The 110949-nt window shown below is 38.5% G+C and overlaps 1 protein-coding gene across 5 annotated transcripts; it reads right to left on the reverse strand.

Moving 5' to 3' along the window:
* Window positions 1-22686: 22686 nt before the first annotated feature.
* TTC39B (tetratricopeptide repeat domain 39B) lies at window positions 22687-93838 on the reverse strand. Of its 5 annotated transcripts, none has more exons than XM_033004227.2 (20): window positions 93746-93825; window positions 71174-71230; window positions 70845-70879; window positions 47634-47738; window positions 45026-45157; window positions 43091-43167; window positions 41846-41913; window positions 39796-39860; window positions 39523-39628; window positions 38052-38117; window positions 36313-36421; window positions 35362-35429; window positions 35215-35274; window positions 34738-34899; window positions 33567-33658; window positions 33129-33249; window positions 30887-30998; window positions 27477-27594; window positions 24052-24168; window positions 22687-22994 (listed from the first exon to the last, which is right to left on the reverse strand). In XM_033004227.2, the coding sequence occupies exons 1-20, from the start codon at window positions 93791-93793 to the stop codon at window positions 22898-22900; spliced, it is 1815 nt and encodes a 604-aa protein (XP_032860118.2). In that variant the 5' UTR covers window positions 93794-93825; the 3' UTR covers window positions 22687-22897. The 5 variants fall into 5 exon arrangements, with proteins under 5 accessions (XP_032860118.2, XP_032860117.2, XP_032860119.1 ...); XM_042804881.1 differs by having other exon boundaries at window positions 22900-22994; window positions 24048-24168; window positions 93746-93826; XM_033004226.2 differs by lacking the exon at window positions 71174-71230 and having other exon boundaries at window positions 93746-93838.
* Between the last annotated feature and the right edge of the window lie 17111 nt (window positions 93839-110949).

The raw sequence follows: 110949 nt of genomic DNA on the forward strand, positions 1-110949 counted from the left end.
GTGATGAGCAGCATTCCTCAGGGGTCGGTGCTGCGACCAGCGCTGTTTAACATCTTTGCTGGAGATGTGGACAGTGGGGTTGAGTGCACCCTGGGCACGTTTGCCGATGCCACCAAGCTGTGTGGTGCGGTCGACATGCTGGAGGGAAGGGATGCCACCCAGAGGGACCTGGACAGGCTGGAGAGGTGGGCCTGTGCAAACCTCATGAAGTTCAGCGAGGCCAAGTGTAAGGTCCTGCACGCGGGTGGGGGCAATCCCACGCACAAATACAGGCTGGGCGACAAGTGGGTTGAGAGCAGCCCTGCGGAGGAGGACTTGGGGGTATTAGCGGATGGAAAACTGACTGTGAGCCAGCAGTGTGTGCTCCCAGCCCGGAAAGCCAGCTGTGTCCTTGGCTGCATCGAGAGAAGTGTGGCCAGCAGGTTGGGAGAGGTGATACTCTCCCCTCGACTCTGCTCTCACGGAACCCCACCCGGAATACGGTGTCCAGCTCTGGGGACCCCAGGATAAGAAATATATGGACCTGCTCAAGCGGGTCCAAAGGAGGGCTGTGAGGATGGTCGAGGGCTGGAGCACATCCCTTATGGGGACAGGCTGAGAGAGCTGGGGTTGTTCAGCTTGGGGAAGAGGAGGCTCTCTGAAGGCCTTATAGTGGCCTTTCAGTACTTAGAAGGTGGCCTACAGGAAAGATGAGGAGGGACTCTTTACCAGAGCGGGCAGTGTTAGGACAAAGGGTAACAGTTTTAAACTGGAAGAGGGCAGATTTAGATTAGATATAAGGAAGAAATTCTTTCCTGTGAGGGTGGTGAGACCCTGGCACAGGGTGCCCAGAGAAGCTGTGGCTGCCCCCTCCCTGGGAGGGTTCAAGGCCAGGTTGGACGGGGCTTGGAGCAACCTGGTCTAGTGGAAGGTGTCCCTGCCCGTGGCAGGGGGGCTGGGACTAAATGATCTTTAAGGTCCCTTCCAGCCCAAATCATTCTATCATTCTGTGATTCTATGATTATGTTAACAGATTTACTGAGGATGCAGGTGGGAGGATGAAGAAATAGAGGGCAGGGATAAGGTCTGAAAAGGAAAGTAAAGACTTAAGCCAAGGATGAGGAGAGGATTAACAGAGTTCTCCCACAGAAAGCCAATATACTTTCCTTAGTTTATCTGAACCCAGCAGGATTGGGCCCTCCAGCTGAAAAAGCAGATGTCATATTTTAAAACAACCTTTATTATTGCTTAGGACTTCATGGTTGGCAGTGCAAATAAATAGGGGCATAGAGTAATGAAATGACCTGCCCCTGGATGCACAGCTTGCCATCATGACCACTCACAAGAGCAAATTCCAGTTCAGACCACAGAACCTTGCCAGCCCAACTGGTTTCAATCTTCCCCCACAACACACTTCATTCTTGCTAATGAGCAATTGATCTCTCCTTCACAGACCCAGAAACATTGCCACGCAGGACTTACTTGCTGTGGAATAGAGGGGCTTTGTTCTTTGTCTAAATTCACTATCATCAAAAGTAAGCCTAACAGCTGCAATAACGGTTTCAACTGAACTGTCCTCCCAACTACTGAAGCTCTCCAGTTATTTTCAAATCTTATATTCAGATCTCTCTGTTGCTTCTTGCGTTTGCTTCTCCAGTTTTCTTCACTCTCTCTTCCTACTGTGAGAAACATTACAGAATAAGCATCCATACAAAATAATATGCAAATTAAGTGCACAATGTCTTACACTGTAAATGTTTTAACAAATACTTTTAGAGATTCTGGTAAGAGTTAGGCCAACCTGTCACAGCCCCTTATGCTTTAAATTCTTTTCTTAATGCACTTGCGCATCAGTCATCCATTTTGTTTCCTTCTAAATGCCTCCTGAGACATCAGTTCCTCAGCAAAGCCTACCAACGCCTAGTAGAAGTGCCACCAGTCTGTGAGTCAAAAGAAAACCTGCTGGGATCCCAAGGCAGATCATTATCTCTGTGCCACTCAACTACTTACACTGTATCACTACTTGAAATTAGATTATACAGTTACTGAAACATGGGAGTCATTTTAGTTATACACTGGAGGGACCTCTTTAAGTTTCTCGAACGTCATCCCTGTTTCTATGGTATGAAGAATGGCAAGTGCTCTCCCCACACTTAATAAGGATACTAAGCAGACAGTAGCACCAGAGGATACTTATTATACAGAAAGAAATGGCAGTGCTTTTTCTTATTTTAACTAATTATTGGTTTATGGTAGCAACAAACCAGGCCTGTGTTTCAAGGATGGAGTTGATGTGAGATGTTTCTTTTTTAAATAGCAAAAGAGAGGCATTTCCCCCATTGTTTACTCAACAATGTCAAAGAGCATTATACACAGAAAGTAAATACTCCATTGCAATAGCTATAAGACTTTAACAGATCGGCCCAGAAAAGAAAATTATTGAATTAGGAGCAATAATGGCTCCTTTTTTGCAAGTGAAAGATAGCAAATATTATTTGGATGAGGTCCAAGCAAAGCTTTCCTAACACACTCTATTTCATTTGAGATTTAAAGGCCTGCAGAAAAAATCCAGCCAGCTGTAGCTTGTGAAGTTTGCCACCTACTGAGGAAAACACAGCACAGCAACTTCAGAAAAAGGAAAATTAAAAAAAAAAAAAAAAAAAACAACAACCCAACCAAACAAAACAAAACAAAACAAAAACAAACAAAAACAAACAACTGCTGAAGCTGTGATATGATACAGCCATATTTGCTCTTGGAGTCTATGCCCATAAAGGCTTCTGGACATCTCTAGGCACGATTAATTAAACAACAGAAATATTTCTTCTCCTCCTCCTTTATACATAAAGCCTTAGAAACAGTGTTTTATCCTATATCAGTTCTCGATTTTGTCTTACAAACCTATAAATATCTGAAAAAAATTACTCCCAACTTCTGCAGGGAACATATGATTTCCTAGAGATCCAACGTGTTGAGATGGCCTAAGTCACAAACTGCTAGATAATAAAAAGTCACACTGTAGCCATTTCTAAAATTATATTGGTAAATTTTATTTACCTCCTAGGCCTACAAGAAGTACTGTTAAAAAAATAGGAGTCTGTCTTTACAGCAGGAGGCATATGAGAAATACTACCCATTAAAGTTTAGAAATATCTGTTATGAAAACCTCTCAGTATGCTTTTCTGTGAAACACCTAGCACAGCCTCAGAGCAAGGTGTAGAGTTCTTACACACATCGTGGAGACATCAATGTCCATGTGAGGGTTGCTCTCATTTCAAATTCACATAAGCTAAGTATGTATAAAACTGAAAATGCTATTAAGACCTTTAATGGAGCCATGGGGAAAAAAAAAAAAATCAGAATGTAAAATCTTCAGAAGACTTAGAGCCCAGCCTGGTGTTCCTTTGCATCTGGTCATCAGGGTATAAATAAAGCCTCTTCAAAATAATATTCCCCATCTGCAAATGAGATTGCTACTTGGCACAGCAGAGAGCAATATCTTCACAGCAGAACTCACCTCCATGCCTCTGGAGCAGAAATCATCAGACCTGGATGCTCCTAGATGGGATCTCATCTGAATTTGGAAAGCCCAAGGACCATCACAACTATGAGGGACATCTTGCACCAAAAGCAATCGTACTACATCTATAGCAGGTGCGTACTTCTGCCTGAGCATATGGCAGTGACTCTGTGGCCATCTGAGGGGACAGACACTCAGACACCAGTACTCCCCTCTTGCAATAAACCTCTCTGTGTTAGTGCCTGTGCTGCAGCTGCAGAGCAAGCACTAACAGGTGGGAAGAAGTGCTCTCCGAGCAGCCAGAAATTCATAATTCTAGGGTTGACACTGCTATATGAAATTATTCCTAAGTGGAATAATTATTCACTTATTTTAAATGGAAGTTTAAATAGAAGATATACCTACATACATATATATACATATTTATATGTATGTATGTTTCTGCACAGATGGATGTGTATATGCCACAGCAACTGATACCATATACATGCATGTCAATACAGAGATGTATATGAAAACCACGTACAACAAAGATGCTAAACAATGCCGCAAATTCTAGTAACTGGGTGATGTCATTCAGAAACACCACCTCTGACAGAAATGGTTCTGCAGACTACTACCCACGTGTATATATATACAGATATATTGCATGTTACGCAGACAGAAAATCCAGATTTGACTGGTACAACCTAAAAAACAGGAATACTTCTTGGCAATAAATCATGATTATTATTGCAAGGCACCGAGAATGGCATATGCTATTCTACCTGAATTACTGTGCCCTCAGCATACTTCCAGCTCCACACAAAGGCATCATTCACTACCCACTGAGCTGATGTCCACTGCTGTGAACTGCTGTGTCAGCACTTTCAGATCACCACACCAGCTCTCACAGGGGCTGTGCAGAGCCTGCAGGGCCAGCAGTGCAATCCACCAGGCAGCTCTGACTGTGTGCTCCACTTCCCAGAGCAGCAGTGGAAAAGGGCAATGGCTGCTCTTCCAATATATAGGCTGAAAGAGTGTCTGGCTGGATGAATGAATTCCTTTTTCAGGAGGTAAACTGAATCCCCTGCTGAGATACTTCTGGTCAATCAAATTGTAATTACAGCAATGCTGATACACTCACTTTATGCTGTTCTTAAGAGAGCAGTGGCTTCTAGCAAACTTGAGAAAATCTCATAACATTGGCACCTAATCTCATAGCAATGACTTAACATTATCATAGTCGATGCAAGATAATGAAATAGATTTGTACACTCTACGCTTCTTTGGCTTTCTTCCTGGTGGGCTAAATTAAGTTAGGGGAAAATATTTTGTTTCCTAAGTGCATTAGCAAACTTCATTTACAATTGGAAGTCATTTGTCTCAGAATGTCCCATAAAATCAGCTGTGTACCATCTGGTCCTGGTGTTTTATTATCTAATATTTCTTTTAGGTCTTCTTTTTTTCTCCAACATCACACGGTTCTGTTAACCCTCTTGGCTGTTGTGCAAGGTAGCAAGCACAGCAAGGGTCTGGCAGTCAGGAGATGTAACTTCTCTGGGTTCTGGTATGCTGCCCTCAATGGTCATGGCCTGCACAGCTATTTTCCCAGTAGCCCCTGGTTTACATTTCTTTCTCATTTTGGGCACCTATGTGGAATCCTCCGGTAGGAAAATGACAGATTTTCAAAGTTTTGCAACACTTGCTTTCTCTCCTGTGGTTGAAGCAGGATGTCGATACATCAGGACATTAAGACCAGTCCCAGCATCAGGCTCAGTGTCTATATGCCCATATCAGTTCTCCTCCTGCTCTGCTCCAAAATGGGCACAGACCCCAAGTGTGAATTGCATGATATCCAAACAAGCAATGCACAAGACAGCCTGAGAAATTTGGAAACAATTAATCTCCACCTGTCCCAACTACCCCCCCGATGTAACTTCAGATACATCATTACTTTTCACATCTTAAATGTCTGAAGAAGTTTTTCCAGCCCCATATGACAGCTCTGTGCTTTGGATGTGACAGATACTGTGTCTACAGGGTTAGAGACCTCCATGTCAAAGTGTCCGCTGTCGCCCCTGTCATGTCCTCATGTGTCTGCAGTCAACACAGCCAACAAGGCAATGACCAGTTTACTGCTATGCAACCACGAACCCGTGATACCAGTTTTTAAAGATATTTTATCTTGGTGATACCAATAGGATTTTTATTACACCTTTAGTCTCTAGATCTTGCTTTCTGCTTTTGAGACTGCTGTTTCCCCTGTGAATAGCATTTCTATATAACCTGCAACTGTTTGCATTCAGTTCTCCAACTGCTGCTCCAACAATCAGAACTTTGTCCTCAGTAACACTGCACACATTTCTCAACTTCTGCTAATCTTGTCAGGGCTACAGTCATTTCTTTCATATCCTGAGAAATAATTCCCACAGCACCTTGTATTCCCCATTTCAATTAGCTCCTGTAAAGAACAATCCCTTTTTTCTCTGCAATTTCAGAGTCCTCCTTTGTTGTTTGTGTTGAAAAGGGTGAGGATAGCCTCTGGCATCCATCTCTTTCCCTGGGATGCAGCATCTTTCCCTTCTGGGAAGTGCTGATCTGGTCATTTAGGTTATTTTATTGGGATGAGATAAGGACAGTAGATGGGTTGAACTTAGAAGGAAAGAAAAAGCAAATGTGAGAGGTTGCAGATCATATGATTGGTGTTGTTCCAGGGTCCCCAGACAGGAGCTGCCGCCCATCCCCTGCAGTTTGAGGCAGCACAATAAGCCTGTGCTTTCTGCTGTACTCATGTTGATCTTGCCTCTGCTGTGGTCAGGGAGATTGGGATGTTTTCCCTGGTATTGGTGAGGGAGCCTGGGCAGCACCTCCAGCCCTGGCAGGGACCAGCTGATGGGTACCACCTGGCAGCGCCTCTGCCGCAGCATCCTGCAGCAGGAGCATCGCTGGCAGCTCTTCTGGGAGCTTATTCAGATTTTGCCTGAGAGGTTATAAAATCGTCCTAAAGTCCATCTGTATCAAAATATTTCCTTCCTTTTAGAAATATGTTGTTCATCTGTTTTCTTCTCTCTGACCAATAATGATAACCAATTTTATAAAACTTAAAATGAATTCTTTAACTGCTTTTTTGAAATTGGCTTTCCATGCAAGGCCTAACCTTTGGTAACGATGCAAACATCCTTCTGGTGACTGGTTGGAAGACAGAGCAGTTTCAAGGCTAAGATCAAGCCTAATTACTAATGAGCCCAATTTCAACACCTGCGTCTGTCACTGGAGAAGTGCCACATGCGCCCACAAGCCCTAACAGTAAAGCTGTCTCAGATGTTAAAAACAGTACTTGCTGTACAGTTTTTTTTAAGTAGGGAAGTTTAAGTCTGTAATTTTCTTTAAATCATCTACTCTGATTAATTCCTCTGTTCAATAAGTGTAGGGTGGCATCCATACCATCTGTATGAAGAACACCTGCAGCATGCTAAGAGGTCTGGAAATTTATGGAAAAGGCTCAAGGCCCTGTTTTTGCACACACAGTGAGAGTGCTTATTAATTTCACATGAACAGCAGTAAACACCCTGATCATGACCAGCTCCACCTGCAAAGCTTGAGCAGGGAGCAGTGGGAAGAAACATTGTTTCCTTGCTGGTCCTGGCCACTCTTTGGGACTGGGACATAGAGGCTTTGCTGCTGGGTTTCCTTGCTCTGGACGCGGAGGTGGGGGACCATGGCTAGGTTATTCTCACTGGTGGTGGTTTGCCCCACATTCAGCAGAATATCTGGCTTTCTCTGCTGGTCCCCTAGCTGGTTCTGGCCATCCTCTGTCTCTTGCCCTGCGGCCGAGCAGGTTCACAATGTCACTTTCGCTACTGCTGTCTCAGCTTAAATGCTCTGACTGCAAGAGAGATGGCTAATGCAATGACTTCTGGCAGAACAACTTGTGTCCAGCCAGGAGCCAATGCTGCAGATCAAGCCTGCAAAGACTGTAAGTCTGGGCGGCTCATCTTAGAGGAAAGCCTCACCAGAGAAACCATCTGGGTATTCTTCCACTTCTCCAGTTCCCCAGCCAGCAGGTACGATCGTGACTGCCCAGTTGAGAGAAGGCTCACCCCATGATACTTGTGTGCAGCAACCTACCTGATAGACTAAGCACAAAGTCTGGTGACCCTGAGGCCTCCTGCAAATATGTTGCTGCCAAAAGCAGGTCTGCGATAGAGAACATAGGGTTCTTGTTTTTTGTTGGTTTTTTTTTTGTTTGTTTGTTTTTTAACAGGGACGTCTTGCAGTGTTTGGCATCTTTGTTTTCTCACCTGCTCATGCTGACAATGTATTCCTGTCTTTAACCAGGGCCACTTCAACACACAGCCACCCTGGAGGGACTATGAACCCACAGCAGGTGAAGCTGGGTGCCTAGGACGTGGGCTGCCCCCCTTGCTGTGCACAGAACCCCTGGTGCTCTGTCTTCAACACAAAGCTCTCTTCCCCAGCTCTGTGAGGTGCTGAGATGTACCTACACCATCAGCTCCCTCCATTTACCTAGCAGAGGAGGAGGGCTGTGCAGAAACCAGCTAATTTAGGCTTGAGTCTTCATGGAGTTGGGAGAAGAGAGAGAAGGTAAGCTGGTCTTGCTGATGGTAGGTAAAAGATGTAGAGGAAGGGGGCAGGAAATTACCACCATGACCCACTACACCTCCCAGCTTCTCTTCCAGATACGATCCCTGAGGTGGTCCAGACCAACAGAAGGCACCAGCCCAAAAAGGAGGGTGAAATCTACTAGTAATGAAGGGCCTCTTGTCTGCTACAGGGGTTGAATAAGCGGCCTACGGAGTAAGACTGAGGAAACAACTATTCTTTAACTATTGTTTTCATGCCAGATACTTCGTTCCTCATGCTTTCTGCTTGGATTGAATTGCACAGCACTCAAGCCCCTACCTCCAAGCCTCAAAATAAATTATTTTAAGTGGTGTGTGTTCAGGGTCAGCTGTCATTAAGGTATCTTCACTTTGTAACTAAATAAGAAGCAGTGAACACTCCTCCCCACTGCTGGGTGTTTTATTTTACTTTGGAACTCAGCTTTCCTGAGTCTGTGAGAGACAATTTCACTGGTTTTGAAGAAACTGAAATCTATATAACCAAGACTGGAATTTGGTCCTTAAAAGGCTCAGACACAGTATTGCTATCATTAGCAAACAGCTGTTCTCATATCTACTCTTAATCAAATCACATGATGTGAAATAGAGAAAATACAAATATTAAAGAACAAAGGTTGTATAGGGAAAAGCAAAAAAAAATTGAAACCCTTTGGAATCCTAAAACCTTGGCTGAAAAACAGGTGCCAGCTTAAAAAAACAGAAATTAAACACAGGTTAATAGAGTTGAAAATCTCATTTAGAAAACTAAAAGCCAGATCTGAGGTGGCATGAAAAGCTGCACTGTAAGGCTCATTCAGCAGAAGGTTGGACCAGTGAGATCGTTAACAAGAAATGCTTTTTATGGTAATGTTAGGTATCATTACATGCCTAAAATCATATGTAGAATATATTAGGTGCTCAAAGGACAAACACTTCCCTAAGCAAGTCTATTACAGATTGATATTAAAGTCCACTCAAAAATGCATTTCAATAAATTTTCTTCAATCAAAATCTTATGAATTTCCAGAGGAGAAGGAAGGCAGGAAGGGAAGGAGAGGGGAGATGCAGAGGAAGGAAAGGGAAATGCAATTGGAAGGGGTGGGGGAAGGCATCAGGAGAAGGAATTGGATTTTTTTTTTTTTTTTTTTTAAACTCAAAAAAGCATTTTAGTTAAAGTTGCATTTTGTGTTACCTTTAATTTTGCAGATTCACTGATATACTGCTCGTGCTCCTGGCAGTTCATGCTACTGCTTTGAACTGCTGTGATGGGACAAAGCAGCAGGGAGCCTCACATTAGCCAAGCGCATGTCAGATTTTGTCATGAGAACAGGGCACAGCCTGCTCTCAGGTGTCCCGCCTCTAGTTTTTGTAACCAAGTTCTCCTCATTTAACACTCGCTAATGACATTGCAATTTAATAAAATGTAGATTGTGCAAGCTACTAACAATGTGAACTGAAAGGAAGTAATACAGCTTAAACTGGCTGAATTTTTAGAACATTGGCAACAAAAAAATCTCATGCAGCAACAAAAAAAAATCCATTTTCTTTCAAACAAAATAAGGATTTCAATGCCCTTCCATCTGGCTTTGTTCAAAAGCTTATTCTTTGACAAATCAGCCACTTAACCAGTTAAGAGAATGAACAGACCTTTCAAAAATCCTAAAGTATAAGCAAGCTTGAACTCAGATAATCAGTTTCTGTTTGATTGTCAGCTGGTTTTGTACCATCAAATGTTTTCCTGATTATTCTCCAACATCCAGAAACTGGTATTTCAGGGTGGCTGTGGCTTTATATTTCTTAACTGGAACTGTCTCACAAGGCCTCTTCTGAGAAGACGGCTTCGTCCAGGCTCTGAAACAGAAATGTTCACAGACCCCTTTATGGTTCACAGAAACATTACATGGAGTGGAGACTTGGATGAGAAAATACTTGAAACCATTTGAAAATACTTCAAATTCACAAACCACCACTAGCTTTTAATGCCTTAAAAAATTCAGCTTTTTCTGGATGAAACTGACTCTGATGTCACCAGTTGCCAGCTCCCCTGGAAGCCCAGTTCTACAAAAAGATCTGAGAGATGTTGGGGTTGGTTTTGCTTTTAAAACGCTACTATTTGAGCTAAACTGACTTAAGCAAGCTTTTGCTGAGGGTATTGTTTTCTAGTGCCTGAAGTACATGCTGGTAGCCAACACGAGGTCCCTCAAAAATGTCAGCACGGTGCTTGCAGGGGGAAGAAAAAAAAATACCCCAAGAAACCCTGCTAAATGGCACAGCAGCATGCTGTGAAACTCCAGATGGTGCCGCTGTGGCACTGGAAACTCCTGCTTTCCTCACATGATGTTGCAAGATACTTTTTAGCATCCTCAGTAATGTAAACCACAGAGGAGTTTTACACTGCTACAGTAGTGGCTGGCCATAGGAAACCAATTAGTACGATGAGATAATCAGGTCACACCAAACACACTGGAATCTATACAGAGGTAGGGAGTGGAAAACGGTGGATTATTTGGCATTTAAAGTAGGAGTCTACAATGTAGAGTCTTTCTCTTGAGATCCAGCGGGGCTACTGCCATGCAATTTGGGTAGTAGCTGCCAAAATTTAGGTAGGACAGGACAGTTTAAATGTTACTTGAGTGTTCACTCAGAAATAGCTGGGAGACAGCACCTACAGCAACATTTATCTAAGCAACTTACTTTCTAAGAAACAATATTTTTAATTATAATAATTAACAGTACAGTGGATTCATGTTCAGGAAACTCCTGTATACGCCCACTGTAAACTACCTAGACATACCAGCTGAGTCCTTGCACTTTCGCAGTGAGTCGGTTGAAACTTTTACCTTGCCTGTCCATAGTGTAGCAGTAAACAGGATTAACAAAAGCCAGTACGAATTCTACCAGCTTCTCACTCAGAAGTGTATTGGAACATCATAATTTTTTTTTGTATTTGTGAAAATACAAAATATAAACAGAAAGCTGTGTTACTTGACCTGTCCCTAGCTAAAACACTATTTAAGTACTTAATTCATCCAAGATGCCTTAACTGCATGTTTATGACAACCTTAGGCTGGTATGCAAATTATCAAATGCAGAATGTGTGTGTGGTGGGGAAACAAGATGATAGAATAGGATGTTGGAAACATGCTCACTTTATGGATGAACATACTTCACCCCTTCAGGTGGTCGGTCAGGTCTTCTGCCTGTCTCAGCATTGCTTCTGGTTCAGCACAGATACAACACAGCAGACTCTCTGGCAGAAAGAGCACTGAGCTAGAAATAGAATAGTGCAATCCAACTCATTCTTATAATAGAAATCAGCTCCTTCAACGGTGTCACAGCAACATGTGCCAGATAAGAATTTGCCCCCAATCTGTTATTTCAGTGTTATAACTGTGTGCTTTAAATTGGTCAAAACAATGTTTTTCTGTTCCAAATGAAACCCAACTTCAGACTTAAGATTTTGCTTGGAGGTCCTACCGTCTCTCCCCAGAAATAATCCTCTGTTAATGTAATGTACTTATTCAAATCTTATGACTGAGAATTGAGAATTCTGAGTTAAAAACTTTGCATGTAAACAGATAGTTCATGAAAGTCTAATGGATTTAATCATTGCTAAAAATTTTCACCTATTGGCAGAGCTGTGAGATCCATGCTACAAAAACAATCATGTAGTTCAGGAAGTTTCAGACAAAAGACCTAGACTTCTTATGAAAATACCACAAGCTACAATTAAAACTTAGAACACGATGAGATGAATTTGCATACATGTTCTTCATGAAAACCTTCAAATTCACAAGGCAGTATGTTACTGCAACACATCCAGATTTCCCCTTGCCAGGATTACTGCTCAGTGCTATGGCACTCACCAGGTATACCTCTTCAGGGATACTTTTTTACAAATGCATTGAATTTTAAATTACTTCTCAGGAGGGCATGGGGTTTACGCTCCAAACACCTCAAAGAATCACACAGAAAAAAATTTTGTCTAGCAAGTGGCAATTACTTCCACTAGCATTTTTCACTCCATTCCTTATCAGTATTTTCTTTATGGTTTTAATAGATCTTTCAATACAAGACTTGCACATGGCCATTGCACTACCACTAATTTTTGTAGTGTCTGTTGTTACATAAATTGATCCATTAAGTTAAGAGGCTCTCATCCTTTAAAGAAATACATACTTTAGTACATAGCTAATTGTTTACTGGATTGGAAAATATATTTCAGAAGTTGAAATCCAGTTGAATTATTCCATACTGCAAACTGGCTAAAGATATGCGAGTTTTCATTAAACGAATAGCAATGAAGAATGGAGTTTTCCCAGTTATTTCTGAAATTGTGTAATATCCCTGCTCATTCTAGGGTCCCTGGTGCAAAGTTACCACTTTTTTTTTTTTTCCCTGTTTGGTTGGTTTGGCTTTTATTTCATGTACAACTAAAATAGGTAACACAGATGATACCTTTCCACCCATCGTAAGTGTATTATCCCCTACAAAGAATGACTCACACAATGGACAGAACTGGAAAGGAAGACTCCCCACTTCCCCAGCACACACATGCTGGTTAAACATAGATTTATCAGGCAAAGTAGAAAGAAAAATTTGTGGTCTGCTTTCCTCTCCATCCCCTTATGTCCCACCTAGAGAAACTAAACAGGTCCCCCCTGTGAATGCACTCATCCCCGCCAGCTGCTGTCTTGGCACAGCAGCATAAGGTATTCAGGTAATCTGAATGCTGAAGAGTTCAGTTAGCTTTGAGTAGTAGTTGGACATATACTGTAACCCTTAGGCCGTTTATATTTGTATGATTTTATTGTCAGAAATGCTTAGAGGTGTTGGTGGTGTCACCCTCCCCCCCCATGTTTCTCTGATGGTTTAAAATCAAAGAACCTAGTCTGAAAATCATCCCGGTCGCAGTAAGCATGTTAGCATAAGTGGCTCTCGTGAAGTCAACTGGTAAAATACAAAAATCTTTATAGAAAGAGTTTGAGCTCTTTTCAGTGGCTTATGGAAGGCATCCTGTACTTCCAAAACTTTGACTACCTACCCAAGTCAAGAAGCAACAAGGGATTAAAAATCCTTCCTAGATGGGCAGTCTCTTTGGTTGGATGGTATTGGTAAGCCAACTCCCTCAAAGCACCAGACAATCACCTCCAAATAGATAGCACACATTTTTGGATTGAAACAATTTATTATGTAGTGAAAAATATAACTGCTGTAGTCATACTACCTTCTGTGTCAAAAACCCCCACAATCCATAGGAGAACAGCTTCAAAATTGTGAAGGTCCACAGTCATTACAGATTTCACAGGAAATTCAACTGCAAAAGCTTATAGGACCATTGACAGAACATAACTAAAACCGCTGTTCAAAAATTTGGAAAAGACTATCTTATTAGCATTCTGAAAAAAGCTGTACTCTAATATTAACTAATTTCTAGCTTTTTCCACCACGATGATAAAGTCTATCCTCTATATCCTTTACTTATATTGTTGTTGCTATTGATTCACTAAGTGATATTTTAATTTTTTTTTTTAATTCCCCTCAAAATGAGTGCAGGTATTAAACTGTGCTATAGTGGATAACAGACAGTGCTATGAAGTCTATATAAAGCCTGTTTTAAGAACGGTGCTTTTGGGAAAGCTGCCTATTCTAGGAAAACTTGTGCACTGGCCTTGGCTACAGCGGGTGTCCCCAGCACAACTAGACTTGGCTGAGCAGTATTTCAGACTGTCTGTAGCTGCCAGCAACTAGGACAGTTACTACAGATAATGCCAGTGAAGCTGAAGCATCTTAAAAGGGGATGGACAGGTGACCCCCAACCTCTAATTTTATACTGAGGAGAACACAAGTAACAATTTAAGACCCAAATGTTTTCACATTAGTCAATTTAATTTAGCTATTAAGTCTGATCAGTATTGGTCCTCATTTGAGACACTTGCCCTAAACTCTTCTCTCTGGAGGTCCTCTGAAGAAACCTACAGTAGATGCCCACCCAAAGTTCAGATGGATATATGAATCCCGCTCCACACCTGCATGTAGATAACTGTCTAGTTCTAACCCAAAATAAACACAATGAATTTTACATAAAGTCTTTCCAAGACAGTCAGCAATTCATAAAGATAAAAGCAAACATTCTCAATTTAACTTGGAAAAAATCTACACCCATTAAATGCTTAAGATCTAGCAAAACTTCCATGTTTCTTCCACAGCTTTGTATATTTTTAGACATCTCTCATCCTAAGAAATGACCATTAGTCCTAGTTCAGCAAGGTTTTCACACAGCCACAGAATCCTGTGCAGGCTGCACTGATGACAGCGAGTGAGCCTTCACACAGGAACTCAAAACACTTGCTCTCTGCAATCGTCAGCAGGGAACTCCACTTACAAGAAATCAGCAATTGTCCAGATTTCAGGAGTTGGAAGGACCAAAGGACTTCAAAGCAACTATTTTGTTTCAACTTTGGTATTCAATTTGTACATTGTTTTGTTGAATATAGTCCCTGTAAGAGCAGAATTGACTCTCCATAGCTCCCCTCAGGAGCATAGCTCCTTCTTTCTAATTTGGCCTCATGGGAGGTTTATCCACATCAGTTCTTCAACAGAAAAAACTGGTTTGTTCTGCATTGCCTCTGGATCATATTGCCTCCTTTTAGCCAGAAAGTGATTCTCCGACACCCTTCTACCACAATCACATTTGCTTTATCCTTCTGCATCATTCTGCTCAGCTGCAGAGTCTAATATGACATCAGCGGCTTGGGTGCAATGGAAATCCCTACCCAATGTATCCCTACCTCTTGCCCTTCACACCCAAATTTCCCATGCATTTTCTCCCCTGACCCTTTCCTAATGGCTATCATCCTCTTTCCCATCTCAGTGGGGGCAACTGCTACAGCTATCGATGAAAAGCAGGTATCTCAGTTCTGCATTATTCCAGGGAAGCACAGAGCACAGATACTAATGACAGACAAAATAATTTTCTTTGAAAGCCCTGCTACCAATTTCAGACAGTCGGGCAGACAGGTAAGAAGAGGGTTACAACTCAGCTGTCCTAGGCAAGTAATGTTGAGTTCAAGGAAGAAAACTAAAAGCAAAGTGATGGCTCTGGTTTTTTTTTTTTAGCTTCATAAGTGTCTGAAGGGAAACTGCTGACAAACTTCTCATTGTTCCAACTGGGTTTCACACACCAGAAACACTGGGCATCTAACTGTTCTCAGGGTCCACCCAAAGAAAATTTCCAGACAACACACTGCAGGGCATTCAGGCATGTAAAACTAATCTCATTTAGGTGCACAGGTAAGATTCCTGAAGTTAAGGAAACTTGCTTGTATCAGAACGCAGGAGTTAACTCTCCAATTTTGTCCTGACAATGTCAGTCAGTAAAAATACAGTTTTGCAGTGGACCCAAAATCCAACTGGTATCTTTACTGCAACATACTATTTGAGTAGTGTATCAAATAAAAAAAAAAAAAAAAAAAATCCACAGCTATTTTAATATAAGTTAACTGAAAAAGAAAATGGAACATTCATAATACAAGGTCCACCAATTTACCAAGGGGCTCTGAAGACTATCAGGTGGAACTGTTTAGACAAGGAAAGATATAATTTTATTTTAATAAGATTGCATGACTTCAGAAATCCCAGAGATATCAATGCATTAACTTTTCACTTAAAACATGTAACCACAATGTGAAGCTAGCTTATCTGGCGGTTCTTCAGATTTCCTTAGGGGGCAACTTGTTCAATAAGCAGAACTGTTATTACTTAACAGCATACAGTATTTCAGTTGCAGATTCTAATTTTCGGGCAAAGGCTGTTTATTTTCTTCTGTTTAAACTATTAAAATTTTAGTCTGAAGAAAAAACCAGACACAGCATATTCTAGATGTTGTTCCATATTCACTAAATGCTAAAATACATGGTTTGTCATTGGCCTCCAGAGTACATTGCATTATAAGCATCATCCTGTTTTAACTGTTCATCTTTCATAAAGATCTTGAAGTCCCCACAACATGTTCTGCTTTCAGTCCTCCTCCTTTTCTTTCAGCTCACAATAATCTGATTTAAAGTAGCTACCACCTCAAAAATTCATTATGAAATAGACACAATGATTATTATATTATTTGTATTATTGAATGGAATAAATTAAATAAATTGCTTCCACAGACTCTGGATAGTCTAGTAAAATTAATGTAAAACAAAGAAGGAGCACTTTACATTGGGGTTGTGAAAATAAAGAGATCTTGAATTTCATTTCTATTATATGCAAAACAAGGGTAAACTTTTCTTTCAATTCATCTTCTATCCAAGTGCATAAAACAATGAATAGTAGGTGAAAAAAATAACATTTTCCCACTGTCAACAATGACAGGAAGTTTTGAGTATTCCTATGTAAAAACTGATGCAAATTGATTCGAAGCAAATATGTTGTGACTGTAGCGTTTGGAAAAATATTTAAGGCAGGCATCTTGTCAACATAAAGCTTGAGCATTCACGTTATAAACCACGTAAAATTTTAAACTACAGCTGGATTCCTTTGTAGAATATTGCTTAAGTAGGTTCATCAATGCATGCAATACAGAACCTCTCTTAAAACAGAGATAAATAATCTAACCAAGGAGGGCTGGGTGTTTTGGATGGAAGTTTTGTACTTGTATATCAGCGTATTTAGACATTGTGTTCTTCCCAGACATAAGGTCTATTCCCTTGAGTAAAACTGTATTAAAAATAATACCAGACTTAAATTCATACTCCCCTCTTTCCTACATCAACTTTCATTCTGAAGATCTCCTAATTCTCTGAAACAACTGAAGCCTAACATAAGCTATGTAAGTAGCATTAACTTAATTTACATATCCCTCCACCCTGATTTTAGATATCAAAGTAAGAGCAGGTCATTTAAGTATCACAAAAAAAGTTATCTTAATATAGTCTTACACCCATTTTACAGTAACAAAATCAAGATTTGAGATCCACATTTACAATGCTCAAGTATGTAAGGATATTAACCTCTCAAGTGGGATTTCAGTGAAACCTTGACAGTTTTCCCACACAGTGGCATGTCAACAATGCTGAGTATTCTTCATCCCATGGCTTCAGATGGGGTAGGTACTGAATCCGGCCCACTCAGCCTGAATGTACCAATTTTTCTGGTATAAAAGCATGGCATGGACAACAGACACCTCCTATTGCTAACACATTTGAAGAAGTTACCTCTTTAAATGAGTGACAAAATCTAGGAAGGTATTCCTAGCTGTGTTTACTAGCTGACATGTGTTTCCCCATAGACTGGAACCGCATGCTTAGACTTGTACAAAAAGGAGAATTTAATTTTTCATTCATTAAACATTGAATTTGCTTTGGTAACCATAGGCTCTGAATTCTTCCAGAGATTACTCTTCTACAAACTGCAAAGCTCTGAGATACAATGCTTAAATTTCTTTACAAAGCTGACCTACAGGATTTATTTAAAAAATAAGTAAATGACAAGACCAGATTAAAAAAATCAACCAACAAAAACAAAACAAAAAACCCCACAACCAACCAAACTGAGCTAAGGCCCCAGCACCACTGATATCCTTCCTCTGGCTGGAATACAAGAAGCCCAAGTGTTGAGCTGATCAGATGACTGTAGCTTAGATTTAAGAATGTTACATAACTTCTGTCAAATGCTTCCATGAATGCAGATGTAGTTACTATTTCTGTGCTTTTATCTTTCTTCATTGTGTCTTCTTTTTGTTCTTCTATTCAATGTACCTTATTCAATACTCTGCAAGCACTCTAACTACAATGGTTTTATTCTGGACTATGTCTAATAATTGAGAGTAAATTAGCATCTTACAGACAGCAGCAAGTATACAGGAACATCTCCATTCTTTTGCCTTTCTATGAGGTAAGTTATCTATTACATGTTCTTACGATAACCATAATCACCATTCTTATAATTCAAAACATGGTATTTAAGTTGACCTATTTGCTGGCAAGCATCGGGTAAAACTACATGCAGCTACGAAAATGTTTAAACATGCTACATTAAAAAGTGACTTTGAACATAAACTCTTCTACATGTTACTAAAAACAAGCCCTGCACACACATAAAAAGATAATTTTCTCCCTGCTTCTAATGCTGAGAATTTTAAGAGAAAGCTAGAAGTATATTATGTCTAGTTCTCACTGAATTTAAGGACATAACTGGTAACAGAATGAGTTAATTATTAACCACTCCTGTATTTTATATCATTTAAAGGTATTATTTGACCTCTACTAAGAAATCAAGACTCGAGTAGTGTATTTTATATTTGCGATCTAAATTTCCAAAGACCCTTTATTCTCTCCTAGACCTTGACAGCTTTGTACAACCTCTCAGACTAGATAGGTTTTATAAATAGGGCTGTATGCCCAAGATAGCATACTGAGACTTGAGATCAGGCCTTTTTTGTTCATGTTTTGCTAAATTTCAGCTGAAGGTTCTGTATGCACAACTAGAATACAGTGCCAAATTAAGCACTCAGTAGCACAAGCATAAAATGTGATTTATTCCTCTGAAGTGAGAATCCCTTCCAATGCATCACAATGAACATTTCTACACGCTCTTAAAAAATGTAATGTACTTCATCATCTCTCATCCTCCACTATTCTGACCTTGGTTTTACTCAAGTACCAGCTCTGAGCATGTGCAAACTTCAGTAGTATAGAAGCAAATAAACCGTACCACCAGTGCAAATAGAAACATTTTTGTTGCACTATGCATTATAAGAATATACAGAAACAAAAGGACATTAAACAATAGGATTAGTAATAAAATAATTGCAGTCTGTTGAATTTGTTACAAGAAATTACTACTTTTATACATTAGTTCGCAAGGTGTTTTAAAAATATAACAAGATCTGATTATTGTACATTTGTCTGGCTACAAGGTGCTAAATACAGCTGCTACCCACATGTATTAGAACAGATATAAAACAATCTTTAATCAGCTTTCTTTTACCATGTATTTTCTTTCAATTTTTGTTAAAAATAGTGAGCTAGGACTTAAAAACCATAATACAACAATCTTTCAGCAAGAGAATGATATGCACAGACAAGAAGTTTTTTCTAATATTTTCTAAGTAGACAATTCTTAATCAAAAGAGAAGCTTTGTCATTTAGCCAGGCTACTTTATTATTCCTCACCTTAAAAAAAATATACATCTATTGTCAGAAAGATCAGAATGACCTTTTGTAATAACATAACCATGTAAGTTTAGCCTTGCTTTCTTAAACTAAGGACTTAGCTTTGCTCTTGTATATATTATAATATCTGCTGTTACCAAGGGAGGTCATAGCATCATAGGTAAATGCTCAGCTTTGCTCAGTTTCAAAGTTTCAGCACATTATTCAAAATTCCCATGGGACATGAGCAATTGAGGTGAAGTATAAAGAGCAGTAAGATTAATTAAGAATTGTATTTAAGGCCCAGTACAGTACACAACAGGTTAAAAAAAAAAAAAAAAAAGCCATAGACGTTTTGTCCTAAACCTTAGCCACAAATCATTTAATTTAGACATAATGTACTAAATAATAATGCATCAATGATGTGTTGTGTCATGGAGACAGGTGCTTCTTCTGCAGCATTTGGGAGATAACTCATCTCCACAGCTCTACTGAGACCTACCATAAATGAAGGGTTACAAATCACTCTCACATGTATATATTTCCACTGTTAATAAGTTGGAAAAAACCATCCAAAATAAAGCTAAGAATTTTGACCAATCAGGCTTTCTAACAAATAAATTTGGAACAGCAGTGCAGAAAAGGAGACAAGCTGTAAATAGTACTTACACTGGGGACCCTGGGATATCAAAACACTACAGAGGGTATTGCAAATTTGTATTGATATACCTGTTAACTGCATGAGTTCAAAAAGCCTGATCCCAAAAGAGACAAAGTGTAACATACTCAGGGCATTCGTATTGACTTTGGAAGGCTGACTGAAGAAAACAAACTCTCTGCAGTCAGCATCGTTATCCATGAAAAACATACACTGCTGTCTGACGCTTCATAGTAAACTTTCAAAAAATCAGCTTATAAAGAAGTTCATTGTTTACTTTTTGTTAATTTTGATTTTTATCCCAAATCACCCATAAAATACTAACTGTAAGACACTTCCCACTAAAACAAGAAAGCAGAGACTACATCATGCTCCATCCTGAATCTGTAGTCCCAGTCCTAACTCTTCTATAGAGTGAATTACTATTTGAAACATAAATTATGAAAGTTTTACAAGCAATTGTTTTCACCACCTTTCACAAGAAAATGAAGTGGTCACATCTGATAGCTACGATCCAATAATCAGATTAAACCAAAACAATCCTAAACTAAGCATGTAAATACCCAAAGAGTTATTGAAATTATTGTCTGAATACATAAAGTACAGAATTTTATTTTTGCTGCCTACAGCTTATAATCAGATATGCATAAATGGCAAGTAATTAGAGAAGTAAGTTGGTAGCATATGCTAATCTCTTTTGACAAAGAGACAATGTTCTGTACTTTGGCTGTGGTCAATAAAATATATTTTAACATAAACATGCTGCATCTTATCAGTGATTCATTGTCTCAGGTATCTAAGCTTCCAACCTACATTTGTATAGTTTTACACAATAATTTAGTTACACATTTTCAATAGGCACAAATCTAAACCAGTGAAGACAACAGACTTCGGATCAGGTTTCCACTTTGAAAGATCCGGTATGTTTATTTAGCTGATATTTTTTAACTCTTACTTCACCTGTAAGTATGTCACTGTATTACAGATTTATATGAAATGAAATCATTCAATTATTTATAAAGTCATAGACAAAAGCTCTGCTCAGTCACCTGAGAAGAATAACTACAGCATTTACATTATACTGACTATTTAATTAGAATCTTTCAGTTACTCATTCACTGAAGACACATTTTTCACCTCTTTCTTTTGTTCTGTTTTTTTCTTGGGTGGGTATTACGGGCAGAGAATCACATAGAGGATCATAGTTACTCAGAATTTACTGTGCGTAAGTAAATATACCGGCATTAATAAAATACAGAAATGTGGAAGTTTTGCAATTATTAGTGAAAGAACAGTTACTGGGTATACACTTAAAAATCAACCATATTCTTATTTTTTAAGAATAGACAGCTAGCAGAATCTGCATATGTAATTTATTAGGAAACTCAATCTGATACTGCTGTTCATGTATTAGCATGGAAATAAAAATACATGCACTTTCAAATGCATCTCAATTTTACTGCATGTTTTTGGCAGAAAGTTGTGATTAGAATATGCACATTTTCTTAACTCCAAGTTTAAGAGGATTCACTTTTTGATGCACAGTCAACTTGCATTAATATGAGTTATTCCCATTATCAGAAAAATAAATAACCCTTTGTTAGGAAAATAAATAAATTCTGCAAATTTTTTATTATTTTGTTTGGAATCCAAGAACAGAGAATGACAAGAAGGGGGTTAGTCTTAAAATATTAAAAGACTGCCTCAGAAAAAGAACAATCCTTTCTCCAGATCAATGACAGGGAAGATGGGAAGCAATCACTTCCAGCTGTGCCCAGAATTGTTTGGGGTAGACATCAGGAAAAATTTCCCAGTCATTTCCCACTGGGAAAGACATCTTGTGTAAGTTACAAAATCTCTCTCAGTACAAGTTTGGGGTTTTTTTTGTTTGTTGTTTTTTCTTTTTTTTTGTTTTGGTTTGTTTGTTTGTTTTAAAAAACAAACAAAACAAAACAACAAAACACAACAGACTAAACAAGTCTCTTGTAAGACTGTTGATTCTGCTTCAGGGCAAGAATACAGAATACATGATCTCTTAATGTCCCTAGTAGCCCTGCTTTTCTAGGACTGAAAAATATCCCCTGTAACCACTTATTTTGAGTGAAACAGACCTGCAAAGACATTATATCCATAGCTTTGCTTAACTTTATCTGACAGTGTAAAAATATTGCACTTCTGGCAGGTTCATTTTGTTTCCAAAATGCAATTAAGTCAAAAATGATGATTTTTCTCCTCTGGAACACAGATTTTAGAATAGGGTATGCCAAATGTGGGTAAGGTTATCTGCAGATACTGCATTTTTGTTCCAGAGGCAAAAAGGTCTCAAGTGTACTGCAAAAAACCAAACCTTCAAAAAATGCAGAAATTATCACCAGTTCCACTGCATCTGTTTTTATATAAAAAAAAAATAAAATAAAGTGTTTGCATTAAACTTTATTGCACCATCAACTTTTTTTAAAATATCCCCATTCAAGTCAAATATTAAATTATTTTTATCAAACAAAATATAAGGTTTTCTTTAAAGTATCAAGTAGATATAGTATATGTGCTATACAGGAAAAGAATAGTCTAAAGAAATCACAGAATGACAGAATGGTTTGGGCTGGAAGGGACCTTAAAGACCATCCAGTTCCAACCCCCCTGCCACGGGCAGGGACACCTTCCACTAGACCAGGTTGCTCCAAGCCCCATCCAACCTGGCCTTGAACACTCCCAGGGAGGGGGCAGCCACAGGTTCTCTGGGCAACCTCTTCCAGGGTCTCACCACCCTCACAGTGAAGAATTTCTTCCTTGTATATAATTTAAGTCCACCCTCTTTTGGTTTAAAACCGTTACCCCTCGTCCTATCACTACACTCCCTGATAAAACAACATACATCAAATCAGAGATGACAGAAAGCAATCATTAGGTTGTTTCTTTTCCATGATTAAAAAAAGACTGCAAAAAGATTGTGTAGGCTATTGTATGCATGAAAAGCATCCCACATCGTTCAAGGTGTTGAAGCAGGCGACACCTTCAAGCTGTCAAGTGCTGCATGAATTCTGAAGTGCAACCTGGACTCCATAGAGTATTCCTTGTAGTTGTTTCTGCAAACAATAAAGTTATTTTAAGAAAAACATTTTTTGGCCTGTACTGTTTCTACTTTACACATGCACTGAAGTACGAAAGTCAACAGCCTTCATTCCTTCAATAGGAAACAGAGGTTGATACACAGGTGAGTTATGAGACATTTAAAGCTATATCCACTAACTGACCAGACACTTATACCAGTACTAATAATTAAATGTCCTGATAATTAATTAAATGTCCCGATAAACTGAATCTGTGTTTTAGCATCTTTCACTTGTTTTGATCCTTTCAACAGCCCTGTCAAGTACTGAAGTTTGCTGTGAAAAGTCAAGGTAGAAGACTACAGAAAAGAAAAGCTCTTAACTGAAAGTGTACGTTCACCTTCAAAACACAACACAGCCAGAGTAATAAAACCCAGGGAAATCAAATTATGTAATCGAAACAAACAAAGGAAAGAAATGACTATATTTCTAAAAAGGGTTTCAGAAGATTGTTTCTAACTCACATTTACAACACTACTGCATGAATGGTACACTTCTCTGTATACACAAAGGGCAAATTCTACCCCATACTACAATCTACAGATGAAGTGAACATGCTGGTTTACAGTAAATTTAGCTCTCTGCTGCCCTTCTGTGACAGGATGTGAAAGGAAAAAGGGAGGTGGTCAGAAGTGTACTGGCTTTTAACCTACTCCCAGTGACACCTTTAGGGCAGCGCATGTAAGCCACACAGCTGCTCTCTGGGACAGAGGTGGCATAGACCCCTTCTCTGGACTCTCCAGCTCCATCCCATGCATGCAGTCGAGCCTCAGCATCTGAAGCCTAAATGGAATGGAGGCATTTTCCCTTCATACTCTATCTTGTTTGATATTCTCCACTCCACTGTGTCTGAAGGACAGAGTTTCTTGAAACAGTAAAATTCAACTATGCCAGACAACCCTTCCAAGTCAAGAACACTGATTTATAATTACTTTTATTTTGCAAAGGGACTGGCAGAAAGAAAAAACACATGCCTTCATTACTACAGTTACTTAGTTAATCTACAGGCTGATAAAAAAAAAAATCTACTTACTTTGCAGCTTCTATGTATCTTACTGCTTTTTCTCTCTCATCCTGTTGTTTGTACAGAAGACCCAACTCATACAGGGTGAATGGCACCAAGTAACTATCGTATTTTATTTGCTTCTCACTAGAAAACCAGAAAAATACAGAAGAAGATTGTTAATTACAATCTTTCCTTTAGTGACCAGTTATCTTTTAAATGTAAATGCTGCCTGTAAAAGCACATGGCCAGAGAAAATACGCTGGAACCTTTTCTATTGGTTAACTCTGTGCACACTAATTACACCTGTAAAGAGCAGACATAAAATACTGCCAATGTGACCTTCTAGGAGCAAAAATTTATTCTTTCCTACATCCTGTTTGTACTGTGGTATGTTACCCAAACTACCATGAACACAATTCCAAGACTAGGACTCTATTGTGTGATATAAACAACCCTAACCATCCAAAAAGGTAACTTGAGATATAAACAATGTTCATTAGGGTAGACAGTAGAACACAAATACTTCTTTCTCACACACAGTTGGGATCCCCTTACCCTAGCTTGCCTGAACAAATCAGCAGAGGTAAGAAAATTCAACTGTTCCTTAATGAAAGAAATTCTCAGAATCGCTGTGGCTGTAAGGCACCTCTAGAGATCATCTAGTCCAATTCCCTGCTGAAAGCAAGGTCAATGGCAGCAACCTGTCCAGGACTGGGTCCACCTAGGTTTCAAATATTTCCAAGAACAGAGACTCCCCAGTCTCCTTGGCTAACCTGTGCCAGTGTTTGACCAACTTGACAATAAAAAAAAAAAAAAAAAAAGTTTAAATAGTATTTCTTGTATTTCAGTTTGTGCCCATTATCTCCCACTCTGTCACTGGGCACCACTGAGAAGACTGTGTGTGTGTCTTTTGTTTTTTAAATAAAAAGCACACTCCCTTCTCCAGGCTGAACACTCCCTGTTCTCTCTGTTTCTTCTTGTATGACAGATGTTTTGATCCATTAGTTATCTTTGTTCTGGTATGTCCATGTCTTTCACACCAGTGAGTCCAAGATTAGACACAGTACTTCAGATGTGGTCTCACCAGTGCTGAGAGGAGAGGAAGGATCACCACCATCAGTTGGCTGATGACACCCTTCCTAATTCAACCCAGGACACTGTTGGGCACCTTTGTTGCAGATGCACATTGATGGCTCATGGTCAGCTTGGGGTTGACTGTGATGCCCAGTATCCCCAGGCCATTTTCTGACAAGCTGCTTCTTAGTCAGTCAGCCCCCAGACTATCCTGGTGCATGGGATTACTGCTCCCCAGACACAGGGAATGGCACTTGCCTTTGTTGAACTTCATGAGGATGCTGTCAGCCCATTTCTCCAGCTTGTTCAGGTTGCTCTGAATGGCAGCACACCCACCTGTCCTATCAACTACTCCTCCCACTTTGTATCATCTGCACATTCGCCGAGGTTGCATTCTGTCCCATCATCCAGGTCCTTAATGAAGACATTAAAAACTACTCGCCCCAGCATCAAACTCCGCATTATTCTACTGGTGACTGGCCTCCAGCTGACTTCATGCTGCTGATCACAGCCTTCTGAACGCAACATTTCAGCCAGTTTTCAATCCACCTCACTACCCACTTATCTAGTTGAGACTTTATCAGTTTGTCTGTGATGATATTGCAAGAGTAAGCATCAAAAACCTTTCTAAACTCAAGATAAAAAACATCCACTGATGCCCCCTCATCTATTGAGCCAGTCATCTCATTGTAGAAGACTACAAGGATTGTTAAGCATGATTTCCCCTTCATAAATCCATGCTAACTACTCCTGATCACCTTCATGTTTTGGAAATGGCTTCCATAATGATTTACTCCACCTTCTCAGGGACTGATGAGAAGCTGACTGGCCTGCGGTTTCCCAGAACCTCCTTCTTGCCCTTTCTGAAGACAGGGGTGACACTTGCTTTCTTCTGGTCCTCGGGAACTTCCTCTAATTGCCATGACCTTTCAAAGATAATGGAGTGTCACAATGACACTGGCCAGCTCCCTCAACACCCATAGATATATACCAACGTCCTATGTGCTTTGATGTCCAGTTGCCATGGACATACGTATGTCCAGTTGGTTCATAATTTTCCTAACCTGACCCTCCTCCATCAAGGGTAATTTTGCTTGTTCCAGACCTTCTCACCGGTTTCATGTATCTGGAACTCCTGAAAGCTGATCTTGCCACTACAGAACAAGGTGAAGAAGGCATCGTGTATCTCAGCCTTTCCTGTGCCTTTTACAATCAACTCTTTGGTTCTTATGTGGATAGAATAGCATGAGCCAATATTGCAGAATAAAAAAGTTTGCAACAAACACTGGAAAAAGCACTCATCATCTTGAAAGCAACACTTCTAAAGAGGCATCTCATCCACCAAGACAGGCCTTGATGCACAGAAAGTGCACCTGAAAGCAGGGACACTGCTTATGTGATAGACTTAATGTACTGTACCAACCCAAGAAATGTAGAGAGTAAAGGTGACCAGAATGTAGATATTTGATTTACCAGAAACCTCTTCTTCCTCCCCATGCAAAACATCTGCCTCATGAAGAAATGCTGTCTGAAGATTTTTGAGATGTCTCAGCTCTAAAAGCTTCCACTGTGTCAACTACCTTTGGAGCAAGATTTTCAGAAACAGCATTCCTTTAACTTGTAACCATCCTAATCCCACTGCCCTGTAACTTGCAAAGTGTTGACTAAAGTCACGTGGGATCTTAGAAATGGCAAGAGAAGGCAAGATGGCAAAAAAAAAAATTATAACAAGCAATAGTATCATACATAACAAGTTATCCTTGAATATTGATATTTCTAAATTTTTTACTAGTAAAATTTTATGTGTAAAAACTCCTTTTTCAGCCTAAAAGTTCTAAAAAGTTTACCACTACAATCAGTATATGACTCAATGTTATATAAAGAAAAGTTATTACAGTAGATATGGATCTGACACCTAAAGTATCTGATAAATTCATAACCCAGGAAACTCAGGTTTTCAACTGAAAGAACTAACAATAGCAACTTCTCATCTACATAGAGAAGCATTAACTACTGAACTACTACATTCTGAAAAAAAAAATAGGAAATGTATGTGAACTATCTTTACTTATATTGATAGTTCTACAAATACAAAAATAACACTTCCAAATGTATTTAAATAAATGCGTTGCCCATTAGTTTATTTGGTATAAACCATCATATTTACATAAAGCTTTATGTGAAATTGCTACAGAAAAATAAGAGTAAAGTCTTGTGCTTCTCCAACTACTTTCAGAGGTATTGTAATTCCAGCTCCTTAACAGATGTTGAAATCCAATCATTCAACATTCTAACACAGCTGCTTTTATAGGAATATCAGAAATTTCACACGAAGCTCCAAAATAGAAAGGTTAGAAGTCTGTTTATGTTATTTTTACCTTTGAATTACTTTACTGAAACACAGTTCAGCCTGCATGAGTCTTCCCAAGTGTTTCAGGCAGAGGCCCTTCAGTAACTGCAACATGGACACATCATCCATATAGTATTCACTGCGATCTAAAAGTAAAAGCAAGATACATCAAACAATTTGAAAACATCATGAAAAGGAAAATTACATTTTCAGTAGGGAGTACTGCATTCAGACTCAGGACCTTGCTTCTCAGATTTTATACCTCAAAACATACATAACTTTCAGGCACAATTTTAAATACTGTCTACTAAAGATGATGTGTATAACATCTGTATCTTTCTCTGTGTCCTTAAAGACACAGGCTAAGAAGAAATCAGGCATTGAAACATCCAGATATTCCAGTCTTCTATATCTGGAAGTCAGTACAAAAGAATAAACTAGCATCAGTTAAAGACTTCTGTACTTGTTACATCTAAAACAGGAAGCAAAACCTACAGTGAGACTGAACCTCCTTTGTGCTACATTATCTTAATAGCTTCCCCTGTTGCATAGCAGTGACAGACCTCCAGTAGCACCAGTAATGTGAAAAGAACAAGAACATACTAGGACTCTATCCTGCAAGACTTTTCAGACACATTATTTGGCAGTACAAATTAAAGAAACCATGTTTATTAGTATTTCCATCATCTCTAATGAAGCTTCACTAGTAGTGTGTAACATTTGAAAAATTCAAGAAAATTTTATGTTCAATAGGAGTTAAAATATCAAATGACAGAGCTTTTGTGAAGTGATTCAGAAAAATAACCTTAACAAGTGTGGTCCTTTTGTGTTGACTTGGTTTATAGCATTTGCTGGGTGAAGAGAAGGAAAAGAAAGGAAAGAAAACACATATGGATAGACAGATGGCAGCACATACATTAACAACTCAGGAAGCAAAACACTCTCCCTTCAGATCATGTTGTTTACAACTAATTACCCCTCTCTAAGGTCATGTTAATTTTTTTCTTAATTGTCTGCCAAAAAAATCCTACGTAAACAGTTTTGAAACATGAAAGACTAAAGCATCTTAGGATTCAGCAAAGTGCTTTGCCAGTACATTCAGGCTTACTTCTCACTGTGTTTAAACTCAGAAAATCTCTATAGATAATAACTGTCAGACTGCGCTTTTAGTGACAGGTAGAATCACAGTGGGTGAGTATTCTGCATTCCCTCTAGCCTGTGTTGCTAGGCTAAGGTATTGAATTCATGAGACTGTCTCCTAAAGGACTCATTCACTGAAATTACTGGGGGCAAGCAGTGATGCCAGTAAAAGCTCGCCAGTCTTTAACAACTGCAACGAGTATCTCCCTGGTATTTCTCACAGGCAGAAGAGCTGTTATGCCAAAACACTGACAGTAAACACACAGGCCAATTTAATACAGAGAACCTCACAATAAATGTGAGAGAACCATCTTCCTGCAGTCCTCTACCAGAGGAAATATCATTATCAGGAGTATAAAACACACAAGAAATTATTTTTTCTTGACGTTACAAATTCCTTTTATCTATCTTGGAGATGATACAACTGTGGAAAAACAAGATTTCCAAAATCCTGAGGGTTACAAAAATCAAAATTTCTGATGTCTTTCATCTGTTCAGTGTACCGTCTTTATTTTCAGCTCTGTACAACATAAAACCACTTTCAATCCTTGAAAGATTCCTTGCTGTGTCAGTTCAATTAAAGTTAAGGAAGACTCATCAGCTCTAAGAAGTCTCAGTCCCTAAATGACCTTTGTGTATAATTAACCCACTTTTTTACAGCACCTTAGCTGTCCTTTAAAGCTATCTAGTACTGACAGCAGCCTCTTAAAATAATATTGTATCCTCGCCACACTCTGCTAATAGCCTTAATCACTTTCTTTGGGTCTCAGTTCAGCAGCAATTCTGGTAATCAAAGTCTTTATCTTGTCTGAGTCCTTATCTTTAAAAGCAAAACAGGCTGACAGATGTCAAGTCCAGAACAAAACTGCATTTCACTCCAGTTATTATTAAAAAAGATACAGAAAGCATAAAACCCAAATATGTTTCCAGATTACATCCTATTTGTAAACTGCGTATTTCTGTAAGAAAAACATACTGGTTTTATTTCTGTTTCTTTTATTTTGGTACCTTGTGCATCTCTGCTTCAGAATGTGACAGGAAATATACTTCACTGTTACAACTGATTAGCACTTATAGTACAAGCCTCTGCATGACACAGCACCGGATTCTCAACAGCTTCTGCCAGAACTCTCCATGCAGAACTCATGGGAACTTTACTTTATTTGCAGATGTCTTGCATATTGCTACATTTGTTTTAATACAACAACAAAGAAAGGAAAAGCACTTGAGATTTTAGACCTACACTTGATTTTTCACAAATGCAATAGAAAAATTATGGGGCTCAATTCAGTCTTGGCCTTGCAAGTTACTCCCATTTAATTTATCATACCACGCAGGTTTTACCACTGTGTTATTTCTTGCACGTCCTTGTACAGCTTCTGATGCATCACTTCAGTTTATATGTAAGTCATAATTAGATGTACTTTTACAATTCAACATTAATATTTTAATCATGTGGCATAACTAACTTTTGCTAAATTGTTGCTGTGTGATTAAAAACTGGGTTCAAAATAAATTCTTTTTAGTGAATTACCATTAAAAAACTTTCATTTGCAAAAAGATAGTATTTATTAATTGTATTTATTCATTGTAGAAGAACTTATATTTTAAGTCTACAGAGAAGTTTCACATGATGGATGGCAGAACCCACTTAATGAAATCTGATAGAGCAGTCACTCTTGCAGTAAACCTATTGTAATAATGGAACTTAAGCTCCTTTAGGAATAAATTATTGATTGATTCACTAAACATTACTCTGATGTTTCAAATACATCATGATCTAAAACCATGGTCAAAGTTTATTTGATAAAAATGTTTTATTTTACAACTAGCAAACATGTTTTATTTTGCCAGAAAGTAAAAAAGCAGACCCATGCATAGTACTTCATTATTTCCTTTATACTTAGTCATATTGTGCTCAGTATGTGTCCTCTATTGTAAAGTTAAAGTGTGGTGTAAATTGGTTTATAAGAAGTATTTTTCAGACGTTTAAGAAATCAGCAGATTATGCTTCAAGAATGCTTTCAGAGACTGGAATGTTTGTAGTAAGAATCAGTTAAGTTCTGTAATTAATAACCTCACATCCTTGAGTTATCTATATTCTTCTGCAGCATCAATCAGGCCAGATAAACGTACTGAAGAACCACTGCTAGATTACATGTGGCTCTAAAATTTCCATACTCAGATTTAATAGCACATTGCCCAAGTCAACACTTACCTCACAGAACATTAGTAAACAGAAGAAAAGTGTCAGCATTTCTTACCAGCTTATTAATTCCATCTTAACTGATCACTTACTAGTTTCATTTTGTAGAGCAATTTCTTCTTTTTCAATTGTTACCAGTAAGTTTTCGGTGAGATCTGCTCTTTTGCCCACAATTGCAAAGCCATTCCAGACATACATCATTTCCTGACCAAAAAAAACCAAAAAACAAAACAAAACAAAACAAACAAGACAAATTAATGGAATTAGATAAATATTTAACTAAAGAGTATACCTTGGAAGGCTGTTATGGAACATTCTGAGAACATAAAAATATTGCCTACAAAAAACTTGTTTTAAACAATATGAAAGGTTTCAAAGCCAAAACACTCACTGTTGAGAAGCCCATGAATAAATGTATCTGTATGACTTAAAATAACCACCCACAACAAGTACAGGACATGCTGTCAGTTACATGCAAATTTACAAAGACAATCACGTTTGCCTTAAGAATACTTTAATTAAAGTTGCAGAAGAGTATCTATGCATAGGGGAAGGAAAATGACACTGAACATGTGTGGGCAAAGTTAACCTGAGTTTCTAAGTTTTGAATGTTTTAACAGCTTTTTAATGGGTTCTCTCATGTATTTTCATAGATCTTTAAAAAGCAAACTGAACAGATTTTGTCATGTGATAATTTACCACCAACCATGTAACACATCAGCCAAACTGGGTATTTTAGGTTCAATTTGTGGCTTCTGCCATATGAACTAAAGAAGCAGCTGAAAGTAGTTACTTTCTACAGGATTACAGATAAATTTGTGAATTAGAGGGTCTGTGCATGTGTATACTGTATATTTATGTATTTGTGCACCCAAACACACTCATGCATGTGTTTATATATAGATGCTATAATAGATAGGGTTTTACCTTCCACATGAAGCAACACTGGATATACACGTCTAACACACACTTCCAATATAATTCTACAAAATGTTATTTATAATAAAAAACATCAAGGCAAATCCTGACACAAAGCTTCCCAGATGCTTCATTACAATAGTAAGCAACATGATTGTTTTGATTCATTAAATATTAGCACATTTTAACACAAAGAGAATGAGAGAATACACATAAAGAGTTAATGCTCAACAATAGAAAACTTTGCTGAGATCTTTACTCAATCATTGCAAACACAAGAGTATAATTTCTTCTGCTGTATTTGAACTGTAATAATTACACCTCTGAAATATGAAGTCTGATGTCATTCTGAAGCTGATAAAATACACTGTTGAAATATTTCCACTTACATTTGTGCTGTAACTTATGTGGGTTTTCAGAGACAGAAAAAACCTGATTCTATCGAAGTCTGAAATAGTGTTATTGACACTATCAACTACAGTATGCTAGATTTGTTTCAGTTCTGTAGTTCTGTCTAATTTATGATTACTGAAGTAACACCATACACTACGTTTATTTTTGCTTAACCCATGATGGAAAAATTCTTAAAATAGAAGATACTGGATTTGACAGCAAGACCCATACTCACAACTGAATAGCATTGTGCTGTACAGTTGGCTAAAGACAACTTTATTACTTAGGGCTTTATACATAATTGAGGATGCAATGAATTTTAAAACTGACAGATTAATTTTCTTTGGACTCCTCCTTCTATATCAGTGAATTTTAACATAAGAAATTCATGTTCAGTTGTTGCTAAATTATCCATGCACATAAATTTCAGCATACACATATGCACACACAAAGAGCGCACTACTAATGCCTCCAACTAATGCCTCCAACGTTAAAAGCATGGGAAATGAGAATAGCATTAGTAAAGTATCATTAACTTCTGCACATTCTACTCAGACTCAATATAAGAAAAACAAAAAACAAAAAACAAACAAAAAAACCAAACAAAACAAAAAAAAACAAAACAAAACAAAAAAAACACAACAACAAAAAAACCCCACAAAACCAGCCATCACTCTTCATTTTCACCTGAAGAACGGGAATTGCTGAAAACAAACCCCCATGCAGGTTTCTAGCTGAAAGGTGACTTTCAGCCCCATGTGGCAATAGCAATCATTCGCTGAATATTCTAACTTTCACATGAAAAATCTGGCTCTGGTTTTGGACTGCTAGTTGTTTAGTAGCATGAACCAGGCCCTAGTACATTTCACAAAAATCCCATTATATGAATGCAACAATTATTTTAAAAAAAATATTAAAAATGCAGACACATATTACCTGATGATAATATTCTTTCCCTGTATAATGAATTATGCTAATTTCTTTTCTATTTGAGGATGACAAAAAGAAAGCAAGCATAAATACCAAGGCAGGTAGTATCAGCCTCACTGGTTGAGAACATGCATAGCGTCGAGCTTTCCTTACTGCAAACTTTTCGGTTGGGATAGATTTTCCTGCAATTCTCTGTTTTAGACCATCCACTTGTCTACAAAGAGGGAAAATGTAAAACAGAAGTTGCTTTATGTAGTTTTTATTTCATCTTATTTAATTTATTAAGATTTCCTGTTTGCCTCTGAACTATGACATCTTAAATTTTTTCACACCACTTAGACCGAATTTGTAGGACATATGCTTGCTGATAAAAGAAGCATTTTAAATATTTTGATGATTAAAGCAAAGAGAAAAACTGAAAAGTTGATGGTTATAAGTAGGAAGTATGTCACACAAGACAAAGATATAGAATTAAAAAACTTTTATATGGGGAAAAAAGACTGCACATCTAGTTGCTGTATAAATGTTTACCTGAATAAAGACACAATGTCCTCACCAGTCCTTTTCAAATCATCCTCTGGAAGCATACACAGAATTGCTGCCTTTTGGAATACATATATTGCCTATTTCAAAAAGAAATAGCAACATATTACCACATCTAATTTGATGTGTTTGGTCAATACGCTAAGGACTCAAATCTCTCACTCCACTTGTTGCAGCACTGTGTTTTCACTAATTCTCAGGCAGGTGGAACTACAGAAGTTTAGCATTTCCTTTGTCACATAATTTATGCTATAGTTTTATTTTCAATATATTTATTCATATTCTAAACAACTTAGAATGCTAAAGGTGGCACCTGCAAAGAACAGCACTATGTATTATGCAAAGCACTGATACAGAGATAAGGTTAAATGACACAACTATTCTAAGGTAAATTACTGTTATATGATTTGTTATGTGTAGAGACAGGCCTGAAAAACAGAAGAAAATATCTGAGTAATGATTCAGGGAAATTTCTATAACTGGACTTGGCTGAGCAAAAGAAGAAACATCTATAATTCTATTCAAGACATTTTCACTTCATGTTAAATATACTATTCTCTTCCTCTTTTGTCAAGAATTGGATGTATCCCCTTTTCCACCAAGCATAATAGAGTAATCTAGAAAGGAACAGACAAAAATGATATACCAAAAATTATTTGCATACTCTGCTTGGTTCATACTTTGAGAAATATTTTTACAAGGAAAAGGTAGATGCCCCAACTTTTCTCATGAGACCCTGTCTCCAACACCCTTCTCATTTCACATTGCAAATAGCATGTGCTGAGTAGGTATGCCTTCATTTGTTTATTATTAACTAACAAGCACAGCTGCTTCAGCCAAGTTTTATTAGGGAATGTTAGAACTTGACTTGAGATGCAAGTAACAGTTTTCCTCTCCCCCTCCTTTATCATTACTGTGGTAAGTACTGCTGTTTTCAGAGGGGCTGAAGTGCTGTTAGTTATGGCTCTGGTGCTTCGGAATGTGAAACTAAAATTCGTCCTTAACCACCCAGTTAAATCTACCATTTTGGTGCCATTGTGCCCTTTGCTTGTGGGTTTCAGTAGAAAGCAAAAATTACAGTTATTGTGCAAATTGAAATGCAAATTTAACCACGGAGAGGCTACTGGTATATCATAACAATGGCCACATGCCCATTTACCTTAGACCACCTGCTCTCTTTGCTGAGCAGGTCTGCATACCGATATGCCTGAAGCCAGTTCTGCTGGAAAGTGTAGCACCACATCAGTTCCCAGTAGCAGAGATGATGAATCTGTTTCCACTCTTGCTGGGCTGCTATGCATTCCTGAAACCTCAGCTGCGCCTACAACATAGTTAAGTAAGAATGATGAAAACTGGCTCAAATACAGCTTCACTTGAGAGCCATGTTTAATTACAGAGCAAATTCTTTCCTAGCACCCAAGCGGAGAACGTCTGACTAGTAAAATAAGATAAGCATCACTTTCAGTCTCACTTAGAGAGAGAGCTACCATCAGTATAGACACTGTACACGGACAGGTATAAAAGCATAATTATCAGTCCAACTAAAATAAGTTACTTAGATGAACGAGATTCCCCCCACCTCCCCCAAGTTGAACACTGAACAAATAAAAACCTTAAAAAGAAAAAAATCATTTACCTTTTCAAAATTTCCTTTCAATATATCTATTCTGGCAGCATAAAACAGAATAATGGAACCCTTGAAAGGAGATGAGAAAAATATCCAGTTACTATTTTAAGTTTAGGGAAGTACTTTGCTGATATAAAATTTATTAAGAATACACACATTTGGAAATTTCTGGAGGTAAGGTTCAAGGAGACTGTCTGCTTCCTGAAGGTTGGCTTCCCCTGTACCTAGAAAACATAACAAACCAGTCTCAATGTACTTAATAAAGACAAGTTTCATAGATTAAGACTTTGGTTTCCAAATCATATTATGGCTTGAATAGATTAGTGGATGACTGCTTTTATGCAAAAGCAGAACTATTAATCCATATTGTGTTTCTAGAATAATGAATTATTGTCCTGAATGTACTAAGTGCTCTTAAGATAGTAAATGTCTGTACACAGAAATGGAACAGAATATAAATACTCTTTAAACTGTTACATTATAGATCCTAGTTATATTTTTAAATCCCTTTAACTGCTTTAGCAAGTTAGTAAAACATTCCTCAGCTGCCTCCTTTCCTAATTTTGAACTCACTAATGAAGTACAGGTGATGCTGAAAGAAATTAAGTTCTCCTTAATTTCCTGATGAGCCTGACAGACAAAGACTAAAACACTTCCAAACTGAAAAACATGAAAATTTATGTCAAAGATGCATACAGAATTAATGGTGACTTTTAGACCTATATGGCAAAACCAATTAATTTTCTGCATGTTTGAACTTCCAAGTAAACCACTTGGGAGTACAGACTTCTTTCTGGAGACAGTTTTCACAATATCCGATGTTAATTTACGGATAAGGACTTGTCTGAACTTAAGTGTTTTATGATATTTTGCTGTTGCATGTTGAAACAGGCCTGCAAATGACAACAACATGTTGGTATAATGGTATGTACCCTCAATGTTTCTGTAGACATAGCTTTGTCAGATACTCATTTCAGATCATAATTAAGGATACAGCAATCTCCTGTTATAAAGCTAACTGGCCATGGATTAGAAATTCTGTCCAAAAACATCACAGTATCTATCATAATGTGTAGCATGACCGAACAGCTACACAGTGGGTCTCACCAAGGATTAAGGAGACGTAAGTATGATAAACCAACAGGGTGAAAGTACACAGAATGGCCCTCAAACTGCTGCCAGATGCGCCTTCCCGTAGTTGACAGAGGCCCAACTCCTAAGAAACATCACAAACACATGCAGAATTAACTATCAGTATATAAATTTATTATTAATAACTTCTGGTTCCCCAAAATCCAATTTTTCTTTCAGATATGAATATTTCTTAATTCAGCATTTTGTTATCTCAGGTCCAACACAACCTTCTACCAAAGGAGTTCTGCCACAGCTGACAGCACTCAAGCAGAAGATTAAGCTAACATTGAATAAAATTATCCATGCATTTCAGTGCTCTGGTGAAATGGGAACACCACACAGACCATGCAGAGACACAGGTCTACATCCCTTCCCTACTATTTTCCGGCTATCAGACTTCCACAATCACATCTTTAAATCTATGTTCAGTGAGAACCTCTCTCAACTGTTCCAGTGATACTTGTTGGCAAGTCTTCCTCCACAGAAATCACTGGTTATCCTCAATTCTCTTCCATCAAGTCAGCTACTATTTTGAGGCTTGAACAAAATAATAGCTCTGCTGACGCAGCAATTTCTATATACCATTTTCAAAAGCTACGATGGAATCTGTGTATGCTGAGGAAAGGAATCCAGAATCATGGAGACCTACTCAGTTCTTAACACATGAAACTTCTTCCCAGTTTATGCCCATTACATGACAGCTTGACTGTGTGTGGGATTGTTGAGATGAGCTCAAAGCTTCCCTACTCAAGAGCAGCGGTTCTTCAAGAATATATCAGATTTTAACAGTTTTGCCTCAAAACAAGTATTAAAAGGAGTTTTATTGCATAGCAACTTGATAAGTTATAGGAGGATTCAAGCACCATACAAAAAACGTGGTAATAGTCCAAAATTGTTTGTTCTTCTCCTTTCAGCTTTTATTGCCTTTTCAGTTAGGGCAAAAATGTGTATTATGGAAGGGCTTCAGCATGAACCAGGTCTTTCACAGGAAGAAATAGGAGGAACAGATCTCTACTGAAGTCTAATTTTATATAACCAGAACTGTATCTGTGGACAAACTAACAGCAACAAGACCATATGGTGACTCATTGTCTCATTAATAGCTGGAAGTTTAGTTATATATAATTCTGTGGGTTGCTTGCTTTGTTTGTTTTTTATTTATTATGAGTGCCAAAAATACTTTTAAAGGGCTATAAGATATTTACAAAACATGGCTAGGTTTACAATATCAAGGCTATGATTACAAATACTTTCCTCATCAATGAGAAAAAGATTTACCAAGATTCCACAGTGACACATGATATTCAGAAATTCCTTCTCCCAAAGAAATGGGCTGGGATTGTGGGTAGAAAGATTTAGAACCGTGACTCTCCTCTCAGTTACTGGTATGAGGAACAAATTTCTGACTGCATAGACTAGAAAAGAAAGCTGATATCCTCTCCTTAAGGATGAGCAAAAAGAAAGGAAATTGCAATTTGAAAACCCCCTCCGAAGCAAACTGATTATTTCCCATGGGTGTTCAAGATCAGGGTATCTGCATATGTGCTTTTATCCCTGCTTCATCTAGCCTACCTCTCATCTTTTTAACAATACTAAAGTACTGATAAACAATATAATTATTGTAATTTTAGTGTGAAATATATGACGTTAGAGTCATCCAGTCTTTATCCGAGAAAAGACTACTTTGAAAAAACAAGTATCAGATCCAGTACCCTGTTGCCAGAAAATCCAATAAATTCTAAAAGTCGGAGGATCCTTCCTGGTAAAAGTGACAGCATCTGAAATACATTTCAAACAAAAATAAGATAAATAAAAACTTATATACATATAAAAAAAAAGTAAAACTACTAATACACTAGAGCCAAAAATGCCAGCTACTATGTTAAAGGTCACTACACAGTTGTGAAAAAGTAAAACACAAAAGAACTCAAAAATAGACATGCATGAACAACAATACACAATCAGTCTGCAGCTTCAGGGAAACTCAGGCTTTTGATGACCATCCAGCATGGAAACAGCAAGACAGAGTCCAGCTGTTCTTCTTCAGATAATGGCAGATTTTTCTGTCTTCAGCCGATCAGAATTGTTTGAAAATTGTGGGTCACTTGGAATTAAAGTATTATCTGTTTTGGTAGTACTTATAATCTACAATTTTCATCTTCCTTTACTCCCAATCAAATGACACAATGGTAACACAAAAGTTCTACTTGTTCCTACTGTGGAGCACTGAATCAGGAGACCAGCAAGCATACTTGTTTTAGAAATACTAGCTATTGTTATTATCCTTTAGCCCTCTACTACATGCACTTTTTGTTCCCCCTGTAACAGCATTCTCCACATCATATGCAACAGAAAACTTATAAAGATCACAACCACTTTTCCAACAAGCATTATAGGAAGGCCTATTTGAAGGTCAGGTTTTGAAAGCTCCATTTATCCTAATATATTCTGCCTAGCAGAGACTTCTTCTGTTAAGCTTCCTACTGAACAGACTTCATGAAGAATAGTAAAGGTCAGAGCACTTATGAATAGTTGCTTGAGTTTTGAAGACTGACAGGTGCAGGTAGACCTGAATTCTTCTGACCATACTCAGAACTGGTCAGCTCCAGACTGGAATGATACAGAAATTAACAGAGCAGCAGAAATCAACTCTCACTGTTGCCACAACAGATGTTGAAACAGGCAACTGTAGAAAAATGTAATAAAAAACGCTGGTGCATGTACTCAGTCTTTTTTTTGCACAAATTCAATAAGCTACTGCTCATTCTTTTGAATTTGTAATTATCTATGCCGATCTACAGTATGCCACTGAAGCAAAAGAACAGTATACATGGGGGTGTTGGAATAAAAGCAGTCACTCCAGGTACCCTGTAACAAACAGCATAAGAATCTTAAAAATTCCTGGTACACACAGGTAGATGTAGCTGCTTTTCCTCTTCAGAAATACATACATCAATTAGTCCAAGAGAATTAAACACAATTCAGAATAAATTAGTAGAAATATCCTAAAAAGCACGCATGCAAAAAAAACCACTGCTGCTTTCATATTGCATGAAACCTTCAAAGCCTGTATCTCCATTTTAAAAATGTGCAGTTCTTAAAAGGATTACTGTACTGTATCTGCAAAGAAACAATCCTACAAAATTATCAAAATGGCCTTTCTGTAGTCTGAAGAAGTCATACCAAGTTGAATGCTCCGATTCCAAGTTTTACTCCTCCTTCAAACTGGTAATAAGTTTCATTTTTGCTTTTGTTCCCCTGAGTCATCTGTAGCACCTGATGACATTCTCTTTTGATGTAAGAAAAAAAAAGGAGGGAAGGAGAAACATGACTTAGAAATTATACAAAGTACAATCATTATGACTGTTATAAAATACTTCTTTTTATTTTGGAGGCATTAATGCAACTGCACCTGCTTATACCAACATTGAAACTAAGTGGTTTTTAACAGCTTACTTGTATATTTGGTAACTCGTCCTAATTTTCAGGCCACCTTTGATAAAGTTGATCATATTTTCATCCTGGAAAAAAAATAATTTCATGGTACAAAAAATGTGCATTCAGCTATTACATATAACACATACATAAAAATTTTCCAGCTACATTTGAATTTATTTATAACTTAACGGTCACTGGAAGTACTAAAATTGTTTTTCACTTATTAGACTTATATCTAGGACTGAAGTTAACACTTCCTTTAGGTTGTCAGGGAAACACTTCTCTGGAGCATGTTAAATTTTAAACTTTAAGAGGGGGATGGAAAAATAATAAATTAGTTACTGTTAACAGAACTTCCAGTGCATCTAATGAAACAAGAAAGCTCTCCACCAGATGGTGCTGTAGGACCTTGTTAGAAAGTTTTGAACTACCGATTCTGACACACACAAGCCAGACCAGAACCTGGCAAAAGACAAACCAAAGAATCCCCTGAACAGATGAACTCCCATGACTGATCAACAGCAACCACAAGTACTACCCAAGAAATGTGCTTATTAACCTCTAGAAAAATCAAGATAAAGCCACTATGTACCAGCCATCAAAAACAAATTCCTGAAAAACAAGATGGTTAACAGTTCAACAGGACAGTTTTACAGTTTTCTCTTAGAATTCACACAGAAGGGGAACATGTGCGGGCATTTCAGAAATTCACATTTAAATACTCTGGGACAGCATATATGATGCGGAAAATAAAAAGCACAAAAAAAGCCACAGAATCATCAACCAAAGGAAATTCTGGTTTCCGTAAAACAGTCACTGTCTCAGAAGACCTCAACTGTTTTGTCTGCAAGACTAAACACCCAAACACAAGTGTTTTTGTACAAGCATTCTTTCTATCTGTTTCTGAAGGGTTACATTTTATTATTATCATCATCATTCTCAGACGAATTAAGGTCAGTCAAGGATGAAAAATATGGGGCATGGCAGGAGTCAGCAGAGCAGGTTATTATAGTCAACAGCAATGGATCTCTGACATGATGGATAGCATGGTGCTGCTTTAGAGAAAGTATATCTGTGAGGTTTTTTTAATTTTATACAGTCCTGAACTCATCTCCTTCAACAACTGCTTAAAAATTCTCTTCATGCTTAAAAAAATACCCCACCACCAGAAGAAAAAAGAAGGGTTGCTTCCATTTAGCTAGTAAAAAGTCAGTTATAAGGAAAGACTGACATTCCATTAGTAATACTTCCTGAATAATAAGTGGTTTATAAAGCTTTGCCTAATTAACTTTTTAGTTCCATCTGCTCTTAATGTATTTGTGCACTGCTTCTTCCTCATAGTTTATATCTGATGAGATTATCTAAAATATATTCATTAAACATTTGTAAAACACTCACATACATAAAAGAAGTAGGACTAACTGTTTTCAGGAATGAAATATCAAATCAAATTTGAAAACACTGTAGCATGAAGTCCCTGAACCATAATCTAAGCAAGAAGCACCAGACAGTATTAAATACCATACCCTTCTGTGAACTGAATTATTACCTCAGCAATGGTAAGGCATTTATAATCATCCATTACTACACTGTTCCTGACACCATGTCAAAAGTGCATGGAGAGTAATACTGAATTGGAGACAAGATCAGCTGAAGTTTTGCTAGTTGGGAGACATTCTAGCCTTTCTGTGACAAAAAGGCTTGCGCTTTCAAACAAGACACTTCCTCATACTTGAAAATCTTTTTAAACAAGTGATAGACACTGTCAGATGTGATGCAAGTCATTTAAATGCACCATCTGTACAAGACTGCAATATACATACCTTAGGTCTTCACTTCCTGGGTATCAGTAACATCTTCGGTCATTCATATAAACAAAGAGAGAATTTCCTGGGTAGCACAGCATTTACCATACTTTCAATCACTGACATGAAATAACATTAATTCACTAGGAAAAAAATTGTTTTTAAAATACCCTATCTATTGTGGGAACCATGTTTTAAAAGTACTAACATCTTTCCATTAAACTGCTACACAGAGATACAAAATAATAAACAATTGACTTTACCTGTACAAAGGTGAGCGCTGCTTTCTGTAGTAAGCATTCAGCATAGCAGATTTCAGCATGCATTTCCTCTAAATAAGAAAGAAAAGTTATTTACTGTCAGCAAAGTTATTGTCAATATTCTCATCTTGGGGTCAAAGGAACAAATAAAATGCTGCCAAGAAATGGAAGAAAATGCAGTATTCTGCTGTTGCTGTTTTGATAACTGCTGAATAATAGCTGCAACACACAAATCCCAGTCGAAGTCTTCTATTTGACAAAATATTTGGTCTTGTCAGAGCTGACTTTAGCCTAGGGCAAAAGCTACTTGTCACTCTTGTGGATGATCTCCAGAACTTTCCATTGATCCTAAGTTTAAATATCAGCCTATAGCAATTAGGTCTTCCAACCCTCCTTCCATACCTCAGAAAAAACTGCAGATGAATGGTAACACTCACTGTGGCTCAGTCACTTCTCCTAAGTCCAGTAAGACATTATGAACAGGTTTTAATCAAGTCACACTCAACAAACCAAAAGACCCTGGCAGACCTTCTGCTCTCATACAGCACTAAAGTACAGCTAGTACTTTAAGTTAAGTAGACTTAACACAAATATCATGAACTATTCTGCATCCATGCTGCAAGACCAGCTACACGCACAAGGCTGCTGTATGTACAGTGCACACATGGTGAGTTTGATGTGTCCAGTATTAAAATCCATATATTTTATGTCAGGTTAGACAAAAATGCATACTTGATTCTGTCCAAATCAGAAATAGGAGATCAGCATTTTCAGGGGCATGAACAACGTACTGATACCATTTCCCAAAATGCCTTAATGTGAAACAGATGAGCACAAAACTTAATATACTCAGATTCCAATGAAACTAATGATACAGATGTATTCCACAGCATCAATGACTCTTAAACTTTTGGGAGCTCTCTTAAGGAAAAAAGAAAATTAAAAAAAAAAAAAAAAAAAAAAAAAAGGAAAAAAAGAAAATCTCTGCAGTCCTATAATGTGTTGTGAAAGGCATTCCTTTCTTAATTTATGCATACCCAGAGCCAAAAAAAGAGATCAGGTTGAGTCCCCCATTTTGAGAAGCTTTGCATTCCAATTAAAAAAAAACACACTATACAGGTGATTTGTTTGGGTTTTTTACTGTAAGACACTAGTCAAGTTACAGAGTTAAGCATACTGATAAACATTAGTAGGACGTTTTTGAGCTGTTTTCATCTTGTTATTTCCATTGTATTATAAACCACTTACCTTCACTCAACTGATCCACTGACTGTTTAGAAACTAGATTGGACAAGGATTCCACCACTGTGCTTCTTTTCCTGAATCTGCATCAGTTGTACATGGAAGAAAAGAAACCCACACAGCATGAGTGACATTTCAACAGAAACTTACAATTAGTTATTTATAACTCTTAACCATTTCCAACCACAATTTGTAGACATTCTTATTAAAGTGATGATCTGCCAATAGTTCAAATTCTTTGTGTAGTCTAATCATGGCCACTGGTATACATCTAGGCCTAGAAGCCTATCCAACCTTAATTATGTTCCAAACATACATTTAATCCACTTTAAGTGTACAACAGCTTCCACCCCACTTCCACTCACCAGCTGCAGAGGTCTGTAACACTGGGCAAGCCACTTGAACTGGACTTCAAAGATTATTAATTACCTTTTTCCATTTCTTAAACTTGCACTGAGAATTAGAATGAAAAATCAAAAGGAGCTCTGTTTTCAACATAAATAGTTCAGTATTTTATGGTGGTTTATGTCAGATGTGACACCAAATCAGTCACATATTTTACTTTCAACAGATCTCAATTATCCATGTTACAAATTGCTAGTTTACTTTAGTATGGCATTCAAAAATGAATTTACTACTATCTACAAACAACTCAAGCTTTATTAAGATAAAAATAACAATCCTACCTTCAAAAAAGGAATGTACTTTGTAAGCCAGGAAATCATTAATTATAAAAACTGAGCATTAGCTCATCATTTGTTTACACTATTCTGGGCATTGAAAAGCACAGGATCCTGACAAGGATATTATGACAACACAGGTTAACATAATGCATACTAAAAAAATGGTCAATTAAGGCACCTGTAGTTCCAGCAGTTCTTCACCTTTGAGTGTTTTATTGCCTTAATCTTGCATTTTTATGTTTTGTGACAGACTAAACCAGAGCATAAAAAGACCTTATGCATAAAAGTTTGTTTCCTGCAGAGATGAGGCCCTAATTTTCAGACATACTAGACAACATAGTTCAGATGAAACTGAATCAGTAGCACATCCAGAAGAGGCAGAAACTGCTGACCCTTTATTTCCTTCAGCCAGTATCTGATAATTTTGTTCCACTCCCTCTTCTTTTATTGTCATTGCTAAGATGTTAAATGTCTAAACTAACAACACTTGGGGGTAGCTTCTTTGGACACCATTCATAAATTATGGCCTAACAAGAACCAGTAGGGTAGAATAAAGCACTCATTTCTGTTTTTGTCAGAGGCTTGTTAAGCACTTTAGCTTTGACAACCCATTTTCTAAGTTTTTTTAATTAAAAAAATAAAGGTCACAAATAACTTATATTTTCTACTTTATTTCATTGTTGTTCCAAGCAAGACCAGAAGAAAAAGGTTCTGATCATTCTTGATAGGAATAATAGCTCTTTGATTTTAAAGTAAGCTAAACACTTACATTTGTAACAATAATTTTAAAAATTGGTTTTGTTTTAGAAGGAACCTCAATACAAGCTTAATCCTACTAGACTATTGGGTCCATCTCTGAAAACAACCTTAAAAAAAAAAAGAATGTTTTCATGATGAAAGTAAAAATTCAAAATATGGAGCTATTAAATTGTTGACCCCCACAGAAAACAAAAAGTCACAGGTTGAAATAGCTCAGGCAGTTCAATCATGTAGTATCACCTTATGTGTAGGTTTACCTAGCCAACCAACCATTTAACTAACTTTAGAGGTTATACATGCCCAGAACTGACATATCTGTTGTTTCTGCAATACTACAAAACATATCCTTACCATTAATAATCAGATAGTGAGACCTACTCCACCTTTCCAAATTTAGATCACTATCATATTGAAAATAGTGTGCTTTGAAAGCGCACAGACAGCTGGGATATTTTACAATGAACACTTAGTGGATTAAATACCTCAAATGTTCACTCACCTTTGGCAGGTTTGCAAAGCTTCCTTCATTGTAGAAATTCCCATTTGTATATCCTGCTGTTCAAAGGTCATTGCAGCTTGCATAACTAAAATAGTGCTGTACCCAAGGGCATGGTACATACTATCTTTAGACCTAGGTCAAACATATAAATCTTGTGCATTTAAGTAAAACTTTAAATTGCAGTACAGAAGTAAATGCTGAGACACTTGCATTAATTTGTGAAAAGACAGAATAATAAAGCAGAAAGTAATGGACATAACAACATGACCTAGAAAGTATCAACTTCCACTGGGTGCTACATGTCTGCCACCACAGGACACTGTTGCAGCAAATTCCAGAAAACATCCCAACTGGGTTACACAAACATTTGTACATAATTATATCCCATTTGTAGTCTGTCGGTATATCTACCTAATTTAACTAATTATGCCTTGACATAAATACTCATTCATCTGCTTTCACTTAACATAAAGTCATCCTTCTAACATTACTACTTAATCCAAAAACCCAAAAATCTGCCTTTGTGTCATCAAAAAGTTAGTGCACACAGATTCAGTCCTGTGCAAAAGGCTACATTGAAACAGCCTGGCTTTCACAATAATTACACAATTTAAAAGAAAAAAAAGTTGTTGCAAAGTAGCTATAGGAGATCATATATTCAAACCCACCAGTTGCAGCAGCACTACTGCCAACGTTAAGTCAAGCAAACTCAGGTTTTGTCTAACAAGGTTTCAAAATGTTCAAGAAAATTAAGACTGCATAACCTTCTGGCAGCCTCTGGTACTATACTACCAATGTACTTTTTCCTAATGTCCAATTTGAACCTCCTAAGCCTCAACTTGTGGTGACTGACCCATCTTTTAACATCTACCATTATGTAGAAGGGTGTCTCTGTCTTTGCAACTTTCCCTCAATAGCTCCAGACCACTATTATATTAATGCCTAAGTCTCCTTTTTGCCAAACTAAAAGAAACCCTGCTCTCACAATCTTAATGAATCACATATTGTAGTCTTCTAGCCATGCTGCTAGCCCTCTGTTGGATCTTCTCCAGTTTCCTCATTGTTTTTTCTTCCCCTTAAATCAAGCGGCTACCCATCAAATATAGTTTTGAAGACAGGAACCTTTAACAGAGTCCAGGATGATAAACACTTAGCCCAAGGGTCTAGTTCTTAAATAAATCAACACGTTCCCTACAATGTTTACATTATTTAGGTACTTAAGTTTAACTTCCATTACAAGGCTATTTTTCAGCTAGGCAATTGGGCTTTTTCTTTTTTAAAGGTGGCTTTTTGTTTCCGTGCTGCCTCCTCTGCAGATCAGTTGAATATGCTGTATAATAAGCTCAAAGTCTATTAGCTGCCAGGGACTCAAAGCATCAAAACCATGGAGTTTAGAATTTATTTTTTTTTCTTTGCAGCAAAAGTCAACTGAAACAAATACTTTACTGTACATAAAAATACTATTGTATGAAACAAGGGTTTTTTGTTTTACAAAGCAAAATGAAATATATATATATGAAAGATACAAAAAAACATTTGGGTAATACGTGTGTGTGTATTTAGTAATATACACATGCACAATCCTTGCATGTAGAACTTAGTATTTTGCAATACTACACAAAAATAGTTTTAACATACACAAATGAAGGTGGGCCTTCTCAAAGCATTGTTCTATCATAAATAACACTTCACAATGCTCAGAGAAGAAAGCTTGGGTGTAAGTACAGCTAATTTGAAAAGGTGTTACTCCTGCCTACCTCCTCCACATCTGAGCTCTCTATACCACTGAAAGCAAACACCAACGTTTCATGTAATGGTGTTCTTCCACCTGTCCATACTACTCGCCTAACAACACCAACGCATGACTCTTAATCCAGTCTTACTATCACCAAACTGCAGAGTGAGAACTTCACCTCACTCTACTAACACAACCTGCAGAACCCTCTCCCTGACACATCTCTCAACATCATGTGTGTCTTTGAAAGACAGACAAGAGAAGAACAGTGAATGGGATTCAGATCCCAGTCCTGAAGACAGTCACTCAGACCACCTCCCCAAGCGGTCACAGATACGTTTATCCTATGAACCTTTCGGTATTCTTTAATTTCCTACATCTGTACTGCCATGCTTTTCTCCTCAGTGTAGCAAAGGCAACAGGGGAACAGGCAGAATCAGTCAGAAGATCAAAAAGCAGGCTTTAAGGGTAAACACTACTGTGACTCAAATGTAATACAAAAAGCAAGAAAAAGAGTATTCTGGAGTTTTGTTCCAGCTTTGCTGTCTTGTCAAAAGCAGTTCCATTGTACAAATTCTCTGATCAGAGATACACTAGATAAGGTCTTGCTCCCCTGCTTTTTCCCTCTGCACAAGGAAAGACAGATTGAATAATGAACTCCAACAGAACACTTCAGCGCTTCATTAACAGGTTTATGATGGTCTTGAGAAGCAAGTGCACTGCTAAAACCCAAAGATACTGAGAAAAGCTCTTGGACCAAAGAAAATAAACATGAAGTACTATCTTCAGAGGCCCTAAATTAATCTTCAGGTACTAGATAGCATACTTTACACTATCTGTTTACAGTAACTTCAGCAAATAACAGGACCTCACCATGGACGAAGTAGTTCCAGGGCTTCAGAGAACTTATTGTTTAGAAATAAGTTCAGTGCCATTGAGCATTCTTCCAAAGCACACTTGAGGTCCATCTTGGATGCCCTAAGAAAAAAGATTCTTAGTTTAATCAAACTGTAAATATAAACACAAAATTTAAAGGTTTGTTTGTTGGTGTTTTGTTTTTTTTTTTTTGGTTATATTACACAGAAGGTCTTTTATAGCTATTTTACTACTAGTTTTTAAAATGTAGTTTTACGAAAACAAATCATATGCTTAACACTTTATCCATTCTACATGGGTGTGCCTCTTTGCTTATTTGTATGTTTATGGCTTTGTCCTCCTTTTTTTACCAGTCAATACACAATGGAGTAATTTTTACTGCTACTTATGTAGCACAAATACTCAAAACTTATCACTGTGACTAAGCTCTCAATTCTCCATATCAGTACAAATGCAGTTTTGGACTCTTGTGTTCAGATCTAAACCTCAAGAGAGATGACAAAATCATATTTTCATCTAAGAAAGCAGTAAACAGATGCTCACTCTGCAAACAGCTATTCCAAAAATAGTCCTGTCAGAAACCTGCAACTATACCAAAAGCTTTTGTTCTTCCTAATTCATTTCAAGTAAAATCACTTGCGCTTGCTTAAGAGGAAGCCATCTAACAAAACTGCTACCTTGGCCAGTTTTGTCTAGCAGACTCGGGAGCACTCACAAATTACTCCATGGGCAGAACTGGTGACAAACTGGATCTTCATGGTAGTGACTAATAGCTAGAAGCTACACAGCCTTCAATGTGTGCAGCTGGATCTGGAAAAGATAATTGGTCTACAGCTTTAAAACAACAGGTTTAGGCTCTATAATGGGCTTTATCCAAGTCAGGTTAAGCAGTGGTAAGGAAGAGATCATGTCAATTAGATGAATATTTAACTATTTAAGTGTTGACCAGAAGAGAAGAAGCCTGAAGGAGGAATTTAAGAAGATAAAAGGCAGAGGAGTGTAGCTGCTCTAAATCTGATGGTAACACACACATAAACACACACACAGACACAATAAAAAAAAAAGGGACATAGAAATGTGACTGGACAAGTTTTCACAGAATTATCAGCTCCCTCACCCTCCCCCCTCTCTCCATCACCTACAAGATTTTAAAACATTGGCTCTGGTTTTTGTATCCCTTCTGGTGCAGAAAATCAGGATAAGACTTGATGACATCCCGAAACTCCTTTTCAGCTTTATTTTCTGTTATTTTTTAGTGGCAGTACCTGAAAAATTCAGCTTCTGTAGAAAAATAAAATCTCTAACTCAATACTTTGCAGCTACTAGACCTTTATTGTTGAATATACCAGGTGGAAAATCCTGCCCTTCATACTGAAGTCGTGAATTGTCCAACAGTCAAAATTCAGCAGTTTTACCATCAGACTGTTACCAACAATTTCAAATACAAGTCAAATACCTTTATTTCCTCCTATACTGCAATTCAACTTGATTATTGCATATACAATTTTAAGATTAAGATTTATGTAATTTTATGTAGCAAAAACCTATGGTTCTTAAAAGCAGAAGCATTTGCAGCTCTGCTTCATCTGTTACCGTCAGCCACGTGCTAAGCTTGCACATCCTTCGGCTGTGCACACACTGCAGGAAACGTTACATTCTCGATGCAACCTGCAGCCCTGATCTCCAGCTACTCAACAAAAGTATCACTGTCACACTGATAAGGGACACCGCGGCGATCCAGGGAACCAGAACAAGCCTTACCAGCAAAGTGGCTGCCTCTCTTCCCGTATGCATAGGGCTCCTGCCAGCCCATCACACCCCAGGTTTCCTCACAACATTAAGTCCTAGGTGAGGGCCTGGGGAACGAGCACTGCAACGTGGTCCACGTTTGTCCCACTGTGCAAGGTACAGGTACCAAAGTCTTTATCAGCCTGTACTGATTTGTACTGTATGGCCACTAGGGAGCACATCTACCATGCTTGTGTTCCTTTCGTTGTTGGCCTATGCCACCAACAACATACTGTCCCGTTGCCATTATCAGTTTATGTTGTCTCAAATACCCTTAAGCTAGATACCTAAATTGCCTTTCAGTTTTCTTAAAAGTATTTCAGGAACGTTACTGTACCGCAAGTTTACTTAGGTTGATGTATAAATTACACAAGCCCCAATAACGAATTAAAATCCTCCAGACAAAGCAATAGTAGCATCTGTTCTCCTGCTGCGGGGAGACAAAAAACATCAGCATTTTGTTGTTGTTTGTATACCACTCTTCATAACCTAGACTGCACTGGAAAATATAGAACATATAGGTACAATTTATATTTCAGACCACACTGGCTAATCTTACTTAACTTGTTATCTAGACATCCATTTTTTACAAGGCAGTTCCATTAATTGTAGAAATATAGTATCGTATTTTATTTTTATTCAGAAAGCTTTACATTATGTATTTAAATATAAAGACACTGGTTTTCCTATAAATCTTAGCTTCGAGACTACTTTAACTGAAGTGTCATAATTAAGCTGTAAAAAAGTGGGTGTTTTCTTATTTCAGGGTTTGGGCTGGTTTGGTTGTTTTTTTGTTTTTTTTTTTTTTTACATTTTCAAAGTCCTAAATCTTTTGGTATATAAGCCCATGTGATTCATCTTTGCAAGATATTTAATAATCAAGGCTACTCAATGACATGAATAAATCCATAGGTTTATTTTTCAAATTTCCCCCGCTATACATGCTATGTCAAAAGTTTCTGAAACATACCTCACAATGAAAAATTGAGAGGGGGGGAAAAAAAGAGTAGTCACATTGTTCCAAGATGGTTACAAAATGAGACAATATGTTCATTATGAATTCAACAGGATCATGCACAATTTTTGGCTTCCCCTTTTAATACAGTTTGCTTAACCTCTTTGATTTTTCACTTTCTCCTCTGTCTCTCTAACACCCTAATTACCCCAATTAATTCTTTCCATTTGGCTCCTCCTTGATGAGGGGAAAAGGAAAGCAGTATATCAACCATATGAATTTTTACCAGAAAGCATCAATTTGCTCTAGGTCACATAGGGTTTAAGAACTTTCTTCTTCATGTTTCAGCGAATATATCTTTTTATCTTTGTGATGTTACTTGCACTGAAATTAAAAGCGGACTTCACACTTCTCAGATCTAACTTGAAAAATCTTTGAAAAATTAGGACATCAGACATTAAGTTGTAAATGCAAATCATCACTTCATGTTCACATCTTGCATGGATTTATAGGCCAAAAGGCAAATTGCTACAATTCTAACAGAGACACCTTCCACCATCCTTCCTCAAAAATGAACCTATAGACACCATGTAGGAGACACATAGAATTTCTCTATCTCCTCACATCACAAATTCACACCTTCTTTACTTTAGTTTAGGTAAAAAAAACCCAACCTATCAAGGCCAACCACAATCTAATTTTGTGTTTTGCATATTCTAGCTTCTAAATAGAGAAAAACAAATAAATTGATTGAGCATTTAGTTTGGCTTCCTGCCAAAGCCCCAGCCTGCAACAGCTCTTCACACTCCCAAAGTAAAGTTCTTGCCAGAGCTGGGATCAAGTGAACCACATACTCTAGATTATGAAGCATCCCACTTATTTAGCAAAAGAATGGATTTAGCACTTCACACTAACTCTGCTCAACTGCTTACGGTTTCGCATTAACAAGAATCATCAGAAATAAGCGTGCTTAAGATTTTATACTTCATACTCAGTAAAGCACAATTAAAATGTTTATCAAAACAAATATGAAGAAAGCAATTGTATTTTAGTCCAAACTCTGAGTATGTAAACAAATCTGCCAAAATTAAAATATTTATACAAGCAGAGAAATGTACATGTTTACATGTCATCTTCAAACATCTTAAAATAGCATGCCCTCAAGAACAGTGTTAAGAAATTAAAAAAAAAAGACTCATTTATAATGACCGAAAGTTTGTAAAACATTCAATTTTATTAGCTAATTCCATGAATACCATCTGATAACAGAACTTTTTCAAATAACTAATTTTTAGCTAGATTTAGAGGCTGTTTTTTTTTTTTCTGCTACATGAGCAAGGACAAGAGTTAATCCCGCAATAACATTCCGTTACCACCACCGTGTGTTTCCCATGGTTCTATATCCTTACTTCACATGTACTTTTAGGAAGCTAAATACCACTCAACTCATGTCTCATTAGATTACACATCTCATTGGTTCTGCCCTCCCCATTAGGAAATATGGCTCGTTGCTTTCAAATAATTTCTCATGAAGGGCAAGAAAAGGGGGGCATTTTCTTTTTTAAATACCAAATTTGCAATGATTGTCTTAAAAAGATCCAGTAATCAAAGTTGAGATCACTAGATGGCAAGACTGAGTTTTTACTCTCTCGTACTTGTGCACCTCAGAAATCTTCGTAATTCTAGAGGACAGATGGACCTCCTGGTCCCCTTCCCTCACAGCATGTCTGTCAACTCTGAGGTGGGCCAAGAACTCTGTGAAATACTGGGACAGAAAAACCCAACATGAGGCAATGACCTGCTATATTGAGTATGGAGGAACTATGAAAAGTCATCTGAAGTAAGAGTGAAAAGAGCCACAAGTAAGAGATGTGTAATCACAAAGTTCATAAAAGAATCTGAGGGGAGGTGGATCATTCATAACGGCAAGTAATTCAACAACTGATCACTACTTTATTCACTTAGTTGTAAAGTATTTGGGTTCAGCCTAAAAAGAGTGAGAAAGTTTCCTACCACTTCACATGAAAAATAACAGCAAATAGATAAAGTATTACAGTACCCCACCTCTGTACCATTTTTCAGAATGCAAGGATCAAGATACAAGGGCAATGTCCTACTTCCAGTGCTTCACTAAGCCTCATCTTAGTGAAAAGAAACACATTTTCTGTATTTGTATGCTGTAAATCTGCACGCTTCATACCCTGCCATCAGCAACTGCTGGAACTTCCTTTGGAAGGAAAATCTAATCTTTATTTTATATAACATACCCATGAACATGCTGGCTGTTTAGCTTGTTTTCAGAGGGGGACTGTTGGCCATCAGGCTCCCAAATGCCATCATACCACCAACTCTAGCACCACCAGTGTATGTATCAGTATTTGTAAACTGACTCCATAAACAAGGTTCCTTAAAACAACAGAGCCATGGCGTCCTGTCAAAACTATATTTTCCTATTAAATGGGTAAGTGGCAGATCTCTCTAGCACAATGCTCTCATGTTCTTTTCCTGTATTACTGACTAGTTCCCCCACTGCTGCCTTTGTGACCAAAGCCTGCAGACAATGCAGATATTATTCCTTATGTCAATACATTTACTGTTCTTTACATCAAGCAAGCTTATGAAAATATTCTGCCACTTCAGATACAGAACTTGGGAAGCCAGTTTTCTTAGACTGTTACTTCTGATAACTGAATCATATCCTCTACCAAAGAGTCTCACTCCTGTTTAATTACTGTTCACATGTATTTTCTACTGTTTTCCTACATCCTGCAGCAGAGGAACATAACCACAAGGAACCACTCCAACTCAGATTCACAACTTGATACCAGAACAGTCAGGAGAAAGGAGCATACTGACTCAGAAGCAACTTGGCTATCTTTGCTGGCAGACAAGGACTATTTCTGTGCAGAGGCTCAGAAAAAGTGCATTTCCTCCTCTCCTCCCAAAACATCACAAACCAATTTCTACACCAAGTTAGCAGACTAACAGTTCCGTAAGCAATGCTGACTCACACTCTCTTTCTGACTCATGTTGTTCTCCTTATGACTCAGTCTTATTCTGGCAATCTAATTTTTCTTTTCCCTACATCCACATACAGTTTCTTTGACATAAACTTAACACATTTTAACACCTCAGATGAACATATGCTTTAATTTATCCTGGAGTTTAATAAATTAACACTACTTCAGTGAAATTACTATGGATTTTACACCCAGTGAATACAGCTCACTTCTAAATTAAAAAAGGAATAGAAAAATATCCGGTGTTAACACAAAGATAACAATGTCACATTACAAGGAGAATAAAACACCACTGTGTTACTGCCTAGATAATTTAAGGATGACTCTTCCCAACACACAGCATTTTTTTTTTACGTTATTGTCGCATCACTATTCCAAATTACCTTTATGAAAAAAGAATAAATGTTTTGAATTCCAACAATAGCTTATATATCTTGGGCTCGGTGCTGAGCTACTCATGAAACTGTTCCAATACAGCAGGGATGTGCCGTCCGTAAGGTAGTTATTAGCAGCTTTAAGTAGGTTTTTTTAACCAACTACTTGAAGTAGAAGAGAAACAAAGAACAAGAATACTGACTTGAAAACCCTGAGATGTGTTGGGATATTCACTATTAGGATGACAATCCTCAGGATGTACACAAAGCAAGAGCATTAGTAATTTAAAATGTCAAAACACTTTACAGCTTATTAAGCCACCTTCCTTTTTTTCCCTACAGATTAATTAAAAAGGGAGCATAACTACTAGCCTAAAAAAAAATTTAAAAGTCATTGCTCTAGTATTTAAAAGTTATTTAAACATGTAATGAGTTGGATAATAACACCTATCTGTCCACACCAGGGCCCAGTGTAAGATCACTCCTAGAAGGCAGTTATGTAGCTGAAGTTAAGTATTAACTTGGTACATAATGCTGTCTTTGTACCTGCAGATTTAATCAGCTTTTAATACAATCACCCCTGGTGCAATGATGTACCAGCTCTTCTCTTGAAAGGAGATTCAGGAGGTAGAAATAGGAGAATCGCAGAAAAGTTTATCTTTAATCTAATTATATTTTCCATATTTTAAATCATATATTTAGGACCAAGTTCCACATCACTTTAACTGAACTTAAATGTGCAAGCGGTACTTTTCATGAATAAGGACTGCAGAATTTAGTTTTTGAACTTCTAAAACCATTTGTTGGCCCTTTTACAACACAGCCAAAATAATCAGCCTCATCTGATAAACAAAATGTAATTGCCAGGGACTTGGTTTTTGTACCGCCACCCTTCTCACTGACAAGATTCTCACTGCGCTACAGTTACTGAAAATATGTGAAGTCATTAGTGGGAGCAAAGCAAAACTTCAAGGGAAGAAAACCACAGAAATATGAAACTAGCAGTAACAATTTAGTTTTAAGATACCCACACTAAGATGCACATCTGACACAAACAAAAGGAGTGAAAATAATATCCTCTAAAAACTGGGGGGGGGAATATACAGAGAGGATGATATTTTGATGGTATGGATCAAGAAAACAAGGTGCATTACAATTACATCTAAGAGAACATTTTCCCAGGAAATAAATAGTTTAGCAAACAAGTGACCCGTAACATTTACGGAAACTTCATCAGAAGAAGAATCTTTTAGAGGCATTTGTTTGCTTGAACCCAAATGAAAACTGTTCTAGGTGCCAACCACTGTATCAACAGGTAGGGCAGCAAGAAACTACCATCTGTAGAACTCTTCTTGAGTAACAAACATGCAGGCATCTACTGGAGTATTTACTGCCAAGTTAATGATGACAAAACAGCGTTAAAATGTATTGGTCCCAGGCAGTTCTTGTCCTCTGCAGGAAGATGGTAAGTCAAATAGTCCTAATATACTCTCAAACTTTGACTCTCATTGTCACTATTCAGAAGGTTTCTATACTTTCTGAAGCAGATCTTTCTGTTTGTAGCAATTAATAGCTTCAATTAGAAAACTCGATAGTTAACTGTTTATGTTCCACCACGTCAAAAACAGTAACTATCTTGTCATGTGTCTTAAATAGCTAGGACACAACTTCCTAACAGTAAATAGCAGTTGATCCTCACCAAAATCTCCTCAATAGCTCAATTTTCTTAGGTAGGAGGCTCAGGGTATTTTTGAACACTGCTCTACTTCAAGTGTATAGATCCCCTGTAAGGTCCAAGAACAGTGGTGATTCTGATGCTTTTTAGCTGGTGGGATCTCTCTTTCCCTCCCTCTCTTATTGACATGACTACTGTGCAGGCACACCCTGCTTCCTCCACATATGTGGCACTGAACTCTGTGACGATGCGTACTGCCATGTATGCTCAGCATGAAATAAACTCAAGCCTTCAAGAGAGTCCTGTGGAGGCTGGAATCCCCTGTCTCCCTGGAAGACTTTCTCCCAGCCAAGATCAAAAGCTCTCCTCAAACTACAGTATCAAAGGTCACGTTTCACAGCTCACATAGATATCATTAAATCATCACTTCATGTTTATGTCTTGCAGGGCTTTGCCAAAATGTACTTGATGTCCTCTTAGCTGGTTTTACTATTCAGCAAAGATTCAAAGCATTTAAAACCTGCCACCACCACCATCCCTAATCACTTGTTAAACTCAAGTGATCCAGACACTGCAATACTGCAGCATGAAGATTTTCTGTCCCTGGCGTCATTATTTTTGCTGTGTTTTAATTTTGATCTATACCTCAGATTAACAATGTGTCACTAGAATTAGGATACTTCCATTCTTAATTCTGCAATATTCAACAGTCATGCTTTAAGAACAAGGAAAATACTAATAACAGGTTCTTAGCTCTTGAACCCTGCCAGCCACTTTCTATTCAAGCATAGGAAGTTCTTATAGTAGTCTACTACTATTCCTCTCTTCAGTCTCAGTAAAGGGAAAACACAGTCATCCTTTACTAAGATAAAGACGCTTTTTTTCTGTCTAGCCCTATAAAATGACAATACAAAACCCAGAATTCTTATTTTCTTCAATTATTTTACCCTTCACCAGCGTATAACAATTCCTCTTGTGATTCAACATCTTGCCCCTGTATGCTGTCAGATCCTTCAGGTAAGCTTTAAGCAGAAAAAGCCAACTAGTGTCTCTGTCCATGGGTTAGAGATAAGGAACATCTCTGCCTTGGCTGTTTAAGGAAACGTCACTGAACTATGATTCTTAGTACCTATTTAATGTTCCTCCCAATAGACAGTGGTCTTCTGTCTCCATGAAATGTTTCCAGGATTGCTCCTTATGAACATTTTTGAATGTTTATGTCCTTGAAAAACCTATTATAGGACTGCATTTGGCTGCCTTTTTATATGCGCAGCTAGCAACTGCAAAAATCTGCAATTTCCAACAGGAATTGCTTTCATGTTAACAGTAACACACATCCGTGTGTATCCATTGTATCTGAGCAAGCATACAGAAAACTCAGCTATTAGTTCTGCTATCTGGAAATACCTCCTCAAATAATTTTCTTCCTATTTTGAGAGCACAGTACTCCTCAAGTTAGCCATTTGAGAAGAAAAATCTTTTTCCACCTTATCCCTCTCATCCATCACTCATACATGAAACAGCAGCAATACTTCACTCTTCTGCTTAATGATGTGCCAAAATCTAGTTTAGATCATTTCCTAAGGGACAACGTTATTTGTTATCACTTATCAACCCTTTGCACAGACACCAAATTGCAACACAAAGTATAAATCTTATCAGATAAATGGTGAGATGCTTTGTAGGAGTACTACCTACATACCACAGAGCCACAGGTGGCACCAGTCCTCATAACAAATACCCACCAACAGTTCTATGACGAGAAGTAAAGGCTAACATTAAATAAGCTTATTGCCAAATCCGACTGAGATATTCTGTTAGGTCTACATTTTATGTTCAGGATAGTTCAGTGAAGGGTGGCTGAAGGCTTACATGGTCCTTAGTACTACAATCCAGACTTACATACAGGGAACATTAGAAAATGTTTTTATGAACAAAAACATTTATGAGCAAAAAGAGTAGTTTTCTAGCTATGTTGTGTTTTCTTATTATTACAAGGGACTACTCCTAAAATTCACAAGCATGAGACTTCTGTTTGGTTTTAATATATACAAGAAGAGATGCACAGCTTTCAGGAACAATTTCTGTATCAAACTTGAATCTAAGGAACCCTCATGAAATCAGAGCATGCATCATTCTGTCTGAGGACTACTGACCCAAGTAAGAAACTCCACACACCCCTCACCCCCACGCTACACTAGTGCTGGCACATGTCTTCCAGTATCTTGCTTGCTAGGTACAGGACTCGGGCTCTGAAAAAGCATCAGGCAAGCCTCCATGAGGCTGGGTTTTCTTCTTCTATCTGTATGCATGCTATGCATTCCTCCCATCTGGAAAACAATTTAGAAAGGTGGAATCCAACTGAATAACCCTTCTCACATTTAGATGTTTCTTGCAGCTAACAAACTAAAGCATGTTAATTCCTTTACATTAAAGGGATCAGAGTAATTTTAAATTGCCAATCACTTCCAGTTTACTAACAAAAATTATTCTGAATTATTATTCAATGTGTTAGTTTAAACATAACAAGGGAAATTTGTAAGAACATGTGATCAATAAGATTTTTCTATGGTAAACAGAAAAATTTTTGCAAACTGTTTCACTATTTCATTTAAAACCCAGACCCTGACACCACTTATCATCACATAACAAAAGAATCTTAAGCCATAAGGCTACAAGTTTGAAATTATTTCCAATTTATAAAAAATCACTTCCTATCCTAGGTTATTATCATCATTAATACAGAAAGTCTACAAACTACATCTATTTGATCAATGTAGCAAATGCTAACTTTTTTACCCATGCAGTAAACCCACTCATTAATCTCCACAGCAGAGTCTGTATTCATTATACACACATCCCTTTTTATGAGAAGCATGAATTTTAGACAAATAAAATTGTGTAGTTTACATATTCAATGGAAATGTTATCAGCTTATGGGAAGCACTGAAAAAAATTTCATGCTGATGCAAGACAGACTTTATTCTTTGGAAGGCGTAGTGTCTTCACTGTTTCAGAACTTCACCAACGCATGCTGTAGTCTGTGTGTTAAACATTCATTTAAGGAAACCCAACTGGCAGAAAAACTATATAGAGCTGTGCTAGACAAATTTGCAAACAGGCAGAAATTACTCTAAAAGCTTACTATACTGCGATCTATTCAACAACAGGCAGTTCTTTAAAAACAAACAGAAGAATCAAAAAAAAACACCCAAAACCACACAGACACATACGCCCTAACAACAATCATTTAGTTTAAATGATACTAGTTTACACAGCCTGATATTTTGGCAAAAACATGAGGGTAGCACACTTATTTTCACTTCTTCCTCCCTCGGGACTTTGTTGTCTGCTGTATTTAAGATCACTTTCTATAGCAGACAGAGGCAAATAGCACTGCTTTTACCCAAGCCCTTCCTGGGTACTAGCTTTCACTTGAATTTTGAAGACACCTATCCACCCACAGAACTGGTAACAGCAGAGGATGGAAATGCCGTGCTACAAGGCAATTTTGTTCAGTGAGGTTGCACTTTCCTCCCCAGTGCTACCTGACTGTGGGATAGTAGCATTTAGCCAGTTATTTGCAAATCTCTACCAGTGAATCCCTGGATTGTTGTCACATTACTAAGGGATCTGCTTACACTATTCTTTCCATGACCAAACAATCTCACCAATAGGACATTTTCCTTTTCTTTAATAGCATTGGGGGTTTTGTCTGGTTGTGTTTTGGGGTGTTGTTTATTTTTTATTTTTTTTAAACTAAATTCTTTCTTCTCCCTCATCTTACAGCTGTGGCAGACATGCTGATGCAGAGCAAAAAGAAGACACAGTAGCTACTTAATATTATACATTTGTATACATAATAAAACAATGCATCAAAAACTGTATTTTTCAAAAGGAACAGCTAGGCAGGACTTTGAGCTCTCAGAAAACCAGAGACAAAAAGAACTGACGTAACTGAATTAAAAAATTAGAGGTAGTTGCCCTGTTGAAAATCAACAATTATTAAAATGATATGCATGAAAATGAATTGAGAATGACTGTACAGTTTTTATCTCTACCTTAGCATTGTCAAAAAAAGTTCAGACTGAGCTTTTCATATACTACTGGAATTTCACTGAGAGAGCATTTGAATCAATCAATGATGATACCTTACCAGACACACGGAACCTAACCGTGAGGCAGACAGAAGGCAGACAAAGCTCTGCTCCTCACGGATCAGAAGCTGGGGGGTGGGGTTGGAGGAGCAGGGGAACTGCTGGTACTTTAGGAGGGGTGGTTGTCCTCTCCTCCTTTTTAGAAAAGCAAATTCTAATTTTAGCTTTTCTAAATTTCACAGATGCATACTTAGCTACAGGAGACAACTGTTCTATTTTATGAATTACTACTGCTCACAGCAGTAGAAATACCTGTAATATGTCTTACGAATTAAAAGCATTTTAAAAAGCCCCTCAAACACACCAAAAACCTTATATACAAAACCTTCTTATATACAAAAACTCCTTCTTAAAAGTCTCATCTGACTTTAAAGTTTGAACAGCGGTCCACCACCTGTCAGGTAACCAATGTTTCTTTCCTTTACATTCTGCACGTCAGTCTTATTTGTGATTTCAAACTTCGGGGGCATGCATAGGACTGTCTTTGTTCTAGTTAGAAGGCAGCCCAATGCCTGCAGTGATGCTTCATGAGAATCTAATAATGGAATACAAGAAAGTGATCAAAACGTTTTGCTCCCAAACATTTACTTTATGTTAATGACTGAAGGGTAGGGAAGGATGATGACATAAAGGAACTCTCCTGATGGTCAGTCTTATTGAAAAAATGGAATTTGCTTACCTACATATATACTAACAATGCAGTATGTGAATACCACAATAAAATACTGACTACTGTATCTTCACATATTATTATTACTCTACAGATGCAACAAAGCAACTGAATAAGCACAAAGAAAGAAAACCAAGGCAAAGTTGATCATCTGCTGGAGTTTCAGGTGCCACAGGAAATAGTGCCAAAACGAAACTCATTGTATTGGCTGACTAGCACCCACCATCGCCAACATCACAGACAACCCCTCTGAACAACATAAAAAGCCACACTACATTTCTAGCCACATTATTTTTTTTTTTTTAATAAAATAAATGTAAGCATTCCCAGATGTTTCAGTTTTGGATGGACAATTGATCAGATTCAGTAAGCCAATAATCAATTTGTGTTTTTACAGCCTGAGGAGAAAAAGAAATATCAGCAGCTTTATCTGAGACCAAGTTCTTTAAGTTCAACAGCAAATTGCACTGCACACGCACAGTAAGCAAGATGCAAATTTTCCATAGTGAATCAGCCATATTGTAGGAGAAAGACACACGACAACTACCTGGGTTACTATTTTCCCACCAGAATGTGCATGTACTGTTTATCCAATCACTCAAATGATTGTGAAATAATCCTATTCAAGCATATCAAGGTACTCCAGTATGAATTTGACACAGCATTGCAAAATATATGTAATCCTAAAAACAGGCAGCAAAACAACCAGAGCGTGGGTATTTAGAAGTGACCACAGTTTGACAGAAAGGAAAGAATAAACAAAGCAGTGTCAGTGTTGGTTTGCAGGTAGGAGAAAAATCTGCTTTATGTTGTTCTGCTGCACACTAATGGAAATGCACAGCACTATAAAAGGTTGTTATCAGATTTATTAATAGAACTCAGTGGCTCAACAGTATTTGTAGATGCATGTTTTAACATGAGATCTTTTAAAGTAAACTGAGAATTTACTGTTTGAATACCCCTCATCAGATGAATAGTTTTTATCAAATAATCCAGCTGAGGTCAATAGAGGCAATACTGTGGAGAAAAATGAGCACATGAATATGCCAGAGCGCAATACTGCCAAAACTTAATATACAGTATGTAGATAAAGGTTCACAGGAGGAAAAAAAAAAAAAAAAGAGGAAATCTGTTCAACATTTCCCTGTTGAACAGACATGCTGACAAGAAAATAGGTTGAAAAGATCCTCCTGAAAGAGCTAGCATATATAAATAATAATGACAGCTCACTGACAGTTTTACACAAAACAAATAAAAATTTCACTTAATCTTGCTATGGAAAAAACAAGAAATAAATCATGCAGCAAGTAGGACACGAGATCAGGCCAGATGTTTATGGGACTAACACTGCGTCACACAAGTATTGGCTCAGATCCAAAAATACAATTAGGACAGTGTGATCCTACTAAAACACTCTTCTTAAACTTCAAACCAATATACTGGAATTTATTACATCGTGAACTTACAGCTAATGTTGGAGACCTTAAATTACTAAAACCTCTTGAAGCACCCTGTATCATACTTAACATTTAGTACTTAGCACAGAACTGCATCCCATGAAAAAAATTATTTATATTTAAGTCAAAAATTATGTAACCTCACAGTCAAATCAGCACAGCTACCAAGAGTAGAAGACATACTTTATAGATGGAGAAAGTAACTACAACTCTGACACTGACCTTAAGTTACCAGATTTTAAAGAATGGCATCCCAAAATACACACCTTGCGGTGTTCTACAACCTACAGCATCTGAGCTGATTAAGCACTGACATCAGCACAGAAGCTTCTGCTCTCTGAAAGCATTGTTCACCACTGCAAAGTGCAGAGGAAAACCAAGGATTTCATAAACCCATTGTGAATATATAATTTTCCCCTCCTCTTCAAGAAAACCCATCTAAACATTTTTTTTGTCATTTAATTGTTTAACATACCTGTCAAAGTAAATTTTCACAGATAAAACCCCATAAACCTGATTACCACATTCATGATTTCAGGGACCAGTAGACAGAGATTATATACTTACAGGATTAATTCAGTTAACTTCAGGTATGTAAATATAGTCCTTATGCAAATATAAGTGCTGCTTCTTTCACTCTGTCCTTTTTCCACCACACATACACACCAAAAAAAAAAAAAAAAAAAAAAAAAAACACACAGAAGAAAAGCATAAAGAGAAACCTGATTATGTTTTATGTCTCAATATCCATGAGGTTCCCTTAATGAGTTATCAAGCAAAAATAATGAAAGGATAAAAGTTCACAAGCCAGCAGCTGGCATCACAGGCACTCTCCATAGCCGAATTCAAAAGAAATGTCAGTGAGAGTGGCAGCAGCTACAGTCAATGCTGGAAGCTGATGCCTCTGCAGGAAGAGGATGCTGGGAGATTTCCCCAATCCGTGCTGCAACCTAATTCTAATCCATCACTCCTAACTGTGAAGAGAAAACGGAGACATAAGGAACGCAAAGTGATTTGTATTTAAAAGCAAAAAGGTAGTTACCTCAGTATTTTCTGAATAAAAAATTAAAAATGCTACAAGTAAAGTCAGACAGAAAAGGAAAAGTATACTACTGCAACTGCAGTAAAAATAGATCAAACATACAAGAGTTGGTAGCAAGCAGCACAGAAGAGAACTAGTTCATGTTTGGTTTTCATTATTTCACAGTACTCAAATTAAGAGAGGGTTTTTTTTTATTAACCCTTTGACATTTTTCCCTCATAAATCCAAATATTTAGCTGGAGTCCCATGACCAAAATAAACCAATAGCATAGAGAGGCAGCTAATACAGTTATCTTCATGAGTATCAGCAGCAATAGGAGAAAGTAGGAGTCAGAAGCAAAACAGCTGCAGAGATAGTTTCATCCCCTTGGTCTAATCTCTCCAAATGAGATGGGAAAGCTCAGCACATGGGAGCTAGGCAGCAGAAAATTAAATCGTGTCCTCCACCATTACCTTCGAGAAGTATTCTTTAAAGCTGTGTGCCACCTGGGCTAGCAGTACCTATTCCTAGCTATGTTTACTGTCATGAACTGAGATTTACTCACAAAAATGCCTCAGAGAAAACCTTTAAAACTCAGTGCAGGAAACTACAGATTTGTATTTACTCATTTCAGATGGGTACTAAGTAATAAAAGCAATAATACATCAAACCAATCTATTTAAACAATTTACTTTTGAAAATACAAGTAAGAATGCAACATATTAGGAAGGATTGGCACAGTATTTCCTAAAACACCTGAGGAAACCAAGGTCTACAATCAGGTGAGACAGGCTTTGCAGGACAGAGATGAGATGGACAGCTGTAACGTACTGACAACAGCACTTTTAAAATCAGGACATTTCTACATTTTCCTTGAAATGGTGCCTGATAGTGCTAAAGACCAAGGAGTTCAGAGATATCAGAGTTCTCCACCACATGATTTGGAATGAGTGCGTATGGGTACTGTCACTTACTACATTAACACTTTTTGGGGTAGGGAGAGTCAAAGTTCCAGGATTTCTCTCACCTTGATTGCACATGAAAGGTAAATCAGCTTTGAATTAAGGTTAAGCACATAAAAATCAACTTAATTCACACACAAAACATAAAATGTTCTGTCTGTAATTCAGCATAAATTGCAGTCAGTCCACACTTGAGGCCTCAGAGAGTATTTCCCAGTAAAATCTGAGAGAGTCAAGAGGACATTACAACAGTATTTACAAAAGCAAGCTTTCTGTTTGCAAATATCAGCACATGTTCAAAAAACTTTCCTTGGATTGTCTTAAAGAAAAACCCATTAATACAAACTTAAGCCACCTTCCACTCAAATTGTTTCCCAAAATGCTCTGAAACAGTTTTCAAACGGCAGGGGTGGGGGGTTGGAAACAACCACCCCAAAACAAAAAAACAAAACAAAACAAAACAAAACAGGACATTATTAAAGACCAGGGAGGCTTTTGTTTGTCTGATAGTTAAAGAACGTGGCAAACCTGGTTTTTAGTCCTTTTTCCCTAAAAACAATCCTCCTACTCAGAATCTGAGGAAGTCATAGCCAACAAGTTTTTGTATTTTTGATCTATGAGTCACAGATCATCTTTTCATTTTCTTATCTAAAGGTCCAATGACTTAAAGAGTGTACCACCAATCCAAAATATTAAGAGTCTACATTCCTTTCAAAGTCTCTGAAGACATTCAGAGAAGGCAGTCTTCAGTTGCACGACTGCAAATAGCACTATGCAGTCTTTATTAAAGCACAGAACGAACGCCAATTTCCTGAAACAAATTGAAAGAAAACACAGATGTGATCAGTAGACCATGCATTCCAGCACATCCAGATTGCAGCACGATGATTAGTAGACTCCACAAGTCTCCAGGATCCTCCACCCCAAAAGGATTATGTGAGCTTACTACCGTAGTGTTACTTATTTTTCATGAAAGAGCAAGCCACAAGCAGCAACCCAAATATTTAGGCTCAATTAAGACAAACTTCTTTTGGCAACCACCGGATCACAGAAAAATAAGCTGTGGTATCTTTCTGTGCACCAGCCTTTCAGTGGAGGCTTGCATGAGAGTAGAATGGTGTGGAAGAAATGAAGAGTTTCAGGCAGTAGATTTCAGGCAGTAGTTTCAGTATGTAGATTGTCCATAAGATACTGTTTGGTGGTTGGTTTTTCTTCCTCCTCTCTTCTCCTGTTTTTTCCCCTCCTTGCTTCCTAAGCAGCTATGGACACAGGTGGAATTGCACATTTTAAAGTCAACAGAAGATACAATATAAAAACTTCCACAATGGGGCCTCAAGACTTCTACTTAAACACACAGAGAAATGTTACACCACAGACAGAAGGTGTAGTTGCAATAAATACAGAAGAGCTAGGAATGATATAATTACTGCTCGCTCAAAAGCCCTCAAAAAATTTATAATCCAAGAACTGTTTGGGGTAGAGAAGGATTAGTGAGATGAGGCTGGTGTCTCACTACTGCTGTTCCAAATCTTGAGACTGACAATATCAAGTAGCTATTGTGTCATATTTATGTAGCTATGAAAATATTATTTACTGGATACAAAAAACACCTTTACTGGACTTTTTCCCCCCCCCTTGAGAATCAAACATAAGAAAATAAAACTTTGATCAATTAAATTGTTACATCTTTCTCACCATCTTAAAACAATGTCAGAATTTGAGTTCAAACTTCCAGAGACAAGCACTATTCTTAAAAGTTCTCAGCTCCCTGAAATTTAAATTTGAATTTAGGGCCATTTGCTCAGCTGATCAGTTTCATTCACTGACAAAACACACACATGTCTAACTGAAATCTTAACTACACTTTCTGGGATTACAAGGATAACCTGCTCTAACTTCTTTAAACACTTCTGGCCCTTAATCTATCACCCTAGTAATACCACACAGAGCTGCTTTGGTAGGATCAAGGATTAACAGTATCCAGCTTTGGGTAGGAAAAGGAATTGCAAAAGAGGAGGTATAATATTGCAATGAAATACGCTTTTATGCTGAAATTGATAAAGATAGAAAATCCTAAGAATTCCATTATTCGTCAGAAATCACCTGTCTGCTTTACTACAGAATTCTAGCTTCCACCTTTTCATTATTTCATTTTTTAAATGTGTTAAAATGAGATCTCACTATATTTTCACCAATGCCATAACTCAGGGTCTGGTATCAGAAACTTGTACACAAATAGCACAACATTAAGACCTCTGCGTATGAACTGTTTGGAGCAGTCAGGCAGACCGTGCTTCTTCCCAAAGACAACTACAAAGCATCTTCTATAAACATATTCAGGCAGCCACCATAATACAGTTGCTCTAAATGTTGTTACATATTTCCATATAACTCTGATAATGGGGTGATAATTGAAAACGCCATATTGCCTTTACCTCAGAGAAAAAGACTGCACACCAACTAGTACCATGAAAAAGCATAACAACTTGATGGTAACTTACTCCTGTCACAGAACAGTAAGGAAGACCATCTTGAGGAACAGTAAGTAAAATGAGATGGGAAGAAATCTAAATACAATTAATATTTCATGAAAGTTCCTAACAAATTGACAACTTCAGGGGAAGAAATACATACAGAAATAAAAATAGCAGTGACAAGGTCAGCACATGATAGGCATAATATGATGATGGTTAAAAATTGTCAAGAACTCAAACCTCTTTTAATCTTCTTCTTGTAAAACCAACAAAGAGATAATCTACAAAGTTTTTGTGGCAGGAGCGCACCCCCCTGCACCCCTCCGCACAGGGAGTTTTTAACTAGGTGCTTTTAACATGGTGGCCACTGGCTCTTTCATGCCCGTATTTTCACGCCTCTGGCAGCACACTGTGTTTGCTGTCTGTCACATACACACCCTGGCCAGGTACAGACAAGCACGCACCCCCCACTGCCCTGCAGGAAAAGGGAGGCAGGACCCCCAGTCAACAGACAAGGCGCTCAGCCACCAAAATGCCTCAGTCAAGAGAATTTGCTAGAACACTGACCACATGTGACCACAGTTCAGATCCGACCAGGCTACAAAATGGGGCCCCCACCAGAGATCCCCTTGGAGTGGTTCTCCTCGGAGCCGCAGGTCTGTGATCAGAAGCCCTCCCCTTGGCACTGGGATGCCACACGAGGAAGCTTCTCAGGCTTGAGTGCCCTCACCTGCCCCAGAGGAGTGAATACTTCTTCGGGGTATCCTTGAGTGAGCCCTTGCCCCCTTGGGGTGAGCAAATTACACCTTCTGGGTACCCTTGAGTGAGAGGGTTCCGCTTCAGCAGGTGAGTGTGCATACATTGGAGTCATCATTCTTCTGTGTCATCATGCAATAGTAACGTCCCCAAGTGCTACACCAAACCCACAACTTGTTAAATGTTATCAGAGCATTGTTTTGGCTACCCTGTCATCTTACTGGTTGCAGCTGTTGGATTGGGTTACAAACTAAAGTTTGTTCAAGTTTGTTATCTGTGTGAAGCCTCTTTGGTACACCTCTAACATTTTAAATGGCACAGCAAGCAGAGTGTACTGATGGAGGGAGTATTACAGAGGCACAGTTGTGACTCTTCCCCCTTGGGAAGGGAGTGGGCAAAGGAGAAGTGGTATGAGCCTGAAGCAGTGGTAGAGAGGGTGGAGAAATGCCACGGAGATAAGCAAGATGGCAGAAGGACAGGAACTATTTATATCATCCTGGGTGCCTGTCTGATTCAAGCACATGACCAGCATAAATATTACCAGCAGTTGGAAGGGGACAGTTCTGAGAGGCACTTGAAAATAGTTTGTCTAGAAGCAGAGTTACACCCTGTGACCACAGTCTTGATCTGATCAGTTCCTCTAGAGTGGTGGTGCAGACATCTCTTGCCTCCAAAGTTAAAAGGAGGCACGATGTCGGTCAGTTGCAATGACACTGCATCACTGTTCTTCAAATGTCTTTCAGCTATTAAAAGATATCGTTAGCAATCAACAGTCTATCATCAATAGAAACCAACAAACATGTAACAATAACCAACACTATAGTAACAATTTACAGTAACGATGAACAAACAGGTAGGCACCATTCTGAGGCTGTATTGGGACATCTAACACAGACAGGATGCGGGGGGCAAGGGATGGAATGTCAATTGCATGAGTCTAATTTAGTGGCACATCAGTGTTACAGGTGGGATTCAGGGGAACATTAGTTTCAGGGGCAGGGTTTAAGGGAGTATACTGCAAAAGAGGACATGGATTTCATTACGGTGCTCTTAATGCAGCTCATAATAATACAAATTACAACAATTACAATTATAAATGTTATCAAGGACTGAAGGAAGCTAGTTAGCCATGCCAACAAAGAAAACCCAAGTGTGTTGAAAACGTTCCATAGCCAATTAGTCTCTAGTGCAACATCAGTCTCTCTGTTTTAAGCAATAATAGTCAGGGAATAAAGCCAGCTAAAGCCAAGTTAGATTAGCAAAACCATTTGCTAGTATTTACTGGAGCAATGTACAAAGCAGTGTTACTCTATACGTATTTTACATTAAGAATTACAGTGGTGTATGAAACACTACAAAGACATGGTTCCCACACATCTCCTCCAAATTCTCTAAACCAACAAGTTGATCTGACAGAATGTGAACCGGCTCTGATCTCATGCATAAACATCAACAGTCTTTGCAGACACGACTCTCTATAAAAAAAAAGGTCACTTTTAGTTAAATTCAGTTGGGTATAACCAAACTGCAATAAAACACTCAAATCAGTGCTAGCCATATAATCACAGAGCTGTAACAATGAAACTTTCTTGTCTGAAATAAGAGAGACTGAAACATTGATACATAGGAAAATCTTAAGACAAAAGCAAAATAAAAAAAAAAAAAAATGTTACTGTATTATTAATAGAAAAAAAACACCATTAATTCTAGACAGGGAAAGGTCAGGAATACCCTCTACGGCACTAGATGTGGGAAAGGCTTCCTCTCAAGCAATCTACCAGTGTCACTTGAAAACTACAATCAAGGAGTTTCAAGGAAGATAAGATTAAAGACTTCCACAAAAAGTCCCAAGGCTTTTTTCAGTTCCTTAGGCACTTTTTAAAAATAGTTGTACCTTCTAAAAAATGTGTGAAAGGAGAGAGTGTAATCAAAGGAAGAATCTTGCCCAGGTACAAAAGAATGTACACATCTCTATATAATTTCCATAACTGCAGACTAGCTAATTGTCTAAACACAGAACAACTCACCAGCAGCAAGTATTCAAGCTGAGATTATCCTACTCATAGTGCTCAAACATTCACAAACTGAACTGCCTCTCTATAAAACTCAGTGCCAAAGAAAACAACATACACAATTATGCCGACTGTCCACTCATACGTCCCCATGCTCTTAATATTTTAACCTATCAGCTAGTTTCAATTAGTCAAATTTAGCAGAGAAGCAGTGGACTCAAGAGGCAATTAAAATAAATATCTAGATAGTCCAGAAATATCTGAAAGATACAGACTGAGGGAAAGGCTACATTACAATACTTAATTTTTATTTTTTGTTGGCCTGCTAAAAAAATGAAGGTACCTCTTGACTATCCAGAAGAAAGGAGGACACAGGTGCAGCTGGGTGAAAGCAGAGGTAAGAAGGTCACGAGGACATGTGTAGGGATTAGGAAGAGCTCAGGGAATGCAGTTATTCACACTGTGCTTTCACCTAGGCTCGTGCAGGTCCACCTGAACAATAACTGTGGATGGTCCTACATTACTGAAAAAGGCTGAACTAAAGGCTGTGAAACCTGAACAAATGGGAAGTTAGTTTTAGAATACACATATACCAGAATCAGCTAACAATATGACAGCACAGGCACAGTATTTTTGGCCAGTGGACAAGGACAGCAACCATGTTGACAACTGTTCAACTATACACATTTAAATAACAACACAGTTTCTGTCCCACTAACATTCTCTGCATAATCCTGCATTTACTATTCTACATAGTGGTTATTGCAGACAGAAGCAACACCAGCCAGAATAAACTAACATCAGTCTAACTTCTACACCCCCATATAGTCTCTGCATGACAACTATGAACACAGAAGGGAAACTCAGGAAGAACAAATCAAAGCTCTGCATGCCAATAATAAACATCAATGCCCAGCTCAGGTATCAATAAAAACAACAGAACAACCTTCTCTTAAAATGAATGTTTGATAAATATTCTCATATAGTAAAATATTACAGTCAATTTTTTTCCCTCTCTCGAGACAAGCAACATCCAGAGAAGTTATCTGATCATACAGCTGCTAGAGAGTCAGAGAAAGAAAAAGCAATCATTAACATGAGAAGTTCTCAACATGAATATAACAGATCTTTCTTTCCCTTCTTCTGAGTCTCTGTGTAAACTAGTTTCTCATAGAGAGCAGACCTTTGTGTCTATGTAAGACACAAATAGAGAGGATCTGACAAATCTCTAAAGTATAATTTGCCAAGGCCATGAAAATTTTGGCAATTAAGTCCAAAGATACTGCTCCTGGGTGTAGAAGTGTTTTAGCAATCTGAGGATAACACTAGAAGTCTCCTCATGTACTTCATGGCACAAAAATGCAGTAAAATCCTACAGAAAAACTGAAATCCCTTATGAACAGCATCATCTGTTTCCATCACAGTTTAAGTAAGGTGTTTCTTCAGCATGAAATCTAATGTCAGAGAAGTGACTATATCTCACTTCACTAGGGAAAAACATCTGTGCAGCAGTACATTATGAGGTATAGCAATTTCCATTTGAAAATCTTGGTTAGATGGTCTTGTATAATGTGTGATCCCAAGTTTTTCCACTAATGCTATCATTTTTTCAGCATGCAGAAATGTCTAGAGCTGTCACTACATAACTAAAAGTTACTAAATTTGTTACTTTTAATTCTTTACAGCTTTCACATTTGTTGATGAACACTTCATCACATCTATCAACCTAATTACAGTTCCATATCCCAACTCTTGGGGATCTTAACTGTCTGGAAAACATGAATGTAGTCAGTGTATATAAAATGACGTTTCCCTGGAATGGTGTGCACACAGGATTTCATTGCTGTATAAATACCTGTTTAAAAAAAAAAAAAAATTCTACTTACACAGGGATGTTTTCAAAGGCATCTTCAAAATTTTCCTGTAAGATAAAAAAAATACTGTTTCAGTCAAACGTGCATGTGTTTTGGAACTCTTTCTATAACAAAACAGAAAGTTATCATTACCAGATAGCACATAATTCTGCAACATACGGTAATAATCAGAATATTCACAGTCTATTGTTTTTTTGTTACGCTTTCAGTGAAAATCATTACACAAACAGATACATTTCCTATAGGCCTTCTCCATCAGACTACAGTCAAACCAAAGACTTTTCCCTTTTCACACTCCCAAATTTCCATCATGTAAATCACAGAAGGCAATACAGACTTACATCTGAGTTTGTGCAGCACGTCTGATGTATCCAGGATGCACTAGCTGACCAGTATATCTACACATTAAAAAAAAAAAAAAAAAAACCAAAGAAATTAAGTGTTCTAAGCATGAAGCTGATATGCAGGTTGGCCAGAATATATGTACTAGGTCCAGGATGCATTACAGATACTGTGCATATATAGCCTGTTCATGCATTAGTAGCAGTTATGTGAACAGCCTGAACCAAACATCCAGAGGATGTCTCTTTCCATCCAGATTCAAACCTCTTTCCACCTCGGTTCAAATTTCAAATTAAAATAAAGGAAGAGATGAACAAATGTAAAAATGGTCAGAATGGTTCAGTTCAAGGGTCATCTATTTCTGTATACAGTTCCAAAACTGATCTGTAGAAAAGTGTAGCAGAGACAATGGGGCAAACAGCCCTTCTTCCTACATCCTTCTCTCCACCCTGCACTTTCTATCAGCCTTTGGCAACTCAAGGAATTCCAGGCCTTGATGTGGTTTGTCCATCTGGTGATTTTTCGGTACATCTCTGTTCCAAGTACTGGTCCAGTCTCCCCTTGATCCCTTGTAGACTTCTTTTTTTCATTAGATCATAACCTTAGTAAGGAATTTCACAAGTCTGCCACTCCCTTTGTGCAAAATAAAAAATTCTACTCAAATCTGGCTCTTACTACCTTTGTTTAACAGTCCCTAGCTTTTGAACCGAAGGACAGTGAAGAATCAATTCCTACTCACTCCTTCCTTGACACTTATGATTTTGAAAACCTTTTTTATATCATCTAAATCATCTCTTTTCCAAGCCAAAGACTGCTGCCTTACTCAGTTACTCCTTGACCAGAAACTGTTTCCTACTTATGGCTGTCCTTTCTGTTCTTCCCACCAGCAACACTGGAAGCATGATGGAACAGATTGTTCCAATTCTTAACATATCCCAGGATTAACACTGACTTGGTGTGCAAAGAAGTAAGATAATAAATATCGCACACAGCATTCTCAGGGTATGTAAATACCAATGACACAAGCACTACAGTGCTTGCATCAAACCTTCCAAAAAAAAGTTTTCAAACCAAAACCAATACTAATAGAAGAAACAACTTAAGTGCCTTGCTAAAACACCAACTGCTCCTTATTTGAAGGCTGTCCACTTAGTTAAGACAATGCACACTTGGAACATTGTTAGACTCACTGGCAGAGAGGAGAAGGATTAGTGCTTTAGTGGTATTTACCTTAGGTGTGACAACATAAGTTTGAAGCTAACATTCAATAATATTTCAGAAGACAGACCTATACTTCATTAATTTTGCACTTCTCAGCAAACATACCAGAAAAGGCATCTGATAAATAATGAAACACTGTAGTGATGCATTAGATACCATTTCTCTGCCGCAGGACAAATTCAGCAATACACTATGTGACTGTGAACCACCCTCCAGAAAATGTTGCTTTACTTGTATTTTTTAACTGAGGAAAAATTTCCATTCAGAAAAAAAAAAAAAAAAAAAACAAACAAACAAACAAAAAAAAAACACAAACAAGCTGTTGCAAAAGGACAGGACTTTTATCATCCTTCATAGACAGAATACTACATCAATTCAGAACTACTGCAATCAGATATTCTTTATTGCCTGCAGCGGACACTGCCAAGGAGTAACACAAATGTATTTAAAGAAACGTTATGAACAGACTGCCCAAATGCTCTCAGTCAAAGTAAATTTACCAGCCAACAAGACCTGCTATGAAGAATACAGTAATCAGCTTAGAAGAAACCAATAAAATGAAGCCTGATTTGAGGAGAGTTGAACCGAGTTTTGAAGAGCTGAACAGAAACCAACAGGAGCAAACATCCTGAACAGAACCCCTGTTACCTATGTCTCACCCCAGATACTGACAGAAGTCATCATAATAAGAATTATAATAAGTCATGGTAAGAATAACTTCTAATAACATAAGTCTCTGAAGACTATTTGCTTCCCTGAGCCACTTCTAGAGACAAGAGAAGAAATTCAACAAAGTAAGTATCAAAACACACTGACAGTTTTTTTAGCACACCTCCATTTTTCCTAAGAAACAAACCTGACAAGCAAAAAAACAAGGTACTTTCAACTGTCAAGTACTTATAAAGAACAGTAACAATGAGACGTTTACACCAACATGTAAAAATATATGTGGTATGAACCTCTTGTCTGCTCTTTCAAACCTGAGAGCAGTAGCTGCGTACAAGAAGAAAGGGAGAGATAATTCGCACTCTGCCTATGTAAGGGCCTCCTCTGCATGGCTCCCGCTAAATTTTGCTTTCTGGTATTCACACTGGTCAGGTGCATATCTAAACATTTAGAAGATTAAGTATAACCTTGGTATTTCTTCCCCACATACCAAATTATAGGGAGTAATCATGGCCTCTCAAGAGATTCCTCAAGGGAGCTAAAAACAACACTGCTGAAGGTGACTTCTATGCTAATAAAAATTAAAGAAAAAAAAAAAAAAAAACAAAACCACAGGTTTTCTGAATTTCTCCATGCCTTCCCATTCCCACCACATGCCAAATGGGTATTCAATTTGACATCTTGTTCTCATTTCCTTAACTATCTTGCACAAGTTCTTAGTTGGCTCTACAGACTCTTGCAGATTACCTATATACAGAAGAAATTTGAAGGCACTAAAAGAGAAGCATAGCCATTTTCTACTCCATTCCATGCCTACTACAGCAAAAAATGTTGTATCATTCTAAAGTGTAAGGGAAAAGACTGTAACTGAAGTACCTAGAACAGCTCCTCCCAGGTCAAGTGCTGGGATTCATCACGTTCCTACCAAGATATAAAAGGCTTCAGAAGTACTCAGAACATACTCACTTTCCTCCACTAGTCTGTTAAATTTTACTTTTATATTAAGCCTGTTCAAGAAAAGAAAAAAATTTAGACAGTGAAGTGTTAAATAAAATATAGAGCATCTTGAAGACTTCAAGCCACATATAACATACATACATAATATATGTATATATAAGTATGCATATAACACATATAAGTATGTAAGTATATATAAGTATGCATAACACATGTCGATTTAAAAAAGAAAATAAAAATAAAGTGATTGATAAAGTTTATTCATTCCTCAGCTCCAAAACATGGACAGATACATTCTTGCACATTTGGTTAAAACCTAGCAAAGTTCCCATAGTCAACTGCTTCATCCCAACACTGCAACTTCCAGCTGATACAGCTGAAATGCCATAACTAATTTCCAGAGGCACTTGTTCATTTCAGTCTACAGCACAGCAGATTACTTAATTCAAGACAGAAGTTCTTAGCACTGATGACAGGCTGCACGCAAGTCCCTTCAAACCTAAAGTTACGTGCAACTAAGCCATATTTGTGACCTATACACTTTAGCAGTGTTAGCATAGGAATACAATTTCCTTGATTTACAGGGCTGCAGAGACCTGACAGAGACTGAGGTTAACACCATCTTTCATTCATTTCTTTCACCCACCCTGGGTCCATCCTGAAGCAAATCCCAAAGGTCCTGCTCCAGTATGCCCTAGTTATAACAGCCACACACATTCAGCAGAAAACTTCAGCAAATACAAACTGCAGTTAAATCCACAAAAAAGGTAATACAGCTTTTTTTCCCCACATATACTACTCAGAAAAAGAAATACATTAATATGTAAATTGGTACCAAGAAAAACAGCTTACAAGCATGTTTCTCAGTACATGATGCTGGCTAATGATGCAATCCACAGATTTTTTTATTGTACCTATTTTACTTTTCCAGAGAATACTACAATCCAAGAATTTAAAAACACATGAATGTAAGTAAAACTGCCACTAGATGGCACAACAAAAAATGATTCAGACTTTTCCACAAATATGAGAAAAAAATTGGCACAAGATTCGACAAAATAAAGCCGCCTCAAAGTTATTTTTCTTGAGTTACATCACCTTAATTTTCTTCTGGTTGATTACTGTACTATTTCACATCTTTTTGATGCATCATTTTCAAGATGTGAGCATGTTTGAAAAGAATTAAGTTTACACAATTTAGAGATACTCATGTTTTGGAAATCCAAGAAAGTCAGAGACATAAATGGACACAGTGTATTAATGCAGAAAAACTGACCAGAGTTCTTGTACTCTTTAGCAATGAGAGCAGAAACCATTCACAGCAGACCACAATTCACCTAAGAATTGTGAAAAAGCTTCATGAAAACCAATGTGCAAGTGAGATCCTCAAACTACTACAGGACATTTATCAGTGACAATATTTTTGTTCTAATACACTGGCAGAAAGTGGAAACAACTGCTAGTCTTGATTATCACAGAAATCCTAGCATCAAAAGTGAACTCTCTTCCACATCCATGATAAGTCATTTAACTTTAAGCAACTTTTAGACTATAATTCTGTGACTCTCTGTAAATTATTGTCTTAAATTTGATAACATTTTTAGTCAGATTAAGTGTTTAAACATTTGCTCTTTTCAAAGTAAAGTAGGACAATTCGGCCAACCTAGACTATTCCTTTAAAATCCAGATTTATGACAAGATATGATTACCAAGTAACGTATTAACCATCTGGATTCTCCCCACTGAAAACAACCTAACCTCAGAAAACTAAGTCTAATAGTATTTAAAAACAATAGTCATGATCTGAATCCATACTAGATGGGGTTGTGAGTAAACAAGAGGAAAAGTAGTCGTCAGTGGAAGACCATAATTAAATTGTTTGTAACAGAACTTCTCCAAGGATTCTCTCTGCTCAATACAATTCTAATCAATACTCTCAGAATTCATATAATGCTAATGAAATGTTCAAACATAAAATAATTATGGAACACAAAACAGAGTAACAAAAATATAATCCCTTTAAGTGACTGGGATCATTGAGTAAATTGGTCTCAAATGAGGAGATGCACATGTAAAAAAAAAAAAAAAAAGAAAATCAGAGAAACATACAGACAGGCTAGGGTTGTATTATGGAAAGTAACAATCCTACGACTGAAAGGCCATTTTCACAAGAAAATCAGTATGAATTTCTGTTGTTAATGTGATCCTTAAATTACTCTTCAAACAGTACAAAACAAAATTTTAGCATCCAACACCAAGAGGATGAAAACTGTAAAATTTTGTACTTTCCTAGAGTTCAGCCTTCTTGAATGTTGATAAATATGTAAGATAACAGAAAAGATCCCATTAAAATAGTTCAAGAGGTAAAACACATGGCTTACTGTAATAGTTACTTAAAAGTTCATTCTTTCTGATTCACCCAACAGAAGTACTACCTCTGGCTCACCTAAACAAACTCACCGGAACAAAATCAGTACCAGGCAAAATCAATTTAGTTTCTTGTGAACGTTATGTTTCATTATGCCTTTTTTCTGCTGCGTCAAATGCACATTTTTCTGGCAGAATGCTAACTACTGGAACACACCAGAGAGAATAACCACAGAGACTGTCTTCCGTGTCTCCAAATTAAGAGTCTGAAAAGCTCACATTACAGTTCAGCTAAGCACAAATTACTAGGTTTGACACAAGCCGAGTTTCATAAAACTGACAGCTTTTGTTACACAAGGAGCAATTATCTGTAGTTCTACCATTAGTCTATGGAGAATTTGTTCAAATCAACTCACAGACTACAACTTGAGCCAAAGATGCTTTCACACTATCAAATTTACTGTTAGAATCCCTTTCATAGAATCAAAACAATAATGCATGTATAGACTCTTTAAGTAGTTTCTGAATACTGCTCTTTCCCAGCAAAAGTATGCTCACTCTCCCTATAACATTATCTGTACTGTAGGTTAAATAGGTGTTGGTTAAAACAAGACCAAATCTATCTGCCCTCTCCCCAAACTACTCCACTGAAGCACCAAGGGTCAGTAATGACTACTTCACGAGGAATAATGATGGATATGAACAACAGTGCAAGCTCACTGGTCTAAAGCTGTGAAAGTTCAGCTTGAAATAATGCTTAGTTAGAAACACATTCAACTGAGGAAAACAGGTTTTTTTATTCCTCTGCAGTAAGAGAAGAATGGTAACACTGCCACACACATCTACAAACTTCAGACAGAACCAGCACAAACTAAATAAAAGAAAAATAATTCTGAGAACTTGACTTGTGAAACATAATCTGTTATGAACACCTTTCCTGTGTACTAACAACTGGATGATTGTGTCACATAAGGATAGAATTCAACTGTTGCTTAAATGGGTAGTGGCATGAGAAAACATTACCTAAGATTGCATATTTTTCCAGATGTTTAGAGAGAAGGTAATCCCCAGCATTACAGCAAGACCCAGAAACTAATGTGTCAGTTAACTTGAGCTAATTCATAAAGTATTGATGTAAATAATTAGTATTTTGATGAGCCAAATAACATTCAGATTTCATTTAATTTCAAAAACACAGATGTTTTTTACTTCCTAATACTTATTCAGAACTGAGAGTACTCTACACCATAAAGAGCTTAAAAATCACAACTTTTTAGTTCCCACTTCATTAGACTTGACGTAGTAATTTCTTACAGAAAAAGTCCACTTTATTAGCAGAAAAGTAATCTGGGAATTAAACTATATCTTAAAGGTTATTATCAAAGAAAAAAAAACAAAAACAAAACACCCAACCACAGCAAAAACAAACATATGAGAGAAAAAGCATTCTGATGTTGTGTCGGCAGAGAAACAGCTTGAGGAAATAGAGAGTGTTACATCTTAATAAAGCAACCAAAGGAGGGCTGCAAAAAAATGGCAGAAGTCGATAAAGGAACTGGTAAAGCTGAGAGTGACCCTGAAAAAGCAATACTGCAATTAAAACAAGGAAAAACCAAGACAAATGTGAGGATGATACCATAAAGCTATCAAGTGTGCAAATACCAAGAGGACAGGAACAGCTGCTAATTGAACCAAGGAGAGAACTACTTGAACTATGAGTGAGCTTTCCTCATTAACATAGTAAAAACACACCCTTGAATAGGAAGAAGCCCCCTTCCAATAAAAGCCCCTTCCTCCCTGAACATGCGCAGTTAAAAAAGAGGATACTGTGACTTTAAATCGAGACCAGGCCTGTTGTTAACCAGCGAGGAACAAAGTGGTAGGAAACCAACCAATGGTCATTATATTAAATGTGTATTCATGTAGTCTGAAGTGTATAAATATGTCACTTGTTAGTTTTGTAGAGTTACCACCTGGCACCCATCCCTGTGTGGACAGGAAATAACAAATTTCTCAACTCTTGGGTGAAGATTGGCTTTATGAACACCAGGTAAAAGAACCCCAATTTTTTGGAACAACAGAAAGGGGAGAAATACTCAAGCCTTCTTCTCTGTCACCTACACATGCTTCATTTGCCACTGTGACACCGGATCCTGGTATTAACGATTCGTAGCCTAGGAACAGAAACACATGAAAAACACTCTGTTTAAAGGGGAAGGAGACCATGTACCTGTTACAACAGAGGAAAATGATTTCCCCTTCCTGAAGACAGAAATAGCCTTCAAGCAGCAAGAACTGAATTGAAATGCACAAGTTCTGTTCTACTCAGTACAATTGATTTTTACATGAAAACTACAAAATTAAATTCATTTCCCTAAAAAAAAACAAAAAAGCACATATTTTTGTGCTTATGTATTATTTCAAACTTATTGGTCTGAACTATAAATACATCTCATCTGCTTTTTAAAACTGTTCTCAAGAATATTTGTATAAAATATTAGTGTTTTTCCAGAGAGCTGAGCAGATGGACTGGTGGCTGTTTTGGAAGAACTGTGTTCTGCTAGATGTTTTCCATCGCAGATGAAAAACCTTGGCTGTCAAAAGCCAAAGATCAAGCTCAGTGGTTCAGACTTATTTAGTCAAATTTCATCCATGTAGAACAGTATGCCACATTCATGATCTTTATTAATGTGGGTGATCTGATTGGGGGTCATGCTTTAACAAAAAAACAAAAAACAACACCAAAAGTCAACAACAACAAAAAAAGCACTAAAACAACCACACAACAACCACACAACACAAACAACCACACAACACAAACAACCACCACCACCACCATCAAAAAACAACAACAAAAAAGAACAAACCCACACCCCAAAAAGAAAATAGGAGTTGGTAAGGTAGAACCCAGCTTTACTAGAAATGTGGTTAACTAAAGAGTTGCTGAACAGTAAGCAATCCAAACAAACTTCAGTGTCATTTAGCTCAAAACTTAGATGTCAGTACCCACAAAAACGAAGTTTTCTCCATTAGTCTGGAAAGCAGTGGCCTTTCAGTGCAACTGGTCACCCCAAAACTACCAGAAAGCATATAAAAATTTAGTCTTAAAAAATCCACCCTCCATTTTTTACAGAGAACAGATGTTTGTAATGAAAACATCTGTCATAATTAAGCGCAACTAACCAACACATTTTAAGAAGTGGACAATTACTACTTCACATTCAGCTGCATGCAAACTGGACAATTCTTTAACTGCATACCAGCCATGTTGTATAAACCATGGGCAGGACTGAGAATGGACATCAGCTGAAGAGATTACCTTCAGCTGTGTCAGTTGTCATGGGTTGGACACATTACATACCAGAGGGAGCAACAAGATGAAGGTTCTTCTGAATCTACTCCTAAAGACAGGGGACAAGGCAGTCACACTTTAGTAAACTGACATCAGTCTCACTTGTTCTGAACACAACTGGCTGAGCTTGTGCTGTTTTAAATAACACCTCTCCCTCATGACTGAAAAGTGTAAGTAAGCAGACCCAGTTACTCATGTAGTAAAGGATCACGATATACTTCACTTTAATTGATATGGAAATGGATGCTGTCAACAGTTATTCATATACAGATTCATATCCAACATTTTGCACATAAAAGCAAGAGCACAGTTTCAGTTAAAGTTGGCTAAATACCAAGTTGGTTTCCCTTACTGTTTACACTGGCACTTTCCTGCTATTTGACCTGCAGTTGTTTTTGCACAAAGAGCACTTCTTAGGGGCAGAGGAACAGGATATCAGCATAGAACTTCACTGCTGCAATAAAGCTTTTTTCTTAATTTTTAAATTAGTTGACCATCTTTCCTGTTCTCACACACACACCCTTGGTCACCCCCCAAAAGTCCAAAAGCATGTAATGTAGGCTTATATTTGTTTGTGGGTAGCACCAGAGGAAAAACAAAACAAAACAAAAATCCAAACCCAAATAAAATAAAAAATACTAATCAAATAAAAACCACCACACAACAAAACAAACAAACCACACACTCAGGAGTTCAAAGTGCAGTACAAATGCACTGAAGTACACTCATTGAAAATCTCTGCAGAGATTGTGTATGGTCACTATTCTTGATCAATTTAATTGGACAATACTGATTGCCAAGCAATTTTAGACTGAAAGGCAAATACAAACAGATGCATCTTGGCTGGATATATCTTCCTTTTCATAATGTTGGAAGAGGGATTTGAGGAGAATGTGAAGGTGACTATGGAGACTAAGAAGGTAGCAACAATATACAACCATTCTTCTCAAAACAGACACTATACAAGGGAAGACACTGTAAGCTGCTTCTCTCTAGCCATAAGATTATTCTTTCGAATTAATTCTTCTTGCAGCAGACATGCCTCAGCCTTGCAAGAACTTCGTGTCAAGCTCATTAAAGTTTTTACAAAAATTTCACTGTCATTCAATCATTTCACAAAAATTACATAAAACTCCATTAAAAATCAAAAGAAACTTCAGTATGATATTTATTACGTCTATGAAGTTGGTAAGACCATTGTTACATCTTTCTATACTGAATTCTTCTTACACGTGACCATAACCAATAAGTAATAGGCATGTTTGTATTTTCCAGGACACTGGACATGCCATGGATGAGATACTGCGGTTGAAAGACAAAGCTGGTAAACACTTTGCTACTTCCGCTCATCTGGATTAGCAATAAACATTTACCAAACTTCTGTCAGCTTCCGAACAGACTATATGGTCTATGTGCTTCATGGGTTTAAAAAAAGATAAAAAGCACATGCAGATTAGTCCAACCAGGAAATAAGAACCCCTCAAGTCACAGCTATACTGCAATCCACTGTAAAAAAATAACTGTGTGATCAACATAAGAAAGTGGTGCTGTTAGAGCATTCACCTACTTCAGACAGGTTTTATTATTGTTGCTTGGTATTTTGTACAACAGGAAGCAGTTTAAAGAACAGGACTCAAATATTTTCTTTTTAAATAATAAACTTGCTGTTTTATCTTAAGTGTTGTGACACACCAATTGCACATCTGAACAGAGTGTGAGGTCTCTGAAGTGTAACATCAACTGTTTTTTTAACATGAAGCAGAAGTCACCTATGAAAGTGCAAGCAAGAGGAGTACCAGTACCTTCCATCAGTTTGTCATCAGATGAAATTTTAAGAATGCATCAGAATTACTAATAATATATTCTCATCATTACAAGGATTAGCATCCAGTTCTGTCAGTCCTGGGCATAAAACATTGGTCAGTGGTGTTTTTTATGAAAAAGCTTTGCTAAAAAAAGTTATTGTTTGTTTATTTATTTTAATGCATTTACTAGCTTTCCAAGCCCTTCTCCAGCAAAGATCTCTTGTTAGCTACAAGTTTCCAAGCTCTGATGAGGTCTCTAATTCCACAAACAAGCTAATGTTAAGCATATGTAGCTTTCAGCAGGAAGCTACTAAACTTCAGCTTCAGCACTGTCCTCACTACACGACATACGTGACTTTTTGTCATGCAATGTAGCATGCTGAAAACAAAACAAAACCAAAAAAAAAAAAAAACCCAAAACACCACAACACCAAAACCAACAAAAAAAAACAACAAACACATTCGTATAATTTTGTCTTTTTTAAAAAACAGAAGAATCTCACATATATCTGGATGGATCAAACAGAAAGACATAGTATAAATCAAGTTGCAATTACAAAGTGAGAGTCAGTCATGACTCAGCATAAGAAAAAAGCAGACACAGTGGAGAACACTTCCAGTGAAGGAAAAAAAGGTAAAATGTAAATAGCTAAGAGGAAGAACACATTGTGTTGTCCTGAACTTTACTAGGCAATTTCAAATAAAGATGCTCGATGCTGACTACTTCTATAGCTTTCTAAAGATACCAAGAAAAATCCTAGTTATGTAACAGGTTCACCATGCATTTAGTACAGACCTAGCCAGACAAAAGCATCACCTCTTACAAACTCCAATTCCCCTAGAGGGATATTTTGACATCATTCCACATTGCTTACCAATCACAATGTAATCAACAATCTTAAGTAAGTCTCATTAATGAGGCACCAGTTGGAACTGCTGATATGAGTATTTTTCAGAGCTGACCCCAAGCTGGGGAACCAAACATGTTTACCTCATATTAAAGATGATTTATTGTCAGCTTTGCCTGCAACTAATCCAAAAAAAAAAAAAAAAATGAAAGGGACATTTATATGAGCATCTTGGGTATTAAACTCTCCCCGTCTACCTCAGGCTAAATGCCATCTTGACTACAAATCTGGTTACTTATTTGTACAGAATGCAACAGCACTTGCTGCATATTTAGCACTACAAAGTTCTATTTAGTTCTACAGTGAAAAGCAATTTAAGTTATTTTTCTTAACTGATTCATTTCCTTTAAAAGGTCTTGTTGCAATATCTCCAACAACCCTATTTACAATAATGTTGTTCTCATTACAGAACTTGAAAGTCTCTGGATATCTTCCAAAGTCACCAGCAGTACTCCAACAACAAAACAGCAGAGCTTTAGAAGCCACAATTACCTACAGCTAGAAGTGTCTGTAATACAGGTTTAAAGCAGTAACTTTTGTGCAGAGCACAGCTTGTTCCCCCAGTGCAAGACAGACACAAGCCACCTTCCACCTCTCCTAGAAACAATCAGATTTTTTTCATTAACAGAAAAGCATCCTCTTAAGGACACAACAACTTAATTACATTACTAGTTTAAAATTAACTAATTATTAGATGATTTATACATGTGTTCTAGAGAGTTTGTTGTCTTTCCACCAGAAAGAGAGACACCTATCATATTCAGACCAAGTGTCACATTAAATTACACTAAGCAGAATCAGATCTTGACTTAATGATGCAGTAAACTGAAGTGTTAGTTCCTCCTAGACAATGTACAGGCAAGCACAAACAGAACACATTCTCATCTGAAGTTATGACGATAACCCTTACAAAAAAAAAAAAAAAAAACCTGCAAGTATCACATGCCTTCAAATTTCATTAGCATAGAGTAAGAGTCAACCTATCAATGTCCCCCTTAAGTTTTCTTAATGTGTCAAGCGTCTATGGATTTCCTTCTTCAGTCAAGACTCCCCCTACTTTAATTCTTCATCCAGTCTATCCCCAAGCAGAGCGTGGTATTTCCTCATGCATTGCAGGACAGCTGCAGGATCCAGAAGAGCGACACCAAATAGACTTCTCAGGTACGCTGAAAGCAGCATGCATTTCCCCCTACAGAAGTTGTAAACTTTACTTATGCACTGAAGCTTGCCAGAAAGGTGCAGTTCACCCCCACCACATGCACACTCCCCACACAGCTTACTGATGTCATAAGGAATTTATAGCCTTTGGAACTTCTGGCTCGAGTGAAATAACAAGGACAGAGTAAATACACGGTTGGGTTGTTACCAGATTCGTCACTACCTCTGCCCAAAGGGTCACTTTAGCACAAATGTAAGGTTAGAGTATGGCAATGCCTTTAGGCAGTGGCTCATGCACGAATCCTCCCTGCTCCTTCTGAGGGTTATAACCCTCTTTTGGCCCTCTGCATTGCATACTCACGGGCAATCAGAGCAATAGTTCCTTCACACCAAACCCACACGGAGCAAGTGTCTGGTGAACCGGCCGTTGTAACTCACGCTGTGCAAAAGGAAATCCCACATGACCACACAGTTCAATCTAAAGCAATGAACCTCTGCACACCACTTCGTCCTGTCAGCACCCTGAGACACAAAAACAGAAAAGCTGAACCTGTTATGCAAGGCATGGAGTACTTCTTTTAGCTACGGAAGGAGAAGTATCAGCCAGATAATTATTCCAGGCTGCCAGGGAACTATTTATGTCACAACTGATCTCTGCCCATTGCTGGTCTCCATATCCATTTTCACTATAACCCACAGTCATTATATACTATAAAACTTCTATTAATTTGTGGCAATTAATAGAACTAATAATTGGTTGAGAAGTTACTTAATTACTTATTCAGACCATGCACAAAAAAATTACCAAAGGGTAAGGTTTCAAAGTAGGAAAGATACTATTAAGGTCCTTTTCTGAAACTATTAAAACAAATTCAGTTGTTCCCAGAACTCAGGTAGGCAGTCTGAAGAGACCAACTGCCGCTGTAAGGTATGATCTACACAGATGCAAAACGCACACAAAGTTTACGCCCCCAGCATAAAACTGCATGCTCTGTTGCCTCAACAGCACAGACCAAAGCTACAACAAACACAAGAGACCAAACACAAAACCTTGTGTTTGACTTCTGTCAAGGACAAGAGGAACGTGCTTCAGAGACAACTGTGAAGGCAAGCCTGTATCCTGGGTTGCCATCAAAAGCTGTAACCTCAGCTTCCCCTTCTTGCACTCCATCCATCCTTTTAACAGCAGAGGACTTCCACATAGTAACACACAGCAGGAAAGTTATGTGCATTTAAAAAATAAAATAAAAATTAAAAAACAAAAACAACAAAACAAACCCAAGCCAACATGTTAACAACAGTGGAAAAGTCAGCTGTTTCAGGGATGTCAAGTCAGTCCCCTTCCCTGCACAAGCCCCAGTGGCCAAGGGGGGGCTGTTTTTTTGTAGAGAAACTAGCTAAAACGCACCACATAAACTACTTTGCATGGTTGCAACTCAAACCATTCAGAGAAAGCACATAAGCCTTTTCCTGCTATCCAATCTCCAGTCCTTGTGCCCATGCTTTTTTTTTTTTACTACTTCTTCAGTTGTGCCAGTGCAGTTACCTTTGATGACACGCCTACAAGCTGAACTACTTAGCTGATTCAGCATGAAACCCCCAAAAGGAGGCACCAGGAACACAGAGCTGTACAGTCTCTCCTGTAACTACTTGCCTACTTTCCCTTATCAACACAAACATCCCCCCTCTCACTCAGGTACTTTGCTACATAAAGCTGCAAGCTTACTTTTTGACTACTCCAATGTACAAACTCACAACAAGCACTAATTCAGAAAGCGGTTAGGAGTCCTCCATGGTGGAACTCTAAACTGCAGAAGAGGAGAATAAATACAGAGCATGACTTCCAGTAGGATCCTCCTTCCTGGGAACTTATTTGTGACATTGGCATGGCTCCATACTCTGTTTCCAGCTTACAAAAAAGTGCAAAGCTGGGACAACTTGCATTTACATTGCACTTCCACTCTGAAAATACCACTTAACTGACTCAAATGGAAGATAAAAATCCCACCATTCAAATAAGCGAAATGGACTTCCAAACAGCATACCATGATATTTTTTTTTTACTTGGATCTTAACATTCCCTTGGTGTTCACTTAGTAGTATGTTCACTCTGAAATTTAACTACACAGCTTGTGCCATCCCTTCTATTCAGCATGACTTGAATTCACATAGTTCACATTTAGCAGAAGTCACAGCACTCTGGCAAAGTGTCAGACTAACCATTCCATCTTCTAGAAGTGACTTGCCACAAGCTACCCCGTATTTTCCACTGATAGAGGGAGCTATAGCCATACATAGCTCTTTAATCCAAATTACATTAAAAGACACAGACATTGGGCTGCTGCTGAATCTCTTTCCCAAGGTTTTAAAAAGACTTTGCTTAAGCTCAGTAGAACATAGCTTAACAGAGCCAGCTACTTCAGTAGTGTCAAGTAGCAGAAGACAGGCAGATATGTTTAACTGGATTTTCCATAGTTGCACATGTTTTGCGTGCTAGGATTCTCCATCTGGACAAGGCACAGACTTAGATATTCTTTAATACTGTGTTTAAGTCACTGTGTCTTACCTTAACATTCTTCCTCCAATCCAAGTCACATACTTAAATTTAGCTAAACTGCTTTGTACCCAAAGTTTAGTTCTTATGCTTTTCACACTTCCGTTGACAAAGAACGTAATAGTTAACATGATTAATATATGATAAAGATGTAAGGATATAATAACACAATAATTAGATTAAAACAGCTTAAACATTTCCCCCCCATCCATTCTCCCTCAGGTGAAGTTAATAGGATTACTTTCCAAAATATTTTTTTTTACTGGGAAGGCCCTAACAAACTGTATATCATATTCAGTTATGCTACAGTTTATTAAAATGAAGAAGCACTTAAGCTTCACATCACATATTATGACTCTTTTCAAAGTCATTATCTGTAACTGTTTTCATGACAAATTATTATCTCCTCAAATTAAAGTCAGAAAGTTTTGTAGAGAACGTGGAATACTTCCGTTTTTGATGGGTTTCTTCAGCATCTTCTAGCCAGATGAGCTACAAGAACCTTGAAGGTCTGAGTAAGCTTGCCTATTTACCAAAGCCCCAACTGGTAATTCTACATCTCCGCAGAATTTTCAGCAGCAAGCTCTGGTTTTGTCACAGGATCTTAGAGTAATCATTTAACACTGAATTACTACTCATGCTTCTCAAAAAAATTAAAATATTAAATGAAAAAAAAAGTAATATGCTCCAGGCCTGGAAACTGACTTAGTTTGCAGAAAAGAAAAACAAACAAACAAAACAAAACAAAACAAAAAAAAAAAGAAAAACAAACCAAAAAAAAAAAAAAACCACACCCACAAAAACACAAAACCCACATGATATAGAGAACAAGTTTAGCTAGCTGCCTCACTGGATTCGGTATCAACAGGCCTAAGGTAGAGAACCTAGGTAAAACATCTTCTTATTCCATTATTTGCTGGTGAAGATAAAAGCCAGTGTGACATATTCTATCTTTATAACCACACTGCCCTCAACAAAAGCTAATAGAAGTATTGCTTCTTTCCTCTGGCTACCTACTACTAGTTACAGCCAAATATTACTAGAACAACCAGTACTGCCAATAGGTGCCAGACACAGAAATTGCTGTCTTCAAAAACATGTTTCCTCCAAGCCTCCTCTCCGTTTTGGTGACAGACTGTCCTTGTACATCCTCCAGTAAGAGGATTTCTGGAGAGCAAGAGTATGAGTGCTGCTGGCTCCCAGGGATGATAAGAAATCAAAGCAGTGCTGCACACCCAAACACTGACTTGCAGTTTATTTTATTACTCTTGCACAGTGAATGCATAAGAAAAGTGGAATGAAAACATGATACACTCACTGCATCATAACAAAAAATATCACTGGTACTAAGGTCTGAGATATTAGATTATCTTGCCTTACTATGCCGTAACAGCATTGCTTCCTTAGTCCAGAATAAGAGGACAGGTAAGTCTTCACTTGCTTGGTAAGAAAATCTTGGTTTTAGCACCTCGTGTTTGGGCATAAATCCACAGGTCTGTGATATTTACTTACTGTTGACTTAACTGAAACATTTTTTAAACCTGAGAGGGCTTAGAAAATCAGAAGAATAAATTTTAAGCACTCGCATAAAAATTCTCACATTTTTGACTATCTAAGCAGACACCCGACCACCTATGGCACAAGGGTCTTGGGCATGTCCAGGCTCCAAACAGAACACACAACAGCAGCAAAGAGCCACCTCTGAAAGCCAGTTCTCAGGTCTTCAGTTCCACAGTTTTGCTCTCTTCTCAAAATGAAAGCAGTGATCCACCATTTCTGCTCCCTCAAGTATAATATTGTTTCTGTTGATTCAGAAGAAACAGCATGTGTGAAAATCACTGCCCACCAGATGGATGTTGTCTGTCAAGCTCTATTCCTGCCAGCCTGTTGCCAGCAACTATGATTTTACCCCTACCTTCTGTGCTGATGCCACAAAGGAAGAGAAAGCCCCATTACTTATTTGAAACTTTCCTTGTTACTGCAAGTCCTTTTAGTTAGGTATGTTATCAGAGACTTACTTAAGACAGGAGGCATAAGATCATACACGCTTATCACCTACTCATACATTGAGCCATCCTAATCCATGCTGCTATGTAACGTGGTCTGCCAAGAAGCAATTAAGTTCTTTTCTCTTTCAACATGAAACCTCTTTGTCAAGAGAGGGGCCCAGCAGAACATTTATCTAAACCAAGTCATTGACCTCCAGCAGTTTGAACAAGCCCATCAGGTCTAGAGGTTTTTCCAAGCATACTGGCACCAAAATGTCAACAAAAAGAAGAACATACATTTGCAGAACCAAATGGGCTTCCACAATACAGTCATAATTAACACACAGATTCACTGGAACTACAAGAAGCAACCTATCCCGCTTTAAGCTTATGTAGGAAGTAGAACTGTCTTTCCATATAGTGGATGGCAAGCTTTTAACTATTACCAAAACAGCTGTACCTGTAAGGACAGTAACTGCCACTGCTCAAAGTAGAGGTTTCATTAAAAGATGTTAGAAGCTGCTTTCCACAACAGGATAGCAGCAGTTCAGTATACAAAGAAACCCCAAAACCTTAAGAAAAAAAGATGACCCTTTCTACTTTTTTTTTCCATCTATATACAAAGTATGACCACCTCACACCTCCCCCACCCCCCCCAAAAAAAAAAAAAAACAAAGAAAAAAGAAGTAAAGGCAAATTATAACAGATAAACAAATTCACTTCACATGTACTTAGCTCTCCCAGAAGTTTATCTGTCAGCTCTGCCTCCCTAAGAGGCATCTGGTTCTTTTCACAGTTCTTTCTACCTTTTCCCATATCCCCCCTGTATATTTTATCACTTACTGAGGAGAAACAGCACACTGATTAACCAAAGTGAACATTAAATAAGAAAGTTTAATTAGAACACGTTACGTACACTTCCTTTTCCCTTCCAGGAAAACAATAAAAAAAAAAAGTGTGGCTTAAGTCTTATCTAGCTGGCTTTCAAAATTGATCAGTCAATGAAGGGGCTCAATGGATGAATGAAGCAAGCTCTAGGAAGTCAAAGAAGAAATGGAAAAATGTGAACAATAAAAATTAGCCATCTCAGAACAACATGGGTAATATAAAACTGGAGTAGACATCCTTAAATTGAGTAGGTGGTCACACAGAAAAATAACACCTCTCAACAGGTACACCCACAAGTAAAACAAAGTTTTATTTGAAATAACCTCAGAACAAAGACAACAACCTGATTTTATTTAGTAAAGAAGAAATTATTAGTCATGCTTAGTTTTCCCCTGGTTCTATTCTTATCTGTGCTGCTGGAATAGCTTGCCCCTCATCTTAGATGTAGATGTGCTCTGACAGTAGGAGAAGCCAAAATAGGAACAGGAAAAACAGATGAGCTATGTGACAAAGCACAAGCCTTTGCAATAAGCTGACAAAAGAAGTTCAAATTTCACATTCTTCAGTTGAGCAAGACCTATTTCTCAAAGAGACAAAAACATACAAATCAGATTAGGATGTTTGAAAAACAATCATCCTTCATGAGAGGAAGTGCCCTCACTACCCCTTCCCAACTCCATATTCCAAACATATTTTTCACTTTTTAAGGTGAAAAAGGCACCACAATGGCTTGTTTCCAGCTTCACAGAGTCTCTGAGGGAGTTCAACTACCACCATTTCTCACCACTGAGACTCTTTTTCCAGGCTGGAATTACCAAACAAAACTGGTAAAGAATCTCATGTTTATTCTAGGGAGAGAGAATGACCAGTGCTGCATGGTTCTATAATTTATTCTAAAGTACATTATAATATTAAGCTACTGATATAAAGAAGCATACCACTAGCAAGCTCTTTGATCATGAGTGCAGCAGGTGCTGTGGCAGTGGATGAAAATCTTGAGTACTTAAACAGAGTACTTAACCAGTACTAGCCAGCTTTTGAGTTAAAGACAATGCTGGTTTCATTTTGAAATTATCTCTGAAGATAAACTGTCCAGGCTGATAAAGCCAGCCTGTATAGCCTTTGTCCCTTCTTGGGCAGTTCAAGAGAGTATAGGATGCATCATCAGACCTTCATTACCCGAAGTTTCCTTAATAGGTTAGTTTAGAGCTGAGACACACATTTGCTGAATTGCCCAAGCTGTCCTTCAGACAAGCCTTAAAGTTAAGCATAGCAAGGACACCAAATTACTTTCAGATCTGCGTATAATCCTTAGTCTGGTTGACCGTGGCCAAAGGAGGCATTTTTTTTAGCAAATAAATACTTCTTGATCACACTTTCTGACTGGTCACAACCCTTACATGCACAAAGGCCAAGGTTGGGTTTGCAGGGGTTTTTTTAATGGATAGTGAACCCCCAAGTAACCAATTAAGCTGGCTTTAAGACTTTGAAACACCAGGGCAGCATAGAGTGAAGTTAATGGGAAGCAGATCTGGCCCACTATTTTAAGTAATCTTTAGACAGTGAGCAGGGACAGGGAGAAGGCTTAAAGTTTTGCTTAGACTCTGCAGTAGCTGTAAGTGCTATTTTGCCCTTAAAGTTAAGCATATCTGTCCTAGATTTGCAACCTGTTCCAAAAGAATACTAGTATGAGTACTTTTAGTAGGTGAATTCAGTGTCATATCGTGGTTTACAAACGGACAGTGTACCACGTTCTGAGCTCACAACTGGTCACACCACAGGTGGGCACTTTCACTCTGATCACACAGCATCCAGGAAACTGCTCCCTAGTAGAGAATGACCACAATCCCTTAACACCCAGGTAGCAACATGGCACAAGAAAATCCTGAGTTTAATAACCATGTATTTTCCCAGATGAGCATACGCATAACACTATCTCATTAATACAGCCTCCTAGGCTGAGGTCTCATATTCCTGTTGGTGTTTTTTTTGTAAAAAACACTGGGCTACTACACTTGCATTAGCTGGGAGAAAAAAAAACAAGACTTATTTACACTCCATACTACTTCCTTGCCATGACTACTGGAAAGCCACAGCTGCAGGACAATGAGGCATAAATCAGCAAAAATAATAAATATAGATAAACATGGTATCTGGCACTTCCTTGATCTGCAAGAAACACAGGAAAAACTATAAGTTTTATTCATCAGGGACTGCAGCAGGGGGGCAGCTACCTGCTACCTTAAACTTTGACTTTAGAAGCAGGGCTTTTGATGACCAGTGTCCTGTTAAATAGGAAACAACTTCAAGGTTTAGCTTAACATATCCTTCTTCAAAGTTTCAAGGATGAAAAAGTATTCTCAAGCCCCTGCAAAGCAAAATTATTTGTTAAAAGCTATGTTCATATAATACTAATCATGTACACTTAAATCAGGAAGCAGAGCTCCCATCTGCCATGTTCCATGTAAACATTATTTAGATGCATGCAGCTTTTAAAAACTAAGCTAACAGTAACATTCTCCAACATCATAACCAAACACTTTAGGGGGAAAAAAAAAAAAAAAGCTAAGATATTTAAAAACAACTATCTTTTACATGAAGTGCTGGAATCACATCCAGCTTATCAGTAAAGAAACTGCAGTGAACCTGCAGGCAAAGGCAGCCTGCAGTGGCCCAGACAACTTCTGTTACAGAAGCAGTAACTTTCCTCAAGATCAAGCCACAATCTGTCCTTGCTTCCTGAACTCTGGTATCGCATCAGGAAAAATCCAAGCACTCCCTTCCATTACCAACTCCAGTCTGTTTCAGACTCAAGAGAATCATGCACAAGTCGCTGCAAAAAAAAATGAGGTCTTTCAAGCTCATCTAGAGAAAGCTTTGCACTTTTTGCAGACTATTGCTCAAATAAAGCTTCTTCCAGGTGCTTTTTATGCCTACCTTTCCATTTGTTTGCATGGCAGCTTCATTTTCTTCTAAAAAAGCATTGACACTTAACAGCAAAATCGGTGAAGAATATTCTTCCTTATTGTTCACACCAGGCAGCTGGGCTACAACTAAGTTGCTAAATACCTGTTTCAACAATTGTGAATTTCAACTACATGCTTACTAAGGGCAGCAAGAGTTTGTTAATAACTTGTTCTCACTGGTACTACTCCTTATATCAGAAACAAACCCCCACTCCATAGAGATCACACTACGATTTTGCAGTGATTCACTCCAGTATACAATAAGATTTAAGCATTCCACATCCTCTTCACATTATGTCTCCACACTATAACCTTAGGAAGTAGCAACTTTTATAGCATGCTCTGAAATTCAGACTAGCATATATCCCATCTTCCAAACAAGAAAAATAACAAGCTGGTTTTTACCATCTCTTCTAAGAACAGCTTCAACTGCCAAATACAAAACATGAGGCTTCAAGAGAACTACACAGTTTATCAAGTCCTACGTACAGATATACATCGATTGCTCTGTTGTATGACAGTCTCACCCCAGAAACAGGGCACTGGTTACATGCCTGTTCTCAAAATTCATGCTAACAAGGTTTTTATTTTAAAAAAACAAAACAGAACAACAACTATTATGCAATCATATGATTCATAAGTTTTATTCAGCAAAGTTTGGCCGCAGGCATGCCTTACAAATCTTTTGAAGAAGCTGCTGAATGTACACAACGCTAAAATCGTTCATTTCAGACTGTACAGTCAGAAATCAAGTCACTATTCCCACATGTGCTATGCCAGGACTGCGATCCACTGCCTTTAAAAGCACCCTCCAGCTAAAACTGCCTCAGTTTTGCAGTACCGTTCTCAAAGCTAGTCTAGGAGATCACTTACTACCACCAGCCTGCTGAGAGGTGCTGTCAACAAATTCTGCTATTGCACTTTTCTGGACCGAGAGGATAATCTCAGAAAGTTCAGGTGACGATTTTAAGAGATTTGTGTTTGGGCTGTTTAAAGGACCTTTAACAAAACAACAGGGCAAGTATAAACTGCAGCCCTCAACTACAGTTCTGCCCGATTTCACTTCGCAGACACAGAAACTTCTTCCCACCCCGCCCATGGGAGACCCCACGCACACGGGAGCCACGCGGCAAGCACCCCGCTCCCCCAGCACCCGAGCAGCCGCGCTCTCCGTGCGACCCGCTGCTCCGCCGCCCAGCAAAACCCGGCGGCGCAGCTGCGCCGAACTTCCAGCCGCGCAGCAGGAGCGGTGCTGCCCGCGCACCTGCGCTGCGCGGGGAAGGAAGAGAGATGCGCGGGAGATGCGCGGGGGGGCGGGGGTCGTGTCGCGCCCCCCCCAGCCGCCGACCCGTCGGAGGGACGGCGCGGGAAACTCACGCAGCAGCGCGACTCGGAGCTGGGGTTAAAGGGGGAAAAAAAAAAAAAAAAAAAAAAAAAAAGAAAAAAAAAAAAGCCAGAGGCGGGTACTCGGGGTGTGCGGGAAGGGGCTGCCCGCGGCCGCGCTGCCAGAACAACTTCCTCAAACTCCCGGCGGCTCCTCGCCCCGCCGGCGGCCGGGCCTGCCCCGGGAGAGGGCGGCTGCCCGGCTGGCCGCCTGCCCGGCCCCGGCGCGGAGCAGGTGGGCGACCGGGATGCCGGTGGAGCCGGACCCCCGCCCACGCCTCCCCCCGCCGCCGCGCCGGCAGGGGACGACCGACCGCTGCCCGCACGCCAGAGCCCTCTCGCGCCTCCTCCCCATTACCTCCTCGCCGCCGCCGCTCTCCTCTGTGCCGTTCCCTACGCTCGCCATGTTCCCGCTCCGCCGCGCCGGGATGACTGCGGCCGCCGCGCCCCGTCCCGCTCCCCTCAGTCGGGCGGGCGGCGCGGCCCGGCCCGGCCCCGCCCCGCCCCGCCCCCGCTCACCCACCCCCCCCACACACCTCCCCGGCCCGGCCGCCCCACAACTCCGGTGGCCCCGCCCCCTTGTTTGCATATCAGGCCGCGCCCGGCCGGCCGCGACCCGGGCGCCCCTCGGCGCTTCCCGCCCGCCGCCGGTGGCCCTGCCTCACGGCCCGCGGGGCAGAGCGCGGCCCGGCACCGGCCGGAGGATGCTGTTGCCCGGCTCAGCCTTCGGGGCAACCGGAGCGTCGTCCCAAAGTCATGCCGAGGCCTCCCGCCTTCCTCTGCCAGGCCGTGCTCCTTCCTGCCGCCCCGGCCAACGCGCAGCGCCGCTTCCCGCCGCACCGGCGTCCCTGCGCGGCGCGCCGCGCCCCTCCGGCTGCCGCGGGGGACGAGGAGCGCGGGCTGCGCGGCTGCCCTGGCTTCGGAGCTCGTCGGCAGGGCCCGCGGGCCGCGCTGCCTGAGCGCCGGCCGCCCGGCGTTGCCGGTCTTGCCCCCGGCGTTTGCTGCCCGAAGGCCGGGGGAAGCTGGCAGCAAGGCTGGAGAAGCAGCATGAAGGGAATGGATGCATCAGTGAGCTGATTGCGGAGGAATTGCCGCTCAAGACAGCGAAGCAGATAACTGACAAAAGAAGGATTCTTAATAAGAGTCCGGTTAAGAAAAGGGAAGAAGATCAAGATTGGAAGAAACATCTAAAAGAAGGGGAACATCTGGTGAGCATTGGACCCCAAAAAAAGAGGTGGGGGGCTAAGGTCCCATTATCGAAGCGTTGTTTCAAATGGGTTGACATCTGGAAAGCTGCGCATTCTTCATGAAATATTTGAGAAGGTGATCAAGGGCGAAGAAGATCTGCCAATGCTGGGTGCTACTTGAGAAGAAAGTTTGAGAAGCAGCCAGCTCTCTGAGAAGGACAGTTAGCTGCCCCCACCCTGCCATATCCTGTTCTTAGTTCACAGTATCATAGTAGTCTTTGCTAAAAATCTACCAGTTTCCTCTTTTTCCTATTCTGCCAGCTGCGGTCAGGTTCTATAAAAAAGTAGGAAGCGTGACACCCATCTCCACTTCCTACAGCTTGCTGGTCTGTCACAGCCCCTGTTAAAAAATGCATGTAGATTTGATACACGAGCTTTGATGAGAACACAGATGGACGAAAAGTGGAAGAGAACTGAACAGATTCAGCTAACCAGGAGGTACATTTATGTGAGTTTCCATGAGGTACACAAGAGCTTTTTTGCGAGTTTTGGAATTCAAGTCTAGAGATAAGCAAAGTCCTTCAATCTAAGAAGAGGCAGAAGTACTGGCTTTCAGTCTAGGCTAGCAACTTAAGTGTCCCCATTAGTCTCACGTAGACTGTACTGCTGTGTCTGCTCTGCTATTTTTACCCATCCAAGCTAAGTAAAAGGGGGAGGGGAACCTAACTTGAGTATGTTCATCTGTCCTGCAAGATTGCACTCTTCTCATTTAAGATGTTGCAGACACACTGGTCTCCCATAATCTTATTGCACTTGAGTATACTTCTTCACTGGCAACTTGTTGGAAGATACCCCAGTGATATTAAGGCACTTCTCCAGGACTGATCATGAAACATACAAGTAGTGCAAATTCAGTAGACAGGTTCATACATGCATTGTATTTGACTCACAGCACAGTCATGTCTGCCCACACAGCTCCACCTGAAACTTAAGTTACAGCAGAATTTTATACTGCTCATGAGAATTATACAAATTATCACCCTCTGTTGAAGACATGACTCCCTTTCTGGTTTTCAGCTCCAAAGGCAATCCCTTTGAGATGTCATTTTGCTTAAAGCAGTAGACTACCTCCATTTCAAAACCAGTTTTTAAACAGTATTATTCTACAACAGAGTACTATGGGCTATATAGCATATGAGTAGGATAGCTAACACATAAGGTCTCCAAGTTCTAGAAACATGGTCCTTAAAGATGAGAACCAGTTACACCATTTGGTAGGAGCCACACACCTAGACAGTTACGCATTGCCAGTTCTAGCTACAGAGAATAAAAACTTAGCCTGATCCCTTACATTCTTCTTTAAAATGTTAATGGACTATAGCACCAGCACTTTTTGAGTTAGTTTGGGGCAATTACACCAATGTGCAGAGTTTGTAGTCACAAGTAGTTACTCTATATGTAGGATACATAACTGCATGAGTCAGAGGTTCATTTAATATACTCAGCAAGCTCAAGACCACGGTCTAATTCAACACCACTTGATCGTGATTAACTCCCAATAGGTTTCATTTATATTGTTGTATTCCCTCCCTACCAAGTCCTTTAGCTCACGCTCTTTTGGCACATTTAAGGCTATATCTATCAGTGACCTTTCTCTAGTCAGAACAAAGATGCATATTAAAATAATCATGGTAGAGATAAATACATCATATCACTCCTGACCAAGGTAGCTAAGGCATGAAAATTGCTACTGAAGTCTGAGTGCAAGCACTGTGAATGACAGAGCACTGCTGAGTTTTGCTTGGTCTTTGACAGGCTGCCAGGGCATGCTGCCCATTTAAGTCATTGTAATAATAGTCAAAATGGCATCTCAAAACCACTCCCCTGATTGGCTTTAATCCGTTTAATCACTCTTCCCCTTCTCCCTTCAAATTTAAGCACTAAAGATAAGCCTCCTCCTACAGTTTTCCATCTGTAAAAAACTAGACAAAACAAAAACCACAACTTCTGAAGGAATATGGACAAGAATTAATAGGTCTTAATCCTCTGAGAAGCCTTCTGCAGTTCCCAGCCAGCTCTAGTTTCTATCCATTTGAATGTAGGTATCTTTGCAGCAGGAATTAGAAAGATTATCTGCCGATTACTAATCTCTCAGGGAGCATTCAGAGAGCATTCCAATGGACATGTTGAAAGGATTTTACTGAGATCTGACAGAGGAGACAAGACCTTGAGAATCCATTCCCCTCTGGCTGGCATAGCTACATAGAATTCCCACCTAGGAAAAGCCTGCCTACATTTTCTCCTATCTGCAGAGCCATCACCTGCACACTGCTGTGTTAACAGTACCTGGATATTTGATAGCTCTGCTAGCGTTTCCTTCTACAGTATAGCTACTCACTGGGAAATTGCCTCATTATAAGAATTTATGGGATAATGAGGAAAAATAAATACTTTTTTGAGCTTCTGTAATCACATACAGATCTGGCAAGGATGAAAAGTCATATTCTGCCCCTAGCAATCAGATAATATAGAAGAATAAAATCAATTTCAGTATGAACACTTGGTATTGATCTAGTTCTCCTGAGGACTAGAAAACAGTCCTTGAGAATAGGCCTGCTGTAAAAGAAGCCTAGGAAGTTGCCTTAGCATTCCTGCAGCTACTCTCCAGTAGGGTTACACTGTATCAGTCACCCAAACAGAAGGACTGGAGATAACAATCATTAAACAATTAGCAAATTCCCTGATGGAGGTGGGGCAAGTGAGCAAGACAGAAACCAAGTCCCACCTAGTTCCAGAAGTTCTGTTTCGTAAACTACCTATTAGCACAATGAGTACTCTGACCAGTACAAACTGCATGTGAATCTACCCACATAAATACGCTGTGAAAGATTTGCTGAAAGAATCAGCACGTTTGAGGAATACTTTTCAAGATCAAGAGACTGAAATTTCTTACTGCTGCACTGAGCTAAAAAAAAAAAAAAATGCAGTAACTTAGCTGAGATACTAATTCACAAAAAAAAAAAAAACAACTGTAACAAAAGCAAGATGTGACAGCCAGGAGAGAAAAATTGATGAGGGTGTATTTCCTTAGGGATTATAACAGCCATGCTTAACCTCCAGGCAATTATGTTTTTTTTTAGCCAGCACTAATTTTGCCAATTAAGATGAAGCAATGCCTCTTATTGAGAGGAACCAGTATCAAAATATTGTTTCCTCACGCAAGCTGAGCCAGTCTGTGGCTCACAAACGGTATTTCAGAGATTACTATAGCAACTGCAGTAACCCCTTTAGAGTTAAAACATATGTAGTTGTATGAGAAGGCTAATACTGATTATAAGATTATTTTCTTGTCAGGTGCCCCCTTCCTGCACACACACATGGTCTTTTGCCATTCTCCAGCCCTGCAAAAACTCTCAGGTTTTACCTTAGTCTCTAGAAGGAATATTAACTCTTGGTCCCAGCACCTGTTTTCCCACATCCAGCTGGAAGGATAGCTTAGCAAACCACAGAGCAGCCCACCGATTCAAGTAAAAGCAACAGTTAAAGTCACTAAAAAAAGGAAAGTCAGTGTCCTCAACATAGGTTCTCTAGTCTCTGTCCCCAACAAAAGGGCATAAGGAACTGAACCAAGCACAGCAACAGAGACATTTGATGAAAGATGTAAAAGAAAGCAGCCTCTCCAGGACAGCTTTTGGCATGCATGGAGGCAGTACTATGGCATAGAGTATTCATGTACTACAGAGACTACAGATATGGACATCAAATTAAGCTTAAAGGACGGGGTTGTTACAGTTAGGAGTGAATGTTTTCTACCCTCAATAAGCTGCTTCATCTAAATCCTGTTTGTTAGACCTCGCAAGAACTTTATTTGGAAGTGAAGAACCTAGGCATTATTTTGTTGACAAATATATCAATGCAGTATTTTTATTTAATTACTTAGAATTTCACCTTCTGTTAGACACTTTTAGAGAGCCACAGTGGTTTCAAACTCCCAGATCATGTTTCTGTACTTAAAAGTCATAGCCATCTTGAAGTAGAGCCACCTTTCCTTTCAGTCAGGCAGCCTTAACCCCCTTCCCTCACCATACTAGCATGTAGCAAATATTGTAGTGGTGAAGACATACAGAACTGCTAGTTCGCGTGCATGAGACTAGAAGAGGGCTGATCAAGCAGTTGCCAGACATTTCAGCATAAACAGGATCTTGAATGATATCCATAAGAAAGCTTCCTATACTTAGGGAAGCCCTGCCTCTTCCCCAAAGCGAGAGAAAGGGCAATAATGAACTTTGGACAAGGTACAGTGGTTTACCTCAGTTACCATGTGACTTGGCTCTGTGTACCTAGGACAGGTTGTATAAGTGATCCTCAGTGAAAGCATAATGCAATAAATGCACCTAGCTTTCCAGTCAGCCTCTAGTGCTTTTACCAGTGTTATCTACACAGACTTTATCTGCATACTGTTTTTTAGCAACACTTCTACAAGTACCACCTCTAATTTATGGGCTATATTTGGATTGTTTTGTGTATCTCCTTATCACCTTCTTAAGGGAGAACGAGTTAATTTTTTTAGCCCTAGAAACAGGCATATACCCCAAACACTCATACCACATCTTTCCTGCTCCAGGTGAAGTCAAACTATTCTTAGACTCACACAATTTAGATTGGCTCTATCCACAGCTAGCACACCGCTTTTCACAACAGTGTAATAAGCGAAGTGTCACATCCTTAGCCTTCTGATACCACTACATGCATGCATCAGCATGTTGAAACTTTATAAGGTGCACCAGAGCAGAGCTGTCCTGCCTTCACAAGACTCCCTCTTCCAGCTGCATCCTGTGCTAACCAGGCCACCTTGTCAGCTCCAGGCTCCACGTTATTCACCCCGTGACCATAGTTTCATTATTTGCAAGTGTTAGGGCATATCTTGGCTCGAAGGGCCTCTACTCCCCCACATCCTTTACCTCTTTCTCAGTCCCTGTTTTTGGAGAGCTACAAGTCGTCTCCCACAGTAGGTCACAGAATACTTCAGGTTTGAAGTGACCTCACGTAGTCACCTGATCCACCCACTACTGAAAGTACAGCCGGGCTCAAGGTTAGAGTAGGTTGCTTATACTGCATTATAAATGTGCCTTAACAGGGAACAGCTAGTACGCCACAGAAATACAGATCTCCAAGCAAAACATAAGAGTATTTAGTCACTCAATAGGATGATACATCAGGAAGTTGCTAAACCATGCAGAGTAAAAAACAGCAATAAACAAAATGAACAAAAAAAAAACCAACAAAATACCACAGCATTTGTTATCTCTGAGGAGGATTAAAAGTCACCCCATTTTCTGTGATTCCAGACAACAAAGCCAGAGACCTGATACTTCACTACATTTGGAAGCACAGATAGGTATCCCATCACCTACACAACTTCTCTTCGTGATACCTTTACTGATCAGCATTCTCTCTTCTCAACATGCATATCCCATCCTATCCCACTCTTTGACCTTCATTCAATTCCCTTTCCCCCTTCAAAAGAAAAAAAAAAAAAAAAAAGGAAAATTTCCCTGTGTTTTTTTTTTCCTGTTTGTTTCCTCCTCTGCTCATTCAGCCAACCCAGAGGTTTTCTAGCAGGTACTTAAGAGGCCCCACCTATAACTCCTTCCCTTAGGCCAGACGATTAACCCTTTCCTGTCCTACAGCAGATGGTACATTTATCTTGGTATGCTATGTCTCATCTTTTTGCATTTTTCTTCACTTCTCACCTCTCCTTTACAGCTAAGCAGTTTCCTGCTATTTCAGCAAGATATTCTCTGTATTCTCCCAGTCTTATCTCTAAGCTTCTTCCTGTTTATCATTACATTTCATCTTATTTATTTTCACTGGAAGTATTTTGGTGTTCCTTGTCAAAGTGCAAGTTTCAGAGAATTAGAGAGTAATAAAGATCAGAAATGACCTCTGCAACTGTTCTCGTCCAACACACCATTTTTTTAAGATATAAAATGACACACTAAATTATGGTGTTTGTTTAGAAAATACATTAATGTGTCATTGCTCCCCCTGATATTAGCATGAGGCTTGATGTTTGCATGGTATATTGTGAATGGCTGATCACCTCTTCTTGCAGAATATCTCATTAAATAAACCCTGAAGGTTGTTGGTGCATTGCTGACATTTAGTAGGGTTAATTTTTAATTAGCTCTCTTTCCCCTCTGAAACCTTTGGTCCTGTTAATAGTCTGAATTGTGTTTTGTCATGTGGCACTTTTATTAACTTAAAGTAATGGAGCAGTTTACCTGTAAATCCTCTAGTAACTAGAGCCAATGGCACCTTTGAAATGTTATTATTTATGTAGCTGAATACTTTCCATGTGCTTCTCTTCACATACCACTTCACATTAACACTATTTGTACCAGAAAAAAACAAAGGAAAATGATCTGACTTCACCTTACAGAAATTTTCTTTGCCTTACTAACAAAAGTTTTTGAAGTTATGTTTGCCAGAAAAATATGTTATATCTTTTGTCTATTCATTTTGTTATTCTTTCATTGCTCTGAAAACAGCATGTTCTGGATTGAACCATCTGAACAGATGGCTGTTATGTGTCCAAGTCATCAGGGAATGAAAATGCCTGAACGCAACCCCTTCCCCCTCCCCACCAAAAAAAATCCCCTGAACCAAACCTGAAATGTCACGTGTATATAACAAAGTTCTTATTCCCACAAGGAAACAGGATTGTATCTCTGAGCGAGGATCCTATGACTTAATGATAGGACAGCAATTTATAATTGCTGAATTGTACCCAAAGGCCTTCCATTCACACTGCAGAAAATGGATACTTTTATTTAATTTACTTGTATTTTAATTCCTCTTAACTGATGTAATATCAACACTAAAAACAAAGAATCTGCAAAACACAGATATGAGTGCTTCTTTCCTCTTGTCATGTAGCCTGCCATGTTCAGAAGCTCCTACTGTAATGTCAGGTCTGGGTCCCTCTGTTCAGTGAAAAGATTTTGCTGCTAAGATAAAGGCTGTCTCTGTGCTTTGCAGCTAAATGCATATACGTTTAGCTGAGAAAAGGATAAGATGTCTCATCTGAGGACAAAAACCTTGTTCAGTACATTATGGCATTTAGCCAGTATATTAGTAAGAGCTCTTGAATTTTGAATAAAACTCTTCTGAATTCAAAATTCCACATTAGCCAATGAAGAGAATGACACATGATAAGAATAATCTAAGATGTTGTACTTTCCTACTAATATTCATTAGACTGAACAGCATTCATTAATAACTTAAGTGGAAGTACTGTAGGTTTCAAATACTCTGTTTCTAGAGTTTACCTTGAATTTTATCTGTATCGATGATTTAATTACTTCATTCAAGCCACTATTTTATTTAAGTCCTAAAAATGTAAGACTTAGATAACCAGTTTCTTTAAAATGTTTTTATTTACTTTATCAGTTAAAATTTAATAAACAATTTTAGAGCATGGACAGTTACAGATAAACCCAAGCTTGCCTTGTCCACACTTCACACTGCTTGTGTCTGATCTAGTTCTTAATCAAAAGCCCAGTAGGCATGTTAGTATGATTCTGTGCACAAACAAATATGCTTCCATGCCAAATGAGTGTGCAGCAGTTTTCCAATGTTCCTCCATTAGAGTTGAAAATACACATTCTGTATCAAAATCTTCACATAGTACTTTGTGGCAGCTCACTTGGCCTATGATTGGCAGACCATCTGAAAGAACTGAGAAACAAAGATAACTAATTCAAAAAGGGATCTGAGGATGACTGGATTTGTGGAGGACGTTGCAGAAAAAGCATCTGGTGAACTTACAGTCTTTTTGTAGCTAATTTGGGGCTTCCTACAGAAATGAGCTAATACATCCTGTAGAAAGCTCTCCTGCAGCTATGCTCTTTGTGAAAATATTTGTCTAGCCTTATGCTGACTGTAGGCCACAGGCAGACCCTGATGAGAAAATCACGGTGTTAAGGGTGTGCATTTGCCTTGATTTGACCCAGTCATAAAACCAGTAAAAATTCTCCTGGGAATTCAGATGGATATTTCTGTTTGCAATGAAGATAAATTCTCTCAGGTAATTCTGGCTTGATTAATACCCATAGCACTATGTGACACAAGTTCAGGAGATGTCAAAACATCAAATAAATGGTAGATATCTACCAAGTAATAATTTCCATTCCTGGCCACATATAACAAAAAGAAAATTTCTGTTCCTGTACAAACAAAATACCAAACATGTTGAAGAGTATGTAGTCAGGGATTGCTAGGCTGTATACAAGCTATGAAGAAAATGTTTTCTGAGTGCTCTGAATTTGATTTACAGAAATATGCAAGAAGTTTTCACCTGAAAAATAGATGGACTGAGGCATACGGGTATTGTGACAAAAAACCTGATGACTATGTCTTTGTCCAAGTCATACCAGGGTATGAGATCCTTTGGGGGGCAAGGTGATTTGGTATTCCTATCAGTTATGAAGTGAACAGGTCCTTTGCAAAAAATTAAGGCTCATATTGTTTAAGAGGCAGCTCAGAATCTTCATAATATTTACAGTTTCCATAAAAACACACAAAACTTAATTGAACAAGGAAATTTTAAAGGCGGAGAGATCACATTGTTTTTCTGTGTTGCAGCAGAATGTAACTAGTGAATAGATAATATAATATTTTGCCTGTTTCTAGCTTCTATATAGATTAACTAAAAGTGCTTTAAAAATATTTTTTACTGAAAAACATAATAACCATTGATAAGAAGAAACAATTTCACTTCTTATTTCACTTTCTGCTCTCAAAAGTTTTAAGAAGGTCAAAATTAGAATATTTTCTAGTTTTGTACGAGCTGTTCCAATTTCATTTTAAAAGTCCTGATTTTACTTTAAGATTTAAAAAAATCATACATCTTCAGTGTGCTCATTCAGAGAAACACTTCAGCATCATACAACTATACTGGGTTGGGCCTTTTCAGCTTCAGCATGTGAAGCTCTGACCCTCAAATTGTGGGTGTATGAAGAAGGTGCCATGAGATGTGAATGCACAGTGAGTTAGTAAGTGTATAGGGTTACATACCTGAATACTCTCACTTGTGAAAACTGCAAGGCAATTTTCCTGTGAAGGCCAGTAGGATAAGCAACTCCTCATTCTCCATTTCACAAGTTATTTTTACCTAAAATACTGTAAAGCATCTTAGATTTCTTTGCCATAATTTGCTTACATTAGTGTGTCTGACATGTTCTTCTATCTGTCCTGTCTGTCTATCTATCTATTTAGTGCCATTGTATCTGGTCAAAATTGATGTCATATTTGCTTTATTTAACCAAGCACTTCAGGCATTTTCTAAGCATTTCTCATATTTCATAAGGTTCATAAATCTTTATTCTCAATACACTTAGGGGACAAGAAATAGTTAAGGCTTAAGCAGAGCAATGACATTGTATGATCAGCTTAAGGAAGCCACATAATGGCAAAGCAGGCAACAGACTGGAAGTGCTGTCCATACCCTTGATCTTGCAAATCAGATCACTCAATGCCTGGAGGTCACGAAAGACATCATAAAAGTAGGGAAGGAAGGGCTGGCAGCAGTAAGTGTGGCGCTACCATGCATAGCATGCATTTCCAAACACTTGTCACAGAGCCATGTTTCATTCAGGCTCCTCTGCGCTAAATGCCTTGGCTTCTTCCTTGGCAGCAGCAATTCACATTCTCGCCCTTCTGGCTGTGGGAGTGGTTGTGCAGTGACTAGGAGTGTAGGACAATCCCAGGACTGCTTCAGAAGCTGCAAGTGGCCTCCAGTTCTATGATGCAAGGGTATGCTGGGATTTCTTCATCTTTGCAACAAGCATGGAACTTCCTTTCATGTTGAGCCAGTTTACTTTTGTTAGATATGGGCACCATGTATTTTATGAACAGAGATATGAACATGAGGATTTTGTTGTCCTGGAGATCATGAAGTGGTAGGAACAGCTGTGCTTTGCATGTTCCACAAATGTGTTCCTGTTTGTTACCTGAAATGTGAGTGCACTCTTTCATAACATCTTTTAAAAAATATCAAGTCTTATTTTGATCTGAATACCATTCTTTGCCAATGACATTTATGGGAAACCTTGGGTTTTAAGTCTTTTTTTTGCATAATCACAGTCACAAATACATATGTAGTCTAGCAGAAACATAATTGGGTTGCAAAATAAATTTTGTGCCTATTCCTGGCACCAGCACTGGTCAGAAAGACAATCTGCTGATAGTTTGAAGTCATAGAATCACAGAATCTTAAAGGTTGGAAAACACCCGTAAAATCACCAAGTCCATATGTTAACCTAGCACTGCCAAGTCCACCACTAAACCATGTCCCTAAGCACCATGTCTACACAACTTTTAAATATCTCCAGGGACAGTGACTCAACCCTCTCCCTGGGTAGCCTGTCCCAATGCTTGACAAACCCTTCAGTGAATACATTTTTCCTAATATCCCATCTAAACCTCCCCTGGCACAACTTGAGGCCATTTCCTCCCATCCTATCACTTGTTACTTGGGAGAAGAGATGGACCCCCACCTCGCTACCACCTCCTTTCAGGTAGCTGTAGGGGGAGATAAGGTCTCCCCTGAGCCTCCTTTTCTCCAGGATAAACACCCCCAGTTCCCTCAGCTGCTTCTCACAGGACCTGTGCTCTAGACCCTTCATCAGCTTCGCTGCCCTTCTCCACACCTCAATGTCTTCTTTGTGTCTCCACACACTCCAGCACTTCAATGTCTTCTTTGCAGAGAGGGGCCCAAAACAGAACTCAGTATTTGAGGTGCGGCCTCACCAGTGCTGAGCACAGAGTCGGCTAACATGGAGAAATGGAGTATTCCCAAATTCCAAACTGAGGTGCCCCTAACACTACCCACACATTGGAGAAATTAATGGGTTTAGCTTTTTCTTGTCTACATTTTGATTTATTATTGAATATGCACTGGTTATCTGAATATGCAATCACTGCTAGGGGATCAGGGAAGGTTTGAGGAGCTAATAAATGCTCCCTTACTACTGACAACAGTAATCTAATAGTATTTTCAACTACCAATAATGCAAAGGCATCTTTGAAGCACTAGCTCATAGAACTGCTAGATTGCTTAGACCTCAAAAAACTATCTGTGCAGACAATTATGCCTAGGTGGAAACACCCTGAGACTGCAATAAATGAAGAGTGAAAGAGAAAAAAAGCAAAACTTTGGATTTCGGTACTATTTATACACTAATGCATGTGGGTGATCTTTTACTGTAAACACAGATGGCTGTAAGCCACAATAGGTCATGCTGAGAAACCAAGCATGTATTTGTGGGCTTCCTATTTCCTGCTGAAGCAGAGATTATTCAGCAGAAAGGCACATATTTGTAGTCCTTAAAATAAAATATTTTTAATTAGACAGTTTTGAATTAAAATACATTGTAGATGCATCAATTTGAAGCTTAAGAATGGTGTGTCTAATCATGTTTTCGTTACTGAGTGCAAATAAGGGCTGGAGATTTAGGTTTCAAAATTTTCTTATAAAGAGGGAGTAGGAAATTCAACATCATGGTGCATGTGATCACAAGATTTTATGCCTGCTTTGCCACTGTGCAAGGTAACCAATTGTGGAAAATAAGATAGAGCACTGGTATGCAGCCTCATACAAAGATATAGATGGGTACAAAGGACAATACATAAGTTAGAAAACTAGTATGGAGCTTGAGTAACTAGTTCTACTGCCTGCCCTGATACATACTGACTGGATCCTGTGCTGGCTACCAAGTCTTTCCATGCCACAGTCCTATAATATGAGATAACAAGACTGCTTGCATCAGCAAGGTGTCGTTAGGATTGGTACTCTCATACGTATTTGCATAACCCTGTGAGACCATATAATTACATAGAATATATATACACTACCTGCCTATAATAGGTCTGTGTACAGATAGCCCAACCTACAAAGGTCACTGGGCTTATCTCCAGATTAGTCTTGGTTTATAGCTCTGTATTCTTCTCCCTGGGAGCTGTGGAGTGAGAGGTGAAGAGAACCACAGTGACTATCTTCTATTTCCAGTCTCTCCCTGGGTCAATCAAACCACAGCAGTTGTGTTAGTCGCTAACAGTAACCAAAAGGAGTCTTGTCTCCTAGGGAGCAGCAGTAGTACTTAAACCTGTGTCCCCATACCATAAACCCCTAGGACAGCTGTGATGGTACCAGTTCATTTACTCAGTAGGAGTAACCCCATGCATTGGCAACACAAAACAAGGAGCCATCACCTGAGGTTTCTGCAGTGCAAAGCTGTTCTGTTCCATAATAGGAAACAAAGGAGAGTACAGAGAAGTAGTTGACCAGACAGTGGTGGTTTAGTCATTCCTTCACGCTACATTGCTGGATTGGTCCATGGCTCAGAGGAGGATGTGGAGAGCATCATCAGTTAAGAAGTCCGATGTGACACAGAGCCAGGCTCAGCCAACTGCTGTACAGAGGGCACGCTGCCACTGGGAATGTGGACAGCAGACATGCTGGGAGCCATAGATGAGACAACACTAATGCGGCCAGGGAGAACAGTATTTAAAAGACCAAATCAGCATCATTCTCAGAGGGCACAAACCATCTGCAACCATGCTCTTCTTCATACTGTTCTGCTTAATCAGAGCGTCCAGTTATATACAGTAATTCTCAAAGAATTCAGATCAGCTGAAACTGTCCATTTAACAGAATGCAGGTTTATTAGCACATTAATAGATATTACTTAAACTGTATTAGTTGTAGAAAATCCCATTAATTTAAGCATCACATGAATTTGCAAAATGCCATTTGTAAGAATTTGAAACAACTTTTCAACCCAGCATTTAAATGATCAAAATTTTCTCTCACACCTAAAAAACTTACCTGCATGATCAGTGAAAAAAGGGGCACAGAGGATGCTCTCCTTAAATTCTTTGCTATGCTCTTGAGGCCGAATAGTGATCTAAAACTGCAGTGCCTGTCTTCATGCATTCCTTCTCTCTCCCTTTCATTGACACTAGTGCTGATCTGGTCACACAGAGAGATCAGCAATTTGTTCCACATGAAAAGAATGCCACAACAATAGCAACAAAACCCACAAGAAAAATAAATCAGTTTTCAAATGGTCCACAAGAACTGCCATTTCAGGTTCCCTGTAAATGCTTATTTCTTTCAACTATTGAAAACTCAATTTACAAGATTTAGATGAATGCCTGAAGCCCCTAAAGAAAGGACTGTAGAGGTAAGGATTAAACAGTCTTTTTCAAAAAGGTTTGAGAGATCTATTTACTCACACATGTGGCATTGTTCTGAAGTTAGCTGTGAGTTTGCTACATCTGTGTTATCAGTTAATGAATGCTCTGTGTGCTTGAAGACTTGTAATCTTTTTCCAGCTGCACTATCTGGTCTCACAAAAGATCTGATTTCTTCCAAAAAATTTCATGCAGCATAGCTTCCAGGGTGCAAATGAATTAGAACAACTTCCCTTTTTCCTTTGACCTAGTCTAAATCTCTTCTACCTGAAAGATGATTTCGTCTTTTGTCTGACATCCTTTATTTTAACAGGTTTTAGGCAATGCTTTCTCCTTTGCCTCTTAGAGTTCAATTTATTTTCATGTTGAAATATTATATGCCTGTAAAGTAAGTCTAAAACTGTATGAAGCTTAGGCAGTACAGATTTCAGCTACTGAATACTAGCTTTTTCCTTACCGAGAGTTATTGTTAGAAGCTAAATATTAAAAATTTAGCCTGAACATGCACTCATGTGAAAAATTGCCAGGCTGTCCCTATTTTGGAATGTCTAAATCTAGACCGCATTAGCAATTGGTGAATAATCACTAGTAATTATCATCACTGGCATTCGACAGATTTGTTTAGAGAAATAGCTTCCAGTTTCCAATGGTAGTGTACCTCCCTGAATTATGCCTGCAGAATAAGAAACGTGTGTCATTATCATCAGTCTTGTCACTAACAACTGGGCTTTATTTAGTAGATGAGAGATTATTCTGTTGGCAATGGAGTGGTAAGCCTATGTTGAAGGAGGTTACCATGTATTTTGTTCTGAAGACTTCAAGGTTTGCTTATATACTATTCTCGAGAGGCAGCTTGCAAATTAATTTGCTTGGCAGCATGAACAGTCTATCTGCTTCATACAGTTGATATTTTTACTAACGAAGTGAGATGTAGCTTTCATGCCATACAATAAGGAGATGAAGTAAGGTAATCTCTCTAATAGTTTGGACCATAGCAAGATGCAAAGATGATGACTGGAATGCTGGATTCCAGAGAAAGCCGTAGATGGGGCTACACACATTGGTAGCTGAACAAAATCGCAGAGTATTTCAAGACTTGTTTTTATGCTTGTGGTTTTTCAACTACAAAGTGTACAAAACACCTCAGTGACTTTTTTTTTTTTTTTTTTTTTAACCAATTTGTATAAAAGAAAATAGAATAATTGACATGGAAAATCACATGCTCTTGGTTCCATGCAGTGACACTAGAATTTACAGGAAGCTATGTGGGTCCATTGGAATCACCACTCACAACTGAGACTTTTCTGTCTGTGATTGTGTGGATACTACAAAATATTGAAAAGGTCCACTGAGCAGTCCAGTTGTCTATACTTAGGATCAGAGATCAGATGCTCTCAGCAGAACATAGTATGATGGAGATTGGCGTGCTCCCTGCCCCATCAACATCATTTCACTCTTCGCAGCACTCACCTTTAACCTAGCAGTCTTTGCAATCTTTCTCAAAAGATTTGGCTTACTCTTTGTGCCAGATGAAAAGGCAGTATACAGTAGAATGTTATTTGCCTATTGCTAGCATTGCAATCTGTTCTATCCCTGCCTTTTTAGATGATGAGTGATTTTTTTCTTTGATTTCCAAGCCCTCTGATTTTATGCACCATTTACCAGTGAAATAGAAAATAGCTGACCTGTGGACAGCACTGCTAAAAGGTAACTTCCCTTGATGTTAAAGTTTTGGATGCTATATAGGGTGGAAGATTCTATCATACCTATTAAGGTATAAATTGTATCAACAGACTAAATTATTGTAAGATTTGCCCAACAGACAAATTAGCCAGTGTAAAAAATAAATAAGCCAGTGCAAAAACTCAGACGGAATATCCTGCTGTTATCTCCATCCTTTCGATACTCCAGGAAACATTTGAAAAGATTCATAGGTCAATTAATCCCTGAAGTCTGACCTGGGAAATACTAATGATGACAGAATATGTTTGTTGAGGGTGGGACTTTTCTACACCTTTTTCTCTTAAAAAATAAAAGGCAGTCAGTTGAGTGCAGTAAGAACACAAAAATGGCCACAGTATCCCTTCTGGCCTTGTATCCTGGCTCTGACACTGCCAAAACCCACAGGCTTGCAAAGAATATGGCAAGTATGTATAATCTTTTTCCCAGTTCCATTATTTTGCAGCTTAAGAATTTCCTGAGCATGTATATAAGAATCCTTACCAGACTACTCTTCCATCAATTTTTATGTACTTCTCTTTAATCAGTATAAACCTTCAGTATCCACAACATTTTGTGCAAAAAATTCCCTAGCCTAACTGAAGAAGGAGGTTCTTCCAAAGCAGAACATGAGCTTTAGTCCTTCACATTCAACTCTCCCAAGCTACTCATTATGCTACTCAAGACAAATCAGATTTGCTGTGGCAGAGACTGTGAGTATCTCAGCACAGAGAACAGCCTAAGAGGCCCAAAACATATTTCTCTTTATGTCCCTTCAGGACCGAAGGTGATAGATCTATGTACAAATTGTCTTGCCCTCAGATTGACAGCTGGGAAGCCTGTTACTGACATAACTGGAGAGACTGAGAACCTCAGTGGAGTTTACTAAGCAAGGGTCCAACTATACACTAAAGGTGCTCTTACCTGAACCCACCTGAAGCACAATACTTCCAGTCAGCTTTGTTAACTAAACAATGCTATGCTACTTCATAGTCTTCTCACTCACGACACCTCAGTGAATGACACTCCTGCAAAGAAAAAAAACAGCATTTATCCAACTCAGAAACAATTTTGGTGTAAGAGACCACCAGGCACAGAGCAGGAATCAAAAGTTCTCCTCTGCAAAGCAAACTGAAAAATTCTCACACTCTGCTTTTTTGCCAGATGTAGGCACTTGTGACTAAAGGCTGTCCAGTAAGTACTCTGTTTGCTGACAGTTGGTGAGAGGAGAATGAATGTACATGGACAATCTCTGGCACTCATCCTGGCAAAAGTGAACATACAATACTTATTTTCTCAAGATATGGCAACAGCTATCCTTCCAGAAAGAGTATCATCACTTAGAATAACAGAAAGCTCTTAAAGTAGCACAAAAATTGTTGCTGGGGTAATCTATGGA

Source organism: Tyto alba, unplaced genomic scaffold (assembly GCF_018691265.1).
Source record: "Tyto alba isolate M040663 unplaced genomic scaffold, T.alba_DEE_v4.0 Super-Scaffold_42, whole genome shotgun sequence".
In the NCBI taxonomy this organism is placed as follows: domain Eukaryota; kingdom Metazoa; phylum Chordata; class Aves; order Strigiformes; family Tytonidae; genus Tyto; species Tyto alba.

What these genes read in the sequence shown, in the direction of transcription:
- TTC39B (XM_033004227.2), bottom strand. Translation starts at nt 93,793, where the DNA reads ATGGCGAGCGTAGGGAACGGCACAGAGGAGAGCGGCGGCGGCGAGGAG. An exon ending in CGTGCTGCACAAACTCAGAT is followed by an intron (nt 70,880 to 71,173) that starts GTAAGTCTGTAT and finishes TTTATCTTACAG; the next exon opens with GAAAATTTTGAAGATGCCTT. An exon ending in TTCAGTAAAGTAATTCAAAG is followed by an intron (nt 24,169 to 27,476) that starts GTAAAAATAACA and finishes CTGGTTTTCTAG; the next exon opens with TGAGAAGCAAATAAAATACG.